Raw genomic sequence first — 144,179 nt, 5'->3', positions numbered from 1 at the left:
AATTTAAATAAAATTAGCTCGCACTTTGCGTTTGCATCATTTGTGAAATACGATACATATCCACTTCACGATTTTCCTACGATGCTTGAAATAGTGTTAAGATTTACTCTTTTAAGATCGCCATAATGTTTTTTTTCAGCTCGCGCTCGCGCATTATTGCTTTTCATAATAAAGACATTTCGAATTCCCAGATTCTAGGTCTAAATCTAAAAAACATGCGCACACAATTGATACGCAGTTTGTTCTTTATTCAAAATGTGCTTGAAATATCCTGGGGAGCGTTTCATGAAGGGACTTGTCGGACGTTTTATCCGGCAAGTCCCTTTTTATCCGACAGTTACTATAGTAACAGTGTCTCTCAGCCAATCAGAATCAAGGAGAGATGTCAGATCTGACAACTTGTCAGACAAAAATATTGATAAAACGGTCCCCTCTTTCACATCAGAATATCAAAAAATTTCTTCTCGCGCTTCGTGCTCGCATTAGTATTGTAGGAAGATAAGTCATCCTTTTTGTGATTTCCGAAACCTGAATAGTGTGTCACATTTTTAGGTCTAATTCTAAATGTTTATTTGTATACCTATCCTGTTTGTGATGACAAAAGTGCTTAGAATGTCAAATTTTTAGGTCGAAATGTCAAAAATTTTCAACTCGCTCTTCACGCTCGCATTATTTGATTGAAATATGTATCGCTTTCAATGGTAACTGCAAACAGTAGTAGGTCTGTTTTCCCATCAGGCAAGAACGGATATGAAAAATTTCTGCTCGCGATTCGTGCTCGCAGTGATTATTAAGGTACATACACATCTTGTTCACGATCACAATCGTTGCTGAAAATATTAAATTGTCAGGACAAAATAAATGAAATTTCCTTGAAAATTTGCTCGCGCTTTGCGCTCGTAAAATTCAATTACATGTAGGCTTATAAAACCCCTCAAAAAAAGTTTGGAAATCTGAGTTTGGCCATTATTTCTTCCGGATTCCAATTTCACACAATGCATATTTGACATCATTCAAAAGATCATTTAATTCTCTTTCAGATGATATAATGCTTGTTATGATCATGCCATCACGAAAAGAGCAGGATTCAAAAGTGTTGGATGAGGTCTGAATTGAAAAGCTGCAAAACGAGTAGAAATAGTCATGGAGTGTCAATACAGAACATGGTTCTTTTGTCTGTGTCAGTAGACATGAAAATCCATTCAAACCTAGCCCCTGCTTCTGTCATGTCTGTAGTGATGGTTATATGAGATAACATGGTTTGTGTCGTTGTTTGAAATACCCATGCATGTTTGTTTGTTATGTGTTTGCTTGTGCAGAGGTGTGTTTGATTCCATGTTAAAGTTAAGGTGCATGAAAACAATTAAAAGAAACCGCTGAGAAACTCACTCATTACCATGAAAAAAAGAACAGTGACTTTCATATTGTGTCATTTTGCAACTTTTGAATTTGACCTTGCCCCACATTTCAAGGCACTGCACCTCCTTGTGAACTCTAATCATATTATATAGGGCATCGTTTTAAAGAGAGTTAAATGATCTATTCATTGATATTAATTACAAATTGATATTTACTAAACAGGTGAGGGATTCTCGATCAAACTCAAAAGAAACCGCCGGGTAACTCACTCATTACCATTGAAAAAAGGACAGTGACTTTCAATATTGTGTCATTTTGCAACTTTTGAATTTTGACCTTGCCCCACATTTCAAGCCACTGCACCTCCATGTGAACCATAATCATATCATGTAGGGTATCGTTTTAAAGAAAATGAAATAATGTATTTTTTATGTTAATTGGATATCGATATTTACAAAAAACGAGGAGGGACTATCGATGAAAATAAGATTTCCAAACTTTTTTGAGGAGTTTATATGAGATTATTATTTATTTATATTTTCTGAGAATAAAGCGAACAGGTGACTGTTATGACTACCCCTTCAAAGAAACTAATAAAAATAAAAATCAACTTTGAGCGGCCGATAGGGGAAAATATGGGTAATTTTTTTCGCCCCCCCTCCTCCTATTGCCGAAAACTGGATCCGCTCCTGATTACATTTGAGTCATATCTGCATACCCGAGGCTTCATTCTTGTACGTTTAAGAACAACAAAACAAAATATATGTACATACATTTTTTATAACACTTTTTCCTTCTTTCTACGTTTTGTTTGTTTTTAAATAGTTATCTAATAAATTTATCAAATATATGAAATTACATTATTATTTTTGCGTCATTTGATTTCTTTTACAAGGGGTGTATTTTGTGACAGATATAAAAATAAATAACAGTGAAATTGAGCCGAGGAATGTTCTTTGGATGTTTCATGTTTTTGAGGAGCAGTACTCTTTGGTCTCGTTTGTTTTTTATATTGCGGGTAGAAAATAGAAATAAGAAAAAAATAATATCTAGGCTTTTACAAATTATATCTTCGGTGTGTACTTTTTGTTGAAATTATTTACCACTTTACGATGATTCAAGATGAAGATATGTCCTGATACCGTGTGGGCCTGCATATTCTTCCTGATCGTAAGTCTGTTGCTGGATGAAGTCGAGAGACGATCTGCCACAGCTCTGGCCACTGTTTGGTCTTGACTCTCATATGCTACATCGACAATGTAGTCATCTTCATATCCCATTGATAGTGTTGACGTTGATGCTATGAGACGAGTTATGATATCCAATCCAACCTCCTTCTGTTGGGCCGAAGTGAAGTACAGAAGCTCCCGGAATTCACGTGCATGTCCTATATCCTTCATCAACCTATCGTACTCGCTTCTGTTTGAGTTGTGAAGAGATGCCAGATACATCCCTGATAGATACTCCTGAAACAGCTTATGGGGGAACTGCACAGATAAGTATGTGGGATGTGTAGTGTATCTTTGGTGTCTCCTCTTAAGGATAGGTTTGTGTTTAGTGAGTACTCCAACTTGACAACCTGTGTTTACACACCCTGGCCAGCTCTTGAACTCTTGTTCGGTGAACACCAGTCGTCTTTCCATGAGGCCCTTGAAGGCAAGACAACCGATGTTTGATAGATGGAGAAGTATGTCTGCACGCTGAACATGCCATTCCTCGTCTCTTGACGTCAGACTGAGCTTTGAGAGATAATGATCGACCAAGAATTGGACCATCTCATTAATGAGCCGAGAAAATGTTTGTAATTTCGACATTGCTATGCGACGTTCGCCATCGAATTCTTTCCACATGATACACAGCATAGCTGTGTATATGGGGTATGGAGCCATGTTCTCTCTGATCACATCGTTGTTTGATATGAATTGGGTCAACTCCTCAGCTGGAGTTTTGTCTGGATGGAAGAACTTGGTGACGTAGGTAGAGAGATTTTCATCAGAGAAACCTTCCACGGCTATGAAAGCATACAGCTTTCTAAGCTCTGTAATCTTCCGTATCTCATCTGATCTCCATCGTCTTGATGTAATTAGTACTTTCCCTGACTTGAACAGCCGATTGAGGATGATAAGGGCGATTTGATGACAGCTGTTAAGATCACCAGCTAGCTCGTCTAGGCCGTCCAGAACAAGAAATACTTCTTTCTGATGTGAGAAGACATACTTGTTTAGCTGCATGACTGTAACCTTAATGTCGTCTGGGAGGTAAGACTTTATAATCTCTCCAATAGTCATATTCTTTGCTTCACGAAGCAGGACGAGAAGGACCAGTTTGTAATCTTGGTAGTCGGATGCACGAATCCAGTCCCAAACAATCTTTGCACAAAGAGTTGTCTTCCCCACACCCCCTTCACCTTCAACTAGCAAACGTTTAGGAAGAATCCCGTTAACCTTGGTCTTGAGGAGGTCAGCGTAGAGTAGCAGTGCCTTATGGGTTGTTCCCTTATCCTCTTCCATCAACGTTAAGTTGGTGAAGATCCGGTCTAATTGAAATAAAAGGGATCTGTTCAGTGGATCAGCTGGAATCTGACAGTGATGAATGGACGAATATTCTTTGACCGCGTTGATGACCTGTTGAATTTCCTCTTCTGTCATTGAGGGTATGTGATCACCAACCTGACCTGTGATGAGATAGAAAATAGCATGTCTCTAAAGTCCAAAGTAATGCAATTCAACTGAATATGAATGTCTTTGTAATGTTGCGATACATACAATGGACTTGTAATCGATATGTTATGTCGTTTGAATTTTTTTTTTCTTAGGGGGTCAGTATATTTTGGAAATAATATGCTCATTTCCGAGTTATTTGATGTTTCAACATTGTGAATGACAAGGAATAACTTCAGCCTATTGTGATCTATTGTGATTATTATGTTTTAAGATTAATCATTGATACATCTTAGGCATTATTTTATTATTTTTATTGATTATTATTATTTAAATATTAATTAATCTTGTATATCATTATCACTATTAGGATGACCACCATCACTGTTAAAGTGATCCCTGTTATTACTATCTTTATCAAGTCACCATTACAATGTTTTTCTCTATTGGTGATGGTAATCACCTTTCTGTACGCAATCGGCCAACTGTACGAGATTGATTTCTTTTAACTTGTTGGATAGTATCTCCCTCGCTTCATCTTGTAGTACTGTCTTCAGCCATTCACAAAGCATCTTATAGATAGCTTGCATTATGTTGCCAATGTTGTCTTCCTTGAATCGACTTAGTTGAGCCTCAGTGAATCCTAAAGCTAGTCCAACCTTCCTGAAGTCTGATGGATCCATACCGTCAGCAAGGAGATGGAGTTCGAACTCAGTTAGATTCCCAGGGCTAAACCACATACAAAAACACAAGAGAGAGTAAGAGAGAAGTTCGTTCAATACTTTCAAGGGAAAATGTGTATATCTTATTAAAACAGAAGTATTTCACATAAATACTGTTAGGTTTGGCATTTCTCAGAGATGAAATTTAAAAGAAAATATACTATAGCTGGCCTTGCAGATTGGAAAAATGATCATAGCCACTTGATATACGGTACTCTGTCGATATACTTATGGATTCAAACCGTCATGAAAATATTGCGAACCGGCGATTGGTCTAACACCCCGTCGTAAGGCTAAAGAGACTTTATAATATTTTGATCGTCCCTTACTGTACTCATAACAGTGTTGTAATGCCTTGGTGCTCGGCCTTTGCCTTAATGCGCCTTAATGCCTACTTTTTCAGAGGCTTGGCCTTAGCCTTGAGAATTTTGAGCCTTGAACTTTTAAGGCATTTTCAGGGCATTTTGTATTTTGTACTTTCTATGTAATTATAAATGTTTCGATTGATCTGTATATTTAATGACAGTAATGGTCAATACTACCAGTCGGCAGTAGCAGCAGTAGTAGTAAGTATAATTGCAGAGCCATCATTATCACCATTATCAAGAATTAACATCACATATGTAACAAAGAAAACAGCTGCAGTGATAAAATCTAAACATTATTTATTGGTAATGTGTTGTAATGATGACTAAGAATGTGACAATATTAATAATAATGATGATAGTAATATTACGACAAAGATTATAGTGATTTGATGGCAGGAATAATACTGACAGATGTTACTGCGATTTTGATATAAATTTTCATACTTAAAAAAAAAAGCTATCTCTAAAGAATGGTAACAAGGTTGATTTATATTCCATTAGGATTTTCCTTCTATTATTTTCGTTGGCCGACAAGAATGTTTTAAGTCCTAATGATATTCTGAAAAGATTGGCATGATGAGCCAAAAACTTTGGCTCGCATTTTGATTGGTAAGCTATATGTATCATATTTATGAGTCACTTAATGCAGTCCTTGCTTCCTTTTCTGGTCAGTATATTATAAAAGATAAGCTCGCGCTTCGCGCTCGCGTTAATTCTGCAGTGAGATACACATCTTTTTCACGATTACAAAAACAGCTCGGAATATTTAATTTTCATTTTTTGTCTCACCTGCGAAGCAGAGTGAGACTGTGGGCGCCGCTTTTCCGGCGACGGCAGCGGCGGCGTCAACACCAAATCTTAACCGAAGTTTAAGTTTTTGAAATGACAGCATAACTTAGAAGTTATATGGACCTAGTTCGTAAAAATTGGCCATAAGGTTAATCACATATGACTGAACATCTGCCTTAGTTTCAGGTCACATGACCAAGGTCAAAGGTCATTTGGGGACAATGAACTTAGACCATGTTGGGAGAATCAACATCAAAATCTTAACCTAAGGTTAATTTTTGAAATATCATCATAACTTAGTAAGTATATGAACTAAGTTCATGAAGCGTGGATATAAGGTTAATCAGGTATTACTGAACATCCTGTGCAAGTTACAGATCACATGATTAAAGGTCAAATGTCATTTAAGGTCAATGAACTTTGGCAAAGTTGGGGGTATTTGTTGAATTACCGTCATAACTTTAAAAGTCTATTGGTCTAGTTCATAAAACTTGGACATACGAGTAATCACGTATCACTGAACATCCTGTGCAAATTTCAGGTCACATGACCAAAGTCAAAGGTCAATGAACTTTGGCCATAATGGGAGTATCTGTTGAATTAACATCATAACTTCAAAAGCCTATGGATCTGATTCATTAAACTTGGACATAAGAGTCATCAAGTATCACTGAAAATCTCAAGCGAGTTTCAGGTCACATGACGAAACTCAAAGGTCATTGAACTTTGGCCATTTTAGAGGTAATTATTAGATTGCGGTCATTCCTGTCATAACTTTCTAAGTTTATAGATATAGTGTATAAAATGTGGATATAGGGGTAATCAAGTATCACTGACAAGTTCTAGGTCACATGATCAAGGTCAAATATCAATGAACGTAGTATTGAATAATTATATGAATAGTGCTTTTTTTTTTAATAATTAATTTATAGTAGTTTTCAATGTCAGCACTGCTGCTATATTGAATCACGTGATGCGGGTGAGACCGCCAGATACATTCCACTTGTTTATTTAACACGAAATGTCCAGAAATTTGAGCTCGTGATTCGCCCTGGCAGCGTTTCGCAAGGATGCCCCTATAACAGCGATTAGCGCCATAATTGACCAAAAATCTATTTCAACAATTTTAGAATTTATTTTTTTCATATTTTTTCTTCGCTGTGCTTTCTCGCACAAAAGTAATGCCTAAATAAAAATATCCATCTTATCAGTTAGAAATCACTTAAAAAAAGCTTTGCTCAACTAAAACACACAACTACTTCACACAGATTATAATCTCATTTTGAAAATATATGTTTGCACCAAAATGCCCATGTTGACATTTAAGTGCCCTTTTTGGCTTTGCACCCCCCCCCCCCCCGTTCTGCCGCCTCTGTCTCAGGGAGTGGAGAAAGACATACGTTGGGAATGGGCATGCCAGGAACAGATGACCGCGGTAATAATAATTATTGCAATATAAATCGCCTAGAAAAAAAAGTGTTGTTACTTTGATATTATGTCTAACTCTATCAGGAAATTATTTTTGTTTTACTTGTACAAAGGTCAAATTTTTTGCTCGCTCACTCGCTCCCACCTTCTATTAATTTTGCCCTGTGTGCCATGTCTGCCGCCTATCCATTGTTGGCTCATTGTTCCATATATCGAAAGTTTGAAATGCCTTGGCCTTAGCCTTGAGGTTTTCAGGCCTTGGCCTTGGCCTTGGGTATTAAATTCTTGGCCTTTGCCTTGGAGGTTTGAGTCTTGACTACAACACTGACACATAATGGTATAATATACATTTAATAGGCCGTATTAATGTACAATATATTAGTATAGTAATAATGGTAATAATAATTATGATGATGGTGATGATGATGATGAATTATTTCAATTTTCTTACTCGGTATTTGGACCAGGATTTTGCTCCACGTCACCGGACCTCAGGAGGAGCACGTTGGTCATACCAGAAGAGAATGAATTCATTTGTGTTTCATCTGCTCCACCGCTGGGTGAACGTGATCTGCTGACTGGAGAGATTGGTGTTCCATGAAACTCTGCGATCTCCTAAAACGAAGAGAGGGACATGTGACAGAAAGACCTTTCAAATAAACAGATTATCGTACACACTGTAATATAGTCTTATAAAATGTACATCCTTCCGACTTATTTTGTTCTAGTCCACGTCCTGGACGGTTTTTATTGATTTGGCAAACCATATCGGACCGTACCCCCGCGCGCACACATAACCAACACACACACGCCCTCCACTGATTCACTTACCCCCAGTAATTCATCTAACCCACTGATTCACTTTCCCCGAAAAAAAAAATGTTTCATGTGAATATTCAGGGGGTGTGCATGTGTATGCGTGTTATGGGGATGTAGTGTGTTATGTGTTCGGTAGTCGTATCGTGCAAAATAACAACAGTCCAGGAGGTGGACTAATTTTGTTCAAGCGGTGTAAACATACTTAACATGTCCAAAATTATCAAAACATTGTAACATTAAAGTGAGGGACCGGGCTGAAAAATATTTATATCTAAATAAATAGAGTAAAATTCACAGAGCAAAATGCTGAAAATTCCATCAAAATCAGATAACAAAATAATAATGAAGTTATTGAATTTTAAAGTTTATCAATATTTTGTGAAACAGTTATATGCAAATCGTCGTGAATATTCATTAGGTGGGCTGATGATGTCACATTTCCACTTTCCTTTTTTTTTCTTATGTTATTACATGAAATCATGAATATTTCACTTTTGTTCATGCATGTATAAATGATTGTTGCCATTATAATAGAGATAATTTGCGGCAATAAATGACGAATCGCACTTAATCAGATGTCAATCACATTGCTTCAGTTCTTAGAAAAAAACATTTTGAATTAACGTAATTTCATATCATAAAATACAAAAGAACAAGTGGGGATATGACATTATCAGCCCACCTATAGAATATTCATAAAGACATGCCTACAAGTGTTTCGCCGGAATAATGCAAATCTTCAAAATTCAATAACTTTGTTATTTGTAATCCGATTTTGATAAAATTTTCCGCATTTTGCTTTGCGACTTTGATACTCTATTTATTGAGATATTAATATTTCCAGCTTAAACCATCCCTTTAAATTTATTATAATTTTATATGAATTTTTATATAAATTTATTATAATTTGATAAATTTGTATATATAAACATGTTTATATATATATATATATACATACATAGATATTTGCTCGAAAGGTGCTTCTGCCTAATTAAACGTTGATTTTATCGAAAAACTCTATACAGTGTCCAGATGTCAACATGCTTTAGAATTTTACAATGTACATTACATAGAAAATAATTCTTAAGCCAACATAATCGTCAAACACCCTATGTTTTGTATTATTTATAGATATTCTCGTTACGTTAATATAAAAATGGTTACATTTTTTTTGCGAGGCAAACGTTTATTTACGTTTTTTGTTAATATCCTGCTAACGGTGTATTCATAAATATTCTTAGTGAGAAAAAGATGGTTCTAAAGAGAGAAACGCATTTATACAGTATGTATGTATATACGGACCCTACTTCTTCTTCTTCAGGTTAAATCTGCCTCCTTCAGGATTGAAGATTCTTGCAGATGGTTTATTTGGCATGTGTGTATGGCCAGGTTTAGGTGTGCAGTGCAAAATATGTACAGGTGCAAGTAAAATGTCCCATCTGATTTAGCTCTGGCCTTCCGCCAGTCTCAGGCGGAAGGCTTTTGGAGAAGAGGCATTTATTTTGTTGGGAGGGAGAGTATTCCATGCCTTGATCGTCCTTGGAAAGAAGGATTGACTCACGGACCCTACGGTAACTACATTCTATACTTCGTACATATTGACTTACCGTTACCTTGCATGTATAATTGACTATTATTTATGGACTATAATTACTTATCTCCGTTAGATATTGCATTGCCTTGTATTTACCATTGTTATTAGTAGGCCTATATTTTGTATTTTATATATTGGGTTAGATCATGATGAAGGGCATGTGCCCGAAAGCTTGATGAGGACGGGTATTGGCCTTGCTACGGCCCTCTCCATACTATTGATCTCAAATATAATTATGAATGAGACCCGTACACGTACATCGCCAAGATTGATCACATTTATACATATATATATATATATATATACATATATATATATACATATATATATATATATATATATATATATATATATCATACATACCCTCGTACACGATGTGAGCTCAGTGTTGCCAGACGTATCTAGATTAATACTAGGCGAAGATAGGCCAAGTATCCCCGACAGTAAGGGATTCGATGTCTCTTTCTCGTCATGCTTGCCCTCGTCCTGAGAACTAGCTACCTGTGAGTATGACTCCGATGTGCCAACATGTTGGTCTGGTTCACTTATTTGAGTTGATTTGCAGAGGCTAGCAGGTGATGCGCCATTAATGGTTATATATCTCATGTCCAACTCGTCTAGGTCACAAGGCTCTGGAGCCTTGGTGTCAAAAGGATCAGAGACGGGAATGGATTCCTTCTCTGTTGAACCAGTTGATAGAGTACGATCATCAGCACCCTTCAAAGATCCGTGCTGAGCATGTTGAGTGATATTACGGAGGTTTCTGGTATCACACGGAGATCCGTTGGCGGTGTCACAATCAGGAATGGCCGAGGTCGACAGAGTCTCCGAACACACATCATCCTTTTTCATGTCACTTGGAGATTTATTTTTGGCCGTTTTCAGGTCTACAGAAGAAGACAAGTGTTGTTGACAGGACTTACTAACAATTTTGCTCTTTTCACCTCTTGAAGAAACATTGGAAGACGGATTCTGTCTACTGACATTGTCATTTTCTTCAGATTGTTCAGTTTCTTTCTTTGGATCATTGCGATACCTCCTGAGATACGTGCCAATCCTGACACGCCAGACACTGAGAGATACAGGCATGGTGACATCAGGACACTGCGTGGCATAAGCAGAGAACGTAACATTGATAAATAGTTGACGCATCGATTTATTAATGCATTAAAACAATCAGGACAAACTTTAAAAGTATATTTTTCAAATACGAATATAGTGGTCAGAATTCTGAAAAAAAACATGGTCTAAAGTTGGGGTTCCACTATGAGGAGACAGATGTGACGCACTTATCCATAACTATATGATCCATTTGTCATCGCATTTTGGCACTCAAACATTGATAATAGCTTTACGTAGTTTTACCCCACACTTAGACCAGGTTTAAAGCTAAACTACAGTAATATGAGCCTGTTGATTTCTTTTTTTTTCGAGGTTGTATACATCATAAATTCGCATTCCAATTAAAACAAGGTGGTTCGCAAGCCACGAGTCTCGTATGATTTCGCAATAAATAAAAAAAATGAAAAATAATATTTTGACCCTATCATCCCTGTGAACATACACCTGGATTGTTTATATCAAGTGTAACACAAGTGATGCAGAAATCAAGAAAGGATACCAAGTCTGTTCAATGAACAAAAACCTGACCTTTGACCCGTAAATGACCTTCGACCCATCATCCTCAACACCACAAGTGGTACATTTAAAATGTTCGTGATTTGACTATGCACTGTATTATCATTTTCACCAAGTGGTCTTTTTGTTACATTGTATATTCCCAACGCTTGTATTAACATGGCTTGTGACTGTTAGGGTGGCACTCCACAAACATACATGATGACATGACGTCACGACAAGTCTTTTCCGGCATGATCAAATTCCGGATCATATTATGTTAGGTATAATGGTTGATCTGACAGACTGATCGGAGAAGGTGGTATGCTGGGTACCGGGTAATAATGGCAAAGGTGAGAATATGGCAAAGGTGGGGTAAAAGTGTCAGATATAAAAATGACAAAGGTAATAATGATAAAAGGTAAAATTGGCAGAGGTAAAAAAAAAGCAGAGGTGATGATAGCAAAGGCAAAAATGACAGAGGTAAATATCATGACATGCTACATCAATGAGGAAAAGACAGAGCCTTTCCGGTTAATATCAGTCATAATTATGAACATTGACTCGACTCCTATAGACGAAATGAGTATTACGAACTGATTAGATATCATTTGATTTTTTTTCATCATTTAGGTCTATACTTTATCGCTGATATGATTAAACTTAAAAGTGTTAATGCCGAAATGACTTCAATTAGTGAGCGATGAAAGGATTTATCTTGCCCAGTACGTATAGTAGAATAGCACTTCATCACATACATGCTGAACGAATTTTGATGTAAACACCAATGGTCGCTACCATTATCACGCTGAAACTTCGGAGTTTCTTTGAACCACTTGCATAACTTGGATAACAGAAAAATAGCAAAACTTTCTGTAATGAAGAAAAATTTTACATTTCAACATCATAATGGATCCGAATAGATACTGATATGATACGTATATAGTTTAATATAAATGATATAATGATAGAAACTAGTGTTCAGTTTTTCAGAGCAATACCTCATTGCAGCTAGTCCAAGTGAAGATCAGGTTGCTAAACTAGTTTCTATGGTAACGATTACCTCATGAATTTTGAAATGTATAGCAAATCAGGGATTTAAATTAATAGGTGTTTCTTAGGTACCATTCTATCGACCTGTTTTGAAGAGGAAATTCACCCTCACAAATGGTTAACTCTAAAGTAAACAGAAAAAATGTATTGGTGAAGGTTTGCAGAAAACCTATCAAAGATTTAGAAAGTTATTAGAAGTTCGAGTTTTTGATCTGTGATGTCATATACTAGCAGCTGTCCTGTATTTTATGCACCAAAATGTATACTTTAAATTTTGTAATGATTTGCTAAAAAAAATCTTTCAGGAGCGGATGTGCAATTATTTGTATGCTGATATACTTAAGGTACAATAAAAACCATTTTTTTTTTTTTTTAAATGACATTATATTGATAGTTTTATTACCCCATTAAAGTGAAAATAAGCTCACAAATGACGTCACCATTAAAGTGTAAAATTCTAATAGCTTTTTAAATTATTAATGGATTCCCTAAAACCCTCACTAATATCATTTGAATTGCTTTCTGCTATTTTTACAATAAACTTTCTGTCGGTGTGAATTTCCCCTTAAAAGAAAAAGTACAATACTTGGGATCCAAAGTGTGTTTCAAATGTGGATATTAGAAGAGCGATTTGACATGAGAAGGCCGTGCATGTAAGTCAAGAAAAAAATAAGAAACACCGACTTCCAATAGTCCAACATTCTAATTCCGAGTTTCTTGCCAGAACCATTCTTATTTAATGTACTGTACATGGGGGGGCTTTTGGATTTTCCGGCATTTATACCTCTGCCATTTTAACCTTTGCCATCTTTACCTCTGCCATTTTTACCTCTGCCATTTTTACACCGAGGCGGTATGCTGGACATGCTGGATAGTGCAATCCTACTCTAATAGTAATATATCATCAACGCTAACCAGCCAGGTGTCTTATCTTTAAATGACAAGTTCCCCTTACCCAAGCAAAAAAAATACATGTGGCATTAAAAAAAAAAAACTAAATTTTCATCATTTTTTTAAATTTAGTAGAAGTTAGATTTTGAATTTTCGTATATTTTGAAAGGAGTTGTAAAAAGTGTGTGGTATGCTAATGATATAATAAGAATGTCACACCCTTACTACTTTAGTGATATGAAATATAGAATGTAAAATATAGAAATGTTTGAATTTCTACATACTTGACACTATGGAAGCTCTTCAGTGAAGCACTACTGTGTTCCAACAACTGCAATTCCCCAATGTCAAGTAATGGATAACTCGGTTTCCGCGTTTGCGTACCGATTTGTTTATGCTCAATTGTATCAATTTGACAAAGCGAAATAGGCATTTAATAAAAGTATTGCATATACTCAGTCAGACACTGTACCTCCTCTATTTCACTTATTTGCAACTTAGCAAATCGATTAATTTTGTTTATCCATATGTGTATTGGTCAATAGATTATCAATTTAAAAGTTGAACAGTACAATTCATGTAAACAGATTTATCAACATCCTCACACATACACGATGCACTTCCATGTGCATACATGTATATCATGTTTATGATGATTTACTCTTGCTATTGTTTATCCCTTATCATTTTCTTTTTATTGAACGTGACCTTGGGAAACAGCATTGTGGCATGCCATGTCACAATGCTGTCGCCATCCCCTCATGGTAAACTGCCGATTCGTCAATTGCGAAACTCGCCCACTCGTCACATGGTCTACTTTTATCTTGTCTAATGCAGGGGCGGTGGAATCGGAGAAGCCCCCCCCCCCAAAAAAAAAAAAAAAAAAAAAAATCCTCGTAGGAAAAAAAATGTCCTTTTTCAAAATGGAAAGTGCCGTTTGTTTATTTATTTATTTTATTCATTTATTTTGTTTTATTTACCCAGTGTAGTATCTTCAGTAAAAACTGCTTTACAAGAGAGCCCTGTTAAAATACAAACATACCATGATAATATACAATGTAAAAAGAGTACAACGTTACATACAACATACAGAGAAAGCAACTATAAAACCAGAAAACAACAACAAATAACACCAGCATAATAAATAGAAATACTTAAAAATAGAGTAATACAATAAAATCAGTGGCGGATGAAGACAAATACTAGCAACTGCCAGTTAACGTCGGCTCGGTGTAAAAGTGGCAGATGTAAATATGGCAGAGGCAAACATGGCAGAGCTAAAAATGGCAGAGGTAAAAATGGCCGAGGTAAGAATGGCAGAGGTACAAATGGCAGAGGTATAAATGGCAAAGGTAAAAATGGCAGAGGTAAAAATGGCAAAGGTAAAATTGGCAGAGGTGAAAATGGCAGCGGTAAAAATGGCCGAGGTAAGAATGGCAGAGGTACAAATGGCAGAGGTATAAATGACAAAGGTAAAAATGGCCGAGGTAAGAATGGCAGAGGTACAAATGGCAGAGGTAAAAGTGGCAAAGGTAAAAATGGCAGAGGTAAAAATGGCAAAGGTAAAATTGGCAGAGGTGAAAATGGCAGCGGTAAAAATGGCAGAGGTAAAATGGCAAAGGTAAAAATGACAGAGGTATAAATGACGGCGGTAATAATGGCAGAGGTACAAATGGCAGAAGGTATAAATGGTCAGTCTTAAACCCCCATGCCAGAAAATCCAAAATCCCCTCCATGCATACAGTAGATTAAATAAGAAATGTTTTGAGAAGAAAAAATTGAATTATATTGTTTGACTAATGGAAAGCGTAACATTTTAAAATGATACTGTAGATCTTCTGCACCAAATTGATAACACTTGAGCTGGCATTTCTTATTTTACCTAGACTCACATGCACGGCTTTCTCATGTCAAATTGCTCTTCTAATATTCAAATTTGAATCACACTTTGGATCCCAACTATTATACTTAATTCATTACAGGGGAAATTCACACTGACATAAAGTTTTTTGTAGAAATAGCAGAAAATAATCAAAATTATATCGGTGCGGGGGTTTTAGGGAATCAATCAAAGATTTGAAAAGCTAACAGAATTTTACATTTTAACGGTGACGTCATTTCCGAGAAGTTTTTCCCACATATGGTGTAATAAAAAATATAAATGAAATGTCATTTAAAAAAAAATGGTTTTTATTGTACCTCAAGTATATCAACATACAAATCATTTCACATCCGCTCCTAAAAGATTTTTTTGGCAGTCATGAACCACTGATGAAAAAATTGAAAAGTGTATATTTTGGTGCATAAAATCTAGTATATGACGTCACAGATCAAAAACTCAAACTTCTAATAACTTTCTTAATCTTTGATGGACTTTCCGTATAAACCATCAATATATGATTCTGCTAATTTTACAGTAAACCATTTGCCAGGGTTAATTTCCTCTTAAAAGTAGGTCGATAGAATGGTACCAAAGATATAAATTTAAATCCCTGATTCGCTACTCATTTTAAAATTTATGCGGTAGCTGGTTTGGGGACCTGACATCCACTTGGAAAAGGTGCAATGAGGTATTGCTCTGAAAAACTGAACACTTGTTGCTATTATTATATCATTTACATTAAACTACATGCGTATCATATCAATATCTATTAGGATCAATTATAATGTTGAAATTTTTAAAAATATTCTTTTATTACAGAGCGTTTGATATTTTTCTGTTATCCAAGTTATGCAAGTGGTTCAAAGAAATCCCGAATATGTCTATTTCAGTTTGTTAATGGTAGCGCACATCAGTGTTTACATTATGACTTGTTGGGTAGGCCTATATATGGAATGAAGTGCTGTTCTACTTATGAACTGGCCAAGATAAATCTTTTCATCAGTCACTAATTGAAATAATTTTGGCATGGAAATGTTTGAGTTTAATCATATCAACGATAAAGTATAGACCTAAAATGATGACCCATATCTAATCAGTTCATTATACTTATTTAGTCGAGAGGAGTCATACTAATTATGACTGATATTAACCGAAAAGGCTCTGTCTTCCTTGTTGATGTAGCATGTCATTATCTTTACCTGTGTCATTTATGCCTCTGCCATTTTTGCCTCTGCTATTATTACCTCTGCCAATTTTACCTCTGCCATTTTACCTCTGCCATTATTACCTCTACCATTTTTACCTCTGCCATTTTTACCTCTGCCATTATAACCTCTGCCATTTTTACCTCTGCCATCCTTGATTTTTTTTATTCAAATCAAATAAAAAGTGCTAAACAGGTAAACATATATAAACATAGATTAAAAAAAAAAAATAATAATTTAATCCCTCCCCATCCCAAACCCCACTAAAAGCCCACTATATAACGTAAGATTATGTTATCAGGATTCGGTTAAAATGTATTAAGTTTACTTTAAAAAATTAACTAAAATTATACACTTAGTTGTTTACAATGCTTAAAAATAACAAATGATCCACAAGTTTGTATATTTAAAGGAAGGGTATTAAAATGACGATTGCTTGATAAGAAAAAGTTGATTTCATATATTCTGTTCTAGGTGTAGGGACATGTAAAGGATTGGTTGCAGCATATCTGATAGATTAATAAATTGGTCTATAGGAAACGAGTCTTGTTAGAAACATTGGTACAAGGTTATTAATTATTTTTTACATCATTATACAATAATTGAATTGTATACGTTGTTGGACGGATTGCCAGTTTAGGGTATGTAACATTACTTTAGTTGGTGTATATCTATCGACATTCAAAATAATTTAGCGTATCTATTTGAACTCGTTGTAGTTTGGTAATGTTATGCTCTGTTGAGGTTCTCCAAAAAGATACTGCAATAATCAAGGTGTGGTACAAATATAGAATGATATAAATCAGTTACTGTTTTCTGTGTTAGATAAATCTGAATTCGACGTATACATGCAGCAAAACGAGAGAGTTTGATTATACAAGTACATCAATATGTATGATGACACGTTGTATACTATTTGTTAAATACGATTGGAACCAGTTATATTCAGTGCATTGTATACCATACAATAACATTTTAAAAATAGTTTACCATGCAGAATCACATCGAAAGTTTTCCGAAGGTCTAAAAATACAGCACCCGTTAGGTAGCCAGACCTTATACTTTGTAGAATATAGTCAGTGATGTCAGGAGGCAAGAATTTGTGGAATGAAATGGTCGAAGTCCTGATTAATTATCAGTAAGGAATGAATGGTCGTTTAAATATTTATATAGCTGTTTATGAATTCCCTAAATACCAACATAATCGATATAGCTCTGTAGTTCATTGGTTGTGACATGTCACCACTTTTGTGTATTGGTATTATTGTGGCTGATTTAAAATCAATTGAAACACAACCAGTTTTAAGTGAAATATTAAATATATAGGTTAGAGGTCCTGCAATAAAATCTTTAGCGTCTTTCATTAATCGAGGGTGAAGGTCATCGAGACCATAAACTTTAGTCGTATCAGTTTTTGTAAACTCTTTCAATACAAACTGTTAACTTATTTCTCTAAAACAAAATACCGTATCAACATTGGAAATATGTCTAATGCAAGGATCATCTACATCACCAACATCTGCTTCTGTCCTTTGTATGTCTAAATAACTAATTATGTCTCTTACTGTATTGAATATAAGAGTGAAAACATTACCAATTTTATTACTATTCATTATGATTTTACCCTCAAATAGTAGATAATTTTTATAATTGGTTTTACTTGTTGGCAAAAGCTTTTTTATTGTTTTCCATTTTTGTTTCAGATCACTTGAGAAATCTTTAAATTTATTGCTGTAATATTCACGTTTTGATTTTTTATTCATATTGTTTATTTCATTAAGAATACGTTTACATTCAGACCGAAAGTAACTCATTTTCTTTACATCTCCAATAGATTTACAATAGTCGAATTTAGATTTTTGAAATTCTCTGTCTCTTCTAATAATCAAATATTCATTTATTATATATGGAGCAGGTTATTCTTTTTTCCTAACTAACATAAGGCGCGTGTTTGTCACACAGTTCAATAAACTTATTATGAAACGTTAACCACATCGTATTAACGTTTTCTTTGTCTGAAAAGAGTTCATCCCAGTTTAATAAAATAAGGTCATCTTTGAAGTTTTATGTATCATAGTTACGAAAAGATATTTCAATTTATTTTCTTTTAGATTTTGATATATATCAAGGAATGATCGCTTATACCAACCGATCGAACACCACACGGCAATGTACCCAGGCTATCAGATATAAGAAAAATATAAATTAGTGTTTCACTGTATGGAGTAATGCGAGTTGGCTTTGTGATCACTTGTCTAAACTGAAGGGAGTCACACAAGTCTGTGATTTTCCGAGACAAAGGTTGTTTGTTAACGTATTACAATTCATGTCTCCTGTGATTAGTATTTTATTACTTATATTACAAATGTTTTCAATGTTATATTCTAATTCTTCTATCTAATTCTTCAACACATCTATTATTGCCTTGGGAGGACAATACACAATACCTACATGTAGTAGGTATGATTTCTGATTATTTGGATCTCTATCCACATTGATTCCAAAGAAATATTTTCAAGGGCATTTCTCCTTTTATATGTAATATTTGATTTACATGTAATACAGCAGCCAACACTACCACCAGCTCCACAAGTTCTATCTTTTCTCTCTAAGTTATATCCATTTATATGTAAGCTTCCAGCGGGAAAATCATTGTCCAACCAGGTTTCAGACATTGAAAAAATATCATATGGATTAGATTCTAAAAACAACTCTATTTCATCCTTTTCATTCATTAAACTGTGAACATTGAGGTATGATATTTTAATTCATATTTCTGTTGAGAATTTATGTGTTTGAAGTTTTGAGTTCTCGCTATAATTATCTTGAGATTCTCTTGTTAGTAGTACATTTATATCTTTTTGAGGTGAATTTTCAACGTAAAAAGGAAGTTCATTTATTCAACAGTTACTACAAATTCAGTCAATCGTCTACATGAAAATATTATCTAAAACATTTCCACATTTCAAAATGCCAATTTGGCATAGAAGTAGTTTGTTTGGCTTTGCCACCCCCCCCCCCCCCGACGAAAATACGTTCCGCCACCCCTGGACTAATGCCCTTCCATCCATCACGATTTCGTCTAACAATCATTTGGTTCAACAGCAATTTATATTATAAATTCAAATAATCACTTCGTCTAATCACCACTTCGTCGATAGCCATTTCGTCAGATAATCAGTTAGTGTAATACCCATTTATTTTTTGTCAATTCATGTCACTCAATCAACACCAAGTTCGAACAGGCCAACTGGTAAATTGCCATCGAACCAAATGGTTATTGAAGAAAATGGTGAGTGGATGAAATGGCAATTAGACCATGTGGATGGTGGACCCACAAATGGTAGGCCAATTGATAGTACACGAGTTGGTAATTGGACGAATTGGCATTAGACAATAGGAAATAACCCCCCCCCCCCCATCACATAACACACGTTTGTTTATACATACAGTATGTAGAGAAAAAATATTAGGCATATGTATATAGTGATATGAATATGTGCGAAGACAAATTTAAGTAAAGCTACTATATATCGTCACTCGCAAATGCTAAGGGCATGCCAGTGTTCACATTTAACTCTAATTTAGCCATATTGTAGTTTATTATCCATTGATAGATCCAGACGTAATATTTATGAGTTCCCTTGTCTGACACAAGTCAAATAATTCCATTTTATATGAAAACTAATCAGGCGTGTATATTCAAATATCTTTGAAAGACTGCATGAAGTTTCGTACATAACCATGGGATTAGGGCAATATTGGAATATCGTACGAACATTCCGGTCTGAATACATGCTACGACTTCATTCACCGATTCTTTGTGAAAAATATGTTTCCTTTGATTGCACTTGGTATTCTCTATTTTGCAGTGTACTTTTTGTAATTTTCTACATATAGGTGAAGCTTGTGACTAGGAAGATTTGTACAAATTCAATGCTGGAAGAGGATTAGTAATGTCAAGGGCGATAATTCAAATTTACACTCTGAAAAATAATTGTTCCAATATTTAGTTAAAAAAAACAAAACCTTTAGCTATGTAAAAAGGGAATATGTTTTGGTTTTTTTTGCCGTATTTTACTTAACTTATGTGCAGAAAATTTGACACAATGGAGAATGTAAAATCTTCAGTATTTATGTTGGGTAAAAAGGGAACATGGTTGTTTGGTAAAACACGGCACTACACAGGTTAAGTAAACTATATCACAATAAATGTGCAGTATTTTACTCAACAAATGTGCAGAATATGTTTTACACAACGAGGAATGTAACATTTTAAGTATTTATGAATTTGATGGGTAAAAGGGGAACATGGTTGTTGTTGTTGTTGTTGGGTAAAAAGCGACACAGCACAGGTTGCGTACATTTTTTTACTGTTTAAAGGTGTGCATAATATCTGGCACAATGGGGAATATGAAACTCTTCAGTATTATGTTTATTGTTTAGGTTTTATAGATTGGAAGATGCTGGGGTTTAAGTTTTAAGATTAATGTTTCGCTTAATTTGTACTTTTAAGAGAACTGCGTGAGGCTTAAAGACAACGCTCTAAGCCCAAGCATTTAAAGTGGGTTTGATTTTGAAGATTGCTGTGATTTTTTTTTAATATTTGTTTATCTTTTAAATAACCAGGTCTAGACGAAAGACCAAGCATAATACTCGTGTTATTCCACAAGAATAAGAATATGACAAAGTCTTTTGTTTTTAAGATTGTTAAAATCATTTATAAATTACTGGGTCTGGAATAAAGACAACGCTCTAAACATGTGCTTTAAACTGGGCGTTGTGGCGTGCGCCTGTAATCCAAGCTATGTGGGGAAGTTACAAATTGATGAAGAGGTTCGAGCCCTGGTCACGTCTTTCGGATGGTGACGTTAAAGGTCGGTCCCAGACGTAAATAATCATTTCTGATTGATACACGTCTGACAAAACTCAAATACACACACACACACACGCTTTTCTACATGCATGGTCTTAATTTGGAGGATTGTTGGTTCTCTGATTCGTTGTTGGGGGTTGGGTTTTATTGATTTTTTATTCTTGAAATAATTGTGTCCGGAGGAATGTCGATCTTCGACAGTCGGTCTTCATGTTATTCCACAGTAATTAGATTATTGAGTATTCGTTTCAGAATATTTGTAAAAACTATTTTTTTTTAATAATAACTAAGTCTGGAGAAAGGATGTTTGCTTAACCCATGCATTATTACAATGTTTTGTAGGGGTCGTAGTAATGGGCGGAAATCCCAGGGGGGACAGGGGGACGTGTCTCCCCTACTCAAAATAGTAGGGGGACACACTATCAAATGTCCCCCTACTATTTATGGTCTTTTATGATGGTAAGAAATTCATCATTCAAAATCGAAATAAAACATGTATTTTAGGACGAGATTATCTTACTTTCGGGTGATAATTTTTTTTTGCTTGTCAAATTTTCCAGACCCTTGTCCCCCTATCTTTTGGGAGAGATTTCCGCCCCTGGTCGTAGTATTATTTAAAAAAAATGGGTGTGGGGTAAAGACATATTTTTTTACTGGGTGAAACTTTGGAAAATTGGTCTTACATTTGAATTTTTTAATTCATTTTTTGAATAGCTGGGTCTGGAGGAGAGAGTACGCTTGATTCTCATTTTACCCTTAGCGCATATATTCACAATATACGCCGTATAAGTTGAAACAACAACAAAGACATTAATTCCACCAGTTTTAATTAACTGGGTCTGGAGAAAAGACTAAGCTCGATTCTCATTTTTTTTTCCACTGGAATATCATTATTGTATTTTAGTTTGGACTTATATTAAGATTTCTGAAATAACTGTGTGTGGAAAAAAGACTTTGGATTTAATATTGTAATTTTTTAAACAACCGGGTCTGGAAAATAGACTTTGGACTTATATTATAATTTTTGAAAAAACCTGGTCTGAAAAAAAGACTTTGGATTTATATTACAACTTTTTAAACAACCAGGTCTAAAAAAAGACTCTGGACTTATATTATACAAATATACTTTGCCTTGAGAGTTTCTGGTTAAAACTATGGGCAAGAGGTGACTCCAGAATAGTACTATTCACTGAGGGGCGCAGCCCCGAAGTGAATGGTACTATTGGAGGCACCGAGGCCCATAGTTTTAACCAGAAACTCGAAATTATGGCAGAGTATATTTGTTTTATATTTTGGATCAAAAATGTTAACAAAAGGAAAAAACAGAATAATGGCTTACCTTTTATCCTCTCTTGTCACTCTCATGGTCTTATGCTCTTTTTAAAAATCATATCCAATTTTAATGAAATCCAAGTTTCAATAGTCAATGAAAATGTCTGAAAAAGTCAAAGCAGAAACTGTAGTCTAAAAACGTAGCCGCGACGTCGCGAGTATCGCCCATGGTAAGCACTCGAGCTCTCGTATACCCCGCTGAATGTTGGTGAATTTGATATCACGCGCATCAGGCGTATGGCGCCGTGACGTCATTTCCCCAAATAGTTTTACTATTTGGGGAAATGACGTCATAAAAATGACGTCATTTTCTCAAATAGTATGCTTAGCTGCCAACATTCCAAAATAGTTGAAAATACACATAATTACGTGAAGCTCTTTTAGCCAATGACCGGAAGATAAATTTTTGATCCAAAATATAATATAACTTATATTATAATTGGCGCAAATATTCACCACTGAATGACACGCGCCGCCGGTATAAGCTAAAACAACAACAACAACAACAACTGGGCGTTGTGGCGTGCGCCTGTAATCCAAGCTCTGGGGAAGTTACAAATTGATGCAGAGGTTCGAGCCCTGGTCATGTCTTTCGGATGGTGATGTTAAAGGTCGGTCCCAGATGTAAATAATCATATCTGATTGATACGCGTCTGACAAAACTCAAATACACACACACACACACAATTTTTGAAACAACCGGGTCTGGAAAAAAGACTTTGGACTTGCATTATAATTTTTGAATTAACCGGGTCTGGAAAAAAATTGGCCTTATATTATAACTTTTGAAACAACCGGGTCTGGAAAAAGACTTTGGACTTAAATTATAATTTTTGAAACAACCGGGTCTGAAAAAAAGAATGGACTCATATTATAATTTTTGTTATAACCGGGTCTGGAAAAAGACTTTGGACTTATATTATAATTTTTTAAACAACCAGATCTGAAAAAAAAGACTTTGTACTTATATATTATAATTTTGGAAACAACCAAGTCTGGAAAAAAGACTTTGGACTTGCATTATAATTTTTGTAACAACCGGGTCTGGAAAAAAAGACTTTGGACGTATATTATAATTTTGAAACAACCGGGTCTGGAAAAAGACTTTGGACTTGTACTATAAAGTTTTATTTACCGGGTCTGGAAAAAAGACTTTGCACTTTTGTGCTTTATGAACGCGTTACTGTAGGATTTTAGTTTAGAACGGATTCGCCAAAAATCCCTTCAAATGTATTACATTTGTGGATAAAGTGTTATTACATTTGTGGGCGTTATTACGTTTGTGGGTGCAACATCCCCTCCGCGGCACATACCCACATACTGAGTGCCCCCCCCTCCCCCCCCCCCCCCTTCGGGGACTTCATTCATCGATTCTTTATAAAAAAAAAAATTCCTTTGATCTCACTTGGTATTCTCTATTGTAATGCACTTTTTTGTAATTTTCTACATAAAGGCGAAGATTGTAGCTTATGCGCTGTAGAAGCTTTTTACGAATTCAATGCTGGAAGAGGATTAGTATTGTTAAAGGACAAGACCACCCCACCAAAAAGTTGATTTGAATAAAAGGAGAAAAATCCAACAAGCAGAACACTGAACATTTCATCAAAATCGGATGTAAAATAAGAAAGTTATGACATTTTAAAGTTTCGCTTAATTTCACAAAATAGTTATATGCACATCCTAGTCAGTATTCAAATGAGGGAACTGATGACATCACTCACTATTCCTTTTGTATTTTATTACTCCATGAACATGTGGAGTTACCATTATTTTAACAGTTTATGGTTAAGTCAATTTGGTCCTTATTGTCAAATCTTCAAAGATTGAAATGTTGTATAATTCAAACAATAAAAAACAAAAGAAATCGTGAGTGAGGGACATCATCGACTCTCATTTGCATATCGCTGAGTTGTGCATTTAACTGTTTTGTGAAAAATAAGCGAAACTTAAAAATGCCATAACTTTATTTTTTTACATCCGATTTTGATGAAATTTGCAGCATTATGTTTGTTTGATTTTTCTCTATCGATTCATTTACAACTTTCTTGGGTGGACTTGGCCTTTAAGGGTGAAGATTCGGAATTACACTCTGAAAAATAATTGATCAATATTTAGTTAAAAAAAAAACCTTTACCTATGTAAAAAGGGAACATGTTTTTTTTTTGCAGTATTTTACTTATCTAATGTGCAGAACATTTTACACAATGGAGAATGTATCTTTAGTATTTATGTTGGGTAAAAAGGGAACACGGTTGTTGGGTAAAACACGGCACTACACAGCTTGAGTAATTTATTTCAGAATAAATGTGCAGTATTTTACTCAACAAATGTTTTACACAACGAGGAATGTAACATTTTAAGTAATTATGAATATGATGGGTAAAAGGGGAACATGGTTGTTGTTGTTGTTGCTGTTGGGTAAAAAGCGACACAGCACAGGTTTTGTAAAATGTTTTACTGTTTAAAAAGTGTGCCGAATATCTGGCACAATAGAGAAAAAAGAAACTTCAGTATTATGTTGGTAAAAAAGGAACGTGACAGAAGTTGTTGCTGTATTTGAAGGAATGATTATTTATTCAAATGTCGTTTTGTTTAGGCACGTTAGATTTACACGAGTTTTAGTTGTAGCTGTACGAACATGCCGACTGAATAGAATAACACATTTAGAAAACAAATTATTTTATTATGTGTAAGTGTTAAATTTATATTATGTTACTCAAATTGGCAACACCAATATTTCAATTTTAATGCTACATGCTTCTAATTGAGTGTGATGTGTTTGAAACAAACACACATGGTTAGGAACTTCGATTTTTTTTTACTTCAAATTTAAATGAAAAAGGGTGATCTTTAACGTTCAATGTGTTGCCATCTTAATGATTTAATGATTATTATAAATGCAAAAAAAATCATAGCCTTAAATACATTATGTCATTTACCAGCATTGTGAAGAATGTATGTTAAAATTCACACTATGTCTATTATTGGAGTCGATTACTTGTGATGATTGGGGGTTGATCGGCGTGGGAGCAAAGCAACCGAGCGGGGAAGGGTGTGGGAGGAGGACATGCGTAAATTAATATGTATGCGAAAATCGCATTGTTAAGGACTGTGTAGAGCAGAACCTAATGGGATGTTTACCTAAGCCTAAGGACTTGTTGACTTTGGAAGGGCTGGTCACAAATGACTTGCGACCGTCATTCCCAATACAAAATTCCGTTCTGTGAGCACATAGTGGGGTTTTTTTTACATTGAATATAATACTAATCTTTATTTGCTATCTTTAATGCAGTACTCTATTAGCATCTGTTTTATGCAACATTTTTTAGGATTTGCAATGTTCCATTCGTGTACAAGACAATAACCCTTTTCTGCTGTTTGTTATGTATGTGTTTTTCTTGCTGCAAATTGCTTGACACGAGAGCGAGAACAAACTCATTTTTTTTACAGAAATCCAAAAAATTGGGGAAAACCAGACTCATCCGAATCAAGCAAAGAGGAAGGTACTCGTGCAAAAACACGAATAACTGTCAATAAGTTGGTGATACACCGTTTGAATACACAAATAAAGGATTTCGTACCAGAAAAAAAAAACTGACAAGCAAAAAAAAAGGTATTCAAGCTCGTCAGGGGGGGGGCAGACTGTGCCCCCCCCCCCCTCCCCCGTAGGTACGCTAATGCACACGTTTATGTATACATACAGTATGTAGAGAAAAAATATTAGGCGTATGTATATAGTGATACTGGAGACTATATACCGTCACTCGCAAATGCTAAGGGCATGCCAGTGTTCACATTGAACTCTCATTTCAGACCATTTTTAGCCATATTGTAGTTTATTATCCATTGATAGTTCCAGACGTAATATTTGTACTTTCCTTGTCTGGCACAAGTCAAATAATGCCATTTTAGAGGAAAACAAATCAGGCGTGTATATTCAAATATCTTTGATAGACTGCTTGGAGCTTCGTACACAACCATGGGAATAGGGCAATATTGGAATATTGTTCGCACATTCCCGTCTGAATACATGTAGTGGCCATGATATGACTTCATCCCGGGGGGGGGGGGACACTCGACCAAAAAAAAGTAGTAGGTATGTGCCGCGGGCGAGACAAAAAACGGGGGCCCTGGAGCGGGCTTATTGTAAAAAGGAGGGTCTTCGGAACGGGCTTCGGAACTACAAACGTTTGTGAAAACGGGGGTCCTTGGAACGGGTCGCCTGCGTGCGAGTGCGTATGCATCCCTATGGAACGTGCATGCAGCAGCTAACCCGGCGGCACGACGGACGGGTGCGCTAGCGCAGAGACGATGGTCGGACAGCGAGCTGCGTCCGCTTTTCACCAAAATTGCGACCGGAACGGCGTAACGGAAAATATGCGAAGCCCTGGAGAGGGACTTTTTTCTTCTTTTTTTCTCGAGAAGAAGAAAATGCTATGCTTTGGAGCGGCTTCCTTTGGTCTTTTTCTCAATAGACAAAAATGCTATGCCTCGAAACGGAAAATTGAGTGTAAAAATGGGGGTCCCCTCCGCGGCACATACCCACTATGCATTATATACTGATTGCCCCCCCCCCCCCCTTCGGGGACTTCATTCATCGATTCTTTATTAAAAAATATTTTCCTTTGATCTCACTTGGTATTCTCTATTGTAATGCACTTTTTTGTAATGTTCTACATGAAGGCGAAGTTTGTAGCTTATACACTGTAGAAGCTTTTTACGAATTCAATGCTGAAAGAGGATTAGTATTGTTAAAGTCCACCCCACCAAAAAGTTGATTTGAATAAAAGGAGAAAAATCTAACAAGCAAAACACTGAAAATTTCATCAAAATCGGATGTAAAATAAGAAAGTTATGACATTTTAAAGTTTCGCTTAATTTCACGAAATAGTTATATGCACATCCTAGTCAGTATTCAAATGAGGGAACTGATGACATCACTCACTATTCCTTTTGTATTTTATTATGTGAAATATGAAATATTCTCATTTTATCCTCATTGTCATGTGAAACAAAATTTTATTACACCCTGAATATGTGGAGTTACCATTATTTTAACAGCTTATGGTTAAGTCAAGTTGGTCCTTATTGTCAATTCTTCAAAGATTGAAATGTTGTATAATTCAAACAATAAAAAACAAAAGAAATAGTGAGTGAGCGACATCATCGACTCTCATTTGCATATCGCTGAGTTGTGCATTTAACCGTTTTGTGAAAAATAAGCGAAACTTAAAAATGCCATAACTTTAATTTTTACATCCGATTTTGATGAAATTTGCAGCATTATGTTTGTTTGATTTTACTCTATCGATTCATTTAACAACTTTCTGGGGTGGACTTGGCTTTAAGGGCGATGATTCGAATTTACACTCTGAAAAATAATTGATCAATATTTAGTTTTAAAAAAAACCTTTACCTATGTAAAAAGGGAACATGTTTTTTTTTGCAGTAATTTACTTATCTAATGTGCAGAACATTTGACACAATGCTGGAGAATGTAAAATCTTTAGTATTTATGTTGGGTAAAAAGGGAACACGGCTGTTGGGTAAAACACGGCACTTCACAGGTTGAGTAATTTATTTCAGAATAAATGTGCAGTATTTTACTCAACAAATGTTTTACACAACGAGGAATGTAACATTTTAAGTATTTATGAATATGATGGGTAAAAGGGGAACATGGTTGTTGTTGTTGTTGTTGGGTAAAAAGCGACACAGCACAGGTTGTGTAAAATTTTTTACTGTTTAAAAAGTGTGCCGAATATCTGGCACAATAGGAATATGAAACTCTGTAGTATAATGTTGGTTAAAAGGGAACGTGGCTCAAGTTGTTGCTGTATTTGAAGGAATGATTATTTATTCAAATGTCGTTTTGTTTAGGCATGTTAGATTGACAAGGGTTTTAGTTGTAGCTGTACGAACAGGCCGACTGAATAACACATTTAGAAAACAAATTATTTTATTATGTGTAAGGGTTAAATTTATATTATGTTACTCAAATTGGCAACATCAATATTTCAATTTTAATGCTACATGCTTCTATTGAGTGTGATGTGTTGCCATCTTAAGGAATTTAATGATTATTCCGATTGCAAAAAAAATCCTGCCCTTAAATACATTATATCATTTACCAACATTGGGAAGAATGTATGTTAACATTCATATTATTTCTACCATAGGAGTCGATTTCTTGTGATGATTGGGGGATGATCGGCGTGGGAGCAAAGCAGCCGAGTGGGGAAGGGTTTGGGAGGAGGACCTGCGTAAATTATTATGTATGCGAAAATCGCATTTTAGAGCATATAAAATTTCTTACCAGGCCATAATATTGTAGTTCACGTTCACTATTAAATTACCAAACATTGTTAAGGACGGTGTAGAGCAGAACCGAATGGGATTTTTACCAAAGGACTTGTTGACTTTGGATTAGAGGTCCTGCAATAAAATCTGCAGCATCTTTCATTAATCGAGGGTGAAGGTCATCGAGACCATAAACTTTAGTTGTATCAATATGTTTAAGCTCTTTCAATACAAACTATTAACTTATTTCTCTAAAACAAAATATCGTATCAACATTAACATCAACAATAAATGGCAGCGGTAAAAATGGCAGAGGTAAAAAGGGCAAAGGTAAAAATGGCAGAGGTAAAAGTGGCAAAGGTAAAAATGGCAGAGGTAAAAATGGCAAAGGTAAAAATGGCAGAGGTGAAAATGGCAAAGGTAAAAATGGCAGAGGTAAAAATGGCAAAGGTAAAAATGACAGAGGTATAAATGACGGCGGTAATAATGGCAGAGGTACAAATGGCAGAAGGTATAAATGGTCAGTCTTAAACCCCCATGCCAGAAAATCCAAAATCCCCTCCATGCATACAGTAGATTAAATAAGAAATGTTTTGAGAAGAAAAAAATTGAATTATATTGTTTGACTAATGGAAAGCGTAACATTTTAAAATGATACTGTAGATCTTCTGCACCAAATTGATAACACTTGAGCTGGCATTTCTTATTTTTCCTAGACTCACATGCACGGCTTTCTCATGTCAAATTGCTCTTCTAATATTCAAATTTGAATCACACTTTGGATCCCAACTATTATACTTAATTCATTACAGGGGAAATTCACACTGACATAAAGTTTATTGTAGAAATAGCAGAAAATAATCAAAATTATATCGGTGCGGGGGTTTTAGGGAATCAATCAAAGATTTGAAAAGCTAACAGAATTTTACATTTTAACGGTGACGTCATTTCCGAGAAGTTTTTCCCACATATGGTGTAATAAAAAATATAAATGAAATGTCATTTTTAAAAAAATGGTTTTTATTGTACCTCAAGTATATCAACATACAAATCATTTCACATCCGCTCCTAAAATATTTTTTTGGCAGTCCTGTGTCCTGACATTATATTGCTTGTATTTTACCGGTCATACCCAAAGGTACAGTGCTATAGTCTACCACCCTAATTAATACCTCAATTTTTATTAATTATGGTTACATCCCTAACGTAGTTGAAAGTGTATTTAAAACACTCAGTTTAAAGTTCTTCATTATGTTATCGCGTTAAATACGATTTATTATCCGAAATGATGCTGGAATATTTTCTGGACATGTAACTCGGTAATCATGATAATTAGTACATGGACCAATTTTGAATGATCATACAATAATGTTAATATTCAATCAGCATTTTATTTGTTTCATGCAGCCAGGCTGACAGATTTTAGGCACATTTTGTATGCTTTTATTCTGACTTGCATGAAACATGTGTCAGGTTAGACAATCTGCCATGTCTGCTTAACACCTTCGTTGGAACTGTATATAAAATTTGAAAACAGCATGCATTGTAATTTGATACCGAATTATACTTTATCAGACATGGCATCTTTTCTGCTTGCAACTGCATGCTTGTGAATAATTTTGATATAAACTTTACAAATATACACGTTGAAGATAGCATGCATTCTAATGTTATACCAAAGTATACCTTGTTATGATTCAGACCATCTCTTTCAACTATTATATTCTCTGTACCAAAATTTGCTGGGGCTTGACAAATAATTGCTTAGCACGAGCAAAAAAAAAAGAAGGAAGGAAACCCCAAAATAAGCTTGTTGCAAGAAGGTAAGATCGAAACAAAATGTTACCTTCCCTATTCCTCTGCTAAAGCATCTACCACGTTTCAATACCAATTTTTACCACTTATCCATGATCAGACAATTATTAGTTAATGTATTGGCAGACAAAATCTTATAAGCTGATAAACTTTCACAATCTTATTATGAGAAGTTACAGATTCATGTCCTCAGCTATATATTTCGTGCCAATGTGTATCCGACAATCTCGACATAATCATGATAATAAAATTGCTTCTTGAGGTAAATCGGTGTTTTCCTCTCTGCCATAACCACAGACACTGTCTGCTCGCAGAAATTATGTTTTTTCTATATATATACACTGTTTATTATAAACATTAATCTTCCAATTCTTGAATGTCTTCTTTTTTTCTAGAAAACAAAGCAGTGAGTATTCTATTATAATGAATTATATTACATGGTTTTGGACATGCCTAATATTCATGATATTAGGCATGCAAGAAGGCAACCCTTGCAAATCCTAGAGCTTATTTATCTCTTTAGCTCAGATACTGTAATTTGAAATTCTTTTATACCTTACTTATGAAATGAGATGATACCATCTGAGGTCAACTGGTTATTAAGTGATAAAGTTTATTAATTTTTCTTACAATGAACTACTTTTCGTTGTATCTGTATGCAACTCCTGCCTGTTTTACATGCACAACACAAGACAAAGTTTGTTTATCATTAAGACATGAATTTTCCCTCTTTTTCGTATTTTTGCAATTTGTTACTAATGTAAACACGGTGTATATGATTGAATCATATGTTCAGATCCAATGTCTTTACCAATTGGCATTGGCCATGCTTCACCAATACGGTATTACTAGTGCGTTTTGGCTTAAATTGTTAGCAACTGCTTGGCTCCATATCGATGATTCTTAATAGGCAGTGCAGATAATGATATTTGACTTCACCTGACAACATTCTAGTAGTTCAGTTTTTTTCTTTCTTTATTTTCCAAATCTATATATTTACAATATTGGTTATGCAAACTCGTGTATCGCACTCTTGCGGATACCCCCCCCCCCTTCCGAAATGCACAATTTAACTCATGAGTATTTCAAATTGTACTAGCGAACAGTTCTCGACACGCAACGCTTGATCCTCGATCAACGACCCAACATTGATTGATCAAGAAGGTTTTGTACACCTATAGTTGCATAACCAATGACAATCTGAACTTGGTGCAATCAAACATTTTGTTTTCTTTTATCAAGAATTGCCCTTCCTTGGTTTCAACTTGTTAAGCCTTGCATCCTTCTGTTATGACAACATGTATATCCATCCGTCTAATGTATGCAATTACTTGAGTTAAATCACAATACCAGTCGAGTCAGCTGAATGCTTTCCTTGTGCCCTTATTCTTTTTAGACAAACGGTTGCTAAAGTAAATCATGAGGTGCACATGGTTTCTTGGATGAATGTGTCAGCTTCAAATGTTGCATGCTTTTCTGGCATTTTAATACAATGCTTACAATTTCGATAAATGAACTTTTGAATCTATTATCGCTTTCGCTATAATATGTTTCTCTAGAGATAGCAATTTTCTTGGGCATCTTGACCTGCTCCAGATTCTCAAGCATTTTTACATTGTGTCAGCTGCAGCATTCACCAATTGCCATACTGCATTAAGACAGTAGTAGCCCATATACTTGTTTAACTTCAAATCATTATTGATGCACTATAGTTTGGAATTCAACGGCCTCATTTCTGACTAGTTGCAATTGCATAACGACGGAAAGGTTGAACTCGAAATTGCGTAACGTATAACACGACAGCGATTGGAAAGCGTTGGAAAGCGTTTAGTAACTGGATGAGAGTTACCATCGCTTTGGTGACATTGTATCCAAAATATATTCTTACATACTATATTAAATTTCTTGTCCATTCACACGCTATTAAAAAAGTGTGAAAATACGTTTTTGTGGGTCTGGAGGCATACATCAGACTTCCTATATACATTTGCTACTGATTGCAACGTTACCAACACAACAACTTATTTTGGTCTTGCTCTACTGATATTTGTATATACAGACAAAAATTGCAATAACTGGAGTTCTTAACTTCATGTTAGTATAACCCTTTGCGTGCGGACCCGCGAATCCCGATACCTCTCCCTGCGGCGGAGCCGTTTTGGTACATTGCTGGTATTTTGATCTGTGGCGGTGTTTTCCCAATCAATTGCTAATTGCGCCAAACTGATGTATTTTCAGGATTTTTAGTAAATGTAAAGATGAAAGATCAGACATTTTTATTTCTAGAAATACAGGTTTCGCTTCTCAAATCAACAGAATAGTTAAGAAATTTATGAGGAAAAAGTCGTGTTATATTGTAAAATCTTCGCTTTTCCCCCAAGTCAATAGGCACTGTGTACAAAAATGCGTAAGGGCAATCAGCACGCGCGGACAGGTCGGGTTCGATCGATACCGCTTTGTTGTCTGCTCTAGTGCTTTTTTTCATTGCCTATTGTCCCGCTACTCATGAATTGTCTCTTTACCTCCTTGTAGAGAGATCATTTGCAAAGTGTATAATTACAACGATAATCCGTTTTGGGTGAAATCGCATACCAAATACCTTTATTTTCCAGAATGAACAAAAAAGCGCGAATTTTCCCTTGCAAGTGCGATGATGATGATTTAACACCGCGCAACGAAAGTCTGAAACTATTTCATGATTTTTTGGGGGCTTCAAGACGGTGGCCTCAACGTTTCACTAAATATCGTCTTTGGTATCTTTTTCATAAATTATGGTTTGTATTAAAAAAAAACAATTTTGTTCCTGAAGATTACATACCAGTATTCGATATGTTTTCCGTTGCAATTTCAAAGAGTGAAGGGTGTAAATAAGTTTGAAATTATATAGTGGATCTGAAATCATACCTCCCAACGCTCTCCTCGTCTCGTTCTACGTTTCATTTTTCTTTATCTTCTTTTCCCTCCAAAATAACCATGCTACCGACTACTGTTGGTCACAATGAGAGAAAGTAAATTATTTTCATCTAATGAAATTGTAACATCTAAATTAAAAGTGTTTTATTATGTTCCTCCATTTTATTCATTTTTTTACCGTTCTGGGTTTTTTCATAACCGAAAACAAAATTAATAAATAAATCATGAAAGATTTGTATCACTTTTTGTCTCTTTCTTTTTTATCGTTCAATTAAAACAGTACAGGGGTGTTGGAGTTGGTAGGAGGCGGGAGTCCACCCCCCCCCCTCCCTTCAGGAAACGTACACAAAAAGGGGGAGTATTTCTTTTTTGATAAAGTGCTGTCATGCTCAAGAAGAAAAGTTCTTGCCATTTCTTAAGCGCCTGCATGGTTTTTCAATAAACAAGTAGACATTTACATTGTTTAAATGTTACTGTCGTAATATGAAAAGCAGTATTCCTAAGAGCTTTTTGTACTGCTAAATACGAAAAGCAGTAGGTCATCCTGACGAAATCACTAATCTTCATTTTATTCAGGACGTTGGCTATTTGTTCCCTGCTCTTTTTATAAGGGATTTTTTTTTGGTCCGCCATGACTTTCTTTTGTTTGGGAGTGCCGAGATCAAGAACTACAAGGACGTTTTCATTTTCGAAAAAGTAGAGGATAAACGGTGTTCTAAATTGCTTTATTCTCTGAAATATAAAGAAGACAAAAATAATAGCAATAAGATGAGAGAATGAAAGAACGCGGGGGGGGGGGGATGGGTTTCAAAGTGCACCAGGGGCACTGGAAAGCTACTGAAATCATGTGACTGGCGGTTGTTTCTTTTTTTTTTTGGGGGGGGGGTTATTGCGCATTTGTCAATATAAAGTGTAGTAGTCTACATGTATTTAAAAACGGTACCAATGGATTTTTTTTTTCGTTTTCCCTTTCCCTGGTTTGTAACCTGTAACTGAATGTATTATCTACCGCTTTCATTCCCTTTCCTATATCTAATGTATTTCAATATCCCCTCCCCTCTACACCTTTTTTTCCCCTCTTAGTTCTTCTCATTTAAATGATATATGTATCGTCTTCCTTCTCCCCGATTTGGATTACGAGGTATATACCCGCCCCATTCCCCTCTATCCATTCTCTCTGATTTATTTCTTCCCAGTACCTGTCATTTTACATTACTTCTAACTCCCCCCCCCCTCTCTCTCTTTCTCTCTCTTCATCGGAAATCGTTCCGAGAGTATGCCTCGATTTTGCCAACTTGTATTGATCAGAGATTGTTGCATTTGTGAGCCTCTCATCCTATTGCATCGTGGCCATCATGTCGAAAATTTAGGGGGGTTTACTCTCAGATTCTCAAAAAAAGTCCCGAAAAACCTTTTAAAACTACTACAATATTTAACTGTCATTTCACAATAAATTCTATATCATCTTCCATTTCCAATAACGTGGGTAGATATCTATCGCAAAAGAAAATGCACGACTAATCTATTTTTTGTGAACTTGGGGCTTAGGGATATGGCAAGACAGAGGCCTCCATCTTTCAGTAAAAGTCATTTTTTAAAGATTTTTCTCGTAAATTATATGTCTCATTTAATTCGATTTGCCACGCAGCTATTGTAATAGTAAAATAATTTTTTTCCTGAAGCTTGCGCACCAGTATTCGATTTGTAAAATCCTGAAATTATTTCAAAGTTACACGAGTACGAGTGACTAAAATTGTAAGTCTGAAATCATACCTCCCGATTCTCTCCTTGTCACTTTCTACGTTTCTTTCTTTATTTTACTTTTCCCTCAAAAAGAGCCATGCCAGCAACTACTAAAAGTAAGAGAAATTATTTTTTTCCTGAATAAATTATAACATCTGCAATTAAAAGTGTTTTTTATTTCTTCTTTCGTTTTGTTCTATTTTTTATTTGTCTCCTTGATTTCACAACCAAAAACACATAAAGTAATCATGGTAATTAATAAATCATTAAAACAAATCATAATAGTAATAGTATGCAGCGCTTAGAAACATTTGTATTAAGCGCTATATAAATGTTGCATATTATTATTATTATTATTATTATTATTATTATATAAATTCAGTTTTGCCTCTATCGTTTTAATCGTTAAAGCTAATAGTACAGAAGTGGCGGAGTTGGTAGGAAGTTTCAGTCCTCTCCCCTTCAGCAAACATGTACAAAAAATCCGAAGTCTATATAAATATGTAATTTTTCTTTTGGCCGGTCCACTCCCTCCAACTATCGGCTCAACCCCTCCATTATCAAAAACGCTCAGCGGCCCCTGTTTTTTATGTAAGAAATAAGATATTTTGGTTTTGATGCTAACCAGGGTAAGCGACCCAAATGTTTGTTTGCAGTAACGGGAACAAAAACGGGTGGGTCGGATTTTTTCTAAATAAATCTTTTCTACCACGCTTTTCGCCGGTTAAAAAAATAAGAAATTGGCGAAAAAAAAAACAGAAAATCGGAGAGAGGAGACAAACAAGCAATATTAGAATGCAGGTCAGAACATTTCTATCTGGAGGGGGGAGGGGTATGTCACACAAGAATAATAAAAAAAGTCATCAGTTTGACAAGGGTCCGAGGACCGAGTTGCGACAAACAAACGTTGTGGGATTTTTTTTTAGTAATCTATAACCAAAAATAAAGTCATGTTGTTATTCGTTTAAGTGGATATTCATGGATTTTAGCAAAGCGCACTTGTCTATTAACCCTTTTATTCTCTGTCTCTCATTCTCTCTCGTTCTCCGTGACATCTGAACATTTTTTTTCTACAATTTCCCTAAATGGTTCTTCTTTCATCCTTATATGCATCATCACCAAGGGGAAGCGCTTTGAATCACTGACGGATGTCATAAGCACCTACGAGTTGTTGGTAAATGAGACAAAGTTTGTTGTTTTAGTTCCGGTATGTTGGTCGAAATAAAAAAAAGTATTCATAAAAGCTTTTTGTATTGCTAAGTACGAAAAGCGTTCAATGGGTCATCCTGCCGATAAACACTAATCTTCCTTTTGTTCGGGGCGTTGACCATCTGTATCCTGCTCTTTTCGGAAGGATTTTGTTTGAGTGGCTGCCCTGACCTTCTTTTGTTCGGGTAGTGCGGATATCATGAAAAAACATGGACGTTTCCCTTTTGAAAAGAGCATAAGATGAATGGTGCGCTAAACTGCTTTCTTTTCTCTCTCTTTTTTTTACAGCGTAGTAAACAAAAATAATGAGAAGAAGAGAGATGATTATATTATGGGGAGTGAAAAAGTTCAAAAGTGTACCGAGATCAGCTCAAAGTACTAAGACATTACTCTCGTACAAGCTTTTTTGTTTTTCTGAAAATACAATCGATCGATGAAACCGAGGAGATATCATTCTAGAGTGAAATCTCCTTGATGAAACAAATAATAAGACGAAAATGGTGAATAAACGCGTAGCTTATTACGTGACGATCTTGCAGAAAAGATGTTGGTGTACGATATGGATCAAATCACGTGATCCGAACATGTCACGTGATCAGGCCTTTTGCGCGCGCGTACGTGCTCGTCACCAAATTTATTCGTCCCCGTCTGAATCCAACGAAAAAATCGGGTAAAGTTGAAATGATTTCCTATTTTCGGGATTTTTCCCCACGTAGCTGTATATTTTTTTCATTCTGTTATCGAAAAAGGTTTATAAAGGAAATAATGGCAGAGGTTTTGGTACATAACAATTACGAAAAAGCTGAAAAACTTCATCGAATTAGACAAAAAAAATCTCGGCTTCTGTAGAAGCCCGTCGTAGCTAAGTGAACGACTCGCTGGGCTTCTGTGGAAGCCCGTCGCACGCAAAGGGATAATTATATTAACACAATAAGCCACTGATTGTTGAAAGAGAATAATTTTTATCAAAATCATATAACTACTCAGTAAAAGCGCTGTTTTGATTGATGTTAAATACTGCGTATATATGATCTTTTCATTGGTTGTTTCCTGTTGCTAAATATAAGAAAGTAAACTTTGTTCTTCAAGACTTCTTCAAGTGTTTTGCAAAAATAATGGAGAACGTTTTAACTGTTTAAGCAACTGGTTTTTAAACTGTTCATCGAACATCTGCTAACTGCTTTGTTATCGTTTTCATAAGGTATAATCAACGATTTTATAATTCCTAAGGGAGAAATGCAAAGTATTCTTATTTCCCCCTTATCACGCGGGTTGGTCTGTAGCATTCTCAGTTACATCCGTTTTTTTATTTATTCTTTTATTTTTCTTTTTTTTTTTTCTTTTTTTTTTTTCTTTCTTTTCAGTTATTATATCATTCACATATTACATTAGTAATGATCGTTCTCGTGTCTGGTCTGGTTCGGGTTTCTTATCTCTTCTCTTCCCATTTTACTTTTCTTCCTTTAAACTTGTATTGTCTTTTTCTCTTGCACAGCATACTTTCATTTCTTCTGTTTCCCTCTTCTTGCACAGCAACAGGAGCAGGAGCATGGCGGCGTGTCTACTCTTTTAGCGTATCTAGTGTAATTCTTCCCAGCTCCGACGGCTGATTTGTCTGACTTTCCATTCAGCTCGTTATGCAACGATGACCTGTTGTCCCTTTCATCACAACACGGCGCTTCGTCAGAAAACCCCTATTTTGATACTTATATAAAAAACTACCTGAATGATAATACTGCTGATCTTAACTCAAACTTTGACCCAAATGACCCATGTGGACAGCTTATTACTTCACAGTATTTTACAGAACAACATTTTAAATCTTTAATTAATTCTAGCAGTCTTGAAGAAGATATTTTTCTTCTCCATCTAAATATTCGTAGTGCCAAGAAAAATTTCGATAAGTTAAAATTATTTCTTGATAATAATCAGTTTCCGAAATATTCAATCATTGGATTAACTGAAACGTGGTTCTCGGAAAATCCTTGTTCTCTTTTTGCACTCTCCGATTTTAATATAGTTGTTAACAACAGAACTGTAAGACCCGGTGGTGGTGTTGCGCTTTATATACCCCAGCAATACGAATATAATCTTATAAATAATATGACTTTATCCAATGACACTTTAGAATCACTCTTTGTTGAAATCATCAATCCAAAAGGAAAAAATCTGATACTGGGAGTTTTATACCGACCTCCTAATTCAAATACTCAACATTTTCTGGAAACCCTCAATGACTTTTTACTCAATCCTTTTCTGAAAAACAAAGATTGTTTCTTTATGGGGGATTTCAACATCAATTTAATGAATTGCAACACTAACAATATCTCGCAAGAGTTTCTCGAAACGTTTCTGACTAATTCTTTCTTACCACTAATTACTAAACCAACGAGAGTAACTAACACTTCTGCAACTATTATAGATAATATTTTTAGTAATGTAACATATCCTACCCCCCAAGCTGGTATAGTCCTTAGCGATATTTCTGATCACTTTTCAATTTTTGCGAAGTTGTCTAAAAATAAACTTTCTAAGAATGAATCATATAATACTTCCTATCGTAAAATAACCGATGATAACATTTCCCATTTAATTAATGATTTAGACAATACAGACTGGTCGACCATTTTTTACTCCACAGATGTTGATGTAGCTTACGACTCTTTTATTACCAAATTAACATCTTCTCTAGACACCCACGTCCCTCTTATCACCAACCGAAAGTCAAATTATAAAAACATCCCAATACATCCGTGGATTACTAAATCTATCTTACGATCTATTAACCGTAAAAATAATCTTTATTATAAATATATTTCTAAACCAAGCGAAAACTCTCGTTCTAAGTACACTTGTTATAAAAACACCCTTACCACATTATTACGTATAGCCAAAAAGGATTACTACACTTCCCAATTAAACATTTACAAAAATGATATGAAAAATACTTGGAAGATTATTAATAATGTACTGAACAAAAAGATAAAAAGCTCTACAATCACAAAAATAAAATCAAACAATACTATCACAGACGACACTAATATAATCACAGGAGAGTTCAATTCATATTTTTCAAATGTTGGCAACAACTTGGCTAAAAATATACCTCGAACTAACAAATCCTTTTCCGATTTCCTTGACGACCCTAACCCCAATTCCATGTTTTTTAATCCTACTACTTCGATGGAAATCATTAATATTGTTAGCAATTAACAGAATTATAAAAGCCCGGGGTATGACGGTATACCCAACTTTCTTCTAAAAAAAATCATTACAGCCATCGTTGATCCATTGGTACATATCTTTAATATCTCTCTTAGCACTGGACGGGTCCCTAATAAAATGAAAATCTCCAAAGTCATCCCACTGTTAAAAAAAGGTGATAGCCAACTCGTTTCCAACTATCGTCCAATATCCTTACTAACTTCACTATCTAAAATTCTAGAAAAACTTGTCCATATTAGAACAAGTGATTTTTTCAAATTACACAACATTTTTTCAAACTTCCAATTTGGATTCCGTAAAAACCATAGTACTTCCCATGCTATTCTGTCATTTATTAATAAAGTCACCACTTCCATCGATAATAGTTGTCATACTGTCGGTATTTTCCTGGACTTCTCCAAGGCCTTCGACACTATAAATCATGAAATTCTCCTTCATAAACTGTGTCATTATGGAGTTAGAGGGAAGGCCTTGGAGTGGTTCAGGAGTTACCTCACTGATAGGACCCAATTTGTATCAGTAAATAATAGCAATTCGACTACTCTTCCAATTACTTGCGTTGTCCCACCGGGTAGCCTATTAGGCCCACTTCTTTTTATTACTTACATCAATGATATTAAAAATACATCAAATTTACTTTCATTTATACTTTTTGCTGACGACTCCAATATTTTCTTTTCCCATGACAATATTAACCAACTCGTTAGAATCGTAAATTTTGAACTAACAAATGTTACAGATTGGATCAAGGCCAACAAACTTTCGCTTAATCACCAGAAGACAAACTACATGCTTTTCAGCAACAAAATCAATACTCTACCTGACAGTATTTTCTTTGATAATTTCGTTCTTAATAATGTTTCCACTACCAGATTCTTGGGTGTCCTTATTGACGACAAATTATCCTGGAAGCCTCATATCGATAGTATATATAAAACAATTTCTAGAAACATTGGAATTATTAATAAACTCAAACATTTTCTCCCTTCCCGCACTTTGTTAACATTATATTACACCCTTATTCTACCATATATTAATTATGGAATTATTGCCTGGGGATGTGCAATATAAACACAACTAAATAGAATATTACTTCTTCAGAAAAAAGCTCTAAGAATAATTTTTCAAACACACTTTAGATCACATACTGATATCTTATTTTTTGAAAATAACATTCTTAAAGTAAGTGACATGTATCTTTTCGAACTTAGTCAATTTATGTTCAAATTAAGCAAGGACGACCTTCCCGCCTTTTTCTCTAATATGTTCCGTAAAAATACATTCGTACACTGCTACCCAACAAGGCAACGACAATATTACCATCTCCCTTTAAAAAGAACTTTATTTGCAAAGAATTAATTTGTCTTCTCTGGGCCTGCCTACTGGAACTCTCTGCCTCAAGATTTCAAAGAATCCCCCAATGTAAATATTTTTAACCGCAAACTGAAAAAATGTTAATTCTGCAATACTCGTCGCAAACAGGTCAAGCTGAATAACTAATTTAATCATACTCGACTTTTGTGTATATGCGTATTATATGCGCTCATGTTATATACATAGTCATGTATATTATTCGTTTAATTATTTTCTTCTTAAAATTGCAATTAGCCAAAGTACCTGCTCCTGCTGCCCGCCTTCTTCATTCTTTCTACTTAGTGTACTGCACTCATCTGTCCCTCCTGTCTTCCCCCCTCACCTCCCCCTCTCTTATAATATTGTAAAACGTAATTTTTTTCTCACGATCCATCAGTTACGTTTTTGTCAAGTGCACAAAAATTGTTTGTATTTATTTTTAAACAAAATTATTATTAAGACCCAATATTTATTTGTTGTAATTTTGTAATGTAACTAAGATAGGGGCTTGTCTCTTGTACAAGCTTTGCTTTTTTCGGCAAGACCCTCCGTTTTACTTTTAAATACAAATGTCATTTGAGATATCTTTATTTACTGAATTGTGTTCCTTAAATCTATGATTATGTTATATATATTATATTTTGTCTTGTAGTATTTTCGACCTTTTTATGTTATGTTTATCATATTATGTACAATTGTGAAACGGAAAATAAATAAATCAAATCAAATCAAAATCATGAACCACTGATGAAAAAATTGAAAAGTGTATATGTTGGTGCATAAAATCTAGTATATGACGTCACAGATCAAAAACTCAAACTTCTAATAACTTTCTTAATCTTTGATGGACTTTCCGTATAAACCACCAATATATGTTTCTGCTAATTTTACAGTAAACCATTTGACAGGGTTAATTTCCTCTTAAAAGTAGGTCGATAGAATGGTACCAAAGATATAAATTTAAATCCCTGATTCGCTACTCATTTTAAAATTTATGCGGTAGCTGGTTTGGGGACCTGACATCCACTTGGGAAAGGTGCAATGAGGTATTGCTCTGAAAAACTGAACACTTGTTGCTATTATTATATCATTTACATTAAACTACATGCGTATCATATCAATATCTATTCGGATCAATTATAATGTTGAAATATAAAAAAAATATACTTTTATTACAGAGCGTTTGATATTTTTATGTTATCCAAGTTATACAAGTGGTTCAAAGAAATCCCGAATATGTCTATTTCAGTTTGTTAATGGTAGCGCACATCAGTGTTTACATTATGACTTGTTGGGTAGGCCTATAAATGGGATGAAGTTCTACTTATGAACTGGCCAAGATAAATCTTTTCATCAATCACTAATTGAAATAATTTTGGCATGGAAATGTTTGAGTTTAATCATATCAACGATAAAGTATAGACCTAAAATGATGACACATATCTAATCAGTTCATTATACTTATTTAGTCGAGAGGAGTCATACTAATTATGACTGATATTAACCGAAAAGGCTCTGTCTTCCTTGTTGATGTAGCATGTCATTATCTTTACCTGTGTCATTTATGCCTCTGCCATTTTTGCCTCTGCTATTATTACCTCTGCCAATTTTACCTCTGCCATTTTACCTCTGCCATTATTACCTCTACCATTTTTACCTCTGCCATTTTTACCTCTGCCATTATAACCTCTGCCATTTTTACCTCTGCCATCCTTGATTTTTTTTATTCAAATCAAATAAAAAGTGCCTAACAGGCAAACATATATAAACATAGATTAAAATAAATAAAAAAATTTAAATCCCTCCCCATCCCAAACCCCACTAAAAGCCCACTATACAGTGCGTCCCAGAAAAAACGAAACCGAGATTTATCGATGATTTATCATAACCTAATCACAAATACAATAGACAAATGACCTACCATTTTAAAGCTTAGAATCTCCTCTTTCATCTGAAATTACTTACTTTATTTCTCATGCACGCATGAGTGAGCAAAAACAATTTGAAAAGGGGATACCAAAAAGTCACTTGGCGGGCCGTATCTGGGTTTTCAAAAGAAAACCACATTTCTAAAAAGTTCAATATCTGCTCTTTAATTTTATACCTCAATTACAGAAAATGGTCAAGAAATAACAAAATTCTGGTTATTTGAAATAAGGCTTGAATTTCAATAATTTCATAAAATGAAGAGGTTTTACAGGCAAGCGTCCAAACTCACTCGACACTCCGTTTTGTTGACGATCAACCATGCATTAACTCTTTTGTTACCGTGCGATAGTTTCTGTGGGAAACCGGTGAAAACACGTTTATTTAATGAAATTATGGAATAACAAGCGTTGTTTCGAGGGATCATAACTTTTTTACTTCTTGACAATTTTCTGTAAGGTATCAAAGAAAAGAGCAGATATTGAACTTTTTAGTCATGTGATTTTCTTTTTAAAATTCAGTTACCCCCGCCAAATGAGTTGTTGGCATCCTTTTTTCGAATTGTTTTTGCTCACTCATGCGTGAATAAGGAATAATCTAAGTAATACCAGATGAAAAAGGAGATTCTAAGCTTTACATTGGTAGGTCATTTGTCTATTTTATTTATGATTAAGTTATGATAAATCATCGCTAAATCTTGGTTTCGTTTTTTCTGGGACGCACTGTATAACGTAAGATTATGTTATCAGGATTCGGTTAAAATGTATTAAGTTTACTTAAAAAAAATGAACTCAAATTCTACACTTAGTCGTTTACAATGCTTAAAAATAACAAATGATCCACAAGTTTGTATATTTAAAGGAAGGGTATTAAAATGACGATTGCTTGAGAAGAAAAAGTTGATTTCATATATTCTGTTCTAGGTGTAGGGACATGTAAAGGATTGGTTGCAGTATATCTGATAGATTAATAAATTGGTCTATAGGAAACGAGTCTTGTTAGAAACATTGGTTCAAGGTTATTAATTATTTTTAAAATCATTATACAATAATTGAATTATATACGTTGTTGGACGGATTGCCAGTTTAGGGTATGTAACATTACTTTAGTTGGTGTATATCTATCGACATTCAAAATCATTTAGCGTATCTATTTGAACTCGTTGTAGTTTGGTAATGTTATGCTCTGTTGAGGTTCTCCAAAAAAATACTGCAATAATCAAGGTGTGGTACAAATATAGAATGATATAAATCAGTTACTGTTTTCTGTGTTAGATAAATCTGAATTCGACGTATACATGCAGCAAAACGAGAGAGTTTGATTATACAAGTGCATCAATATGTATGATGACACGTTGTATACTATTTGTTAAATACGATTGGAACCAGTTATATTCAGTGCATTGTATACCATACAATAACATTTTAAAAATAGTTTACCATGCAGAATCACATCGAAAGTTTTCCGAAGGTCTAAAAATACAGCACCCGTTAGGTAGCCAGACCTTATACTTTGATGAATATAGTCAGTGATGTCAGGAGGCAAGAATTTGTGGAATGAAATGGTCGAAGTCCTGATTAATTATCAGTAAGGAATGAATGGTCGTTTAAATATTTATATAACTGTTTATGAATTCCCTAAATACCATAATCGATATAGCTCTGTAGTTCATTGGTTGTGACATGTCACCACTTTTGTGTATTGGTATTATTGTGGCTGATTTAAAATCAATTGAAACACAACCAGTTTTAAGTGAAATATTAAATATATAGGTTAGATGTCCTGCAATAAAATCTTTAGCGTCTTTCATTAATCGAGGGTGAAGGTCATCGAGACCATAAACTTTAGTCGTATCAGTTTTTGTAAACTCTTTCAATACAAACTGTTAACTTATTTCTCTAAAACAAAATATCGTATCGACATTGGGTATATGTCTAATGCAAGGATCATCTACATCACCAACATCTGCTTCTGTCCTTTGTCTCTTACAGTATTGAATATAAGAGTGAAGACATTACCAATTGTATTACTATTTATTATGATTTTACCCTCAAATAGTAGATAATATTTATCATTGGTTTTACTTGTTGGCAAAAACTTTTTTATTGTTTTCCATTTTTTGTTTCAGATCACTTGAGAAATCTTTAAATTTATTGCTGTAATATTTACGTTTTAATTTTTTATTCATATTGTTTATTTCATTACGAATACGTTTACATTCAGACCAAATGTAAATCAATTTCTTTACATCTCAAATAGATTTACAATAGTCGAATTTAGATTTGTGAAATTCTCTGTCTCTTCTAATAATCAAATATTCATTTATTACATATGGAGCAGGTTTATTCTTTTTTTTCCTATACTAACATAAGGCGCGTGTTTGTCACACAGTTCAATAAACTTATTATGAAACGTTAACCACATCGTATTAACGTTTTCTTTGTCTGAAAAGAGTTCATCCCAGTTTAATAAAATAAGGTCATCTTTGAAGTTTTATGTATCATAGTTACGAAAAGATATTTCAATTTATTTTCTTTTAGATTTTGATATATATCAAGGAATGATCGCTTATACCGACCGATCGAACACCACACGGCAATGTACCCAGGTTATCAGGTATAAGAAAAATATAAATTAGTGTTTCACTGTATGGAGTAATGCGAGTTGGCTTTGTGATCACTTGTCTAAACTGAAGGGAGTCACACAAGTCTGTGATTTTCCGAGACAAAGGTTGTTTGTTAACGTATTACAATTCATGTCTCCTGTGATTAGTATTTTATTACTTATATTACAAATGTTTTCAATGTTATATTCTAATTCTTCTATCTAATTCTTCAACACATCTATTATTGCCTTGGGAGGACAATACACAATACCTACATGTGGTAGGTATGATTTCTGATTATTTGGATCTCTATCCACATTGATTCCAAATAAATATTTTCAAGGGCATTTCTCCTTTTATATGTAATATTTGATTTACATGTAATACAGCAGCCAACACTACCACCAGCTCCACAAGTTCTATCTTTTCTCTCTAAGTTATATCCATTTATATGTAAGCTTCCAGAGGGAAAATCATTGTCCAACCAGGTTTCAGACATTGAAAAAATATCATATGGATTAGATTCTAAAAACAACTCTATTTCATCCTTTTCATTCATTAAACTGTGAACATTGAGGTATGATATTTTAATTCATATTTCTGTTGAGAATTTATGTGTTTGAAGTTTTGAGTTCTCGCTATAATTATCTTGAGATTCTCTTGTTAGTAGTACATTTATATATTTTTGAGGTGAATTTTCAACGTAAAAAGGAAGTTCATTTATTCAACACTTACTACAAATTCAGTCAATCGTCTACATGAAAATATTATCTAAAACATTTCCACATTTCAAAATGCCAATTTGGCATAGAAGTAGTTTGTTTGGCTTTGCCCCCCCCCCCCGACGAAAATACGTTCCGCCACCCCTGGACTAATGCCCTTCCATCCATCACGATTTCGTCTAACAATCATTTGGTTCAACAGCAATTTATATTATAAATTCAAATAATCACTTCGTCTAATCACCACTTCGTCGATAGCCATTTCGTCAGATAATCAGTTAGTGTAATACCCATTTATTTTTTGTCAATTCATGTCACTCAATCAACACCAAGTCCGATCAGGCCAACTGGTAAATTGCCATCGAACCAAATGGTTATTGGAGAAAATGGTGAGTGGATGAAATGGCAATTAGACCATGTGGATGGTGGACCCACAAATGGTAGGCCAATTGATAGTACACGAGTTGGTAATTGGACGAATTGGCATTAGACAATAGGAAATAACCCCCCCCCCCCCCATCACATAACACACGTTTGTTTATACATACAGTATGTAGAGAAAAAATATTAGGCATATGTATATAGTGATATGAATATGTGCGAAGACAAATGTAAGTAAAGCTACTATATATCGTCACTCGCAAATGCTAAGGGCATGCCAGTGTTCACATTTAACTCTAATTTAGCCATATTGTAGTTTATTATCCATTGATAGATCCAGACGTAATATTTATGAGTTCCCTTGTCTGACACAAGTCAAATAATTCCATTTTATATGAAAACTAATCAGGCGTGTATATTCAAATATCTTTGAAAGACTGCATGAAGTTTCGTACATAACCATGGGATTAGGGCAATATTGGAATATCGTACGAACATTCCGGTCTGAATACATGATACGACTTCATTCACCGATTCTTTGTGAAAAATATGTTTCCTTTGATTGCACTTGGTATTCTCTATTTTGCTGTGTACTTTTTGTAATTTTCTACATATAGGTGAAGCTTGTGACTAGGAAGATTTGTACAAATTCAATGCTGGAAGAGGATTAGTAATGTCAAGGGCGATAATTCAAATTTACACTCTGAAAAATAATTGTTCCAATATTTAGTTAAAAAAAAAAAAACCTTTACCTATGTAAAAAGGGAATATGTTTTTTTTTTTTTTTGCCGTATTTTACTTAACTTATGTGCAGAAAATTTGACACAATGGAGAATGTAAAATCTTCAGTATTTATGTTGGGTAAAAAGGGAACATGGTTGTTGGGTAAAACACGGCACTACACAGGTTAAGTAAACTATATCACAATAAATGTGCAGTATTTTACTCAACAAATGTGCAGAATATGTTTTACACAACGAGGAATGTAACATTTTAAGTATTTATGAATTTGATGGGTAAAAGGGGAACATGGTTGTTGTTGTTGTTGTTGGGTAAAAAGCGACACAGCACAGGTTGCGTACATTTTTTTACTGTTTAAAGGTGTGCATAATATCTGGCACAATGGGGAATATGAAACTCTTCAGTATTATGTTTATTGTTTAGGTTTTATAGATTGGAAGATGCTGGGGTTTAAGTTTTAAGATTAATGTTTCGCTTAATTTGTATTTTTAAGAGAACTGCGTGAGGCTTAAAGACAACGCTCTAAGCCCAAGCATTTAAAGTGGGTTTGATTTTGAAGATTGGTCTTAGCTGTGATTTTTTTTCAATATTTGTTTATCTTTTAAATAACCAGGTCTAGACGAAAGACCAAGCATAATACTCGTGTTATTCCACAAGAATAAGAATATGACAAAGTCTTTTGTTTTTAAGATTGTTAAAATCATTTATAAATTACTGGGTCTGGAATAAAGACAACGCTCTAAACATGTGCTTTAAAGAGAAATTCCAGTAGTTGCAGTAAACACTGATTTCATGAGAAAGTCTGTAAAACCAGGCTTAATTGTCAGTATATCATCGAGGATCTAGATCTGGTACAGTTACATAAACTGAACTTAGTGAAATCTTGAAATCTACGCTGTAAAATGTTCAGACTGAACTTCCCCAACACAGATAAGCGCACGTGGGACTGTGTATAATTATTGCTTTGAGCGTCGGGCCCGACGCTCTACCCGAATCCTGTGCTTATTTGCTGATTTCTCAGCAATTACACAATTTCTTCCAGAATCCTTTGGCACATGCGTTTTATTTATACAAACAGACACTTTGGTGGTCATTTCATTGGATTCTGTACGAACTCATTTTGATATCGTTACCAAAACTAGCATTTACCTTTAAACTGGGCGTTGTGGCGTGCGCCTGTAATCCAAGCTATGTGGGGAAGTTACAAATTGATGAAGAGGTTCGAGCCCTGGTCACGTCTTTCGGATGGTGACGTTAAAGGTCGGTCCCAGACGTAAATAATCATTTCTGATTGATACACGTCTGACAAAACTCAAATACACACACACACACACGCTTTTCTACATGCATGGTCTTAATTTGGAGGATTGTTGGTTCTCTGATTCGTTGTTGGGGGTTGGGTTTTATTGATTTTTTATTCTTGAAATAATTGTGTCCGGAGGAATGTCGATCTTCGACAGTCGGTCTTCATGTTATTCCACAGTAATTAGATTATTGAGTATTCGTTTCAGAATATTTGTAAAAACTATTTTTTTTTTAATAATAACTAAGTCTGGAGAAAGGATGTTTGCTTAACCCATGCATTATTACAATGTTTTGTAGGGGTCGTAGTAATGGGCGGAAATCCCAGGGGGGACAGGGGGACGTGTCTCCCCTACTCAAAATAGTAGGGGGACACACTATCAAATGTCCCCCTACTATTTATGGTCTTTTATGATGGTAAGAAATTCATCATTCAAAATCGAAATAAAACATGTATTTTAGGACGAGATTATCTTACTTTCGGGTGATAATTTTTTTTTGCTTGTCAAATTTTCCAGACCCTTGTCCCCCTATCTTGAGATTTCCGCCCCTGGTCGTAGTATTATTTTAAAAAAATGGGTGTGGGGTAAAGACATATTTTTTTACTGGGTGAAACTTTGGAAAATTGGTCTTACATTTGAATTTTTTAATTCATTTTTTGAATAGCTGGGTCTGGAGGAGAGAGTACGCTTGATTCTCATTTTACCCTTAGCGCATATATTCACAATATACGCCGTATAAGTTGAAACAACAACAAAGACATTAATTCCACCAGTTTTAATTAACTGGGTCTGGAGAAAAGACTAAGCTCGATTCTCATTTTTTTTTTCCACTGGAATATCATTATTGTATTTTAGTTTGGACTTATATTAAGATTTCTGAAATAACTGTGTGTGGAAAAAAGACTTTGGATTTAATATTGTAATTTTTTAAACAACCGGGTCTGGAAAATAGACTTTGGACTTATATTATAATTTTTGAAAAAACCTGGTCTGAAAAAAAGACTTTGGATTTATATTACAACTTTTTAAACAACCAGGTCTAAAAAAAGACTCTGGACTTATATTATAACTTATATTATAATTGGCGCAAATATTCACCACTGAATGACACGCGCCGCCGGTATAAGCTAAAACAACAACAACAACAACAACTGGGCGTTGTGGCGTGCGCCTGTAATCCAAGCTCTGGGGAAGTTACAAATTGATGCAGAGGTTCGAGCCCTGGTCATGTCTTTCGGATGGTGATGTTAAAGGTCGGTCCCAGATGTAAATAATCATATCTGATTGATACGCGTCTGACAAAACTCAAATACACACACACACACACAATTGTTGAAACAACCGGGTCTGGAAAAAAGACTTTGGACTTGCATTATAATTTTTGAATTAACCGGGTCTGGAAAAAAATTGGCCTTATATTATAACTTTTGAAACAACCGGGTCTGGAAAAAGACTTTGGACTTAAATTATAATTTTTGAAACAACCGGGTCTGAAAAAAAGAATGGACTCATATTATAATTTTTGTTATAACCGGGCCTGGAAAAAGACTTTGGACTTATATTATAATTTTTTAAACAACCAGGTCTGAAAAAAAGACTTTGTACTTATATATTATAATTTTGGAAACAACCAAGTCTGGAAAAAAGACTTTGGACTTGCATTATAATTTTTGTAACAACCGGGTCTGGAAAAAAAGACTTTGGACGTATATTATAATTTTGAAACAACCGGGTCTGGAAAAAGACTTTGGACTTGTACTATAAAGTTTTATTTACCGGGTCTGGAAAAAAGACTTTGCACTTTTGTGCTTTATGAACGCGTTACTGTAGGATTTTAGTTTAGAACGGATTCGCCAAAAATCCCTTCAAATGTATTACATTTGTGGATAAAGTGTTATTACATTTGTGGGCGTTATTACGTTTGTGGGTGCAACATCCCCTCCGCGGCACATACCCACATACTGAGTGCCCCCCCCCCCCTCCCCCCCCCCTTCGGGGACTTCATTCATCGATTCTTTATAAAAAAAAAAAAATTTCCTTTGATCTCACTTGGTATTCTCTATTGTAATGCACTTTTTTGTAATTTTCTACATAAAGGCGAAGATTGTAGCTTATGCGCTGTAGAAGCTTTTTACGAATTCAATGCTGGAAGAGGATTAGTATTGTTAAAGGACAAGACCACCCCACCAAAAAGTTGATTTGAATAAAAGGATAAAAATCCAACAAGCAGAACACTGAACATTTCATCAAAATCGGATGTAAAATAAGAAAGTTATGACATTTTAAAGTTTCGCTTAATTTCACAAAATAGTTATATGCACATCCTAGTCAGTATTCAAATGAGGGAACTGATGACATCACTCACTATTCCTTTTGTATTTTATTACTCCATGAACATGTGGAGTTACCATTATTTTAACAGTTTATGGTTAAGTCAATTTGGTCCTTATTGTCAAATCTTCAAAGATTGAAATGTTGTATAATTCAAACAATAAAAAAATAAAAGAAATCGTGAGTGAGGGACATCATCGACTCTCATTTGCATATCGCTGAGTTGTGCATTTAACTGTTTTGTGAAAAATAAGCGAAACTTAAAAATGCCATAACTTTATTTTTTTACATCCGATTTTGATGAAATTTGCAGCATTATGTTTGTTTGATTTTACTCTATCGATTCATTTAACAACTTTCTTGGGTGGACTTGGCCTTTAAGGGTGAAGATTCGGAATTACACTCTGAAAAATAATTGATCAATATTTAGTTTAAAAAAAACCCTTTACCTATGTAAAAAGGGAACATGTTTTTTTTTTGCAGTATTTTACTTATCTAATGTGCAGAACATTTTACACAATGGAGAATGTATCTTTAGTATTTATGTTGGGTAAAAAGGGAACACGGTTGTTGGGTAAAACACGGCACTACACAGCTTGAGTAATTTATTTCAGAATAAATGTGCAGTATTTTACTCAACAAATGTTTTACACAACGAGGAATGTAACATTTTAAGTAATTATGAATATGATGGGTAAAAGGGGAACATGGTTGTTGTTGTTGTTGCTGTTGGGTAAAAAGCGACACAGCACAGGTTTTGTAAAATGTTTTACTGTTTAAAAAGTGTGCCGAATATCTGGCACAATAGAGAAAAAAGAAACTTCAGTATTATGTTGGTAAAAAAGGAACGTGACAGAAGTTGTTGCTGTATTTGAAGGAATGATTATTTATTCAAATGTCGTTTTGTTTAGGCACGTTAGATTTACACGAGTTTTAGTTGTAGCTGTACGAACATGCCGACTGAATAGAATAACACATTTAGAAAACAAATTATTTTATTATGTGTAAGGGTTAAATTTATATTATGTTACTCAAATTGGCAACACCAATATTTCAATTTTAATGCTACATGCTTCTAATTGAGTGTGATGTGTTTGAAACGAACACACATGGTTAGGAACTTCGATTTTTTTTTACTTCAAATTTAAATGAAAAAGGGTGATCTTTAACTTTTAATGTGTTGCCATCTTAATGATTTAATGATTATTATAAATGCAAAAAAAATCATAGCCTTAAATACATTATGTCATTTACCAGCATTGTGAAGAATGTATGTTAAAATTCACACTATGTCTATTATTGGAGTCGATTACTTGTGATGATTGGGAGGTGATCGGCGTTGAAGCAAAGCAGCCGAGCGGGGAAGGGTGTGGGAGGAGGACATGCGTAAATTAATATGTATGCGAAAATCGCATTGTTAAGAACTATGTAGAGCAGAACCTAATGGGATGTTTACCTAAGGACTTGTTGACTTTGGAAGGGCTGGTCACAAATGACTTGAGAGCGTCATTCCCAATACAAAATTCCGTTCTGTGAGCACATAGTATTTTTTTTCCATTGAATACAATACTAATCTTTATTTGCTATCTTTAATACAGTACTCTATTAGCATCTGTTTTATGCAAAAAAAAATTAGGGTTTGCAATGTCCCATTCTTGTACAAGACAATAACCCTTTTCTGCTGTTTGTTATGTATGTGTTTTTCTTGCTGCAAATTGCTTGACACGAGAGCGAGAACAAACTCATTTTTTTTTACAGAAATCCAAAAAATTGGGGAAAACCAGACTCATCCGAATCAAGCAAAGAGGAAGGTACTCGTGCAAAAACATGAATAACTGTCAATAAGTTGGTGATACACCGTTTGAATACACAAATAAAGGATTTCGTACCGAAAAAAAAAACTGACAAGCAAAAAAAAAAAGGTACTCAAGCTCGTCAGGGGGGGGGGGGGGGCAGACTGCCCCCCCCCCTCCCCCGTAGGTACGCTAGTGCACACGTTTATGTATACATACAGTATGTAGAGAAAAAATATTAGGCGTATGTATATAGTGATACTGGAGACTATATACCGTCACTCGCAAATGCTAAGGGCATGCCAGTGTTCACATTTAACTCTCATTTTCAGACCATTTTTAGCCATATTGTAGTTTATTATCCATTGATAGTTCCAGACGTAATATTTGTACTTTCCTTGTCTGGCACAAGTCAAATAATGCCATTTTAGAGGAAAACAAATCAGGCGTGTATATTCAAATATCTTTGATAGACTGCTTGGAGCTTCGTACACAACCATGGGAATAGGGCAATATTGGAATATTGTTCGCACATTCCCGTCTGAATACATGTAGTGGCCATGATATGACTTCATCCCGGGGGGGGGGGGGGGCACTCGACCAAAAAAAAGTAGTAGGTATGTGCCGCGGGCGAGACAAAAAACGGGGGCCCTGGAGCGGGCTTATTGTAAAAAGGAGGGTCTTCGGAACGGGCTTCGGAACTACAAACGTTTGTGAAAACGGGGGTCCTTGGAACGGGTCGCCTGCGTGCGAGTGCGTATGCATCCCTATGGAACGTGCATGCAGCAGCTAACCCGGCGGCACGACGGACGGGTGCGCTAGCGCAGAGGAGATGGTCGGACAGCGAGCTGCGTCCGCTTTTCACCAAAATTGCGACCGGAACGGCGTAACGGAAAATATGCGAAGCCCTGGAGAGGGACTTTTTTATTCTTTTTTTCTCGAAAAGAAGAAAATGCTATGCTTTGGAGCGGCTTCCTTTGTTCTTTTTCTCAATAAGACAAAAATGCTATGCCTCGAAACGGAAAATTGAGTGAAAAATCGGGGTCCCCTCCGCGGCACATACACACTATGCATTATATACTGATTGCCCCCCCCCCCCTTCGGGGACTTCATTCATCGATTCTTTATAAAAAAAAATATTTTTCCTTTGATCTCACTTGGTATTCTCTATTGTAATGCACTTTTTTGTAATGTTCTACATGAAGGCGAAGTTTGTAGCTTATACACTGTAGAAGCTTTTTACGAATTCAATGCTGGAAGAGGATTAGTATTGTTAAAGTCCACCCCACCAAAAAGTTGATTTGAATAAAAGGAGAAAAATCTAACAAGCAAAACACTGAAAATTTCATCAAAATCGGATGTAAAATAAGAAAGTTATGACATTTTAAAGTTTCGCTTAATTTCACGAAATAGTTATATGCACATCCTAATCAGTATTCAAATGAGGGAACTGATGACATCACTCACTATTCCTTTTGTATTTTATTATGTGAAATATGAAATATTCTCATTCTCTCCTCATTGTCATGTGAAACAAAATTTTATTACTCCCTGAACATGTGGAGTTACCATTATTTTAACAGCTTATGGTTAAGTCAAGTTGGTCCTTATTGTCAAATCTTCAAAGATTGAAATGTTGTATAATTCAAATAATAAAAAACAAAAGAAATAGTGAGTGAGGGACATCATCGACTCTCATTTGCATATCGCTGAGTCGTGCATTTAACTGTTTTGTGAAATATAAGCGAAACTTAAAAATGCCAAAACTTTATTTTTTACATCCGATTTTGATGAAATTTGCAGCATTATGTTTGTTTGATTGTTCTCTATCGATTCATTTAACAACTTTCTGGGGTGGACTTGGCCTTTAAGGGCGATGATTCGAATTTACACTCTGAAAAATAATTGATCAATATTTAGTTTAAAAAAACCCCTTTACCTATGTAAAAAGGGAACATGTTTTTTTTTTTGCAGTATTTTACTTATCTAATGTGCAGAACATTTGACACACTGGAGAATGTAAAATCTTTAGTATTTATGTTGGGTAAAAAGGGAACACGGTTGTTGGGTAAAACACGGCACTACACAGGTTGAGTAATTTATTTCAGAATAAATGTGCAGTATTTTACTCAACAAATGTTTTACACAACGAGTAATGTAACATTTTAAGTATTTATGAATATGATGGGTAAAAGGGGAACATGGTTGTTGTTGTTGTTGTTGGGTAAAAAGCGACACAGCACAGGTTGTGTAAAATGTTTTACTGTTTAAAAAGTGTGCCGAATATCTGGCACAATAGGAATATGAAACTCTGTAGTATAATGTTGGTTAAAAGGGAACGTGGCTTAAGTTGTTGCTGTGTTTGAAGGAATGATTATTAATTCAAATGTCGTTTTGTTTAGGCATGTTAGATTGACAAGAGTTTTAGTTGTAGCTGTACGAACAGGCCGACTGAATAACACATTTAGAAAACAAATTATTTTATTATGTGTAAGGGTTAAATTTATATTATGTTACTCAAATTGGCAACATCAATATTTCAATTTTAATGCTACATGCTTCTATTGAGTGTGATGTGTTGCCATCTTAAGGAATTTAATGATTATTCCGATTGCAAAAAAAAAATCCTGCCCTTAAATACATTATATCATTTACCAACATTGGGAAGAATGTATGTTAACATTCATACTATTTCTACCATAGGAGTCGATTTCTTGTGATGATTGGGGGATGATCGGCGTGGGAGCAAAGCAACCGAGCGGGGAAGGGTGTGGGAGAAGGACCTTCGTAAATTAATATGTATGCGAAAATCGCATTTTAGAGCATATAAAATTACTTACCAGGCCATAATATTGTAGTTCACGTTCACTATTAAATTACCAAACATTGTTAAGGACTGTGTAGAGCAGAACCGAATGGGATTTTTACCAAAGGACTTGTTGACTTTGGAAGGGCTGGTCACAAATCAATTGGAACACAACGAGTTCTAAGTGAAAAATTAAATATATAGATTAGAGGTCCTGCAATAAAATCTGCAGCGTATTTCATTAATCGAGGGTGAAGGTTATCGAGACCATAAACTTTAGTCGTATCAATATTTTTAAGCTCTTTCAATACAAACTGTTAACTTATTTCTCTAAAACAAAATATCGTATCAACATTGGGTATGTTTCTAATGCAAGGATCATCTACATCACCAACATCTGCTTCTGTCCTTTGTGTGTCTGAATAATTAATTATGTCTCTTACAGTATTGAATATAAGAGGGAAAACATTACCAATTTTATTACTATTCATTATGATTTTACCCTCAAATAGTAGATAATATTTATCATTGGTTTTACTTGTTGGCAATTTTTTTTTATTGTTTTCCATTTTTGTTTCAGATCACTTGAGAAATCTTTAAATTTATTGCTGTAATATTTACGTTTTAATTTTTTTATTCATATTGATTAATTTCATTACGAATACGTTTACATTCAGACCAAAAGTAACTCATTTTCTTTACATCTCCAATAGATTTACAATAGTCGAATTTAGATTTGTGAAATTCTCTGTCTCTTCTAATAATCAAATATTCATTTATTACATATGGAGCAGGTTTATTCTTTTTTTTTCCTATACTAACATAAGGCGCGTGTTTGTCACACAGTTCAGCAAACTTATTATAAAAAGTTAACCGCATCATATTAACGTTTTCTTTGTCTGAAAAGAGTTCATCCAAGTTTAATAATATAAGGTTATCTTTGAAGTTTTGTGTATCATAGTTACGAAAAGATCTTATAGTTGTAATCTTTGGATATGATTTCAATTTCTTTTCTTTGGGATTGTTATATATATCAAGGAATGATCGCTTATACCGACCGATTGAACACCACACGGCAATGTACCCAGGCTATCAGATATAAGAAAAAGATCAATTAGTGTTTCACTGTATGGAGTAATGCGAATTGGTTTTGTGATCACTTGTCTAAACTGAAGGGAGTCACACAAGTCTGTGATTTTCCGAGACAAAGGTTGTTTGTTAACGTATTACAATTCATGTCTCCTGTGATTAGTATTTAATTACTTATATTGCAAATGTTTTCAATGTTATATTCTAATTCTTCTATCTAATTCTTCAACACATCTATTGTTGCCTTGGGAGGACAATACACAATACCTACATGTAGTAGGTATGATTTCTGATTGGTTATTTGGATTTCTATCCACATTAATTCCAAAGAAATATTTTCAAGGGCATTTCTCCTTTTATATGTAATATTTGATTTACATGTAATACAGCAGCCAACACCACCAGCTCCACAAGTTCTATCTTTTCTCTCTAAGTCATATCCATTTATAATTTATGTAAGCTTCCAGAGGGAAAATCACTGTCCAACCAGGTTTCAGACATTGAAAAAAATATCATATGGATTAGGTTCTAAAAAACAACTCTATTTCATCCTTTTTATTCATTAAACTGTGAACATTAAGGTATGACATTTTAATTCATATTTCTGTTGGGAATTTATGTGTTTGAAATTTTGAGTTCTCGTTAGAATTATCTTGAGATTATCTTGTTAGAAGTACATTTATATATTTTTGAGGTGGATTTTCAACGTAAAAAGGAAGTTCATTCATTAAACAGTTACTACAAATTCAGTCAATCATCTACATGAAAATATTATCTAAACTGTTTCCACATTTCAAAATGCCAATTTGGCATAGAAGTGGCTTTTTTGGCTTTGCCACCCCCCCCCCCCCCGACGAAAATACGTTTTGCCACCCCTGGACTAATGCCCTTCCATCCATCACGATTTCGTCTAACAACCATTTGGTTCAACAGCAATTTAGTCAAATAATCACTTCGTCTAATCACCACTTCGTCGATAACCATTTCGTCTGATAACCAGTTAGTGTGATACCCATTTATTTTTTTTATTCATGTCACTCAATCAACACCAAGTGCGATCAGGCCAACTGGTAAATTGCCATCGAACCAAATAGTTTTGGACAAAATTGTGAGTGGATGAAATGGCAATTAGACCATGTGGATGGTGGACCCACTAATTGTAGGTCAATAGATAGTACACGAGTTGATAAATGGACGAATTGGCATTAGACAATAGGAAATAACCCCCCCCCCCCATCACATAACACACGTTTGTTTATACATACAGTATGTAGAGAAAAATTATTAGGCATATGTATATAGGGATATGAATATGTGCGAAGACAAATGTAAGTAAAGCTACTATATATCGTCACTCGCAAATGGTAAGGGCATGCCAGTGTTCACATTTAACACTAATTTAGCCATATTGTAGTTTATTATCCATTGATAAATCCAGACGTAATATTTATGAGTTCCCTTGTCTGACACAAGTCAAATAATGCCATTTTATATGAAAACAAATCAGGCGTGTATATTCAAATATCTTTGAAAGACTGCATGAAGCTTCGTACACAACCATGGGAATAGGGCAATATTGGAATATCGTACGAACATTCCGGTCTGAATACATGATGCGACTTCATTCACCGATTCTTTGTGAAAAATATGTTTCCTTTGACTGCACTTGGTATTCTCTATTGTTGTACACTTTTTGTAATTTTCTACATAAAGGTGAAGCTTGTGACTAGGAAGATTTGTACGAATTCAATGCTGGAAGAGGATTAGTATTGTCAAGAGCGTTAATTCAAATTTACATTCTGAAAAATAATTGCTCAATATTCAGTAAAAAAAAACCTTTACCTATGTAAAAAGGGAATATGTTTTTTGCCGTATTTTACTTAACTAATGTGCAGAACATTTGACACAATGGAGAATTTAAAATCTTTAGTATTTATGTTGGGTAAAAATGGAACACGGTTGTTGGGTAAAGCACGGCACTACACAGGTTGAGTAAACAATTTCACAATAAATGCGTAGTATTTTACTCAACAAATGTGCAGAATATGTTTTACACAACGAGGAATGTAACATTTTAAGTATTTATGTTGGGTAAAAGGGGACATGGTTGTTGCCGTTGGGTAAAAAGCGACACAGCACAGGTTGTGTAAAATGCTTTACTGTTTAAAAAGTGTGTACAATATCTGGCACAATAGGAAATATGAAACTTCAGTATTATGTTGGTTAAAAGGGAACGTGGCTTAAGTTGTTGCTGTATTTGAAGGAATGATTATTTATTCAAATGTTGTTTTGTTTAGGCACGTTAGATTTACAAGAGTTTTAGTTGTAGCTGTACGAACAGGCCCACTAAATAACGTGTTGACTTTGGAAGGGCTGGTCACAAATGATTTGCGACCGTCATTCCCAATACAAAATTCCGTTCTGTGAGCACATAGTTTTGTTTTCTATTGAATATACTACTGATCTTTATTTGCTATCTTTAATACAGTACTCTTTTAGGATATGTTTTATGCAATATTTATTAGGGTCTGCAAAGTTCAATTCTTGTACAAAACAATAACCATTTTTCTGCTATTTGTTACGTATATTTTATTTGTCTTACCAAAAGTGCGACTATTGCTGCAAATTGCTTGACACAATAGCGAAAAAAACTTATTTTTGACAAAAAAAAGGGGAAAAACCAGACTCTTCCGAAACAAACAAAAAGGAAGTTACTCGCGCAAAAACACAAATTGTCAATAAGTTGGTGATACGCCGTTTGAACTTCCTCTTTCATTTAAGTTATGAATATGAAGGTTTTTTAAGGTTAATGCGTTTGAAAATCCAATTTTCTATCAGATTTTTGACGAAATGTCAAATTTTGACCTCTCTCCATCTCTGCCCCTGTTTCCTTTTCTTTCCCCTTTTTCTTGCTCGTTTAAAAATTAAGTGGGGTGGTAGGCACCCCCCCCCCCTTCTTTATGTACGCCATTGCTAAAAATCTATCAATAATAAACTGTTGTTATTGGTAAATGAATAATTGTCATAGAACGAACTGGTTCGGAGAGCTAATAGCCTTTCGTGAAAAGCCCCCCCCCCCCCCCCCCCGTTGTCCCGAAAGGATCCGTTAATTTGACTCCCCTACCTCAACCCACCCTTTGAAAAAAATTCCCTCGGTTTTTCTCGAAATGGTGCGGTCACCCCCGCTCCATACCCGCTCTGCGAACGCGGATGATTCGTAATAAGCCCTATAACTCGTAGTTGGAGGAGTACTAGCAGTATTGGTGATAATGATGACGACAATCATAACCACAAAATTGATAATAATAATGATATAATCATCATTATTATCGTTGGCAATCTTGGCATAACAGAATGGTCATGAATCAGTACATTTGATACATTTACAAATATGAGTTGGTACAGTTGCGACTTTTCCAAATTCTCGTCCATGCGTATCGCATTTCTCGAAATCGAGGTTTCTCATTACTATTATTTTTTTAAACATTATCACCCCCCTCCTAAATAAACAACCATATCATCAGAAAATACATTGCAAAATTGAAATGTACCCTTCAAAGTTTAGAACTAATTGCTTATTATTTTCTTTTACAGTTTGAAGTAAAATCTGACGATTCTTTATCATTGCTATAGGATTTTACTTTGAAACCTAAAATTAGTGAGATGTGTAAGATGTGCTTGATTCGCTCATCTATCATTTATATTCAATCAATGTATCACATCGAATGAATTTGTCTGGCCAATAATCTATTATTCGCCCCATACTAACACAACGAACTAGTTTGCAGTAAGGTATGGCGTACCTAAATGGCAAACGAAACAACGAAAAGTGCCTGGACATTTTCAGTAAGTTTTAAAACCATAATTGTAAAAAAAATATATAGGTTCATAATGCTGAATAAATGGCGATTGGACAGTGTAAAGAATATTGATTTCTAATCAGAATCATTTTTGGATGAAACATGGTAAAAATATCAAGATTAGCAAAAAGGAGAACCATATCAGAACCATTTTTCGCACACTGGTCACGCTGGTACAAGATCTTTATTCTGTCGCCATGCAAGTGACAGTTTCATCATGAAAACTGAATTATTCAACAGGAAATGTATAATGATATCGAAACGAGACAGGGGGTGAGGCAGTTTTAATCAAAGAATATTACACGAATATCAAAAGGCCTTTTGTAAAAACAAGATGATTATGTTGTGGAAACAGTTTGTAGTGTTTGCCTTTTCAATACTTTCGATTGATATAATGAATGAAAATAAAACCTTGACAGAGAAATAGATTTTTTTTTTTAATACTTGATTTGTTTTGTTAATGAATAGAATACAGTCAGATAGCTTCATGTATACACAAAGTGTGGAAATTTAATTACGATTGCACACAATATCCTGAATGTATTCGTAAGTTACTTTGTTCATTATTCTGTACATCCATATTGCAGTGCTTCCACATGCAAGGAAATTTCCTTGTTTTAGGGAATTTTAAGGATCTTTCGACTCCACAGGGATTTTCAAAGGAATTTTGACAAGTCAAGGAATTACAAGGAAAAATGTAAAAAGTCAAGGAATATATAGGAATATTTAAGGAAATCCAATGAAATCTGAGAATTCAAGGAAATTTATTGAGTTATGAGGAAAATAAAGAAAAAAATAATGATGAATCTTAAAAATGTTTAATTTCTCACACAATAAACGACTGGATGTCAGACTACTAAATCCACATTTATTTAAATGTTCTTATATGCCGGCTGATGTGCTATACTTTCTTTTTCCTTGGCATGCTGAGGCATGTATTTCATGTGCGCACAGTGATAACTATAGCTCTGGACTAAGCTATTGGGAGTTGTGTGCACTGAATAGACCAGTTCGTAGTTACTTCATGGACAATTTTGGTCAAATGACCTTTCATTTCTTTCATTATCATAGGCGGATTTCAAAGCAAGATATTACGTAAGCTTGCCTAACATAGCAGGATGAGCAAATTGAATAGACCAGGTGATCAACACGAATAGCACACCAATGAACTCTAATTTATGAAGGTATTTGTTGCATTCCTACTTTGAATGCATAGCATGTTGCGTTGCACAATGTACTTGGCAAACTGTTAAATGCCAGTCGTTCGTGGACGCATTGTTGTTTTTGTGGATGTAAATGAAAACCACAATTCAAAAGAATATTTAAATAATCAAGACATCAAAGTTGGTGGTTATCTCATTAGATTTCAAACCACCATGTCACTTCAGTACAAATGACCTTCCCCTGATCATGCGTAGAACATTTTGATCATGCGCAGAAAGGAACTACGAACTGGCTTATATACAGGCAGCAATTCAATGCACACAACCAACAATAGCTACAGGCAGCAATTCAGTGCACACAACTCACAATAGCTTAGTCCATAGTGGCGTAACTACGGGGGCAAAAAAAAATAACGGAGGAAAATCATTTGGTTAATGAAAAACGTATAAAGGTCTTAGTGAATTACTACAAACAAGCCTGAGAATGCCCTTCTTCAGGTCTGAATTTCAAAAATTTTCAGCACGCGCTTCGCGCTCGCAAAGTTGAGTAGTCAGATATGTATCTTGTTCATGATTACAATAACTGCATAAGGTGTTTCATGGGTAAGGTGTAATTTTAACAAAATCAGCAAGCGCTTGCATGGCGCTCGCATTAGATGACTTCGCGCTCGCATTGTTTGTTTTGTGAGAGAGATACGTATCATGATTACAAAACTTTGCCCGTGATATCCTTTCTTAGGTCTGAATAAAAAAAAAATTCAGCTCGCGCTTCGCGCTCACATTATTTAATAAGTGAGATACATAACCATTTAATGAAACCGTCCTTAAAATATCTTTATTAGGTTATACGTGGCAATTGAGCGCGCTTCGCGCGCCCACTAAGTGACTCAACATTTTTGCTTGTGCCCCCCGATGCCATGACCCACGGCGCGCCACTGACTACCATACTGTGCGTAAAGACGTTTATGTTAGTTCTGTTTCTTTACTTTCTTCTCTGTGCCTGATCATACAGCAACTTGATACATGTATGCAACATTCTACATGATCAATGAAACAACTAGGCTTGTAACGCAAAAATATAGACAGTTTTTCTCCAGACTCTAATTCAAGGAATTTTGTCCAAAATTTAAGGACATTTTGGAACTCAAATAAGGAATTCCAGTTTTAAGTTGTGGAAGCACTGCAATATTGTTCATTATTACTGTACTCTATCTACGAGTTATTACCAATTGGATAAATATAATAGGACAATACAATCGCCTCTCTTATATTCAGGTTATCTTGTTTAGCAAAGATAATATTCAAACGTGAGAAAAAAAATGACTGGTATTATCACCCAGTCGAAACTTGGCATAAACGATCTTTTTTTTTCAAAACCAAAGAACAAATATAGTGTGCACAGTACAGTAAAATATATGCGAGAAACTAAATGAAAGATTTGATTTTCACATGGATCGCTGTGCTTTCAAGGTATCCTAGGTTTCAGTGGAGAATGGTTTTATGAGCTAAAACGTGAACGATTCCTGACGCAAATGGTCGATATTATCTCATGCTGATAAAAGTTGATGAAAACCCATTTGTTGTGTTACATATACATAAACATGCTCATGTGTATACGGCAAACATTATTTCATAGCAAAATAAAATGGTCTTGTACACAGAAACATTAGAAAGTACTGAGAACTTCTAGATATGAGACGAAAGTTTGTACGACGAGATCCCAATAGCATAGACAAAAAGCGCAGAATATTACCTCTGTTTTCTGTCTATGACCATGAACTGGTCGATGCATTGCATCACAAAAATATCCTGAATCTTAGATATTTAAATGAAGAAGGAACGATTTTAAAATTCAGAATACCTCTTAAATGAGTTTTTGTATTTGTATAAGATGCTTACATTATTCCAAATGTAGCGATATAACATTCGACGATTTATTGTACCTTATTTTTTTTAGAGAGATAAATTTTATCTACGCAATGCTCAGAGAAAAAAAATAAGCCAGGTATCGTTTTTTATTGATCTTTTCTGAATACATAGGAGGATTTTTTTTTTCCTATGAAAAGAAAGGGTTTCTCTCCATCAATGGGAATTGAATCATGCTCTAGCAATGTTTTACCTTTAACCGTTACTGAGCGCTGGAATACTTTTTTTCTATAATTATTTTCTTTGATTACAATAAAGCTTTTCAGTGCGCTCTTTTTGTTGTGAACATTTATGTTGAATACGTTGAATGTTAATATGCCCTTATATGTAACCACTGACTCCTCACTTTGGTACTGTAAGCCGAACCCATTTTAACTGTAATAATGATAATAATAATAATAATGATAATAATAATTGGCATTTATATAGTGCTTTATCAATCTACGACTGTTCGAAGCTGTTCACAATTATTATTACCCGGTTAGTGGTTTCATAGCATTTCAAGCAGCCTGTTAGGCGCACACTTCCTAAACCAACCGTAATGACGGTTGTTTCCTACCGGTACCCAAGTAGCACCTGGGTGAGAGTGGCAAAGAGTGGATTTACGCCTTGCCAAAGGACGCTAGGCCATGGTGGGATTCGGATACATGACCCTCTGCTTACAAGGCGAGAGTCAGAACTGCTACACCACGGCGCTTCCTGTACTGCTAAGAGAAACTATTCTACAAATGTAGACCCACAACTGCAGTGTGTGTACCACAGCTGATTCAAGGAGTCTGCATAGAAAAAGAACAAGTCAAGAAGAATTAAAGGGAAAAAATGGGGAAAAAAAAGAAAAAGGGGAAAGAAAGGAAGAAAAAGTCTGCATAGCAGACAAGGTCTAAACGCTCGCTGCGCTCGTCCTTTCAGGCTGGTATGCAAGCCAGCAGCAGCGCGCTTCGCGCGCTCAGATCCCATCTCACGAGCCATTCAGAGTCTGCATAGCAAACTAAAGAGAAACTGATGGTTCGTGAAGGGGAAAAAATAAGAGCAGAGAGAGAGAAATGGATTCAAAGAATGAAAAAAGAGAAGACCAAATAAAGACAAGATTTTAAATAAGGGGAAGGGTGAGAGAAGAAGTTCAAAAGTATCCCTTCATGCTTCAATTAGGCTGCAAATTTAAAATACGCTCCTAAAACGAAATAATTTGCCCGCCCAAATAGCTGGTGTGTGTCGTTTGGTCTGGGTCTATACGTGGTCATGGGCGTTGGTAATGCGCTTACCTTTAACAGGGTTTTCCATTATCAACGATGAAAACAATCTCAATTTCCTGCATGGTACATTATATTACCATCCACGACGACTCGATTGCACTATATCTTCCACATTCAAGCACATGCAAGATAGATGTAGGTGTAGGTCACGTCACTTGGTATGCTTTCCTTCAGAGGTATGCCTATCATAAAAGTTAGGACAACCCTTAGAGTCCTGCCATTCAGTTCCTGGTGAATTATTGCAACTTAGTTCATGCAGAATTCCAAACCCGACTACGAACTTCATCAAAGCCCGCAAGCAAAGTGTGTAAATTGTATAAAGAGGTTTTAACCCCGAATATGACATTGGAATCTGTGTTCGATCACGCGGGACGAGATTTTGTTCAGTTTGATAGCGCTGGTGCGAATGTTTTGTGGAGGTTTTTTTTAAGGGTTCTATTGTTTGCGCAGCCATGACATCGGGGGGGGGGGGGTCGGTGTTTCTATAAGTTAGTTTTCAATGTTTTTTTTTTTTCATTTTTTTCATGGTACATCATATTACCATCCGTGATGACTCGATTGCACTATATCTTCCACCTTCAAGCACATGCAAGATAGATGTAGGTGTAGGTGACGTCACTTGGTATCCTTCCTTTCAGAGGTATGCCTATCATAAAAATTAGGACAACCCTTAGAGTCCTGCCATTCGGTTCCCGGTGAATTATTGCAACTTGGTTCATGCAAAATACCAAACCCGACTACGAACTTCATCAACGACCGCACGCAAAGTGTGTAAATTGTATAAAGGGGTTTTTATACACAAATATGACATTGACGTCTGTGTTCGATCACGCGGGGCGAGGTTTTGTGCAGCTTCATACTGTTGGTGCGAATGCATTGTGGGGTTTGTTTAGGGTACTATTGTTTACACAACCATGGCAACGGGGAGTCGGTGTTTCTATTGGTTATTTTTTCATTATTTTTTTTTCATTGACATGACTTAGATACTGTAGATGGATATAGTAGGGGGGAAATGGAAACGGAATTAGAGGGAGGGAAGAAAAGAGAGAGAAATAAAATAATGTATAATACATAGTAATGTCTATCGTCAGTGTCCAATGATATATTCGACTTGATACATGTACAGATGATCATCAGGGTGTCGTGTTTTGGGCGTTTATGGATGTACATTGAGAGTGGATTCATTAATTTTATTTATTTATAAGAACATATTTATACAGGATAAGCTCTCTGAAAAGGGCTCCTACGGTTGTTTTTTCTCATATTTAATTTAGTATATCTACAAAGTTTAAATGCGACTTTGTATAGGTATAATTGAGCTTAGAAAAATAAAATAACGCACTAGTATACCAGTGAATATATGCGTGAGATATCACACAAGGCATAATGGTTAGTCACGTGCATTTGAGTGTCCGAAAAGCCACACGCACAGCTTCAACAAAGGGAACAGTCGTTTTCACGAGCGTAATATAGAAAAAAATCCGTATATATTTTTCTAACTATTAATGATCTCACACCAGATTGATATTAGTGTGAAATATTTATCCTATTCCATTCATTTGATGTAAATATTATTACAATCAATTTACTATTTACATCTCGCTGTATTGTCCATGTTCACAACTCTTGCTATGGCAAAGAGTCCAAAACCACCCAAATTTTCGAGATACTGGCATCTTTGTTTTCAGGTCAAAAAGGTCCAGATTGATTTTCATCTGAATGCGAAATAGATTACCTATATGCATGTTGATGTATAATACTGTATGACTGGTATAATGGTTACATCTCATTTTTCTCCCAAACTTTGAAATCGAGCAGGCAGAACATTGAATTGAATTTCATTAATCAAATATATATTTTAATTCACTATTTATTGCAGGGAACCCATACCAACAAGCTTTGCTTTCCAGTAGGTTCCCTTTTTTCATTTCTGTATATGATATTTTTGTGTTATGCTTTACATTGTAACTTTTGTTAAATTTTGGAACGAAAAATAATAAATGCAATCAATCAATAATAATAATAATTGGCATTTATGTAGCGCTTTATCAATCTACGACTGTTCAAATCTGTTCACAATTATTATTACCCGGGTACTTTATTCATAGCATTTTAAGCAGCCTGTTAGGCGCACACTTGCTAAACCAACCGCAATGACGGTTGTTTCCTACCGCGAAGGTCAGAACCGCTACACCACGGCGCTTCCTGTACTGCTAAGAGAAAGTACATGTAGTCAAATGTAGACCCACATCAGCAGTGTGTGTACCACAGCTAATTGAAGGAGTCTGCATAGGAAAAGAACAAGTCCAGAAGAATGAAAGGGAAAAAAAGAAAAATAGGAAAGAAGGAAGAGAAAGTCTGCATAGCAGACTAGGTCTAATGGCTCGCTTCGCTCGTCCTTTCAGGCTGGTTTGCATCGCAAACCAGCAGCAGCGCGCTTCGCGCAGATTGATTTTCATCTGAATGCGAAATAGATTACCTATATGCATGTTGATGTATAATACTGTATGACTGGTATAATGGTTACATCTCATTTTTCTCCCAAACTTTGAAATCGAGCAGGCAGAACATGGCATATTTCTGTGTACAACGTCGCCTGACTAACGTATGATAGTTTCCGTTCCAAGACCCTTTTCATTTGGAACAATTAATGCAATCCAAACAAAATTAACTAACACATTTAATGTTGAAAGTAACAATGTTCTTGTACTCTACAGCATTGTCTACTGATATTTATAATATAGCTACAGATTGAGAGGGCAAATATTTAGTAGTATAGCGTCCGGAATCGAATTTAATTTGCAATAGGGTCTGCGTACATATAGTAGAAACTAGCAGGCTGCATCGTCTGCTGTTTAAGCCAAATGAGCGAACATGACCGAAACTAACCACTATGAATTTTGTATTTCACGTGATAATAGAGTAAATACAAGAGTATGAAGGGTAAGAGTTGTCGAAAATTGTAGAAAAAGAGTGAATCGAAAATCTTAGCGTGCCTTTCTGCTGTTCCTTCTCCTTAAAGAGGTTGGATGTAATGGTTTTTCATCTGTCTCTGTCCAGCGCTATCTCACAGCATACATACGTCTTTCTGCCTGTCAACTCCTCAATATTCTCAAGCAAGCTTTTCCTTTTTCTCCTCCTCCCTATTGTTCCTTAATTTCTATTTGGCAAAGATTCGTGTCTCCTGGTATGGTCATCATATGAGAGTTTGCGTTCCTGGATCAATATTAATCTTTCTTTCCGTGTGAGATCCATGAGTTTCGGGACATCACCGTTCGATTTCCTTTGTTTCCATAATATTCGGCACATCGGATAAGACCACATTTCGAGATCGAAGATAAAATTGTCAGCGAATAATTTAATCCTTGTTTCTGCACTAAATTGATTTCCAATGTCGTTGATGTACAAGAAGAAATAAAAGGGGCCGGGAACGGTCCCTTGCGGCACACCGGAGGTGACAGGGATCGGTTGGGATTTTTCTCCATCTACAATGACTTGTTGACTACGAGCAGTAAGCCAAGTGCCAATCCATCGAAGGGTCGAATCCTGTATCCCATAATGATTTATTTTACGCAGGAGTGTTCGATGCGACACAGCATAAAAAGCTTTACTAAAATATAGGATCTGCATGTCTACCTGACTACCAGGAACAGAGTCGAGACAACGCATGATTTCTTCAACTGTGTTTATAAGCTGGGTCTCACAAGAATGGGCTTTTAAAAAGCCATGGTGAATTTTTTTCAAAATTGAGTGGTTATCGATATGTGCCATGATAATGTAATATGAAATATTATATGATCCAGTAATTTGCAAGGAATTGATGGCAAAGATACAGGCCTATAGTGTACAGTAAGTGATTATTCACCCTTCTTGAATACACTGAGGACAGACGTTTGCTGTTAGCCAGTCAGCTGGTAATTTCCCCTCCTTCAATGATTGGTTGAAGATTCCAGTGAAAACTGGTGTCATTATTTCTGCACATTCTTTCAAAATGTATGTGGGAATATCACCAGGACTTCGTGCTTTACGGGTATCCAACCGATGTGTTGGTCAATTGAGGGATCATCCTTGGTGAATACAGATCCATAATGGGCATTCGAAATTTCAGCCTTCTGTAAACTATCACATACGAGTCCGCTCTCTGTTTGTAAAGGAGGGACTACACTATGATCACGTCGCTTATGAGCCACGAATGACCAAAAACGTCAAGGGGCGGGTGTACAGATTCTCTGTGTTGAGAATACCTCGAATATATTCCGTTTGAGCATTATTTAGTTCACGCCTAATGCTGTTTCGTAGGATACGAACACTCTCCCAAACATCAGCCAGGTCTGTTCTTCTAGCTCGCTTAAACAAGCGTTTACGTTTCCGAATTTTCATTTTAATTTGAGTATTCATCCATGGCATGTCTTTGCCATTTTTAAGTTTCTAGTAACGTGAGAATTTGTGGCCTCAAAAATGTTTTTTTTTTTTAAGAGTGCCCAGTTATCATCCAATGACCTACCTTCAACACTATCCATTAAACTTTTACAACTATCAAGAAGGTTTTTTTTTTGAGTGACGGTATGTCCCCTTTCTTGAACATTGGGTATGTCGTTAGAAGAATATCGAATGTGTTATTTTGACGAGTATGCTCGTGAACATGTTGATGGAAGCAGAAATCGTTCACAATATTCATGAACTTTTGATTCAGTCCTAGGCCATAATGTGGAGATAGTTTAACAGCGTCTGTCTCCCAATCAATATCTGGTAGATTAACATCTCCCCAAGTATGATTAACGGTAAAGATTGACCAGTAACCATCTTTGACAGATCATCCTCTCGACTCTCTTACAGTTGTATATTTGACGAGGGGTTGCGATAAAGTGAACCAATATATAAAACAGGTTTTTGTTTGCCACAAATCAAACATTTTCCCCAAGTAACATCATAAGGACCATTCTTGACGGGAGTCATGTGGATATTCTCCTTAAAAGCTAAAGGGGTACCTCCCATCACACGTAGCTATCTGTCCTTTATGCACAGTACCCTGGTGGTAGACAGGAATGGTAAGAAAAAGTATCGTCGAGATGGGACTCAGATGCAAGAATTATATCCGGGTCCTCAGAACCAATAAGGGCCTGGAATTCTGCTTGTTTTACATTACTGCGTAAGCTACGACAATTCACTAACAGGATCTTCAGTTTAGTCTTCCTACGACAATTTGTTTTTGAAAAAAAACTGGAACTAGCTGATTTAGGACAATTTGATTTATCACTTAGAATAGCTGATTCTGTCTGAAATGAATCCTGCTTGACCAGGAAAGAGAAGGAATTATTACTCGAAGTAAGTCCTGAAGAATTTGAAAGTGAGTCCGAAAGATTTGGTAGTTCACATGAAGCGCAAAACCAAGTAACACTGGCGCCTCCTTTTTGCATTTTCTTATACTCCATGAGAGGGAAATTACAGCAGCAGCATTGAATGTGATACCATTTATCACAGTGGTCACAGCAATGCCTGGATGTTTGGATGATTGCAAATGGAACATTCAGTGGGACTACTACTATCTTCACAATACCAGGCTTCTTCTTCTGATTGACTTTGAATAAGTTTATACTGGTCACCCGTCATCTTGGCACATCCAATATGATACCACTTATCACACAGATCACACAAAATAGCTTTATGAGTTTTAGCAACTGCTTTACAGCACATTCCACAGGGGTATCTTACTGGACAATTGACTAGACAATCTCCCGACAGAATTATCATCAGAAGAATATCGGTGTTTTCCTTCCATTTTTTATACCTTGGTTTTATTCTTGGAAGCCCTGCCCTTTAAGATTGCCAAGTGGAACTCATCAGAATTGAGGTAGGCTTAACGTTCGATAGAAGAGAGGGTGGTGACTTGTAAATAGATACGTCATCATTTGGCCAAACGCTAGAGTTCCTAGACTCCTCAGGTTTACATAAAGAATTGTTTTGCTTGCTAATAAACAGTACAAAAAGTAAGACTGCACACCTGCTAGCTAAAAGAACGAAGAACGGTGTGGGTTTGACTTTTCCAATTGCCAAGTCAAAAATTCGCAAAACAACTAATCTTCAAAAAAGCATTAACAGTTTAAAGTCTCTATTTACAAATCAATATCAGTAGATTCCAGATCTAACGCCCGGGGGGGGGGGGGCAGTCAAATATATTGCTGTACACACGCGTGAACAAAAAAAAAAAAACGCGTTTAAAGGAGTGTTTTTCAGTTTTGGATGCGGTCCGCGCGTGGACTCGTTAAGGGTGTCAAAAATACAGATTTTCAAGAAAAGGGTGGTTTTTTAAGACTGGTCAATGGTCAATCACGGGTTCAAACGTATTTTGGGTATGTTTTTTCCCTAAGATTTTTTATTAAGACTAGCCAAACGGGTATGTTTCCCCCCCCCCCCCCCCCAAGCTTTTTCCCCGAGGTCGTGTTCTGGCGACATCTTGTTTAGGGGCCAAAACGTGTTTAGGGGGTTGGTTAGGATGTCTAACGTTACTTAGATAAGAAAATGCCGGATACAAAGTTTAGATTAGATTTTGACGCGTAATATCATGAAGTCACAATTAGAAAGATTCAACAATTCATATACAGTCGTTCCAAAATGTCAGTCCCAGTGTAGTTGAGTCAGAGTCAAGAGCAGATTCACTCCTCATTCAATCAAAGACAGAAAAAGGCACAACATGGAACATGCTCACATTGAGTTTGACTTATGTCCACAACAGCTTTAGTAAGAAAGAAGAGGTAGCAGGTAAAAGTCACCAAAACACAATCGGTCTCAATCCAATCAGGTAAAAAAAAGCAAGATGGCGCTCGAAGACAATAGAAGTTTCCCGCGATTGTGGCGTAGTAAAGGCAGGAAAGGTTGCTCGGTAAGATTAGATGAAACGACGAGGTACTGCTGCTGCCGTAGGTTCGGGAATGGTCAGCTACTGCGCTACGTAGACTGTGTTGGTTGAAAATCAGTATAGCGACGATGTAAATTTGGTGGATCAGATTTTATAAAAATGACCGATAAAGTCAGATAAAATTTCAGTTTAAAATGCTCGTTAGTATATTCCAAAATGGTCTTTTGGCTAAAAATCTATTTTTGTAGAAAAAAAAATCCAAAAAGGGAAAAAAATAGCTAAAAAGGAGAAACGAGTATATTGCACGTCTGCACGGGAGCAGCGTTTCTATATGCGCTTTCGAAAAAGAAAAAGAAAACCAAGAGATGGAAAAACCTGTTTACAAAGGAGCTTACGGTCAATTTTTATACAAAAAGAATGCCTTCAAAACGGACTTAAATGATATATATTACTACTACCCTGTTAACACTATCGGGTAAGTTGTTACCGATCCTACGTAACAGAAGAAAACTAAAGAAGACTGGGATATTAATTTCCGAAGACCTCACCGCCATAAACTACAGGTATGCAATCTCAAAGACAGCACGGAAATAAAAATGTTTCGTTTGTTTGGTCTCTAATAGATGTAAATATTGTCGCAGCTCCGAAAAGTCCATCGAGAAGTTCATTACGTCCGTTAAAGAAGGCAATGGCAATGTAAGCTATATTACTTATAGGGAGCGTTGTGGCCAAGAGGATTAGTCTCCGGACTTTGAAACAGAGGGTCGTAGGTTCGAATCCCAGCGATGGGGTAATTTCCTTCAGCAAGAAAATTATCCAAATGTGCTGCAGTCAACCCAGGTGATGTAAATGGGTACCGGTAGGAATTCCTCAAGAAGCTGTGTGCTCTGTGAACGCCTAGCTTAGCTGGGTAATATTGGAGCGCCTTGAGGACCTAACAAGGTGGATATGTGCGCAATATAAATACCCTATGTTATTAGTATTATTATTATTATACAAGTATCATGTTTTCTTCTTGCATTATCCATTATTGCAAGTCAAGGCTCTGAGAACGATATTTTCACTAGGGGTGCTGACGTAAACTTGGAAAGCACAAAAGGGTGTTTCACCGCCAAATGTAGGTCAATTTGGTTTATATATCTCCATTGCTTCGCATCGTTCAGAATTCCAGGGGTGCTGCCTATGGAGAATAATACACACAACACCCCCAGGAAATAATTGGGGGTGCTTCGGCATCCCTGCTTCCCAGGGCCATGTTGCAGGTCTATTCAGTCCCATATATCACACTTTTCCCTAATTTTGATTAACTTTTTTTAGCAAGTTTTAGGGGGAAAATGGTTTTCGGGTAGGGATAATCTTTGTGGCATATGCGAAAAGTTTGTGAAAATAAACCATGAAATTTATGTGCGAAATGTGCTCATCTTTCTCAAGAATGATACAATGATCCATTTTAACATTTTGTAAACTGGATTTGTCCACGTTGTGTACTTAAACATTTACCCTTTTCAGCTGAGTAAGACCCTTTGCAACCAAAACGGAAAGCAAAACAGTCACACAATTTTATCAATAATTTTTTTTTTTAGCACACTACCATTCCGGTAATTTCAGGGAATTATGGGGTAGCGATTTAAAATTTATTCAATTGAATGGGGCAGCTTATTGAAGAACCTCGATGAAAATAGTAATATATTACATGTATGCAAAAATTATATATTTCTGGTTGCCAAAGCGTCTACGCTTAATGATTTATTGATATACATGTAAGATAGTGAAGTACGGCCATGCGTTTTGATTTGAGCCAGTAAATATGTGGAGTACAAACATCTACGAGAAAATTTTCAGCAATTAAATCCTCGTTACATGGAAGCCCTCAACAGATCCCTTTAACATCATTGTCCTATATACATTTGAATTTATCAAGAAATACGTAAGTGTAACTGAAAGAATAGCAATGTGAAGTATTGGAAGTACCAAGGAGATGGCTTGCTTCACAAAAAAAAAACATGGAAGAGGCAATATAATTGTACTAAACCCAAACTTGGGGATTATATCTTCCTACGATAGATAACTTTTGCATTCTTGAAAAAGAGTGTCATGGAGACCTAATGTGTACAACTGCCTTGTAACTTTTATCTAAATCCGTCTATTCACTTTGATACATAGATGAGTAAAATGTTACGCCATACTAAATGTTAAGCAAACAAACAATACTTTATTCTTATTTTGTTTGATTACATACATCAGGGCCCTGACAGTCATTTTGATAGCGAACAGCTAGATTCAGATGGGTCCCGTTAAATACTACACAGCAGTAAACAACAGTGTTTAATATGTGAATCGCACAGAAGTTGTATAAACATTTTAAACAAGTGTTTAAATGAAAAAAGACGAAACTTGCATGTCGCAAAAACACGTCACAAAGAACTGGCCAAACTCAAAACGCATGGCCGAAGATATAGAAGCAGAAACGGAGGAGGTGTTAGCATACATGTACATGAAAGTATCATATTTGACAACTGTGTATACCCAGTTGTGTTGAACACTAAGAAAATGTTTTTATTCTTAACATCAAATATTCAAAACCTGTCTTTTTGGCAAATTGGTAAAGTACTTCATTCCTATGAAAAATGATTTATTAAGGGAAGTCAACGTTCCAACGATATCAATGGGTGATTTAATTAATGATATTATGAATTATTATTTAGATGTAGGGTCTTACAACTATGCAAGCAGCTTTGTGAATAAGAAATGACCATTTATAAAGTCACAATAGTCGTTTTTCAGATTGGGTAAATAAATTATGTCGGGCGAAGGTTGTTGGTGAATTTTAGAGTGTTAATGTCGTTTTACTATCCATCATAGTATGTTCATGGTTGAGTGACCACAATTTTTGGTGACTTATCATCTTAGGGCTTCACGTTAATATCCTCTATCACTAAAAAAGTTAGAATTGGGAAATGTTAGTTATGTTCCCCTCTCACAAATCCTCGGCCCCTATCTATATTTAAATTATGGATCCATCACTGAATACTCCATAAATTTAACTGATCCTGAGAAATTGTTCTAAAACATAATGCATTTATGCAATATAAATAGTATTCATTTCTAAGTTTTCAAGTGTGCTCGCTCAACCAATAAAGTGTAAAAAGTTCGGAGAGTGTGCGGTGATGAAAGTGATGGATGATAAAAAACAACAGCAATTAAGTCATATCTAAAACTGATTTTGCCTCCAATATTCCCATTATAACCCCTCAAAAATACTCTGTGACATTAACAAATGTAATTTTTCCTTGTGATGCGTGTTTACTAATCCATAAATACATAAATCGATTTCATTTTTGCACATAATTCTGCCGATAGGTTAATCAACATTACTGCCAAATAATATTGCTAAAGACAGTTTTGAAAAAAAAAAGTTTCACCATATTGAATAAGGGGTTACTTATTATCAAGCTTATGCACTCATTGTTTATACAATGTCTATGGGAAAAGATATCAAACTTTTTTAACAAAAGTCGTCCCCTTGTTATCCTTAAATGTACTTCCATTGACACAGCGGCCGTTACACGGCAAAACGATGTATCTGCAAAATGCACATTCTTAGAAAAATCACTTTGAAGTTACAGCATTTGTCTTTCTTCAAAAGAAAATTTCCCAATGTTGAATTTAGTTGGATTTATAAGAATGTCATTGAATTCATGTTCCTTAATAGTTTTTATAACATTTAACTTTTGTTTTTCATCAAAATAACTGTTTTTATGTAGATACACCATATAGCCAAATCATTCAACTGTCCACATTAGTCCAACGTTTATGGCAAAATGATGTATCTGTAGATACATCATACAATTCATACAGCAATATCATGGCAAAAAGGTGTTTCTGCACATACATACATCGATTAGTTTCTATGGTTGAATCATGGCAAAATGATGTACATGTATCTGACAACGGGAGAATCAACGCTAAATTTTCGGTAATTTGATGGTTATTTTTTTAGATTTTTCTTTCAAATAAAGCAGAAATATTGTAAATTATCATGATTTACTTTCATAAAATGAACTTAAAATGAATTAACTTACGTCTTACGTGTCGCATTTTGAACTTTTGGTGGTTGCTTCCATTTTTCGAACGTCTTTCCGCAGTCATTATATCGCGTATTGTACTAATGCGTAAGACATGGACATCCGCGCAGTTTGGACTCACAACCATATTAATTTTATTTTACTTTTCATACAAAATCGAAAATTGAATTATTGTAAAAACATATATATCTTTATTCATTATAATTCATATTATTTCAGGGGCACGGACATGTAGTAGGCTAATGATATACGCCTTTAGATATTTGTATAAGGCTTCGAATATAATGAATGTACACTTTAAGCACTATTGAGGATATAGGTAGTATCTGATTTTTTTTCTCAGGCAGAATTTTACAGACATCTTCATTTAAACACACAATGGGAGAAACAGTAAAGAAAATGTAAGAAACATGCCACTCATTCAATCATGGAGAAGTGGTCTAAATGAATTGTCATGCAAATAAAGCAATTATTCCCTATTGAAATAAATATTCATTCACTCTTTTATACAAATTAACATTGTTGTACTTAATAGTCATATCCAAATGCACTTTCTGATTTTGATCTCATTTGCTCTCACGTGTAAGCCATGGTCCTGGGAAGCAGGGCAGTGAAGCATTGAAGCACCCTCACAAATTTCCAGGGGCTGGTCTATGTGTTATTCCCCATAGGCAGCACCACATGGAATTCTGGTAGAAGTTGCAAAAGGAAGAAATAAAAGCAAAGTGACCTTCATTTTGTAGTGAGACCTCTCTTTCTTAGTTTCTTTTTTGTGCCTGTATAATTTATCGGGTCCAAAATGGACTTCATGTTTTTATTGACCCCTGCCCCTTTCTTTTTTTGTGACTGGCCACTGCATAAGCTCCCCCTTAAAAAGAAATGTTTCTCATACAAGCTCAGCTCCAATTTTTACATTATAGTTTCTTACTCTACTTTCCTCCCATATCTCATACAAGCTCAGCTCCAATTTTTCCTTCCTTATTCAGGCGATATAATAATTATTATTATATATATATATATATATATATATTTGTTTTTTCTCCACTCACCTCTTTTAGATTTACCACATTTGCTTATTTACATGTATACTATGGTTTCTTTATAATACACCCCCTCTCTTCTATATTTGCTTTTACCTTTTTAGGCAATTTGCTTCCTCTTTTTCACATATACAGTTTTTTTTTTTTTTTTTTTTTTTTTTTTTTTCTTTCTTTCTTTCCTACTATATAGTCTTATGTTTTTTCCCGTCACACCTAGCGGATTACCATATCAGTTACACCATATGTGTATATATTTATATATTTTTTCATATACATTTCTTTTTTGGATATATTTATATACATATCACTTATAGATACATATTTACACTTACCTTCTTCTCTTAGTTTGTTTAATGCTTTATCATATATACTTATATGTCTTTTGCACATTATCAGTTGTTCCCCATTCTTTTTCTTCCTTTTTTTCCCCCCACTCTTATGCACCAGTTTATTAAGCCTTTCTTTGTAACCTGTTTGACCCACCTCTCACTAATTCTCTTGTTTTTCATCCCATTATCACTGTTTTGTTCCAGATCCTGTTTGATGTTGCCTGCCTCATTATTTTAATCCCTCTTGGCTTGAGGTCTTTTACTGTCCTTACTTACACTAACTTCCCTTTGTGTCTGCCTACTCCTTTTCTTTCATCCCCTTCACTAACCTGATTGGTCTTCTCTACTCACTAATGCCCCTTTTGTCTCCTTGTTTCTAGTGTTGCTGTAGCTTGTTTGTGGTCTATATTATGGTTGTTCCACTTTATATGTTTGTCATTTTGCCTCCGACGAAGATTCTGCTAGGATCGAAAGCTTAGGCCCCTTTTTGACTTTATGTTTCCAATGGCTCAGGTGTAAAACCACAAATGTCGCAACAGGTAGGCGGCATTACCGAATTGCATCGAAAACAAGCAGTTAGAAACTTTAACAAGCCAAAGCGAGATAAGGTGGCGCTATGACGTAAATAACGCAACCTTTATTTCATGGCGCTGTAGGTTTTCCAGAAATGTAACGTGTTTTTTTTTCTTCATTTATGATATATGTGTATTCGAGACGAGATCCCATTACATAGAATATCTTTACAAACTCAATATAAAAAAATGTTGAATATTTATTTGTGTCTTTTATTCTTTATTAGGTAGATGAAGAATATACAATGAATATGTAACACATCGGTAATCAGTTTATTTATGACATGTAGTAGAAAAACAGATTTTGATTGACGGGCAGAAAATAATAGTTAAATGGATAATTAAGGCAATAAACCGTCTGTAGCACAGTGATATTACACATAGAACGATCATGATTAATAAATGTATTTAGATATTAATTATTACAATATGCCTCCACAGAATGAATCATTCATGATTCTGCCCTTGAATAGATTTTTAAAAAATATCCAAAATCTATATAGAACTTGATCTTACCAAAGCATCATGTCTAGTAATAGGCCTACATGTTTAAATTAATATGAATTGCAAATTAAAAGAATCACAAAACATCAAACAATATGGAGTATAAACGATTTCAGCGAGGCAAAATAAACCTGGATGATAACAGATAATAGTAGTGGTTTTGATTATTCCTTTTAAATCATCGGATCGAATCTTACCTCAGGCGTTATTTTCACTTAGCAATATAAACATAACTTACAAATTAAAAAGAATCACAAGATATTAAGCAATATAGAGTATACAAAATCGAAATATTTCAACGAGTCAACATAAACCTGGATGATAACAGAGACTATTAGTGGTTCTGATTCTTCATTGTCAATTAGAGGGTCGTAGGATCGAATCCAATTCCAGGGCTAAATCCAGGCGTCATTTACACTCATCAATTATTTATCAACAACACTCACGATGTTTGTTAGGGACAATAAGCACTTAGTAACCAGTATGTAACACACATCATAAACACACCAATCTTGCAGCAACATTCTTCATGACATTGTATACTTGTTAGAAAATACAGTTAGTAAAGATGCGACCACGCCCAACTTTATTACTGTGATGGGTTTTTTTTTTCTTTAAAAACATATTTAGAATACAAATGTATTGATTTGATTTCTATGCAGCATGTTGCATGTTGCATCAATAAGCATTTGGTTTTGTTTCTGTTGGCTAGAACTCGAGTATTAAACTAAACTGAACATCGGAACTGGGCCTCGGAATAGTAAAATGTACAACGTTAAAACAGTCTTGTATTATCCCTCAAGTACATGACCTTCAATTGAAATATTATTTTACATGCTGATGATCATACCCGGAGCAGAAGAAATCTTAGAAAACTTTATGAGAAACTATATACAAATTTAATGAAATTACACTGTACGGTTATAAACATACAAATGTATATACGAGAGTGTCACGCGCCACTGTAGACTTCAAACATAAGAACAAACTAGAACTATCACTAAAGGGGATGCATGTCCCAGCTGTATGTCGTCACCATGACAACAATTTCAAACACATAAAAATATATGTCTCGAAAATGTTTACACCAAGACCAATGTATAATAAACATCATGAGAGTTGGTTATAAAATGATGAAGCACTACAAACTGCAAAGTGTTTGTATAAAGTCTATGGTATAATTGTTAAAATATGATACATATATGTTGTTACCATGACAACACAATTTGTGACATATACAAAATATATATACCTCGAGACCAGTGTGTGAGCCACTTTTCAATTCATTTCAAACTTCGTTAGGCGGGGCATAGTAAATAACTACAGTGAGGCAAAACAATTCAGAAAATGAAATGAACAAAACATAAAATGACGTTAATGTAATATAGTATTTACAATATACAGACACCACCTTTTTTACTATTTACATCCGATGTGTGTAATTTGATACAAATGCAGTAACCAGTATTATTGTGAATTCGTTGAGATTGTTGAACATCATCCGTTTTTTACTTCAACGTTAGCGAACTATTTATGACTGATTACCCATCTTTTCCTGCACGCCAGTTTAAGGTTTACCATGCATGTTTGTCACGTACTTCGCATTCATTTTACTGCCCTCTCTTGACAAAATTGTTATCCTGATCTATTTTGTGTCATTTCTCTTTAATTTTGTGCGATTTGTAGGCAATTGATTGTTTTTTGTTTCCTTTTTCTGATTTTGTTTTATTATTTATAATATTTACACGAATATTTTAAAAGGAAGATGCACTCTACAATCTCTCTACAAGCTTTTTTGACAGCATCCTCCATTCATAACCAGTTTGTATGATTGTACTTAAATATTGTTTATGTTGTATTTGCTTATTATGTCAAGATGAACAAACAAAACATTATATGCAATCGCGGGAAATTGGAAAGAGTGCTATGAAAAATTGAATGAAATTATGAGATGATAGAAACTCATCGGATTTTGTTTTTGTTTGGTCATCCCATCAATCTCTACAGTATATAAAATGCTACAAAACAAGACATCGAACCAATGATGTAATGAGCAATATAAAATTATAATTTGTTTTTTAACAAACATATTAGGAAGTTTGCATTTCTCTGCTTATATTACGTTTGGTACAAATCATGTAGTTACCCTTTTTACAGACGATTCATCTTTATATCACACATTAGAATGTTTGATTGTTTCTAAACAAGATAATAACAATGTAAAAGTTCAATGAAAAGTTACTCTTTAAACAAAAAAATAGAGTAATATGTATCGTATCACGCATTAGAAATTAATTATGTATGAACGTCCATTGTTTTTTTTAAGGTTGTAACTGCTCGGTAGGAATGAAATATCTAATAGAACTATGACAACATTCGATCAAATACAACCCTCCATGGTATAGGACGGTCTTACAGCTGCAGCGGTTATGATTGGGTATCTTTTTATCTTCGACTCTTTTGAATCGGTTGGTCACAAAATAATTTAAGGACCCGTCCACCACCAAGAAGATAAATTTAAATGAAATAGGGGACGCAAAACAAGGGTAACAAGCGAAATTTCTTCAAAATCGGATGTAAAATAATGGACCGACGTTTTCAGTACCGAATTGTGACGTCACGGTGTCATGGCAATGAACCGGTTGGTTCTAAACAGAGTCGCAGCTGACAATCGTTTATACACCTTCGAATTTGCAAAAATGGTGATGTTTTTGTCCCTGATTGTTATCTTAATTGTAAGGTTGCAAGCGATGAAATTCCGATAGCAACCTTTTTCTCCTGAGAAACACGCGCTTTGTGATAGAACAGTTCGCAATACTTCTGTGTTCATTTGTATAGAACCAGGCCGCCATGGCACCATGGCAACCGAGGTCATCGCTTCAGTAATCTATAAAAGTTTAATAAGTTATACACTTTTTAAAGAGTATCGCTTATTTTAACAATACAGTTATAAATCCGTATAATTCTATTATCCAATATATGGATTTTTTTTTACATAAGGAAATCAATTGTCACTGAATCACCATAGATTGCAACAATGGCACATAACATATAGGAATACTTGATAATGAAACACAACAGGAATAATGAGTCGGTTACTGTATTAATTCTTCATTCGCATAACGACCAGAATGCGCACACCCCCCCCCCCTCATGAGTATTATGCAGGGTCCGCGTAAGCGGGGCCGGTGGGGGAGGGGCGGGGCTTCAACCGCCTAACAAAATCATTCCGTGGCCAATGTTGCTGCATTTCATTCGGTTTATATGTTTTCTACTTTCATCCTACCATGTTCCGCCTTCGATTCGGCCTTGAGGTGAAAGAAGCAGTTTGTGATAAGACATCGATATTGCCCAAACTGCATGCGCATAGGATGAAAATCACTTAAATCCTAGAAAATAAATATACAGTTCTGGTTTACCCTATGCAATTTTGAAGATATATGCAACATTGTGATTAATTGCTTTATATTTATAATCCCTTTTTCCAAATTATTCTCCTAATATTCAAGAAAATTATGCATGGCTCATATAGAGAGCGTTTATCTCTCAATTTTACTGAGGTCATTATGTTCGTAAGGAAGTGTGCAGATAAAGATGATAATATAATTTATTCACAAAATCGACTGCTTCCTAATTTTGCTGCTTCAAATCTAAATCATATTAATTGAAAATCATTCTCTAACACAGGGCATCAGCCAACATAACTAAAACCAGTAAATTTGTGCTTTGAAAATAATGAGATACGCCTTGGTAGTCGATATTGTCAAAATACCTGTATGTTCTCAATAAGATGCACATTATCATTGGGCGGCGGATCTCGTTCGATCAAAGAAATGATAGCGTTGAATGTCTAATAGGTCCATAATTTAATCGACACATTAACAAATGGTTGAGGTGTGGGATCTTCATTATCAGTAAATCTGTTCCAATTATGGTACTCCGAAATAAAATAACTCATGGCGTCTTCTTGGCTGCCATCATACTTGAATATTAAGGTCGTCTGATTCGTCATGACCTCGATGCCGCAACTTCATCCTCGAAAGTACTCACTGTATAGTGGTGTGTGAGAGAAGAGAGAGATATATACACATATTAATAAGGTTGTTGTGTATTGGGAATAAAAAAAAAGACTAATAATGAAATAAGAAAATGAGAAAATAGAGAAAGAGAAGTTAACGAGTAATACAAAGAGAGATTCGCATTTAATAAATAGAGTCTGGATAGAAAGTGAGCGGAGAGGGAAAGGAACAAATAGAAAGGGAGAGGGCGCGTTTGCTCAAGGAGGGGGGGGGGGGGTATTAGACAGTGATAGGATTGCAAAGGGCCGAAAACTTTCTGGAGATATTGGGTAATTTCCATGGAAAGTTTCGGGAATTTTCATTTTTTCACAAAATGATCTTCTGGAGTCATTGGTAGAAACTGTAGGCTGCATATTCAGACCACTTTCCTCGATGAAGGGTTTGCACTTGTCTACTGTGCAAAGCCTTCACTCGACTTAAGGATCTGAATGTGCAGTCTACTCATGCCTTGTGTACTGAAGGCCCTCTCGCTCAGGCAAGTTTTTATGTGCTAGTCTTTGTGTGGAGACCCACTTGTTGATCACAGTTCCATTCATGGTCTGTGCCTGCAGACTAGGTATGCACAGCATACTAATCCCACCAGCGGCAATGGCACTGGCTTGAGTCTTCAAATGAGAAAAATCAGGTCCAGGAACAAAACTGTTACATTGCTAATTTATTTCTAAAATGCCCCCTCCACCCCCGAAAAAAATTGGGGGGGGGGGCAAGAAATAACAATAATGGCTGACTTTGAAAGCAATCAAGATGAATACTTTTTCACAAAGGGAGAAAAAACATGTACTAAGTTTGTTGACCTCAAATTACCTTTGACCTTGATTGAGATTTAAAAAACTTGTTATTAATTTCATATCTTTTATGATATTAAATGACAATCTCATATCAGTTTCATTATATTTGATCTACAGTATTTTCAAAATAACGAACAAAATGTTTTGTTCTAAGAGGGTTAATTGAACTGAAATAAACTTGAAGCTTGAACCAGCAAATCTGTATTTATACTCATCAAATTAACGCCACAAACAGCACAAAGTTTTTACTTCTGCTATGCAGAAATAAATGATAAATAAAAAATGGTAATAAAATATTAATAATGCTACTAACAATAATGTTATAATTATCATTAATAATGCTTATCCTCATCTGCAAAAAGATTATAATATCCAATAGGCACCATTGCATGAACAGTGTATATATATTCCTTGTGTAAAGCATTTGCAGTGTAAATGTACTGCCATCGCACGTAGCATTCAGCCACTAATACAGTAATCAACTGTTAATTGAAATTCATTGAAATTCCGCCTTGTCTGACTGTCTTAGCATAATATTTGGCTTTAAACTTGCTGACAAAGCACAATCGAGCTTCATCTACCAGGGTAATCCTTTCAATTCCTGTATATAGATATCAGAAAATGTATATTTTTTTAATTCCCGACATTTCTTTAAAATTCCAGTAAATTGCCGAGAATTCCCAAAATTCCCAATAATTTCCCGTTTATTTCCATGGAAAGTTTTCCACCGCGAAAATTCCCGGGAATTTTGCAACCCGACACAGTGACCTTTATATTAAATTCGATTCAATAGGGCATATGAATATGGAACAGGCCCAAGTCCTTGGGACGTCATTTCGAGAAAATCGGGAAAAAATACTGGATATATATTTTTTGTTTTTTGTTTTGGGGGGGGGGGCAATTAATGTAGGTATATATTTGACGAAATTACAGAATATCATCAAACAAATTTAATTATCATATGAAAAATTAAGTGTATATTTTTTGAGGAACTTTATTGTTCACAATATGTGTGGGTGGGTTCTTTTGTCTGGTGAACTTGGGTCTCTTTAGGAATCATATGGACTTGGAACATTCTTACATTCATATACGTGGTAGAATTCTGTAGTAAGTAGTATAAGGAATCAGATTGGAATTTCGCCAAAAATTTGACTTGGGCTGTTCACATATTCAGATAAAATGGAAATGAGGGCGGGGGGGGGGGGGGAGGTCCGCTAAAAGCAAAGCTTGTAAAGCGTGAATCCTCCTTGGACATGAAAAAATATTATCGACCTATTTATATATCCGTACATATTACAAAGAAAATTAAAAAAGAGAAGGAACAAAAAGTTGGAGTTCAGATTAATGTACACATATTTTAAATTACTGACCAAATGCAAAGCTAGTCACACAAAGATGTCTTCCGCTATGAAGGTTATATTGCGCATGAAACAGAAAAAAAGAAGAGGGAGGGAATGACAAAACATAGAAGACAAGACATAACAAGATGCAGGTCCAGGAACAAAAATGTTACATTGCTAATTTATTTCTAAAATGCTCCCCTCCACCCCCGAAAAAAATTTTTTTGGGGGGGGGCAAGAAATAACAATAATGGCTGACTTTGAAAGCAATCAAGATGAATACTTTTTCACAAAGGGAGGAAACAACATGCACTAAGTTTGTTGACCTCAAATGACCTTTGACCTTCATTGATTGAGATTGAGAAACTTGTTATTAATTTCACATATTTTATGATATTTAATGACAATCTCATATCAGTTTCATTATACTTGATCTACAGTATTTTCAAAATAACGAACAAAATGTTTTGTTCTAAGAGGGTTAATTGAACTGAAATAAACTTGAAGCTTGAACCAGCAATCTGTATTTATACTCATCAAATTAACGCCACAAACAGCACAAAGTTCTGACTTCTGCTATGCAGAAATAAATGATAAATAAAAAAAATGATGATAGAATATTAAAAATGCTACTAACAATAATGCTATAATTATCATTAATAATGATTATACTCATCTGCAAAAAGATTAGAATATCAAATAGGCATCATTGCATGAACAGTGTATATATATTCCTTGTGTAAAGCATTTGCAGTGTAAATGTACTGCCATCGCACGTAGCATTCAGCCACTAATACAGTAATCAACTGTTAATTGAAATTCATTGAAATTCCGCATTGTCTGACTGTCTTAGCATAATATTTGGCTTTAAACTTGCTGACAAAGCACAATCAAGCTTCATCTGCCAGGATAACCCTTTCAATTCCTGTATATAAATATCAGAAAATATCTATTTTTTGAAAATTCCCAACACTCTTTAAAATTCCAGTAAATTGCCGAGAATTCCCAAAATTCCCAATGATTTCCCGTTTATTCCCATAAAAAGTTTTCACCGCGAAAATTCCCGGGAATTTCGCAACCCGACACAGTGGCCTTTATATTAAATTCGATTCAATTGGGCATATGCATATGAAACAGTCCCAAGTCCTTAGGACGTCATTTCGAGAAAATCGGAAAAAAAATACTGGATATATTATTTTGGGCAATTAATGTAGGTCTATATTTGACGAAATTACAGAACATCATAAAACAAATTTAAGTATCATATGACAAATTAGGTGTATATTTTTTGAGGAACATTAATGTTCACGTTATTTGTGGGTAGGTTCTTTTGTCTGGTGAACTTGGGTCGCTTTACGAATCATATGGACTTGGGACATTCTTACATTCATATACGTGGTAGAATTCTGTAGTAAGTAGTAAATGAATCAGATAGGTCGCTATGATATGAATGTAAGAAAAGCCCATGTCCTGGACTTGGGCTTTTCTTACACTCATTCCAGATTTTCCTTCTTTATTTAAGACATTTCTGAAATGATTTTTGATTTATCATTTATACACAAGATGAGTCATTGTATAAGGAACGATCTTCCATATTTAACTCAATTTCGCCAAAAATTAGACTTGGGCTGTTCTCATATTCAGATAAAATTGAAATGAGGCGGGGGGGGGGGGGGGTCCGCTAAAAGCAAAGCTTGTAAAGCGTGTATCCTCCTTGGACATGAAAAAAATATTGTCGACTTTTTTATATATGCGTACATATTACAAAGGAAAGAAAAAAGGAGAAGGAACAAACAGATGGAGATCAGATTAATGTAAACATATTTTAGATTACTGACCAAATGCAAAGCTAGTCACACAAAGAGGTATCAGCTATGAAGGATGTATTGCGCATAAGAGAGGAGAAAAAGAAGAGAGAGGGAATGACAAGACATATAAGTCAAGACATAACAAGATGCAGGACAAGACAGAATAAGAACATAATAAGTAAATAAGAAAAAAAGGGAGGACAAGTCAGAAGAGTGGGGATTATTTATTAGGACAGGTTATTTGTCGATTTAGCGTGTGCATAGTGAGTGTAGTAAATCAGCGTGTACCATGCTGAGAAGACACTCAATAATAAGTTCACAACGTGATCGGATAAATATATTTCATCAATGACGTACAAAATCATGTTCGATTTTCGGTTACCGCAATGTAAGCTAACGATGTATTCTTTGCATCATCAGATGGTCTCTTTATCATTATGCTCATGTGGTCAAGTTCTTTGTTGAATAGTCATTTAGGTTCATGAAAATTTCAACTATGTCTAAATAACCATGATAATGTAAGAAAACAGCATGCAGTAGCCATGCCAGGGGTGAAATAATTTGGTTTCTTTAGCTGATTTCAGGTATTTGTTTGGCCATTGATTTTCAGTTCATGTTTTTATTCCTGTCTAAAAAAAAAAAAGTATTGGAGGTCATCTTAATTTCAACTCTTTTAAACACTCTAAACTTTAGTCAGCTCGTGCAGATTTACAATGTGATTTCCCTGCTTAAGACTAGGCGACCCAAAACACACATATTGCTTCATTCTAAATATTCGAGGGCATACTTTCTATCAGAATATTTAATATATATTATAAGGAGATTAGATGGAAGAGCACAATGCAAGGATAAGATTTATTTTGCATACTATATGGTTGTATATCTGAAAAGTAAGCAATGATGCTCGCCTTATATCAGACAGAAAATTCGTACATCAGAAAAAAAAACCTAGCTAATTCCTTTGTATAAGAAACTTGAATTACATATGTTGAAAAGGGGGAATGTTTGATAAAACGAGGTCTTATGACTTACCCAACTGGTTTGCCATGATCTATCTCCACCGTTATCCTATGTTCATCATCGGAATCAATACTAGAACGATCTAATCTCTCATCAGTCCCACATCGTATGAATCTAATAGTGTTAACGTGGAGAGAAGAAGTATTCTGTTTATCTTATATGGGGGAAGGCTGGTGTTTGGTGGGTCTGCTCTGGGGAACGCAAAGTAAAAACACCGGCAAAGGCGGAGACAAAACTGTTTAGTTTAATCATTTGTTGCAGTGTTAAGGTATAAGAGATTAGATTGTAACTACAAGGAAACTAGATTTACAACAAATGAAATCAAATCAAACTGAAATAAAATGTTAGAGCAAGGTATTGTCGTCTTAACCTGAAGCGCATTACCCCATGCATGCCCATAAAGACAAAGTGAAATGTAAGACAACAAATCATTCAGGTAATAAATTTATGGAAATATTCAGTAGGGTGCGAACCATGTCAAATTATAATAATCATGTCAATACGTGGGGTTGCACATTTTAGACAGACATGCCAAAGAGGGGATTTAATTTTAAAGTATCATAGCTTTTATCTCTATATGGTAAAGAGCAGAATGGCATACCAATAGCGCATTTTTGTGTTTTCTCTATGATGAGCATTTATTTTACGTTATACATGAACTGTATATGCATGATGTATTATATTCAAAAGTACATGTTTAACATTGTCCACGGAGTCCCAAAACATGTACTTATTATAATATAAGCAAAACACCTATTCTCCATAATAAAGAACCACACCTTGAAAAAAAAAGTGTGGACTTATCAACCGATAAATGCTCGTCATGAACCAACAAAATATTAAAATGTACTAAATGTATCATACCTTAGGATCCTCAGATGTTTGAGATCGGGTGTTGATCTGAAAGCTTGAATGATGCGTTCGGTCTTGTCGTTACCTATGTTGAGATCTGTGAATGTGACCTTGACAAGCTGAGATGAGACCTTGAGGAGAGCATTGGGTAGTGAGGTGGGATCATCGCGGAGAGAAGCCGGTTCCCAATCATACTCGTATGCTTGAACGGTGAGCTCTGTCGCTGCTGGTAGATGGATCCTCTGGAAGACGTCACATATGATCCTGCCCCATACCTCTATGGTGAACCTCTTCACAATGTCAAACATCGATCCACAATCCTGCCATCCTTTTAGTGTCCTATTAGTAACGGTCAGATCAGTCACATTTGAGCTTGTGTTGCATTCATCCTACAATAGATGAGAAAATGATAACAAAGTTAACCAAAGAGATGACAAGACATCATACTAGTGGAAACATAATATCTATTTATCACCATCCTCATCGTCTGAGAATGTATAAGCATGAGTATAAGAAAGTATAATTATTCACACATTGTCAATAAATGGAAATTGTGTACATGTCGTGCAAATACGTAATTAAGACAACAGATTAATTATTTATACACAAAGTAATGTAAAATGAACAATATAATTTACACAATGGAGGAGAGAATGAAGAGAGAGAGACATAAAATATGTAAAACGATAAAGAAGAAAAAGCATCCAAAATGAATTTTAAGAAAAGTACAGATCATCCACGAAGCGTTTTCTTTTAATACTACCATTGTATTTTTGTCATTTAAATCATGATAAAAAAAAATCAGATTGCTAAGATTGATTCTTAGTAACTTTTCCTGCATCCCATATTATGCTTTCGAACATGAAGGCTAAATTCACTTAAACCAACATGTTCGTGCAAACACTTAATTTTGTAAATAAGAAAAGAGGATCAATAATTGCACAAAAAATGAAATTAGGCAAATAAAAAAAAGTAGGAGCACTGATGGTTTCATACAAAATTTAGAAAGTTATGGCACTAAAAAATTTGTTTATTTTTTCACAAAACAGATTGTGCATAGCAATATGCAAACAATGTAGTCGATGCTCCTAATTCGCTGTCCATTTTGTATTTTCTTGTTTTAATTAAACAATATTTTCATTTTATTTTTGTAGGTGCCGTGGCCGAGTGGTCTAAGGCGCCTGACTATACATGGGAAGTCCAGGGTTCGATCCCCGGCCGCGGCACCTATGCCCGTGAGCAAGGCATTTAATCTACAATGCTCTTTTATCCTGCTTTCAAATAAATGGAAATGCTATATGCATTATTGGTAACTAGATGTACACTTGTTTAAAAAAAAATACTTTTACAGTCCAGAGACTCTACATCAAAACACAATGACGTTACAACAATGGCAATTTACATTGATTAGAGACAAATCAAACTTTGATTTACATGAGGAGAAATATATCAAAATACAATTGTAAATGGGTGACTTCATCGGTTTCCTCATCTGCATGATAATCAAAATGTGTACATAACTACTTTATGAATTTAAGCAAAATATCATTTGACATCCAGTTTTGGAAACGAAATAGAAAGCTCGTTTGATTTTCTATTTTCATTCAATGTAACCATTCGAAGTGCAGTAAAATGGTATGCGGGCTCAGTATGGCTAGAAGAAATAACACATTTCTACTCCACACCCTAGTACATTCATCAGTGCAATCACATTCAGTGGTTGAATGAACCAAATATTTTGAGGGGGCCGAGCGTGGAAAGAGAGGCCAAAAAAAAACAGCGATAGATTGAAAGCAGCGAATAATTTTTTTTGCCTTTGTAATAAAAAAACAATCATGCTGTGATTTTCATCTGTACTCTGATGTTCATTTTTTACTATGCCGACGAATTCCTCATATAAATGAATTTAAGTAAAAGTAATCTTCATCTCTTTTGAGCCTGATATGCCCCCTAGTGTATCAAGATTGTAGTTTAATTATAACACCTGAAATCAAAATTAGAATAAAAAAAAACCCATTTAAATGTTAAAGAAATCTATTTCACAGATCCCAATACCGAGGTAAGAAAAAGAGAATTTGATTTATATAGAGTAGGACCATAACGAAAATGTCACGCACCACACTTTGGGAAAATTCATTTTGCTATAAACCCCGCACAAAACAATGTTTGTTTTAATCTGCTATACATTTTAAACCTTAATCTGCATCACGAAGTGTAAGTTTATCCTAAAGTAAATTTAGATAACAACTTTGGATAAAAACATACAGGCCTATTCGTCATGTGAAACATAATGATTATACTAGTAATGCAAAATAGGTTAATGGGTTAATCAGTTGTAACACTCGATGTGCTTTCAAAATAAATTTAGCTTTAGATAAAAAGGGTTGATTAATTGCTATGCAAACCTCCAAAAATTGCAAGTTTTCCATTGCATTAAAAAGCTCTCATCAAAACACAATACGATTCGAAAATTAATAGGAAAAAACACATATATCTCATTGCATTATGCTTATATCATCAGTTCATTATGTATCATTTGGTAGAGCTCAATAATAAAATAAGGGGGCACAAATCCCCTACTCATTTGTCCTAGATTCTTTAACGAAAATGGAAACAATTTCCGAAACATTTATACAATTGGTTTATGGCTACTATTAATTGACAATTGATATAATAACAATTCGGTATAGATATGAACAATTTCGCTTTATACAGTGCGTCCCACAAAAACCGAAACCGAGATTTATCGATGACAAATACAATAGACAATGACCTACCATTGTAAAGCTTAGAATCCCTTCTTTCATCTGAAATTACTTAGATTTTTATCATTCATGCATGAGTGAGCAAAAACAATTTGAAGAGGGGATACCAAAAAGTCATTTTGCGGGCTCTATCTGGGTTACAAAAGGAAAACCACATTTCTAAAAAGTTCAATATCTGCTCTTTAATTTGATACCTCAATTTTAGAAAATGGTCAAGAAATAACAAAGTTCTGGTCATTTGAAATAAGGCTTGAATTTCAATAATCTCATAAAATTAAGAGGATTTACAGGCAAGCATTCAAACTCACTCGACACTCCGTTTTGTTAAACCGTGCGATAGCTTCTGTTGGAAACCGGTGAAAACACGTTTATTTAATGAAACTATGGAAATACAAGCATTGTTTCGATGGACCATAACTTTCTTACTTCTTGATCATTTTTTTGTGATTAAGGTATCAAATAAAAGAGCGGATATTGAACTTGTGAGGCATGTGACTTTTTTTGGAAATTCAGATACCCCCCGTCAAATGAGTTTTTGGCATCCTTTCTTCAATTTTGTTTGCTCACTCATGCATGAATAATGAATAATCTAAGTAATATCACAGGAAAGAGGAGATTCTAAGCTTTACATTGATAGGTCATTTGTCTATTGTATTTATGATTAAGGTATGATAAATCATCGCTAAATCTCGGTTTCGTTTTTTGTGGGACGCACTCTACAGTTAATCATAGCCTCATTAGACAACTTCATTGTCAATAGAATGAGGATTATCACACTAAAAAAATTGTATGGTTTCCTTGTACTACTTTTTTCATGTAAAACCTCCCAACATATGTTACCTTCGCAGTTGATGCCATCGACGATGCTGTTGAGTAGAAGACATCATGATACTGACCGTAGAGTGTGAGGTTCTTCAGATGATTCATCTTACAGATGAACTGAGCGAGATCACGTGATGCAGACGGACGTTCACTGAGATGATCATTGTGATCAAGAGTCTCAATCTGATATAATAGTAACATAAAGATGTAATCAAGGTTACTGTACATTAATCCGTTGACAGAAATGGGAGTATTAAAATCAAATTTATCATGAATATCATCTGCAAAACAACACACCAATCTAGTATGGCTGTAATAATGGTAATAAAAATGTTATCATAATAGAAAATCTTAATCGGAATCGCGTTTTGCATATCTGCTAACATACAACACTCCGTATTTTTTAAAGTATCGGCCCGATTATTAACTGAAAATACACAATAAAAACTTAAGGTGAAATATATAGTCATTTTAGTCAGATGAAACAAATGTTTGGTTATAGCATAATATTTTGGTGCCAAGCTTTTTGAGTTACTAACATTCAAAGTGTTCTTGCAAGGTTTTTAGGTTTTGATAGATTAATTTCAAAGCATTGGAAGAACTGTTACTGGTTTATTGTATACACAATGGCACCAATTAAATCATATGATTTGATATCTTAATTATTTAATAAATTTTCATAATATGCTATAATGAATTCGAATAAGAAACAATGAATAATATCGTTAGATTATAAGTACTAATAATTTACATGTAGAGCGTTGTGGCCCAATATATTAGTCTTGAAACAAAAGGTCTGGGTACGAATCCCAGCCATGCAATTTCAGCAAGCAATTTATCCACGTTGAGCTGCACCCAACCCAAGTGAGGAACATGAATGGATACACGGCAGAATTAATTTTCTTAAACGCACTGAGCGCTGAAAGGCAGCTCTAGCTAAAGCCGATGTAATAATAATAATAACAATTAACAGTGCGCCTCGGATTAGATTATGTCTTGATAGATGGCGCTATATAAATGCCAATTATTATAATTATTATGTAGACGGTTCTGTGCTCACGATGCTTTTTTCATTCAAATTATAAACCGAAGAATTTTCATTTCATACGCCATCTAAGTACCACAAAAACATACTGAAATTAATGATGGCTATACTATAGACTATTGTTAATGTTGGACGAGTTTATTAAGCAACTTCAGTTCTGGATGTGTTTATCACATTATGTTTTATGATACAGAAATAAACCATACTGGCGAATTGATATGAAGTATAACAAATAAAAGTTTTGACTGAACAGTAGACGCAAATTTCGCTTCTTGGGTCATTGTCTAAATTACATTCATTACGAATCATTATGCAGAAGACTAGACAACATCATAACTTTATAAGAAACGAATGCATATACATGTATATGTGACGTTTCAATGAAACTATTAAATGCAAAGAAATGAACCTGAGACAAAATACGATTTTTTTCATGTAAATGAAATGAGAGTTCAGATGCATAATGTAGATAATGCGCTAAAACAAAGTACTTTTCCATCGATCGTTTTTAATTATTATCAGGGCTTTTACATCGAAAGCATTTATCAAACATTTGTGTTTTGTTTTGTTTTTGTTTTCACATAATAATTGACTGGACTAATGTTTGTCATTTCAAATAGTGTAGTGTATCCATCTTGATGGCTCTACATGTATAATAAGTTTTAAAAGAAAATTGCCTTTATCAAAACACCTTTTAATTTGTAAACTAAATATATTTTTCAAAACACACACACACACAAAATTAAGGTAATATTAAATCAAATTCATCATGATTAAAACGAAACCAAGATTATCATTATAATATGCTTATCCCTTGATGTTGCAATAATTAGAAAGAAAAAATAACAATTTAAAGAAATGAAAAGGTAAAAGTATACCTTTGATGAAGAAACCAAAATACGTCATCAAACAAGGGCCTGAATAAACCGTTGAACTCTAATCTACATGTATATTCAGTTGAATGAACAAACTTGGATCATCGACCTATTGGAAATTACTCTTCGTCGATCACATAATGTTATGAAAATTACAGAAATTTTCTCCAATAACTATGAATGAAAAGATTTTTTTCTTAATCATACTAATTATTATCTAATCAAAGGATGTTAATTTGCCCTTTTTTCTTAATAAAGCAAATCTGATCGGAGTTACATGTAGATGCATCATTCATTAAATACGCATGGTGACTCGGGTGTTATGTATACTTTATACACAATAATTTATTCAAAATCTGAAAGACATTGAAAAAGACATCTAAGGTCACATTCATCTAAAAAAATATATTTTCGTCCTATGTAACGCCTTCTTAAAAATGGTTGATGTTTTTGTTTATATTTATATTTATATTTCTATATCAGCTGGAAACATATCTAAAATAAATAATTTATCTCAATGGTCCTTAATTATTCAGGAAGGAAAATGTTCAGTACAGTGCGTTCCAGTAAAGAGGGACACCGGAATTAAGTGTAATTTGCGCCATTAGAATCATTAATTTGCTTCATGAAATGGACATAAATGGAATGATATGATTTACTTCATTTGATATTCACCTCAATATTTATATAACACACGCATGACTGAGTTAAAACAATGGAAAATGGTGCTACCGATCTTTAATTTGCACGAGCGATTTTGAGTGAGTTTTTCTGGCTTTTACTGCTATCTATTTCTAAAACAAATGTCATACTCCAATTATTATACCAAACGCGTAAAATAAGATCGACGCAAGGTTCAGAAAAAAAAGTTGGATGAAAACATGCTTGATTTCTACTTATTACATGCATTTCTTTCCCCCAACAAAACAGCAGACAGTAGGCTGACATTGAATGCTGCACGGGATGGGGAAGAAAAACCCTTTTTGTTGCGGGCTGGAGTCTGTGATGACTAAGATCAAGGTGAAATCAAGATTATCACGATTGATTGAATAATTGACTGAATTTATTCTGCTTCTATTTCAATTCTAACACAAATTACAATACAAACTTAAGCGAAATACAAATACATAACAAAAAGGTATTCCGCTTTGAAGCAAAGTTTGTTCATCTCGGTTCCCTGGAATAAATAACGGATTAAAATATAGCTTTAAAAATGAATATAATTATGATAATAATTAAGAATGTTATAGAGTAATACAAATTGGGCCAAACTCTTCATGCCTATGCACCATGTTCGTTATATAATAATACATCATTCCTCTGGTATACAACATTAGACAAATTTCATTTTTAGAAAGTGAATATCCTCATCACTTCATATTGCACTATTTGGAAGAAAATGCTTTGAAACGTAAAGAAAACGAAAATAAGAAACTAAAAAGATACCTTTGCAGACGATGCTAAGGATGATACCGTTGAATAGAACTCGTCATGAAATGAGGGACTGGAGAGTTGATTACCGAGGTAAAGTTCCCTGAGATGAGTCAGCTTACAAATGAACTGAGCGAGATCACGTGATGCGGACTGACGTGGACCGAGATCAATGTAATTGATATCAAGACGCTCAATCTGGAATAGTAGTGACATAATGTTTAAATAAAACAATACATCAAACAAGGGTCTGATTGAGCAAATTAACTCTATTCTACATTCGGTTAAATGAGCAAACCTTGATCATCGAATCATTGGAAATTAATCCTCTTCGATCACATAATGTTATGAAAATCACAGTAATTTTCTCTAACAACTAAGAATGAAAAGAAAATTATTCTTAATCATGTTATTGTTTATCTAATCAAAGGCTAATAATTTGCCCTATTTTCTTAATGAAAAATATGGTCGGTGGCTACATGTAGATGCGTCATTTATTAAATCCGCATGGTGATTCGGGTGTTTTGCATTCTTTATAAAAAATATTCGAAATCTGTAAAAAAAAAGACTATGAAAAAGTCATCTAAGGTCATATTCATCTCGCAAGAATAATGGATTTTCGGCCCATATCATGCGTTTTTATAAATTTATATTTTTTTATATATATCTCTATGCATAGTTCTATATCAGCTGGCAATCGTTAGGGTAATTGAAATTGGTTGCAAAAAAAAGGTTTATCTTACACATTACACCAGTGTTGTAAAAAGTATTTTGTTCATCAACGGTTGACAATACTTGAATCAATATAATTTAATACAATAAAAAAACATAATAAGTGAAATAACTTCATAAGCGTCCTCATCATGGTCATTGCATATTAATGAAGACATGTATTGAGCTGTTTCTGTCACCAAACGTAATGCAATCTTTGTTATTCCATGTAATTTCAATCAAATTAACAATATGTTATTTGTCTGAGTTTGCTTGATCAATTCAAATTATATTGCGTTCAGCGTGAACCACGGCCTTAATAAAGGAATAGAACATACAGGTTACCCTTATTGTGAGCCAGTTAGGTAATACGTCATATTCATTTAAATGCCGATTAAAGTTGAAGGTACAAGGATATTCAAATCGCTTGTTTTAAATTAGAAGAAACAGCCTCCGAATATATTTGATCAAAAAATAATATTCCAATGTCACCTTCAGGTTCATAGTTTATTATTTGAACGTAATATTTTAGACATAATGTACATTACCAGACGGACGCGTCTGTCATTTGTTCTAACATCGTTTGTTTCTATTGTATACGTACTTGTCAACAAGGGAAAGAGTGACAAATAATAATTCATTTCAATAAACAATAAGATAAACCACTACCTACTGACCTACGACAAATCTAAAATAAATATGTTAATGGTCTTTAATTATTCAGAAAGGACGGTGAAGTACAGTGCGTCCAAGAAAAGAGGGATACCGTAATTAAGCTAAAACAATGGAAATGGTGCTACCAATCTTTAATTTGCACGAGCAAATTGCAATTTTTAGTGAGCTTTCTGGCTCTTACTGCTATCTATTTGGAAAACAAATTTTATACACCGATTATCCATCTTTTCCTCTTCCATATGAGACCAAAAGCGTAAAATATGATTGACACAAGGTGAAGAAAAGGTTGGATAAAAACATGCTTGATTTTTACAACTCCGGTGTTGATTAACACCAGCCCGGAATCTATATTATGTCCACACCAGAGAAGTGTGAAACAACACCGGTATTCGTATTAGTCGAAAGCCAGGTGGGAAAGGATAGAGACGGCAAAGGGAGACAGACAGAGAAAAGGTGAGTAAAGGGAAACTAAGGCTAATTAAAAGAAGATATAGAAAATACAGAGAGAGGATTGGGCCAGAAAGATGAAGAAAGTTGTGGCAAAGATTAAAAACAAGAACAAACAAAAGCACGTGGATGCTGTATGTCTCCCTTGCAACAAAATCAGTTGCAATAGTGTACACAAATTAAATTGTGTTCATTCGCGGTTGAAAGTATTTGATAAATGTAGTTTCAAAAAAAAAAAAGATAAGTGGGGATTTGAAATGAGCGTTTTTATCATGTTTGTTTGCATATTCATTGAAGACATGCCTCAAACTGTTTCATCAAATATATTGCAATCTTCGTTATTCCCGGTCTGGTTATATAATCAAATTGCGTTCTTTGTCAAAGTTTGCTTTATCTATATATTGCATTCAGCGCAAAGTACGACGATAATGAAGGGTCAGATTAAACAGGTTTCCCAAATCGGTCATTTTGTTTATGTGTCATTTAAATTTTGATTTTTCATTTGAAGGTACAAACATGTTCAAATTGTTTTTTAAATAAAAAAGGGACAGACTCCGAATAGATTTGATGAAACAATTCGAATGGCACTTCTATGTTCATAGTTAATTATTTCAATGTAGTATTAAAGCATTATGCACATTACTAGAGGGACACGTTTGTAATTATTTGTATTGTCCTTGTTTGTTAAAACAATATTAAAGAGGCACATAATCTGCACACTTTTCACCAAAGGAAAAGGAAACAACGGTTTCTACAATTTATGTTCGTTTTAATAAACAATTAAAGAAACCATTACATGTAACATATCTACCCAAAAATAGAAATGGTCTTTAATGATCCAGGGACGAAATGTAACGTGTTTTATCGCATATGTGCTCCATAAACGAAGGTTTAGTATTAATTTTTATTTTCTTGATTATTTTTCTATGGATACATTCTGGATTACAACATGTTAAAGATTGGTTTCATTTTCCTCATCAAAGAAGTGTGCCACTTGATTTTTTACCCTAAGCATTTGGGAAGAAATGAAATAGATACATGTATACCAAAAACCTTTCTTTGCTGATATCTAAAGGAAATGTAGTGTGTTTAAAATAAATCGGAACACAGTACTTGCGGAAATAAAATTTACCCTTAAGAAATATATGGAAATCACACCGTACAATCGTCAATTTAATGCGTTTGGTTATTTCGATTTCATTTAAGTCGTCGAAAAAGCATTAAACATATTGCAGTTTTTGGTTTTATTTGTTTAAGGCTTACTATCATGACTCCAGCAAGATGGGTTTTCACAATGTGAAAAGACTTTGAGAATATTTGCTTCATTCTCTTTAAGGATGTTTCTGATCCATCACGATATTTCGTCGAAATTAAATTCATTCATCCATAAACTGTTGCATACAGTTCGTAAGCTTGTAAGCCTGGATGGTCGCACGGGTCTAATTACAACTGGCAGGCAAAATATATTCATTCGAACCAACCAATTGCTCAATTTTTAAATTTGATGATTGACAAAACTGAATGAATATGACTGACAATATTTGAATAAATATAATTTCATTCAATAAAAATGAGCATACTCATCATGATCATTGCATATTCATGAAGACATGTCATAATGCAAACTTCGTTATTCCTGGTCTGGTTATTTGAACAAATTGTGTTCTTTGTCTGAGTTTACTTGATGTATTCAAATTATATTCTGTCTAGTGTAAATTAAAGTGTACGACGTTAATAAAGGAACAGAATACACAGGTTGCCATAATGGGTCAGTTTGGCAATATTTCATATTCAGTTATATTTCAATTTCGTTAAAATCGCTTGTTTTTTAATTAAACAAAAAAAGATAAAGACAAAATGATAAAGAATAGATTTGATGAAACTATTCGAATGACACCTCTTTGTTCATAGTTTAGTGTATTGGTGTAGTATTTGGACGCATCTGTCATTATTTGTATTGTCTTCGTATGTTAATACAATATACAGGGGCATATATATCTGCATACTTTTCAACAAGGGGAAAGACGGTTTCTACATTTTAGGTTCACTGCAATAAACAATTAAAGGAACTATTACTTCTAAACATATCTACACACAAATATAAATAGCATTTAATGATGCAGAGACGGAATGTAACGTGTTTTATCGCATATGTGCTGCATACATAAAGATTTATTACTATTTTTTTTTTGTAAAATTATTCTTATACGGATGCATTATGGATGTCAACGTGTTAAGGGTTCGTTTAATTTAACCGTCAAACAGGTGTGCCTCTTGATTACCCTAAACATATGGGAAGGAATCAATTAAAATTTACCAGAATAATAATTCAGTAAAGGTATGAACAATTTCGCTTTATAGGAGGCATCATAGCCCCATTATACAAATTAATGGCTACATAATGAGGAGCATGAACAAAAATCAGAACTTGTATGGTTTGCTTGTGAGTTCTACTCTTTTTACATGTAAAGACCTCCTAACATGTATTACCTTTGTAGTTGATGCCATCGACGATGATGTTGAGTAGAAGTCATCATGATACTGACCGTCGAGTGTGAGGTTCTTCAGATAATTCATCTTACAGATGAACTGAGCGAAATCACGTGATGCAGATGCACGTTTGATGAGATACTCATCGTGATGAAGAATCTCAATCTGATATAGTAGTAGCATAAAGAGGAAATCAAGGTTATTGTATTTTAATCCGTATGCAGAAATGGGAATATAGAAATGTAGTTTATCACGAATATCATCCACTAAACAACACACCAATCTAGTATTGCTGTAATCATGGTAATAAAAATGATATTATATGATAGAAAATCTTAAAGGAAATCGTGTTTTGCATATCTGCTAACATTTCACACTCCGTATTTTTTTAAGTATCGGCACGATTATTAACCGTAAACAAACAAACAAAATTAAGGGGAAATATAGTCCTTTAGTCAGATGAAACTAATGCTCCTTTATAGTGCAATTATTTGGTGGACCGTGGGCTTTATGAGTTACTAACATTAAAAATGTTCTTGCAAGGTTCTTAGGTTTTGATAGATTTATTTGTTTAATTTCAAAGCATTGGAAGAACTGTAAGTGGTTCATTGTACACAATGGCACCAATGAAATCATAATATGATTTGATATCTTGACTATTGAATACATTTTCATAATAAACTATAATGAATTCGATTGTTGGATTTTAAGTACTAATAATTTACATGTAGAGCGTTGTGACCCAGTGTATTAGCCTTGAAACATAGGGTCGTGGGTTCGAATCCCAGCCATGGCGTTATTTCCTTCAGCAAGCAATTTATCCACGTTGAGCTGCACCCAACCCAAGTGAGGAACATGAATCGATACACGGCAGAATTAATTTCTCAAACGCACGGATCGTTGAAAGGTAGCTCTAGCTAAAGTCGAGTAATAATAATAATAATAATAAACAGTGCGCCTCGGATTAGATTATTTCTAGATAGATGGCGCTATATAAATGCATATTATTATGATTATTATCTCGACGGGTCCTGTGCTCACAATACTTGTTTCAATCAAATCATAAACCTAAGAATCTTCATTTCGTACGCCATCAAAATACCACATTAAAAACATACTGAAATTAATGATTGCTATACTACTATTGTTAATGTTGGACGGTCTATCAACTTCATGAACTTCAGTTCTGGATGTGTTTATCACATTATTTTTTATTACACAGAAATAAAGCATAGTGGCAAATTGCTATAAACTTAAAAAAATAAAAGTTTTGACTGAACAGTAGACGCAAATTTCACTTCTTGGGCCATTGTGTGAGGTACATTTATTACAAATCATTATGTTAAAGATGATTAGACAACATCATAATTTCATAAGATACGAATGCATATACATGTAAAGTTTCAATGAATCAAATGCAAAGAAACGAACCAGAGAGAAAAAGCGAATCTTGTTTTCATTTTCCATGCTCATGAACAATACAAATGAAACGAGCTTTTTGCCCTAAACAAATTTTGGTTCATATGGGTAATGTAGAGAATGCGCTAAAGCAAATTTTTTTCCAATCGTTTTTAATTATTGTGTTTTTTTTACATCGATAGCACTAATCAAACATTTCGGCTGTTTGTTTACATAATAAATGACTGGACCAATGTTTTTTTTATATGTAATGATATTCGTTTGAATAGAAAATTTTATGAACATGGTGAAGTATAAGTTGTTGCGACCTCAAGTCTATGCGAAGAAGGCCAGCTTTTTCGATTTCATTCTTCCCAACATGTGTTCTTGGGTGTAAGCAAGTAATAAATCTAACAATCTTATTTTAAATAATTATAAACTTTTTTTATCAACCTTTCCAAGACTGCAGTACCATGCTGCATTAGCATAATCAAATAAACACTGTATTAATGAAAAGCTTAAAATGCGTCTGGATTTCGTATTCATGCAATTTTGGTACCGGTATATAAATTTCAAGCGAGAATTAGCTTTTTTGACAATAGAGTCAACCATAGATGTACATGAGAGATCACTATTTAATATCAGATCTAAATACTTCACGGAATTCTGTCTCTCAATTAATTGATTGTTATAGTATATATTGAAATCATCTGTATGCTTAGACTTACCATGATTATATCATGATTATACGCTATCATGAGTATATGCTTATCCCTTCAATAATTAGAAGGTAAAAATAGGTTTGAAGAGGTAAAATATACCTTTGCAGATGATGCTAAAGATTATTTGAACGTAATATTTTATACATTATGTGACATTACTAGACGGACGCGTCTGTCGTTATTTGTTCTATCATCGTTTGTTTCTATTATATACGTACTTGTCAACAGGGGAAAAGAGTAACAAGTTATGGTTCCTTTCAATAAACAATCAAATAAATGGTCTTCAATTATTCAAAAAGGAAAATGTAAAGTACAGTGCGTCGCCGAAAAGAGGGACACAGGAATTAAATGCAATTTTCGCCATTAGAATCAAAAATTTTCCTCATAAAATTAATGGAAAAACAATTTTCCTCAATTCTTTTATTTGACATTCACTTCAACATTTATGCATGACTGAGTTAAAACAATAGAAAATGGTGCTACCAATCTAATTTGCACGAGAAAATGTGCAAATTTGAGTTACTTTTTCTGGCTTTTACTGCTATCTATTTGGAAAAAAATTATACATCGATCAGCCATCTTTCCTCTTCCATATAAGACCAAAATCGTAAAATATGATGGACGCAAGGTTAAAAAAAGGTTGGATAAAAACATGCTTGATTTTTACCTATTCGACGGATGGTTGTAAACAACAAGCATTCCCCCCCCCCCCCCACACACACACACACAAAAAAAAAACCGCAGACAATAGGCTAACGTTGAATGCTTCTCGGGCTGGGAAGGAAAACCCTTTATTGTTGCGGGCTGGGTTATGTCACTATAAGATGGTGAAATTAAGATTATCATGATTGATTGATAGATTGACTGAGAATTTATTCTGCTTCTCTTTCAATTTAAACACAAACTACAACACAAACTTAAGTAAAATATAAAAGACGTAAAAGAAAAGGGAATCCACTTTGAAGCAATGTCTGCTCATCTCGGGTCCCTGGAATGAATAACAGATTATAATAAAATTATGATAATAATTAAGAATGTTCAACATAATGATAAAGTAATACAAATTGGACTTAACGCTATATGCGGTAACCCGACACATGCTAATGCGACGATTGCTCCAATAATAATATAATAATAATAAGGCATTTAGGAACGCTATACATAGTACACTATATCATAGCGTTTACACTGTAGATCAATTTACAACACTTAAAAAAGCTACATCTATCTTAGATACAAGTACGTTTTCAACTGTTTCTTAAATCTAAGAAGAGAAGTTTCAAATCTTAATGTAGTGGGAAGCTTGTTCCATTCTTTTGCCGCAGCAACAGTAAAACTACGTTCACCGGCCTTGCTCCGGGTTGTCTGATAGGTTAGTCTAAAATGATCTCCACCTGACCGCAAACCTTCTCGTTTAGGATTATGAACCTGAAGTGCCCCCTTGATATACATTGGTACATGATCATGAAATGATTTATATACATACAAAAGAATCTTAAATAATATTCTTTGTTTAACTGGTAGCCAGTGTAATGTCCTTATTAGTGGAATAGCATCATGTCTACGGTCAACTTTGTGAATAATACGTGCTGCCCAGTTTTGCAGACTCTGTAGTCGCCTTACGTGCATTTGGGGAACTTCTGTAAGGAGTGCATTACAATAATCGATCCGAGATAGTACATGACTACGTACCGCATGATGACATGCATCTACTGTTATGTACTTTCGTATGCGACATATATTTCTTAATTGAAACCTAACAGATTTACATAAAAAATCAATTTGCTTTGTCATAGACATGTTACAATCCAAATATACACCAAGACTCTTAATTGAAGCGGATGGTAAGACTTGTGATGTACCAATATCAATAGAAATATTATCTAACCCACGAAGGTTATATGGTGAACCTACTACCAGAAATTCAGTTTTTGCTTCATTCAGCTTTAGTCTGTTATTATTCATCCATATGCTGATGTCTGCAACACATACCGAAAGGGTTCTCAATGCAATCTCCAAGCCATGTGCTGCCCTGGGGTCAAAAGATACATAAAGTTGCGTATCATCAGCATATAGATGATAAGACACATTATGAGTTGCTCCGGTGACAGATGCTCCCCAAAATGCGACATTTGCTCAGCCGACATTTGCTCCGACGGCTATTGCTCCACATGTAAGGACAAATGCTCCGCCGACAATTGCTCCACATCCTTTACAAATGCTACCCGAACGACACATGCTCCGGCGTAAATTGCTCCGGTGACAAATGCTCCCCAAAATGCGACATTTGCTCTTCGACATTTTCTCCGCCGACATTTGCTCCGCATGTAAGGACAAATGCTCCGCCGACAATTGCTCCACATCCTTTAAACCTATACACAAAGTGTTAAAACTATAATGATATATATCATTCCTCTGATATATAACGTTAAACAAATTGATGTCCTCATCACTTCATACTGCACTAATTGGAAAAAATGCTATTTACATGAAGAGAACGAAAATAAGAAACTGAAAAAATACCTTTGCAGACGATGCTAATGATGATAACGTTGTATAGAACTCGTCATGAAATGAGGGACTGTAGTCTCCATAACCGAGACGAAGTTCCCTGAGATGAGGCATCTTACAAATGAACTGAGCGAGATCACGTGATGCAGACTGACACTGACTGAGATCAACGTAATTGATATCAAGACGCTCAATCTGGAATAATAGTAACATAATGTTAAAATAAAAAAAAATACGTCATCAAACAAGGGTATGATTGAACCATTGAACTCTATTCTACATTCGGTTAAATGAACAAACCTGGATCATCGACTTATTTGAAATTACTCTTCGTCGATCACATGTTATGAAAATCACAGTGATTTGCTCTAGCAACTATAAATGAAAACAAAAATATTCTGAATAATGTTAATGTTTATCAAATCAAAGGCTGTTAATTTGCCTATTTTCCTACATGAAAAAAAAACATCTAACGTCATATTCATCTCGAAAAAATAATGGATTTTCGGCCTATATAATGCCTTCTTAATAATTGTTGATGTTTTTGCATATATTTAAATGCATATTTTTATATTAGCTGGAAATAATTAAGTTACCACCCCTTCTACCTTTGTATCATCTACTCTATACAATGCCTTTGTCAGTGTAAATGTATTTCCATGCAGTTTAAAGAGTACCCCGGGATGAAAATAACAATATCTAGATAAAGCAACATTCATCAAGCAAAAGCTGCAATTGTCAGCAAAATCGGATGTGTGTGTGTGTATATATATATATATATATATATATATATATATATCTATATAATAAAGTTATTGAATTTCATAATTAAGCTTTACTTTGTGAAAACGGCCAAGCACGCTGCCATGAATGCAGAATGCAATAGTTGTGCTGATGACTTCAGTTCCCTGCTTTCCTTCGACATAACATGATATCCAATCAAGTCAAAATTAAAACATGTGGATGCAGTTAATTAAATTCAAAATAGTTTATCAAAACATGCCTCGCAGCCAAAGGCGGAATAAAAAAAAACATGTGTCCAATTTACAATGACAGAATAATACTAACAGTACAAACATGAAATAATATGAATTGAATACAATTACCAGTACTTCTTATTAAAATACAAGGAAATAAATTGTTGGAAAAAAATCATGCATTGTACGCCCATTATAACCAATACAAAGAGGCACATTGTACATAAATGGAAAGTATAAGAAAAGAAGAGATGGGAAAGGATAGAGACGGCAAAGGAAGACAGACGGAGAAAAGGTCAGTAAAGGGAATGGGTAAATAAAAGGAGATATAGAAAATACAGAGGGCCTGAAAGATTAAGAAAATTGTGGCAAAAATTTAAAACGAAAACAAACAAAAGCATGTGGATGTTGTATATGTCTCTCTTGTAACAAAATCAATTGCAATAATATCTTACAGTTAGTGCAGTGCTGTGCAAAAAAAATCGTCCATTCGCGGTACCGTTGACAATATTTGAATAAATGTAATTTCAATCAATAAAAAAAGATAAGTGGGGATATGACATCATGAGCGTACTTATCATGTGTATTGCATATTCATGAAGACATGCCTCGAATTGTTGCGAATATAATGCAAATTTCGTTATTCCAGGGGCCCATTTCATAAAGCTGTTCGTAAGTTACGAATGACTTTACGCACAACCGGTGACCATTTCTTGTGCTATGTGATATCCCTTTGTAGCAGACTTATGTATAAGAACATGTTCCAGTCGCTCGTAAAGTTGTGCGTAACCTTGCGTAACCTTACGAACAGCTTTATGAAACACCACCCCGGTCCGGTTATATAATCGAATTGTGTTCTTTGTCTAAGTTTGCTTTAGCTATATATATATATATATATATATATTGCATTCAGCGCGAAGTACGACGATAATGAAGGATCAGATTAAACAGATTATATTCATATTTATTTAAATTTCGATTTCATTTGAAGGTACAAACATGTTCAAATTGCTTTTTAAATAAAAAAGAGACAGACTCCGAATAGATTTGATGAAACAAATCGAATGGCACTTCCATGTTCATAGTTAATTATTTCAATGATGTATTAAAGCATTATGCACATTACTAGAGGGGCACGTTTGTAATTATTTGTATTGTCCTTGTTTGTTAAAACAATATTAAAGAGGCACATAATCTGCACACTTTTCACCAAAGGAAAAGGAAACAACGGTTTCTACAATTTAGGTTCGTTTTAATAAACAATTAAAGAAACCATTACATGTAACATATCTACCCAAAAATAGAAATGGTCTTTAATGATCCAGGGACGAAATGTAACGTGTTTTATCGCATATGTGCTTCATAAACGAAGGTTTGGTATTAATTTTTATTTTCTTGATTATTTTTCTATGGATACATTCTGGATTACAACATGTTAAAGATTGGTTTCATTTTCCTCATCAAAGAAGTGTGCCACTTGATTTTTTACCCTAAACATTTGGGAAGAAATGAAATAGATACATGTATACCAAAAACCTTTCTTTGCTGATATCTAAAGGAAATGTAGTGCGTTTAAAATAAATCGGAACACAGTACTTTCGGAAATAAAATTTACCCTTAAAAAATATATGGAAATCACACCGTACAATCGTCAATTTAATGCGTTTGGTTATTTCGATTTCATTTGTAGTCGTCGAAAAAGCATTAAACATATTGCAGTTTTTGGTTTTATTTGTTTAAGGCTTACTATCATGACTCCTGCAAGATGGGTTTTCACAATGTGAAAAGAGTTTGAGAATATTTGCTTCATTCTCTTTAAGGATGTTTCTGATCCATCGCGATATTTCATCGAAATTAAATTCATTCATCCATAAACTGTTGCATACAGTTCGTAAGCTTGTAAGCCTGGATATAAATTAGATATAGAGTTTCACCTGTTTGACGCCCTCTACAGTGCTTATAGATAACGAGTTTACACTTTGGAACAGTCCTGAGAATTGAAAGGTATACAACACCGGGATATTTTTTTTTTCACATATATTCTTGGTTGGTGGTCTTATTTATCAAATCAAAGTGAAAATTTTGACTGAATGTTACACCCGAGTGAGTACCGTCTATTTTTTTAAAGCACGCAGAAACCGGTTTCCGAAGACATGGTAGAAATGCTCATTTTCATGTTGTTTCAATGAAAAAAGGAGAAAAAAAACTGACCATGGAGAACATTTATCTTATATTAATTTTTTTCATTTTTAGCCAATTGAAAAAAAAAACAGATACATTTAATCATTTTATAACGACTTTGCCACCCAAATTAACATGTCAAACCTAGGGAAGCACAACCTTTACATTTTGTTGTGCCAGCTGGATCTGAGGACATAACTCAAAAGTTTATTTTAGATACCCCCATCATTTTTTCACTAAGTTTTTATTATTTAAAGGTGGGTTTACATTTCTTTACACTTTCCCAAGCTTGGCAAAAGTTAACAAAAGAAAAATCAAGCATTAGCCATTTCATGTGAATCACAGCTCCGTGTAAATCACATAATCACGATGGTCTTGGTGTGTGGGGATGGGGAGGGGGCGCAGTGGTGCTTATAAAGTGCTTTGGGCAAGGAAACAAGTTACAATGTAACATCTTTAAATCATTCTTCCCAGCTAATTCTATGTGTTCTTCATGATTAACATCTACTTGTTTTCATATAATTATTCAAAGTTCAGTGCGCAAATCATTTTTCAGGTAAGTAGTGTTCACTCAGGCGGAAAGACTTTTCGACAGTTATATCGCCAGTAATTTTGCTTAAAGAGATCTGTACCAATCTTTAAATGTAGAAAAGGCATCAGGATATTATGAATATATCATTTCACAGAACTATTTCTCAGTTTTCTATTTTTGTACACGCACTGTAGTGCTGTAGTTGTTTTATGTACGAAGTTTATAGTTCAGTTATTCCTTTAACTATGTACGAAATTGCAATATGAAGTACGCATAAGCTAAGGCTTAAAAGTCCAACACCTGCAAGACATTCGAAATTAGGTTTTAATGTGTTCAAAAGTCAAGACCGAAAATCAAAGCACTGCAACACTGTTTGGGGCACCCCCCCCCCTCCTTTCCATCAATGTATAATAAATAATCAAATGAATAAATAATTTAAAATAGTGAGATAGAAAAATTTACTAATAAAAGAACAAATTGAATTTTTTAAAAGAGGGAAAATGTATATTTTCCCTTCAATCTGCAAACGTCGACCGAGAGTTTAAAAGATAAGATACATGTATGAAATGGAAAAGCGAAAGGCGTAAAAAATGAATTATTTTCTGAACTATCAAGTTTAAGATCTGCCACATCATAAGATTTTAATTTTTGAATGACTCGCGACAATATAAAAAAAGTGTTATCCTCGTTTGTTTAAAACAATAATACAGGGGCACTATCTGCATACTTTTCGACAAGGGGAAAGGAAACAACTGTTTCTACATTTTGGGTTCGTTTCAATAAACAATTAAAGGAAACATTACTTCTAACATATCAACCAAAAAAAGGCGTTTAATGGTTCAGGGCCAGAATGTAACTAGTCTGCAAATGTATACCCACATCTGCAGTGTGTGTACAGCTGAAATGGCATTTTTTTGCTGATTTTTATAATGTTTATTGCTTTATGGCTAAAGCCAAGCAACGACAGTTTTTTTTATTAATGAATTAATTGTTGATCAAGTCTTTCATTTGATATTTTCAACAGAAAATGGCATCATACGGAAAACCATTGGGAACAAGCCATGTTGTTGAAAGCTCCCTTCAATGAATGAGTGGCATATTGATACGGAAATAAATATGTGACTGGAATACTCCCCAGGGAGTGGAGGATATGCACACATTGTGAGTGGGAATGACTGAATCCGATGAGCGGGTTAATATATCTGTAAATCACTTAGACACGACGTTCCGATGTATTAAGGGCTAGATAAAAGCCAATTATTATTTTAATTATTATCATTATTAATGTTTTTTTATTATTATTATTATTCAAAATAATATGGACAGGTAGGGACAGAGACAGGAAAAGAAGCGAAATGAATCGGGTGAATAGAGGAAAAGAGTGGGAGAAAGGCGAGAGTGAGGGGTGGGAAATAAATGTTTAACAATGGAAGATCCTCAAAATATCCTAATTAGCCTGAATGATAGGAGCGTAATATTTTTTATAAGAAATATAAATTAACATTCATCAGGAATGTTCTCCTTTTATTTCTTGCAGAAAGCCACCGTGGTGATAACGATCCTTCCTGGAAATGTATAATATCTTATTCCATTTTTTACAATGATAATATAATGATTTTCTAATGACAGTTGATATAAATATAACAATGACTTGAATTGACATCATATTATATGTCATGTGAAACAACAACAAAAAATATCGTTAAATGAACAGTTTTTGTGGTGTTACGAGCAAGCAACGAGTAGAACACATCATGGTGTTTAGGTATAAAGATGTTGGTTACATTGTTGATAAGAATAAAATGTACCTTCGTTAAGACAGGAGTCTCGATAAATTGTTATTTCCTGCAGTGCTCATTACAATCATTTTTCAGTTCTTGGTAATAATATGTAATTATTTTTACAATGATGATAATATAAACTTTGAGTGACATGATACTATTTTTATGTGAAGAAGAATTCATGATTCTACGTACCTTTGTATTAGAGGCATTACGAGCAAGCACCGAGTAGAACACATCATGCATGTGTGTATCCGCTTGGTCGTCAGAAATATCGATAGTCACAGATCTCAGGGTGTTTGAGGAGCACATACATTCAGCCAGGTCCTCTGAAGCAGTCCGTCCACACGGCTTTTTAATTACCAGTTTTTCCTATTGTGTACAGTTATTTGTAAGAAAAGACAGCGACATAGTATGTGGGGACAATAAAATACCAATTCTGATAGTTCAATAGCATATATCATTTAATCTATTTAATTTGTGTCATGTGCCATGAATATTTACCAAAACCAATGTGACTGAAAAATATACAACAAATAAAAGTGGCTATGAAGTCAGAATGATAATATTAATAATAATAATAATGTAAATATAATAGACTTGATTTGTATTCCTCGTCGGTTCATTTCAACGGATAAGCTTGATATTACTTTTTATAATGACTGGGTTTATTAACAATCTGGAATCAAGATCATAATCTGATCATAAAAGAAGTCCAAAATCTTCTTACAATTTGACGTATAAACAATTATTTTCAGACATGCTTGAGAGAAAATAATTATTCCACATAAATCATGTTTAATATTATGACGCATTCACTTTACTCTTTAAAAGTCATTCAGCATGATAGCCCTGAAATGATTAATTCGTTATCTCAATAATCATTGCGCTTAAAACTTTCCGTGCACAAAACCCTAAATCCAATTTATAGTCATTTAGTCCAGTTCCAGTTTTCATGTCAATATGTAAGAAATATCAGCTTGCTCGAGTAGTAAAAAACATCCTATTCATGAATCACTGCTAACAGTTGATTAGAATGTACTTTTTCTGAAAGGTTAATTTGAAGTATCAGCTCGCACTAGTATGAATTGCTTAATAGTTATATGCATATTGTTCATACAAAAAGTGTTTGAATGTCGGAATTTAACATTTTCAGCTCGCGCTCCGTGCTCGCACCAATAATTGTTTGGTTAGTATATATTCTTCCTCTTAATGGTTACAATCGAGTTTTCAGGTCGAAATATAACATAATTTAGCAAGCGCTTCGCGCTCGCATTTCTTAATTGCAGAGAAATTAATTCTTTAATGCAATGCGAACATTTATTAAAAGGTCTTTTTGCTGGCCAGAATGTAAAAAAAAATCTGCTTGCGCTTTGCGCTCGGATGGATCATTAAGTTAGATACCCCCATGATAATTACAAAAGCTGCTCACAATGTTCAATTTTCAGGGATCGATATATAAAATATCCAAAAATTTCAGCTCGCGCCTCGCACTCACATGGTAATTTATATTTCAGGCCATATGAAATACGTAATGTTGCTTACAAAAATGAAAATTAAGTTAATTCTAACCCCGCGCGTTAAGAAAAATAAATAGAAACTGATCCTGGGTGAATATGAGGGGGGAAATGTGAGGAAAGGGAAATGTAGAACACTTCCAAGAATCATGATGGTCGTCAGACGTCGGTAATCGCCAACGATGTTGGTTGGTAACCAGGGACTCCAACCCCCCCCCCTACCCCTGGAAAAAGCCTATCGACACCCCTGGTTGAGAGGAGAAGCTGACTCTGTTCTGCCTAAAATGTTCATCTTCTTCGACCTATTACTACCGTACAAGTTCTACGAGTAAGTTTTCCCTTTTTGTTTCCAAAATCATATTTGTTGATGATAAACACCAGCGACTCCTCTCCGTGTTGATTTATAGAAATGGTATGTGCATCATGTATCAAGAAGGTGGGCCCTTGTTACTCCCGGTCGATCCCATACCCCTGCGTAATATAATAGTGGGTTTGGCTATTTTGCCCGATGCAAATCGCCACGATCTGAGTTTCGCGACAGAGCATGCATGTAGACTTGTCGTCGTAAGGGGAGTCATACGACATTTGAATCGAGTTTGAACTCAATGCCCGACACCGTATTTATCAACCGTCATTTTTTGTTTATTTGTTTCTCCCAAATCCTTGGCAGTTTTTATTTATTTGCCCATCCCTATACATGATGTAAAAATGAAAACAATATATTCGTTTAAGCCTATTAGCATGCAGCCAAAGCTGGGACTTTCTTTTTTCGTCTAAATGCCACCTTGTTTTATTAGTAGACACTTCTTCCAATAGCAATTTCGTCCAATAGTCCGTCTAACGTCATTGGCAGTTTTTTCCAATTGTCATTTTGGTCCAACACCTACTAGGTCCAATTTAGTGTTTGTCTTATATCCACTGAATCCAATACCAATTTGATCCGATTCCCTTTTGGTCTAATAATCGTTATTACTGGTAGGCGCGGATCTAGGGGTATATGAGTCCACCCACCCCCCCCCCCCCCCTCCCCCCTTGGTCGACATCGCGCGCGGGCGAAGGCAGGGCACAGTGGTCGAATTTCAAAAATGAAAACCATATCGCAAGAATACACCCCAAAACGGATTAAACATCGCGAAAAAAATATGCAGGCAACAGGCGCTGAAAATTCACATGTATGCATTCAAATGCATATACCAACATGAGCATCAGTAACCGGTAGATGGCGCAAAGTATTGGGAATCAACCGAATTTATTATCCTCATGAATATTTGAATATTGTGACATTAAGTCCGTTAAGTAATTTGAATTCAAGTCTCGTGTTTTTTTTTTCGAATTGGACCGATCAATTTGAGTAACCTCTGCATACCCGCGGCTTAACACTCATGTAATTTTTAAGAACAACAAACCAACATACAAACATTTATTTTGTTTCTACCCCTCCTTTTACGTTTTGTTTTTAAAGTGTTATCCAATTGGGGTCGCTCATGTATAATTTTCATAGAGGTGATTTTCCATTGACGTTAGCAGATTTATTTCATAGGAACAACCACTTTCATAATTGCCAAACAATAAATGCTACTGCACTGCGTATTCCTCATGCAAGGACATGCCAAACTATGTGATTAGCAATATAAATTCTGTAAAATGTCTCGACCAACTGGTACATGTACATGTACTCCTATCATTAAGTACTAGTAGTCATTTCAATTATAGTTTTTGTTATAAATCTCTTATCTTTTGCCATTTACTATCTTGTAACTTCGTGTTTCCCCGTTATTCTATCTCTCTATTTGTCTATCTATCTATCTATCTATCTATTTTTTAACTCCTTTTTTTCAACATATCCATTATTCTTCTGTAAATAGTTTTTAACCACATATGTATCCTTGTATAAACTTAGTACAACCTATTTTCTTTTATTTTTAGTATTATCAACTAGCAACCAATAGCTAGAATCAGGTTTTGCTTTAAACAAACAAATAACGTATTGTTTCAATGCTGAGGGACCTTATTACAAGCCTGGCTTCCAAAGGTCTCCTCGTCTTCCTTGTCTTTATATTACTTTCCTTTAATTATCGATATTTGTTTCTTCTAAACGTTTTCGACATATGCGTTAGCATGTAATTGTACATGTATCCTGTTATATGTTACTTTTTCAAGGAGGATCAATAAACTTCAATAAAGTTCAATATTTGAGACTTTATTGTTTGTTTTGCCTCATTCGATTTATTTTACTAGGGGTGCATTTTATGACTGATATTAAAATTGAAAACCAATGGAATTGGGCCCAGTAATGTTCATTTATTTTTTTTTTATTGAATGTTTTTGAGGGACTGTAGTTTTTGGTCTCGTTTGTTTTAAATTTGGGGGGTAAAATATAAAAAAAATAAAGACCTATGATTTTAAACATTAGATCTTTGAATACCGAGGGCGTTTGTATGGGGGTTATTGTTTACCACTTTACGATGATTCATGATGAAGATATGTCCTGATACCGTGTGGGCCTGCATCCCTTTCATGATCTCAAGTGTGTTGCTGGATGAAGTCGATAGATGATCTGCCACAGCTTTGGCCACTGTTTGGTCTTGACTCTCATAGGCTACGTCAACAATGAAGTAAGCGTCGATGCGTCCATATACCATTAGTCGTGTTGATGTTGATGGTATGAGATGAGTTATGATATCCAATCCGACCTCCTTCTGTTGGGCCGAAGTGAAGTATAGAAGCTCCCGGAATTCACGTGCATTTCCGACTACTAGTATATGCTTCATCAACCTGTCGTACTCGCTTCTGTTTGAGTTGTGAAGAGATGCGAGATACATCCCTGATAGATACTCCTGAAACAGCTTATGGGGAAACTGCACAGATGAGTCTGCGGAATGTGCATGATACATTCTGCTTCTCCTCTGAAGGATCGGTGCTTGTTTAGTGAGTACTCCAACTTGACAACCTGTGTTAATACACCCGGGCCAGCTCTTGAACTCTTGTTCAGTGAACACCAATCGCCTTTCCATGAGCCCCTGGAAGGCAAGACAACCGATGTTGGATAGATGGAGAAGTATTTCTGCACGCTGTACACGCCATTCCTTGTCTATTGCGGACAGACCGAGCTTTGAGAGATAATGATCGACCAAAAATTGGACCATCTCATTAATGAGCTGAGAAAATGTTTGTAATTTCGACATTGCTATGCGACGCGCTCCATCGAATTCTTTCCACATGATACATAGCATAGCTGTGTATATGGGGTAAGGGGCCATGTTCTCTCTGATGACATCGTTGTTTGATATGAATTGGGTCAACTCCTCAGCTGGAGTTTTGTCTGGATGGAAGAACTTTGTGACGTAGGAAGAGAGATTTTCATCAGAGAAACCCTCCACGGCAATGAATGCATACACCTTTCTAAGATCCGATTTCATCCGTATCTCATCTGATCGCCATCTTCTAGATGTGATTAGCACTCTTCCTGACTTAAACAGCTGATTGAGGATGATAAGAGCGATTTGATGAGAGTTGTTAAGATCACCAGCTAACTCGTCTAGGCCGTCCAGAACAAGAAAGACGTCTTTCTGATGGGAGAAGACGTGCTTATTTAGCTGCATGGCTGTAACCATATTGTCGTCTGGGAGATAAGACTTTATTATCTCTCCAAGAGTCTTGCCCTCCAATTCACGTAGAAGGACGATAAGAACCAATGTGAAATCTTGATAACAGTCTCCATGAATCCAGTCCCATACAATCTTTGCACAAAGAGTTGTCTTCCCCACACCACCTTCACCTTCAATCAACAAACGTTTAGGAAGGACTCCGTTGACTTTAGTCTTGAGCAGGTCTGCGTAGAGTATCGGTGCCTTTAAAGTTGTTCCTTTGTCTTCTTCCAGCAAAGTTAAGTTGGTGAAGATCCGGTCTAATTGAAACAGAAGGCTGCTGTTCAGTGGATCGGCTTGAATCTGACAGTGATGAAGTGCAGAATATTCTTTGACCTCTTTGATGACCCGTTGGACTTCCTCTTCTGTCATTGATAATATGTGATCACCGACCTGGCCTGTTATGAGAGACAAACTTACATGTGTCAATTGTATAAGAATACAATTCGAATTGATTTTTTGTTTGGAGGTGGTATATTTGGGAAATACATCATGTAAAGTTTTCAAAGAAGGCCTATTTGATTTTTCGCTGCCGACTTTGACTGAGAAGGAATAACTTCATTTTCTTGTGATCATTATTATGATTACTATGTTCAATCTTTTATGTTCTTGTCCATTGTTCTCGAATCGTAATTAGCATTGTTGTTATTACTTGCACTACTTATTGTCTACATTGTAATTTTGATCGATATCTTCTTCGCATGTTTATACTATTACAATTAGCATTGATATTTTCATCGTCATGCTGTGACTCTTCGTCAAACTATCATTGTTATCATTATCGTTTATCTACGTGACAGTAGTGCACATGAGGTGGTTGTATAATACTGACAATGGTAATCACCTTTTTGTACACTGTCGGCCAGTTGTACCAGATTGATGCCTTTTAACTTCTTGGACAGTATTTCCCTCGCTTCTTGATGCTTTACTGTCTTCAGCCATTCGTAAAGCATCTTATAGGTAGCTTGCATTGTGTTGCCAATGTTATCTCTCTCAAACCGACTTAGTTGAGCCTCAGTGAATCCTAGAGCTAGTCCGACCTTCCTAAAATCTGATGGATCCATACCGTCAGCAAGGAGAATGAGTTCGAACTCAGTTAGATCCCCAGGGCTATATTGTATTCAAAGAAAATGAGTCAAAATGTGTCCAATGCTACCGGTTTATTTTTGCATTAGATTTGGGGGAAATTGTTATTATCGAGATTCAAGAAAGTACTTCACCTAGCTACAATAAAGTTTTCCCCTTCAAAGATACCAAGCAAATGATATATAAATAATAAATATGAAAAAAAATCGTATGTTGCAGCCTGATGTAGAGAGTTTTAAAAGAAAAGTGTTTATCTATATTCAAACGAGTATTTCAGTTAAATAAAAACGACTATAAGTCACCACTCCAAATGCTGAAAATTTCATCACATTCATAAGTCACCAAGGTAATGACTTTTGATTTTAAGCAATATTTCTTCAAAATGTTTTAAAAGATGCTTGAATATTTATTAGGTGGTTTGATGGTGTCCCCACTTTCCCTTTTTATATGTTTAGACATGTTCATTCATTGGTGTTTGACATGTCTTCCTTAAAAAAGGGGGAAAGTCACTGGATTCCTTATCTAATGCATTAAATAATTTGCCGATCGAATTTTGTTCAGTTTAGGTTGACATAATATGAATAAAATTATAATTTCATGCAAAAATATGCAAGATAATAAATAGGAATACGATATCATTAGCTTACTCATTCGATATCTATGAATACTGTTTCATGAAATAATTGAACGTTTCAACTTGTAAACATTTAGTGTTCCTTGTGTGATTTAACTTATATGTTCGGCGTCTACTTTCTCTAATTTGGCACATACATTATCTGTTCACATCATACTATTTTCAGCCTTGAGAACCCCTTGATGGGACTCATTCGAATTCCGATGTAATGATTGAACTACACTAGAATGTAATAGTCCATTCTTGAAACCAGCAATGGATTTATGGTACTGTAGGACCTAAATTAAATCTGCTCACTTGGTATCTGGCCCTGGGTTTGGCTCCACGTCACCAGACCTCAGTAGGAGCACATTGGTCACAACAGCATTGCACTTCCTCTTGATTTCATCTGCTTCTCCACAGAGTGAATAATATATACTGCCTACAAAGATTGGTGTTCCGTGATGCTCTGCGACCTGCGATTATGAAGAGGGGGAGACAGAAGAAGAACAAAGAGGCAACGGTAACATTATTCAATTCTACCATTGAATATTGGCTAGTTAGACCGTGTTAGGTAGGCCTACCTTTATAAGAATCGTTACACATTACTTTTGCACGGAAACATTACATATATGTTTTAAAACTCGTTTATGGATAAAATCTTTGCTCCCTAATCGTTCTTACTGATGATAGATAAGATGGGCTTAGAAAAGGTTATTAAATGTAAGACCTGCCTTGCGTCTCGATGGTGTGTGTTCAGGTTCAGATCTAGTCAAAGATTGGTCATCTGCAGCTGCTCCCGACGGTAAAAGATTTGATGTCTCCTCATGATTACTGCCATCTTCATGACCAGTGACAGATGTAGCTACATGTACCTCCGATGTGCCGTCTGGTTGGTCTGGTTTATTTGCTTGAGTTGACTTGCAGAGGTTTACAGGTGATGTACTATGAATGGTTATGTATCTCAGGTCCAGCTCGTCGTCTACGTCACAGGGCGTGGCAGGTTCCGGGGCAGGAACGGATTCCTGTTCTGTTGAACAGGTTGAACATGTTGAAAGAGTACGGTCATCAGCACTCAAAGACATATCTTGAGCGATCTTATCGGGACTTTTGGTATGGCACGAAGAGCCAATGTCCACAACGTAACTGTTCTGAGAACATGCTTCGACTTTGCTACCTTTAACCTCACGGTCACTTGGAGATTCAGTTTTGGTGGGATTTGGTTTTACATCGGTAGAAGGCGGAGGTTGGCGACATGATGCGTTACTAGTTTTGCCATTTTCACCAGTTGAAGAGCCATTGAAAGACGATTTGTGGCGATTGCCTTTGCCATTTTCTTTTGAGTGTTCAGCTGCTTTCTTTGCCTTTTCAATTAATTTAAGACCATAAACATACCTCCTCAGGTAGTAGAAGTAGTCATATACTTTCTGCTTACGGCGCATGTACGTGCCGATCCTGGCACGCCAAACACTGAGAGAGACAGGCATGGTGGCATCAGGAGACTGCGTGACAAATGATAAAAACGCATTCGTAAAAAAGATGATAAATTCACTATGTCAAGTATTAGCATGATTACTATAAGCTTATAAAGTAACAATTGTATGCTTATTGTTTCTATTGTTTAAAAACTAAAGATATTGATTGATAGGAGTTTGATAATTTTCAGAGATAGTCAATTTTCATCTACTGGATACCTGAAATAAAATGTAAATGATGAAATCCTTCAAAAGGATCGAAAACATACATCGTAATTTTTCAGACTTTTCTGCAACGCAACTAAATTAATCATTGTGGTGACCGTCCGCGTTTGCGGAGTGGGAGTTGAGTGTCCTCACACCTTTGAAACAACAGAGGTGAAGGTGTGTGTGGGTCTATGCGGGCGTGGATTTTGGGTATTAGAGAGAGAGATATCTGCAAGCGCATGTTGCCATCACAACCCAGAAACCGCCTTTTCACACGGTAAAAAACCCCGTAAATTTAACAATGATTCCAGTAAAAATAAAGCTAATGACGAATTATTAGCACGTGTGAAACCAAACTAGAACAAAACCACGAACGTCAATCACAATCATGAATTCAACTCTTACTCTGGATGTGAATTCCAGTTAAGTTTCACTCAAATTATGGTACGAATTTGCGTGTGAAAGGCTTGACCTCCAAAACATCTTTTGGAGGCAGAACTTACGTGACCTTTCAAGCCCTTCCGAAGATAATACAATCATAACAATTGTCATTCACTAATCGTAGTTTGTATTTTCGATGCAGTGATTTGATTGGCAAGTCTCCAAGGACACATACCGCCTTCGCTCGAGAATTCAAATTCAAATCATAGTTTTTAAGTGAGCGTGTGAAAGGTCCCATGAATTTAAAGACGAATTGCAATCATCATGACAATTATCATACAATAAAGCATGATATTCAATCAATCATTAACCTCGTTATCAAAGTTATTCAAACAAGACACACCATCTATTTCTGTTTGTTTCTTATTTAAGTAAACAGAAACTTTAAAATTTATTTATTTCTGTTTGATTCTTATTTAAGTAAACAGGAACTTTGAAATTGTTGTTAATACAGATAAACTGTTAACTAATATTCCTAAATCCCTATCAGGCCTTGTGTAAAGTGTGTCAATATCTTGCTTTCCGTGTTTTAACCCCTTTGAACGCAATAGGCCTTAAGTCCAAGATAAATCAATAAAGGAAAACAACATACAAATATGATTTAAAGGGGTAGTTCAATTCAATGGTCAATCAATACCCCCTCCCCCCCCCCCCCTATTATCCAATATATATTTTTAACAGATTCAGATCTTCGATGGCATTTAATGGGATACTTTGCTACTTGATATGCTCTGACAATTTTGAGAGTAAAGACGCCAAGGAGGGTGTAAATTTACAAAACGAGTGCCAGGTAAAATAGCCAAGGGGGGATCAAATTTGAACCTCTGCCATTTTTATATTGAACTGTTAATGTGAATGGTCTGGATGTACATTTTATTTTTAGTGTTTCTTGAGTCCAAGTTTATCATTATTGACATGCCGTATTTTTTCAAGCATATCAACCCAAATATAAATGGTGGAAATATCCATCAACGTCTGAATGCTATACTAATCCGTTTAATTATTAACATCTAGCTGGTTTATCATTCTCATGACATGTCAAGTTTATTCAAGATAAAGATGTATACTAAAATAAACAACGATTTTGGTGAGCGCCAATACTACAATAACCCCTTTTTATGGTATATGCTATACGGTAATACAGGTGTGTCTCAGAGCTCATGATTTAATCTGATTTACCAACTGTCTTAATTCTCTCTCCTGAAATGTATACCGAAATATATTCCTTTGCCTTTTTCGTTACTCCTTAATATAATTACTCCAAACTGAAGGTCATTTTTGTCCCTAGAAATTTTACAAGGAAAAAAGTGCTGTCTATGGAAAATAACACACGCATACACGCACCCCCCCCCCCCACAACGTACCCCGAACATTCCTGCTTCCGGGGCCATGCCCAAATATGAATACTATTGAATATTATCGGTCCGATTATCACAAACAAAATGCAGAATCTATAAGGAACCTATATGTTATTGTTCACTCTGCATAGCCCACCTGCTAACTGGCTAATGATGATTAAACTTATGACGATGGTGGTGGTGGTGGTCAGGATGATGATGATGATGATAGTGCTGGTGGTGAGGATGATGATGATGATGATATTGCACCATCCAGTTTCATAAAAAGAATTTAAACTAAAAAGAAGGGGGTATGTTGCCATACTATACTCATGGAACTTTTGCAGAAACGGTAGTGATTTTCGGTAATGGTTAAGACGCTTATATGGCAGGATGTCGTTGTCTACTTCTTGAGACGTACACTAATTTAATAACAAGATAAAGTATTTCATCGATCTACCGCTATAAGGCGTAGGAAGGGACGGCGGAACAGAATGGGAAGGGAGTCAGGTCCAGATTTGAAAAAGTAGCCTGATTTAGGCAAATCGTGTTAATGCTAAATTAAGAAGTGTTTTAGCATAATTTGAGGACGCTGAGTCCCAATTTGATGTTATAATCCTCAATTTGGCTAAAATAAAAACATATGGCCGCCATATTCTATAAGTTTTTGCTCTATTTTGACACCCCAAACTTGCAAAAAAAATGTTTGTCAACTGTTTTTTATAGCGTTTGATCTTAGGGATAACATGCTAAAAATACACCAAAATCCGCATCCAGGGAAATATTTATTTTCAAGATGGCGTGTAAAATGGCACCCGCTCACTGAAAATTAGTGTTACTGACTCTTTATCCAGTCTTGATTTCCTTTTCGGGGGTTATTTTAATGGATTAGGGCGTAAAAGGTCTGCTGATGCAGTCAAGAGTGAACATAATCACTACATATTACCTGGAACTCTAAGATGCAGTAAAAATGGCTGTCATATATTGAAAATTCACAATTGATGTATTACCTATATTTGAGTGTATCAAATTGGGGTGTTATTCATTGGTGGTTTAAAGGGTCAAGGAGTAATTCAGACAAGGTCCAAGGATGAGTTTCAAGGTGACTTTCAAAATTGGAGTCTATTAAAAATGGATGTTGTTACCTGAAAAGCCCTAAAACTCGACATAGTTTTTTAATGTCTGCCTAGGAAACACGAATTAGTGTGTTACCCTTGGGTTATTTGGTCAAGTAATATGCTGGGACAAGTAAAGTCTGCGGTCCAAAAATCAAAGATGGCTTTTAAAAAATGGAGTCTTAAATGGCTTTTGTTACCTAAAAATTGACATAATTTGTTTAATATCCACCTGGGGTAAGATTGTGTTGTCTAACCCTTGATTTAAAGGGTCAAGTAGTACATAAGGATAAGTTACAACATGTAAAAGGACAATCAAAGGTCCTGTATGTCTACAAAAAATCCAAGATGGCTTCCAATAAAGGAGTCTAAGATAGATGTTGTTACTTCAAAATGGACATAGTTAATTTAGAATCCACCTGGGAGATATGATTTAGAGTATACACTATGGTTTCTATGGTTGAATACTACCATCTGGATTAGTTACAATGTTATGAAGGTGTCCATTTTGCCTAAAAATTCAAAAATGGCTTTCAAAATGCGTCTAAACAGACTGACATTACTTAAAAAGAGTAATAGTTTTGTGAAAAAAATCTCTACTATTATGGTTTAAAGGCTAAAATAATACATTAGGACAAGTAACAAGGCAGATAAGTTTTCCCTTTCGTCGTAAAAAAATCGAAAACGACTTTTAAAATTGCGTAATGACTGCTGTCCCTAATCATTAAAAAACAGGATACTCCTAAGCACTAAAATAACGTATCTTGAAAAACTGATCAGCGAATTATGATATTTCTAAACAGTGTACCCCATTTTTGTGTAGTTTTTTTTCGGGTGTTTACATATTGTTGGACCACCATCTAATTAGGTCAATAACTATCGTAATTTAACATATTTTAGGAGCCTTAAAACATAGCAGAGTCACAAATAATGGCTCTATAACATGGAATAATATGAAATATCGCCATTTTTTGCATCAATGTGGCCAATTCAAATTAAATTTGGGGGCCTTCTTCGATTTTGGACAGAATGAATAACAGCGTATCTCTGCAATTCATCTTAACTTGTATTTTTTACCAATAAGATCATGGGAGAGACACAACAAATGTCTGTAGAATTTATTTTGGGCCAAATTGCACCATTGGCAAACCTTGAAACTTTTCCGATGTATTTTTTTTCTTGGAACCATCATTTTTCTTCTTTTTAGACCCAACATTTGTTTCTATCAGGTGGATATTTTATGAATTTTGACCATTTCAAAGTTATAAACGCCAATTTAGAAGGTCATCTTGTACTCCTTTTACACACTCACTGCCTATCTTGCAAAAAAAACATGTCTTCATGCATTTTTTGCCTTGAAAACTTTTTGATGATTTACTTTAATTTTTAGAGTTGATAGTAGAATAACTGCCGATTTGGACGCCATCTTTGAATTCCAGATACCCCGGACGATCTTTTGTAAGATTATATACATGATATAACCTGTCTCAATATACTTTGTTTAATCCTAAGTTTCATGAAATAGATATTTATACCCTTAAAGTTATAACATTTAAAAACTAAACTTCGGTTAAGATTTGATGTTGACTACGCCGCCGACGGAAACGCGACGTCCATGCTTCTGCTTTGCAGATAGGCGAGGAAAAGATGACGGACACGTCAAAGTTATCCCAATGTGATTATACCAGCATCGCCCAAGAAACGTCAAACATTTGGCCATATTATTTATCAATCAGCAGCTGTGAATCAGAATCATGGCAGCCATCTTGGAATTAAAGATGGCTGATAAATTGATCGGATGCTTAATGTTTGCAACCCTCGATATCCAAGACAAAGCATACACCCCTATTTCTGAAATACAATCACCCATAGAAATCGTTTAATATGAAAAACTGCAAATGCCGCCATTTTTTGTCGATTGGAGGATGGAAACGTCGGAATCAAGTTTGGCAAACAGCATTTTTGGATTCAGACCCTGGGCTAAATAACTTCAAAGCAATTGACAAATCGGCATTAACACAAATGCCTAAAGCTTTTTTTTAAGAGCACAAGTTTTTTTTTTCTGGATCTACTTAAAAGGGGACATAGAACATAATCAATATACCTGGTGATATGTTTGGTGTCTATGCTAGGGTTTCAAGGGTAAACAAATGGATCTGGTTATAATCAAATGCAGTCATCCATTTTGCCTTAAAAGCCAAGATGGCTTAAAAAACGGGTGCTAAAATGACTGTTGTTTATACTTAATAGTGGACACAATTCAGTCACTATCCACCTGTGATAAATAATTTTGGTGCCTACATACTAAGGAAAAGGTTCCATTTTGTACCCATGGGGTGCACCCTGTTTTAGGGTATCGTATCAGCAGATTGCACCCCTTGGATGCAACATTGAACATTTTTTCTTCGTGTGTACCCTTAAATGCATGCGGATAAGTTACCATTATTGTTTCATGAATAGGTAACAGCCCCATTTTGATGTAATTTTAGAATCTACCTTGGATTATTGAAAAGCTGACTATCTTTGCTTTTTGTCTGAATGTATTATTTGACCCTTAATACCATGATGCAGACACCGAAAAATATTTATCACAGATTGACATTGTATGAACTCTCACCATTATTGATTAAAAGGAATCATTTTTCAAGTAGATGCCATTTTAAAACCCTCTTGGAATTTTAGGCAAAATGGAAAACTGCATATCCTTGAGCAAGTCCAAACGCCTCATTTTTACTTTGAATTTGACACCGTAGTATGGACAACGAATTCATATTTCCTTAATGGATTATAAATGAACTATGTTAATTTTTTTTAAGTAAAAATAGTCATTTTAAACTCTGAATTTTGAAATCCATCAGAATGACTGTATTATATCAATTTTCAGTGAATGGAGGCCACCTTGGACGCCATCTTGCAAATAACTACCTTCCCGGATGCGGATTTCGGTACATTTTTTTCTATATGTTATTCCGGAGGTCAAGAAATAATAAAAACTGTTAAAAAACCATTGGTTATAAATTTGTTCCGGATAAGGGTAGTTTTGGTCGTATTGACCCGTCTAATAATGCTATTTTAGTGAAATGATCTCCTTCATTTTGGTGAAAAGGTACTTCGCGCACATATTCATTCATTAACAGTTTAGGCCGAAGCCCAGTGGCTGCGCATGCCAAGGCGTTTTGAAAGGCTTAAATAGTACATAAGGTTGAATTTTTTTCATGTAAAGAAAAAAAAGAATATGTGTTGTCTACAAACACACATTTTTTTATAATTCACAAAAAGAAAAAAAAAGTTCGGTAAGCACTCTTTTTCTTAATCTTTATTTCTGACTTCTTTCAACTTTTTGTCTCTATTCTCTTAGTCAGTTCCAGATAAAAAAAAGCTCAGATCCAACAACTTTATAAGACCTTAATTTGCTAAGAAGCACAGTTCCTATGGTAACCGTCGGTTAACACATACTTTTTTTATGATAAACAGTCATTTGTTGGATTTGCTGCTTCAATCGTTATGCTTATCCATATTACTTTTTTCACATTATTTTTCATTAAAACGATTTAATCTATTCAGTAATATCAACGGCAAACAAATACTGCTACATCTCCAACAAGTTGATTCAGATGAAAACTGAAAAAATCAAACAAGCATTACAGCGTTAAAAAGTAATGACTAAATTCAATTTTAAAATTGAAATATATTCTAAACTTCCAAATGCTCTCTTCTGCAAAATCGATACATTATTGCAAGCTTCTCCCGAGTTACTCCTGGTTTATAAAACTGGGCATTTTTCTCTAAAAGTACAAACCTTCATCATATTTTTTCTAGACGTTTGAGAAACGTATATTAGGTTGATTACACATTTTGACAACAATTATAAAATGTCCCATAGTCAGTCAGGTATGGAAACATTTATATAGAACGTTACGAAATATGCAGGGGGTAACTCTACCGGGGTATATCATCAAACCAATGGTTTCATATTCATAAACCTGACAAGAGAATTTCAAACTGATGGAACATTCTAAATATACAATATTTGACTAAAAAGAATGTGATATGAAAAAGTATAGGCTAGCCCTACATGTAGATCTGCATTTTATTTTCTTCTAAAAGTTAGGAAAAACGGGGTTAAAATTTATTCCAAGAAGGATATGATGAAAATCGATCTAAGTAAACATGGTTATTGTCTTTAAACCCCCTAAGAAATATTCACCCGATTCTCTTTCAAACTTCATAATAATACCACGAAGAAAAACTGACAATGTAAGATACCTGTCTGTCGTGACGATGACTTGCGGCATGAATCAATATCTCGCTGTGAAAACTCAAAGAGGCATACCCCTACATAAGATTTAGTAACAAACTGTCCGACAAAAAATATGGTCTTACATAACTGTAAACAGCTTTGAAGAGTTTCAAGTTGTCAATTTTATCGAACGTACATAAATTAGGTGAAAGAGCGAACAAAAGCTGAGATTATACCCAGTCCAGAATCTTAAACTCTCAGTGAAGAATCCAAGGTAAATGTCCGGTCTTCAAGTACGCGTCGAGACTACATGTATCGAGAACAAATAGCTGGATAGACATAGAGCTCGGTGCTTGTTGCCGCATACCCTTAACTGAATCTTCAGAAAGAGCACTCCAGTAACAGAACATCGAGTCATACCAACACCTAAAAACGCATGCGCACGCACAAGCAAGAGAAAAAAGTTTAGAGAACTTTGTGCACCCTTGACCTTTGGAGCAATTTTAAGGGGCCTTAAAAAGCGCGATGTCGGTCTATCCAGATTTTTGTTCCCAATATTGTATTGTATTTGGTCATCCCTCTTTAGTTTGAATTCATTGGCCAAGACTAGGATTCGTAGATTTTAAAGTCACATATTGTATTTTTTGTGGAAGGGCGTGGTGTACTTGTTCTGACTCTAGCCTTGAAAACAGAGGGTCGTGTGTGCGAATCCCATCGCGGTCTAGCTTCATTTGGCAAGGCGTCGATCCACACTTTGTCACTGCAGACCAAGATGCTAAAATGGGTACCCGGTAGGATGCCAAAGCCTTTGTACTATGGCTAGCAATTGAGTCTTGGAACTCTTTCTGGAATGCTCCCCAGGGAACGGAGAAGGTGCATACATTGTAGGCGGGCATGCAGGGATCTGATGACCGGGTTAGTAATATGCTGTAAAGCACTTTGGGCCATTGTGGGAAAAGCAAGCGCTATATGAAAAATAGCTATCATTATCATTCATAAGCAATTCTTAAAGGTGATTAGATATAATAATTAGTTGGATGTGTTCCTTTTGAGACGTGGTAATCTCCACAGTCTTACTTCTATCTACAATATTTTACTTCTCGTCCTCCATTATGAATATAGTGTTGTGACTCTATTGGCGATGCGTTTCTGTTTCCGGTGGCTTCAAAAGTTCGTGTTGTTGCTCTTTCCAGCTATGGATATCAATGGTATAGAGACACGTTAAGGGGCGTTTTAAGTGTTGTGACTCTATTTAGTCCGGCAGCCCAGGAGGTTTATTCAACCGAAAGCCGGACAAGCAAATGACCTTATAGCTGGATGGCATGGACCCTGAAGCTTACAAAAATGCATTGCTGCCGGGTTCTATCCGTGGTCTTCCCTCCGAAATGACGTAATATATGACGTCACTACCAATTTTTTAAAGACATTTTTTAGACATTCTACACATAGCATGAAGTCAAGGGGAAATATCTCAGCCAAACCATGCATGTTTTGTATGAAACTTTTAAAATATATTGTTCAAATAGTGCACAAGAGATATGCAAAATTTCACGAACAGAAATAATTGTTTACATATGCAAATTACGTAATGAAATTTGCATATCATTAGTTTGGGAGATTTCTTGCATCATTATTGTCGAAAATCGATTCAGAAATTTATTTTCTTTTTAGTGTACTTTATTTGATATATTTCCTCTCGAGCATAATACCATTCTCTTTATCTATATCTCTACTTTTAGAAAATATATGTCAGTAATTGGAAATGACATTATAGACTATGATTTCAGCCCCCTTTTCAATATGGTGTGCTCATAGAAATCGTGCGTTTTGGGCCTATTTTCACCATATAGCTGAGGTGTGCGAACGATATGCCTACGTTATTGATGTTTCCTGCATTTTGCATGATATTAAATCTTCCAAACAACATATTTTCATCTGCATTATGTATCTGCTGATGAATAAATTATTTCAGCAAAGATTGATTGCCCAGTGGCCATATAGGCTTCGTTTTCAGCCTAGTTTTCAACAATGAACCTATACCATGTATGACTGCGTTATGTAGACGAGTCGGATAAGGGGGTTCCTGCGTACCATCAAAATATTTTTCACTCAACGTTTTTGTATTTGCCTGAAGTGTCTAGTTAATGAATCTTGATGTTCCCTTTGCAAAATCGTGTCCAACGGGGTTCAAAATTGATATCTTTGTCGGCCTTCTTAGACTTTTTTAATGAATATCAATTATTTTCATATTTTATTGCACAGAGTGTGACAATGGGACAATCTTAAATGAATACGCATTTCACTATGATTTGGATAGTAGAAATCGGTTGAAATTGTTTTCTGAATAGTCTGGTTAATATATTTTGAAAAAAAAAAAAAGAATTTATCCCCAAAAAAATTGAACCAAATTAATCATTTGCATTGACATCTATCTGTTTTATCTTGCATCGCCTTTGTTGATGTGCCTAACATGCAGAAATGCATGTAACGTGCTTAGCGATCGATAGAAAGGTATGTATTACTTGTATCATGTGTATGAGGGTAAAATACGTTTTGTACACAAAGCAACTTATAATAATGAAATATCTTGAAAAAGATAGAGGATTGAGGCATTGCTCTGCATTTTCATTTTATATGCAATCACTCTCGGGCACCTTAAAACATAGTCACACAAGAGGCAGTAGAAGGTTACATACCACACCCTTAATCCGTAGCTTGACCATTATGATATCGTGCTTTTCAGAGCCCCCAATGTGGCCAAATTTTGTTTCGGGTATGTATTTTTTTCCTTTAAATCACTTAGAGACAAAAGATTAGGCTTTTCGGCTTTTCTCTATCATCTACATATAAAGAAGTTAGGGCACAGCAAAGCCTACCCCTCAGGGGGCTACCAAAGTCAGCCAATCATTTTTTCGTATTTTGCCAATTTCTCGGAAAATTCGTCATTTTGGAGAACCATTGAGGCAAAAGGTGTTTCTGCCTTGCAGTAAAGCCCTTGTTTTTGTTTTGTAAGCACATAAAGATGACAAAGTATGGTCTTCTTTATAAGTTACATATAAAGATGTGGTAGCACACTGAAGCCTTCCCCATTCAGGGGCTGCCGAACTCTTCCAGCTTTTAAGTCTATTTTCCCTCTATATTGAAAAAAAATTGCAGTGTTTGAGCCCCCATTCAGACAAAAGGGCATTTCTGCTATATAGTAAAGCTAGTTTTGATTTTGGAAACCACTTCGAAATAAAAGAATAGGCTTTTTTCTATCAGCTACATGTAAAAAGAGTGCTTGCATATCGACTTTTACCTTCTTCAGAGGCTCCAAGATTGGCAGATTTTCCCATATATTGGAGAAAAATATGGAAAAGGGGTGGGTGACTTTGGAAACCCCCAGGCGGAATAGGCTTTGCTGTGCAACCACTTATTAGCAGCAGATAAAAGAAAGTCTACTCATTTAATTCCACGTAGTTTCAAAAGAATAAAACTGGCTTTACTATATAGCAGAAACATTTTTTTTGCCTCAATGGGGGCTCGAAAATAGCATATTTTCCCATAAATAGCTAAAATATGGAAAAGGGGTGGGGGATTTCGGCGACCCCCTAAGGGGGGTATGCTCAGATATGCCAACACTTTTTTATATGTAGCAGATAGAAGAAACTCTACTCTTTCGTCTCCAATGATTACATATTCATTTTTATACAATCTACATTCATATTATTCATTTTATTATTCCTTGCTCCTTGTGAAACCTTTTTCAATAACGTGATAGCAGCCTAATTCATTCAATTCTTTCATTTTAAAAATATTTAGTGTAAATTCTTGCCAAACTATTTAATTTTATGATCTTTTCTTATTAGTAACAACATATATCATGTCATTTTTGTTATTTTGTTTGATTTACCGTATATGTTATGCTTCTTTCATATGTGTTTACTTTTTACTTTGTATTGTATATGGACCCCATGGAAGAACAGTATAGTCATGTCGACTAAACTGATAATGGGCTATCCATCCGTTTTGCTTTTTTGTGTTTTTATACGGAAAATAAATACTATACTATACTATACTATATAGTTTAAAATCAATAAAAAAAAATGGCCTTACTACATAGCAGCAGCACTATTTGCCTCAATGGGGGCTCGAAAATAGCATTTTCCCATAAATAGGTAAAATATGAAAAAGGGGTAGGTGATATCGACGACCCCCCTTAGGGGGTATGCTTTAATATGCCAGCACTTCTTTATATGTAGCAGATAGAGGAAATTCTACTCTTTCGTATAAACATAGTTTAAAAGCAATAAAAGTGGTTTTACATCATAGCAGAAACACCTTATTCCTCAATGGGGGCTCGAAAATAGCATATTTTCCCATAAATTTGCAAAATACGTAAAAGGGGCGGGTAACTTCGGCAGACCCCAAAGGGGATAGGCTTTGCTGTACCAGCACTTCTTTATATGTAGCTGATAATAGAAATTCTCCTCTTTCGTCTCCATATAGTTTAAAAACAATAAAGGTGGCCTTATTATATAGCAGCAACACTTTTTGCCTCAATGGGGGCTCAAAAATAGCACATTTTCCCATAAATAGGTGAAATATGAAAAAGGGTGGGTAATTTCGACGCCCCCTTAAGGGGGTATGCTTCAATATGCCAGCACTTTTGTATATGTAGCAGATAGACGAAACTCTACTCTTTCGTATCCATATAGTTTTAAACCAATAAAAGTGGCTTTACTACATAGCAGAAACACTTTCTGCCTCAATGGGGGCTCGAAAATAGCATATTTTCCCATAAATTTGCAAAATACGTAAAAGGGGCGGGTAACTTCGGCAGACCCCAGAGGGGATAGGCTTTGCTGTAGCAGCACTTCTTTATATGTAGCAGATAAAGGAAATTCTACTCTTTCGTCTCCATATAGTTTAAAAACAACAAAGGTGGCCTTATTACATAGCAGCAACACTTTTTGCCTCAATGGGGGCTCAAAAATAGCACATTTTCCCATAAATAGGTGAAATATGAAAAAGGGTGGGTAATTTCGACGCCCCCTTAAGGGGGTATGCTTCAATATGCCAGCACTTTTTAATATGTAGCAGATAGACGAAACTCTACTCTTTCGTATCCATATAGTTTTAAACCAATAAAAGTGGCTTTACTACATAGCAGAAACACTTTCTGCCTCAATGGGGGCTCAAAAATGGCACATTTTCCCATTAATGGGCAAAATGCGTAAAAGGGGCGGGTAACTTTAGCAGTCCCCAGAGGGGATAGGCTTTGCTGTACCAGCACTTCTTTATACGTAGCAGATAGAATAAATTCTACTCTTTCGTCTCCATATAGTTTAAAAACAACAAAGATGGCCTAACTACATAGCAGCAACACTTTTTGCCTCAATGGGGGCTCAAAAATAGCACATTTTCCCATAAATAGGTGAAATATGAAAAAGGGTGGGTAATTTCGACGCCCCCTTAAGGGGGTATGCTTCAATATGCCAGCACTTTTGTATATGTAGCAGATAGAGGAAACTCTACGCTTTCGTATCCATATAGTTTTAAACCAATAAAAGTGGCTTTACTACATAGCAGAAACACTTTCTGCCTCAATGGGGGCTCGAAAATGGCACATTGTAAACTGTAGTATATTTCATATGTCTGTCCGAACACGTTATGTCTCATCGGTCTCCGTGGGTCAAACAAAGCTGAAGCCTGTTTAATAGGTATCATGCATGTTGCAAAGCATGCACATGGACACTATGATGGTTTCGATCTATAACTTTGATGTGAACCTCGTGTGCATGCATATTGTGTATGTAGTTAATTAACGCCCATTTACCGGACATTTGCGAATGCAGATTAGTTTTCAAATTGTTTGTTTCGAATGTGTTCAGCGCTTTGTGTTCAAATTGCACGAAACATTTTTTTACATCACAATGGGAGTATTCTTAAAATTTTTCGTAGGTGGGCCTCGAAAACAATATGAGAGTCAAAGTGGTCCTCGAGTAAAAAAAAAATTGAGAAGCGCTGCGTTAAATAACTTCTAGGTAAACTTGTTATTTAAATGTATGAAGAGTTTGTTTGCCAAAAGAGTTAGACCTGCTTTAGACCATATTGGAATATTCTTTTGCGAAACTAAATTGTCATGATATACTACCCTACCATATTAATATAAAATCGGGTTGAAAAAATTTATTACGGTCTTCATATTTTTTAATATATGTTTTCAAAAAAAAAACCATAGTGGATCTAGCCCCTTTTGCAAACAAACTGAAATGGATCCAACCCCTTTTGATTTTTTTTTTGCCATTTCTATTCATGTTTTAATGGGAATATCAACTTTTCTTTGGTATCATCACAGGGACTGAAAATCTATGCACTGAAACAAAAAATACAATTTTATGAAAAACGGATCTAACCCCTTTTGCAAGTTAGCTCTTTATATATGGTTACATCATTTATGTTTTTCTCTCATATTTTGGCAATATTCTTAAGCGAAACTAATCTGTCATGATACCTGACCATGTGATTTTAAATTTGGTATGAAAGAAATATGAATGTCTTCATATTTGTTTAATTATTTTCCCCAAAAAATTACCTTTGTGGATCTACCCCCTTTTGCAAACAAACTAAAATGGATCTAACCCCATTCGAAAAAAGGGATTTTTATTAGCCATTTTCGTTCCCTTTTTAATGGGAATTTCAACTTTTCTTTGATCATTTAAATATACTAGAAATAAATATATATTGAAACAAATGAAAATCGAATTTAATGAACAATGGATATACCCTTTTGCAATTAAACTCTTCATATGTGGTTACATTTTTTTAAGGGAATCGTTAATTACTTTTTTTTATTATACTGATAATGATGTATTCTTTACAATTCTTACTTAAGAATATATTGTTTGATAGAGAGAGACACGCTTTTTTAGTTACAGACATACCCTCGTACACCATGTGAATTCAGTATTGCTAGACGTATCCAGTTCAGAAATAGGTGCAGATAGGTCATCTATCTCTGACGTTAACGGGTTTGGTTTCTCCTTGTTCTGCTTGCAGACGTCTTGATGGCCAGTGTTGTGTCTAGCTACTTGTGAGTATACCTCCGATGTGACACCAGGTTGGTCCGGTTCACTTAATTGAGTTGAATCGCATAGGCTAGCATGTGATACGCCATGAATGGTGATGTATCTCATGTCCAACTCATCAATGTCACAAGGCTCTGGAACCTTGGTGTTAGAAGGATCAGCGACAGGAGTGGATCTCTTCTTGGTTGAACTTGTTGGATGTGTTGCAAGTGTACGACCAGCGGCACACTTAGATCTATCCTGAGCGATGTGATCTGGGCCTTTGGTATGACAAGAAGAGCCATTGTCCACGACGTAACCTGACTGAGAACATGCTTCAACTTTGCCACTATTGACGCCACGGTCACCTGAAGATTCAGTTCGGGCGGGTTTCAGGTTTACGTCGTTAGAAGGCGGATGTTGGCGACATGATGCGTTACCAGTTTTGCCATTTTCACCAGTTGAAGAGCCATTAAAAGACGATTTGTGGCGATTGCCTTTTTCATTTTCTTTTGAGTGTTCAGCTGCTTTCTTCGCCTTTTCAATTATTTTAAGACCATAAACATACATCCTCAGGTAGTAGAAGTAGTCATATACTTTCTGCTTACGGCGCATGTACGTGCCGATCCTGGCACGCCAAACACTGAGAGAGACAGGCATGGTGGCATCAGGAGACTGCATGACAAATGATAGAAAAGCATTCGTAATAAGATGATGAATTCACTATGTCAAGTATTAGTATAAGCTTATAAAGTAACAATTTTGTGCTTTTTTTCAATTGTTTTTACACTGAGCATATTGATTGATATAGAGTTTGCTAATTTTGAGAGATAGTCAATTTTCTGAATACCTGAAAAAAAATGTAAATGATGACATCCTTCAAAAGGATCGAAAACATACATCGTAATTTTTCAGACTGTTCTGCAACGCAAATGAATTAGGATTGTGGTGACCGTGTGAGTCGAGTGTCCTCACATCTTCGAAACAGCAGAGGTGAGGGTGTACGTGGGTCTATGCAGGCGTGGCTTTGGGGGTATGTGAGAGAGATATCTACAAACCGCCTTTTCACACGGTAAAAAAAATCGTAAATTTAACAATGATTCCAGTGAAAATAAGGCTAATGACGAATTGTTAGCACGTGTGAAACCAAACTTGAACAGAACGCTAATCACAATCATGAATTTAAATTTTACTCTGGATGTGAATTCCCGTTAAGTTTCACTCAAATAATGGTACGTATTTTGGGGGTGAAAGGCTTGACCTCCAAAACATCTCTTGGAGACAGAACTTAAGTGACCTTTCAAGCCCTTCCAAAGATAATACAATCATGACAATTGTCATTAACTAATCGTAGTTTGTATTTTCGATGCGGTGCTTTGATTGGCAAGTCACCAAGGACCCATACCGCCTTCGCTCGAGAATTCGGATTCAAATCATAGTTTTTAAGTGAGCGTGTGAAATGTCCCATGATTCTAAAGACGAATTGCAATCGTCATGACAATTATTATACAATAAAGCATGATATTCAATCAATCATTAACCTCGTTATCAAAGTTATTCAAACAAGACACACCATTTATTTCTGTTTGTTTCTTATGTAAGTAAACAGAAACTTTGAAATTTATTTATTTCTGTTTGATTCTTATTTAAGTAAACAGGAACTTTGAAATTGTTGTTAATACAGATAAACTGTTAACTAATATTCCTAAATCACTATCAGGCCTTGTGTAAAGTGCGTCAATATCTTCCTTTCCGTGTTTTAACCCCTTTGAACGCAATAGGCCTAAAGTCCAAGATAAATCAATAAAGGAAAACAACATACAAATATGATTTAAAGGGGTAGTTCAATTCAATGATCAATCAATACCCCCCTCCCCCCCCCCTATCATCCAATATATATTTTTAACAGATTCAGATCTTCGATAGCATTTAATGGGATATTTTGTTACCTGATATGCTCTGACAATTTTGAGAGTAAAGGCGCCAAGGCGGGTGTGAATTTACAAAACGGGTGCCAGGTAAAATAGCCAAGGGGGGGGGGGGGGGGTCAAATTTGTACCTCTGCCATTTTTATATTGAACTGTTAATGTGAATGGTCTGGTTAAATATTTTAGATTTAGTTTTCTTGAGTTCAAGTTTATCATTATTGACATGCCATATTTCTTTCATGCGTATCAATCCAAATATAAATGGTGGTAATATCCATCAACGTCTGAATGCTACACCAATCCGCTTACCCATTAACACCTAGCTGGCTTATCATTTTTATGACATGGACAGTTTATTCAAGATAAAAAAATATATACAAAAATAAACAATTATATTGGTGAGAGGTAATAATACAATAAACCCTTTAATGGTATCTGCTATACGGTAATACAGATGGGTCTTACAGCTCATGGTTTACTAACAAACTGTTTTGGTTTTCTCTTGGTTTGCCAACATTGAATTTGATGTTAAAATCCTCAAATTGGCAAAAAAAAAACGTATTGCCGAAATGCTCTGCACGTTTTTTGCTCTGATTTAAACTTAAAAAAAAAATGGTTGTCAACTGTTTTTATACCGTTTGATCTCAGGTATAACAGACTAAAATACACCAGAATCCGCATCCTGGAAAATTATTATTTACAAGATGATTTCTAAGATGCCCGACATTCAATAAAGATGAATATAGCTCACTCATTATTCAGCTTACATATCCTTTTTCGGGGGAAATCAAGTGGTCTACATGGTCTAGGGGGTAAAAGAATTGGTTGATACAGGTTAGATTGATTATAAGCACTCCAGGGTACCTGTAGAAAATCCAATATGGCGCCCAAAATGGCTTCCACTGACGTAGGCTAACCATCCAAAATTCCTCTATTTCCTACTTTAGTTGCTCTAATTTGGTTTATATTTAATAGTTTTAAAGGTGAAAAGGTTCAATTGGGATAGGTTATAAGGACAGTCAGTGATCTTGTTTCTCCAAATATCTAAGTTGGTTTCCAAAAATATATTTCAAACTCGCTGACATATGCGAGATATGCATTTGATGTCTAAACCACTGGTTTCAAGGATCAAAGTACACAAGGAAAAGTTACATGTACAAGGACAGTCATTGGCCCCGTATGGTTTAAAAATTCAAGATGGATTCCTAAAAATTAATTCTGAAATGGGTGCTAATATTTAAAGCGCATATAGAGTAGCTCTGTTCATATCTGCATGGAATATGATTGTGGTGTGTTAACACTGGAATCAATGGTCAGGTCAATTAACTTATTAGGACAAGTTACAAGGACAGTCGGTGGTCTGGTATGTACCAAAATCGAATATGCCATACACATAAAAATATTACAAAATGGCTGCTGATACTTAAAAGTGGACATGGCACATTTTATATCTGTCTTTTAGATATGATTGTGGTGTCTAAATTATGGTTTTAAGGGTCGAATGTTTCATTAAGGCAATTTTATCAAGGCAGTCAGTGGTCTAGTATGTCCAAAATACCCAGATGGCTTCCAAAAGTGGAGTAAAAATTGTCTGATGGTACATGTATAGTTCGTTTAATATATGTATGGGGAATATGGGTTTGGTGTCTAAACCATGGTTTAAAGGGGCAAGTAGTACACTAGCATGATTAGGGAAGGTTACAAGGACCAGTGGTCTGGTATGTTAAAAAAAGTCCAGGATGGCTTTTAAAAATTTGTTTAAATTGACTGTAGTTACTTAAAAGTGGACATAGAACTTGATATTTTTTTGTGTCTATATTTTGGTTTCAAGGGTCAAATATACTTTGGGTCTGGTTACAATCACATGCAGTCAGTCGTAATCCAATTGTCATTCACTTATCGTAGTTTGTATTAGTGATGCAGTGCTTTGATTGGCAAGTCATCAAGGACCGATACCGCCTTTGCTCGAGAATTCGAATTCAAATCATAGTTTTTGAGTCAGCGTGTGAAATGTCCCATGATCATAAATATGACTTGCAATCATCATGACAATTATCATACAATAAAGCATGATATTCTATCAATCATTAACCTCGTTATCAAAGTTATTCAAACAATATACGCCACTTATTTCTGTTTGTTTCTTATTTGAGTAAACATGAACTTTAAAATTGTTGTTGATTCAAATAAACTGTTAACTGATATTCCTAAATCACTATCAGGCCTTGTGCAAAGTACGTCAATATCTTCCTTTCCGTGTCCTGACCCTTTTGAACGCAATAGGTATAAAGTCCAAGATAAATCAATAAAGGAAAACAACATGAAAATATGATTTAAAGGGGAAATTCAATTCAATGCTCATGCAATCAAACCCCCCCCCCCCCCCATCATCCAATATATATTTTTAACAGATTCAGATCTCCGATGGCATTTAATGGGATACTTTGTTACCTGATATGCTCTGACAATTTTGACAGTAAAGGCGCCAAGGAGGGTGTAAACTTACAAAACGAGTGCCAGGTAAAATAGCCAGGGGGTCAAATTTGTACCTCTGCCACTTTCCCATTTAACTGTTAATGTGAATGGTCTTGTTATACATTTTAATTTCAGTGTTTCTTGAGTTCAAGTTTATCATTATTGACATGCCGTATTTTTTCAAGCATATCAACCCAAATATAAATGGTGGAAGTATCCATCAACGTCTGAATGCTATACTAATCCGTTTAATTATTAACATCTAGCTGGTTTATCATTCTTATGACATGTCAAGTTTATTCAAGATAAAAATATATACTAAAATAAGCAACGATTCTCAACGCCTCATCAGCGATACTAGTACAAAACGATGGGAGTAGAATACAGACGCTTTTTTCGGTCACCCGCATAACGTACGACAGGGAATCATTGATTCGGCTTGCCGGCGAGAGTGGCAGGGTCGCCCCTGAGCTAAGCTGCGATATTCCAAAGGAGCTGAAGAGACGTAAGAGAGGAAGGAAAGGAGGAGTTAGAGCTCGCCTACGGAGGAGATGTTTTCGTCCCCCATTGCCCTCTATAATAACAGGTAACTGTCGTTCATTGAGGAATAAATTGGATGAGTTGAAGGCATGTATGAATTTCAGATATGAGTACCGTGATAGCTGCTTACTGTGTTTTACAGAAACTTGGTTTTCATCAAAAGACACTGAAACTGATACAGCCATGGATGGTTTCATCTGTTTTAGAGGGGACCGCACAGCAGCATCAGGAAAGAGTACCGGGGGTGGTGTGTGTGTTTACATTAATGAGAGATGGTGTCATGAAAGTAACGTCACTGTGAAAGATACCTTCTGTTCAGAAAACATTGAACTTCTCTCTATAGCAGTTCGTCCACATTACCTGCCAAGGGAGTTTAATAATATTTATGTCACTCTTGTATACATCCCACCAAGTGCGAATGTTCATCTTGCTGCCACAAAAATCCAAAGTACTATTCATCAGAATTCTAATTTTTCACCAGATTCGGTACAGATTGTGTTAGGTGATTTTAATAGCTGTGATTTGCATACTGCAATGCCCAATCTGTATCAGTACATTGACCTACCAACCAGAGGGAACCGCACATTAGACAAATGCTATGGGAATGTACGTGATGGTTACAAGGCTGTAGCCAAGCCGCCCTTGGGAAATTCCGACCATAATATTATCCACTTACTTCCGCAATATAGGCAGAAACTCAAGCGTGTGAAACCAGTAACAAGGAAAGTAAGGAAGTGGAATGAGGACACAGCGGAGTCATTGAGAGCCTGCTTCGAGTGCACCGACTGGGATGTCCTCGTGGACTCATCAGCATCTCTGGACGAGGCAGTGAACGTTGTCACAGGCTACATCAAGTTTTGCGAGAATATGTTAATCCCTGAGGTAACAACACAAATATACCCTAATAACAAACCATGGGTGGACAATAAAGTTCAGGCCTTTCAGAATGGTGATTCAGTGAAGTCTATTGAGAGAGACTTTAAGAAATATATCAAGAATAGGAAAAGACAATTTGGTAAAAAAGTAGATAGGAAATTCCAAGTAGGAAACTCAAGAGATGCTTGGAAGGGACTGAAGGTGATTACAGGGTTTGATGTAAGAAGCAAGAAATGTAATATCATAGGTGATGATGTTTTTGAGTTTGTACAGAATCTGAATGAATTCTATTGTCGTTTTGAGAGGATTTTTCATTCTCGGAATTTGGTGGAAGAAGGTGTACAAGGGTGTCTACCACTAAGTGAAAGAATACTTGTTGATGTTGGAAAGGTTAGAAGAGTTATGGAGACAGTCAAAATGAACAAGTCTATGGGTCCTGATAGTATCTCTGGCAGACTTCTTAAAACATGTTCACAACAATTGGCCCAAATATTTTGTCTTTTGTTTCAATGGTCTCTTGACATTTCACATGTTCCAGACCTCTGGAAAAAAGCTATAATCATTCCAATCCCTAAAAAGTCAAAACCATGTGTGCTCAATGACTTCAGACCGGTTGCACTGACTCCCATAATCATGAAGTGCTTTGAAAAAATAGTGAAATAAGTCTTGATGAAAGAGACTGTAGACTATTAGGACCCTCTCCAGTTCGCATATAGAAGAAACAGAAGTGTGGAAGATGCTCTTGCATTCTTAACACACACAGTTTGTAAGCACTTGGAAGAGGCTAAGACCTATGTCAGAGTATTGTTCATTGACTTCTCGTCAGCATTCAATACAATTGTACCACAGTATCTGGTTGAGGTATTACACAATACCATACATGTGAATCCTCATTTATCTTGTTGGATAGGTGACTTTATGACAAACAGATCACAAACTGTTCGTGTTGGTAATACCGTGTCAGGCGAGAGAAGCTTGAATGTAGGGGCTCCGCAAGGGTGCGTGTTGTCTCCGTATCTCTTTACCCTTTTGACCGGCACCCAGAGTCTGTGTAACCCGCCCTCACATGCCCTATCTTGCCATATTATTAAATATGCAGATGATACATGTATCATAGGACTGATCAGAGATAATGATGAAACGATATATAGACTCTGTATCGAAGAGTTTGTGTCCTGGACAGAACAGACATCATTGGAACTCAATACCCAAAAAACAAAATAAATGATTTTTGATTTTCGTAAGACTAGGGGAGAATATCCACATTCACCTGTATATGTTCATGATGATGGTATTGAACAGGTGTCCGAGTATAAGTATCTTGGAACGGTTGTAGACAACAAACTCAAGTGGGACGAAAACACAAGACAAATTTATGCTAAGGGCAACCAACGCCTATATTTCCTTAGGAAGCTTAGATCTTTTCACATGAGAAGTCAGACCCTAGTACTCTTCTATCAGAGTGTGATCCAATCTGTGCTATGTTTTTGCTCGATTGTCTGGTTCAGTGGTCTAACAGAGAAAAACAAGACCAAATTGGCAAGGATAGTTTCACAATCAAGCAAGATCACTGGGATTTCTTTAACAAAGATGGAAGAAATTGTACAATCGGCGATATGTTCAAAATTCAATGCCATTGTTGAAGATGAAACTCACCCGCTCCATGGGGAGCTAGTCTTTAACAGATCTGGTCGCATTAGACTCACAAGGGTGAGAACAGAAAGGTTCAGAACGTCCTTTATACATTGTATCTATTGGGGTGTTGCAAGAAACTTGCAATCAATCGCAATTCTATTTTGGTCCCTAAATCAATCATATGTCTTGCAGTTAATTGAAAATTAGTGATTGATTGCTAATTTGCTCCTTGAAACAAGATGTGTAATCTGATTTGCAAAGGCTAATGTTGAGCTATCAGTTGTAAAATTGCGATCAATTGCAATATTTGCAATTGATCGCAAATATTTTCTTGCAACACCCCCTATTTCTTATTAAACTCAACCTACATGTACATGTATAAAGGATAAAGGGACATTTTCATTCGTATTTATGTTTTGTCTACATAATCCTAGCCATGGCGTGCTTTCCTTCAGCAAGAAATTTATCCACACTGTGCTGCACTCGACCCAGGTGAGGTAAATGGGTACCGGCAGGAAGTAATTCCTCAAAATAAGCTGTGCGCACCAGAATCAGAGGACTAGCTTAGCCGGGGTAATATAGGAGCGCCCTGAGCACCTAGCAAGGTGGATACGTGCGCTATATAAATCCTATGTCATTATTATTATTATTATCCTTATCACCTATTTTCATTGATGTCCATCATCATTATCATGGAGAACTTGACAAGATAACCCATCATTATGTAGATACGTATAAAACAGCATGTGAAACATTCATTCTGAATGATTTCAGAGAATGTGACTTTGTTGATATGAACTAAATTGATGAGAAGTGATGAGTTCTGAGAAGTAACCCACCTCACCATTCAAGATATAGTTTTGACATAAACAAAATTTTGCCACTGTCTTCCACTTTAAACAAATTCTTCTGTTGATAATTTCCTTTTTCAAGACCTAGAAATGTGGCATTACGTTTTCCCTCTTCATACCACTTTTTGGGATCTCACCAAAGCTCCATGAACTTTACAATCATAGATATTATTTAGTTCTCTTCGTATATCTCTTAATGTCTTGATTCTGTTTAGTTGATAGAATTTTTAGCTTGGTAAGGTAGTCAAGTCTTTGATATAAAATTAATTCTTTACATTTCAGTAGATTTATCTATACAATAATCTATTGATTTTTGTACAACCTCCTTTTTAAAATAAATCCGAAAGTAATCTTATATCAGCTCATTGATTACTACACTCTAAAAAATGAAGAGCTACAAATAGCTAATTTAGCTCTTAAAGAGCGTGTATAGTAACTGCACCTTAGAATGCTGATTTTTCTCGTTCAAATTTGAACTAGGGTTGAAATAGGGTTGTGTTGTTTACCGTCCGTGTGTTATTTACAAAGTGAAATGTGTTAAAAGCGGAGACAGTCAAAGATGAGAATCGTTAGCGGCGTTTCATTACTTTGTTTTGATGTCTTGATCTGTAACTCTGTGTTTTATTCGCTCAACGTTGTTATACATAAACCGAACATTGAGTTGTTTAAGAATAGCTTAAGATATGCAAAAGGAAATGTATGGAATAGTTTAGAATCGGAACTTCAGAATGCAACTTCAATTGATAGATTTAAAAGGAAATAAAAGAAAACACACTTCGCGTAACACTCTCTCCGCTCTCCAATATATTCATCTTTATGCCGGTTTATGTTTACTACTTTCAATTTAGTATTCATTTTTTTTTTATATATCTATGTTTGTAAATACCGATGTCACTATTTTTTTTATTATTTACTATGTCTGAATTTAAATTGTTTAATGCATTTTTTTCTGTACATTGTTAGATGTTTACTATGCCAACAGGACCATGTTGAAAAACAGTGTATATACATGTATTATCTGAACATGCTTATCCTGAATAAAGATTTTTAAATAAGAAAATAAATATGGTATCTTTGTTTAGCTGTTTTTTTTTCTAATTCGTATCTTTCTTATATATTTTTTTCCATCTGTTTCCTTTATAAATCACCTGTTTCCTTGGTACGTTTTGACATAGGTTCCACTTCCTGCCCTAAAAGATAGAAAAACAAAGGTTACAAGATTGCGGTCTCTTATCATAACACATTTCTTAGTATTTATAAAAAGGTCGTAAACATTATGGAATAGGAAAATGCATTTTTTTAGTTTATTAAATCTAAAACGAAATTCGATAGAAAATGTTTGTATTTTATCATGTCAAGTAGCAATTTAAAAAGGCAAGTTTTTACCTGAAATGGCGCCCGGGGGGGGGGGGCACTTCCATTCACGTGTGGATACCATGCGCGACCATGGGGTCTCGAAAAGCACCCTAAACACGTAATTTCCATATTCTGAAAATGCACCCCTTAACAAGTATTGGCGTGTGAAACCCTACCCTTAATAAGTATTGGGAACAAAAAAGATACTCTTGGCAAATATTCCCTGAAATGAACCCCTAAACAAGTACAGGAATGTTTTATTTTTACGGGTCCTTCGGTCGTCGGCTTTACCTTTTTTGGTTTAGTACGACCCCACCTTATACACCTCGCGCAAATCGGACTCTAAACACGAAGTGTTGGGCCAAAAGGGACATCCTGTATAAAACATTTTAATTTTGTTTTATCATCCCCGCAAATTCGACCCTAACACGTAATTTTCCTAGTGAAATAGATACCCTTTTTTCATTATTTTTGTGTTTTTGACACCCTTATCACGTTACGTACGTAACGTGCCCTATCGTGAAAAAGACATCCTTTTTACGTGTTTTTTTGGTCGCGCATGGTATCCACTCGTCAATGTAAGTGCCCCCCCCCCCCCCGGGAATGGCGCAATGAACGCAATGAGCGCAATTGAACTTTACAGGCATCGTGCAAGTTTGAGCTCTCAATTATGAGGAGAATATTGCTTTAGTAGAAGGACAATTTTCATCTTTAATAGTATCAACCATCTTGTTGCACTATTTTGCAAAAATAGCAGAGTCGTTCATATGTACATGGTTATTAGAAGATATATCAGATCACATTGATGTTAACCAATTTGGAAACAGACAAGGGCTATCAACAAATCATTACCTAGTTCGATTGCTTCACCAATTGTATGAAAATGCAGAAAAATCTCAATCTATATCAACACTCATTTTTACAGACTTCTCAAAAGCTTTCGACAGAATAAATCACAAAATCCTTGCAAAAAAATTACTTAACCTTGAAGTAAGACCGTGTCTTATTTCCTGGATTTTGGACTTCCTCGAAAATCGACGACAACGAGTCAAATACCTTGGTCAGTTTTCAGATTGGTCAGTGTCACATGCAGGTGTAGCTCATAGTACAAAACTTGGGCCTATTATCTTTCTAATAATGATTAATGATGCATGTATAAAATCTCAAATTCCATATTTTAAATATGTTGACGATCTCACACTGGTTGAAAGTCGCGTACAATTACAACCATCCAAACTTCCAAATACGCTTACTGAATTTAAACAATGGTCTGTTAGCAATAACATGACACTCAATCCATCTAAATGTCAGTGCATGCATATAACTTTCTCTAAAAATATTGTTGATCAAAGTCGTATTTTCATTGGAAATGAATGCTTGAGAACAATGCAAGAAGCTAAAATATTAGGTATAATTGTTCAGTCTAACTTAAAATGGGATAGTCATATTTCAGACCTATTACGTCGTAGTAATAAAAAACTATATATGCTTCGTTGTCTCAAAACGTATAAATTACCACTTTGCGATTTAATAACTGTATATAAGGGTTACATTAGACCAATTTTGGATTTTGGAGTACCAGTTTTTAATGGAAACCTAACACAAAACCAAATTTCCTGTTTAGAACGTATTCAGTCAAGAGCATGCAGAATTATGCTAGGTGAAGAATACACTAATTATACTGATGCTTTGGAAGTGTATTCTTTACAATCTTTATCTGAAAGACGAAAACAATTGTGCATGAACTTTGCTGTATCCCTTGCCAACAGTCCACTTTGTAACCATTGGCTACCTCTCAACAACGATGTTGATTACTCATTGAGGAGAAGACCTAAATATCGTCAGTTTCATTGTAAAACCAAACGTTTTCTAAACAGTCCATTGCCTTACTTTATAAATTTACTAAACGGTAATTTGAAATAAGCTTGTATTGCTCCTTAATCAGGATCTGAATGTTGGTTGCTGGGCGTTGGGGAGACCCACGGTCACCGGTCCCACGTGGTATGTTCACTGGAGCCTTGCCCTCCTACTTTTCGCCCTTGTGACAGAGAGCGAGGGGTGGGAGGATTGGGCTGGTCTGGTGCACGCGCCGTATGGGACGG

General features: G+C 35.2%; 2 protein-coding genes across 3 annotated transcripts in view; both read right to left on the bottom strand.

Moving 5' to 3' along the window:
- Nucleotides 1-12,279, bottom strand: part of LOC129259263 (uncharacterized) — a 20,448-nt gene extending 8,169 nt beyond the window's left edge. The window contains exons 1-4 of the mRNA XM_064099000.1: nucleotides 10,103-12,279; nucleotides 7,778-7,941; nucleotides 4,483-4,748; nucleotides 2,463-4,033 (exon numbers count right to left, since the gene is read on the bottom strand). Of these exons, the coding sequence (XP_063955070.1) occupies nucleotides 2,463-4,033; nucleotides 4,483-4,748; nucleotides 7,778-7,941; nucleotides 10,103-10,891 (2,790 nt within the window). The 5' untranslated portion in view covers nucleotides 10,892-12,279. The remainder of the gene's footprint in view (nucleotides 1-2,462; nucleotides 4,034-4,482; nucleotides 4,749-7,777; nucleotides 7,942-10,102) is intronic.
- A 65,838-nt stretch (nucleotides 12,280-78,117) lies between these two features.
- LOC129258778 (uncharacterized) lies at nucleotides 78,118-133,845 on the bottom strand. 2 transcript variants are annotated; one of them, XM_064098713.1, is made up of 13 exons: nucleotides 132,294-133,845; nucleotides 117,287-118,054; nucleotides 116,871-117,028; nucleotides 115,698-115,963; nucleotides 113,663-115,251; nucleotides 109,885-110,061; nucleotides 104,231-104,413; nucleotides 99,588-99,752; nucleotides 95,280-95,462; nucleotides 91,932-92,096; nucleotides 88,339-88,715; nucleotides 87,487-87,588; nucleotides 78,118-82,488 (listed from the first exon to the last, which is right to left on the bottom strand). In XM_064098713.1, the coding sequence occupies exons 1-13, from the start codon at nucleotides 133,095-133,097 to the stop codon at nucleotides 82,470-82,472; spliced, it is 4,956 nt and encodes a 1,651-aa protein (XP_063954783.1). In that variant the 5' UTR covers nucleotides 133,098-133,845; the 3' UTR covers nucleotides 78,118-82,469. The 2 variants fall into 2 exon arrangements, with proteins under 2 accessions (XP_063954783.1, XP_063954785.1); XM_064098715.1 differs by lacking the exon at nucleotides 132,294-133,845 and adding an exon at nucleotides 125,394-125,748.
- Nucleotides 133,846-144,179: the final 10,334 nt, after the last annotated feature.

Source organism: Lytechinus pictus, chromosome 4, assembly GCF_037042905.1.
Source record: "Lytechinus pictus isolate F3 Inbred chromosome 4, Lp3.0, whole genome shotgun sequence".
NCBI classification, from domain to species: Eukaryota; Metazoa; Echinodermata; class Echinoidea; order Temnopleuroida; family Toxopneustidae; genus Lytechinus; species Lytechinus pictus.
Note: the sequence above shows the minus strand (reverse complement) of the source record. Positions and strands in the feature narration are given on the sequence as shown.

What these genes read in the sequence shown, in the direction of transcription:
- LOC129258778 (XM_064098713.1), bottom strand. Translation starts at nt 133,097, where the DNA reads ATGCAGTCTCCTGATGCCACCATGCCTGTCTCTCTCAGTGTTTGGCGT. An exon ending in TCATGAATCATCGTAAAGTG is followed by an intron (nt 110,062 to 113,662) that starts GTAAACAATAAC and finishes TGTACACAATAG; the next exon opens with GAAAAACTGGTAATTAAAAA. An exon ending in GTAATGCCTCTAATACAAAG is followed by an intron (nt 104,414 to 109,884) that starts GTACGTAGAATC and finishes CTATTATTCCAG; the next exon opens with ATTGAGCGTCTTGATATCAA.